Genomic DNA, 137,175 nt, shown 5'->3' with positions numbered 1-137,175 from the left:
GGGCTACAAGCAAAGGGGTTTTTAGCAAGCTGTAAGAAAATCTCAAGAATGTCTGCTAACACCTAACTGTGTTAGCACACATGTTCAGGATGGATTATTTAACTCTATGGGGCATGGGTTGAGTTTGTTTTTTTGTTTGCTTGTTTTTGTTTTGAATTCTAGATAAAAATTCCTGGAGAAGTCTAGGTAAAACATTACATCTCAAACGCACAGAGGAAGAATGCAAGCACTTCCTAGAAGGGCTCTTGTTCCCTTAAGGCCAGAATTTTTACAATATTTATAAGCCTATTGAGATAAATGGGGAGACTTGGGGAGTGATAAAATGGGTAAGTGGTCTTTGAGTTGTGTCTGGAGCCTCACATCTGATACCGTAAAGACTAGATTTGTAAAACATGGACAGTTTTTAAAAATCCCTTGAAGAATTCTGTTGCTGCCAAAATGACATCAAAGAACTGATAAACCCATTTACCTATGTTGGAATGTTTTTCTTTCTCTCTGGAAACATTTAGCTTACGGGAAATGGCCAAAAAGATTCTATCAGGTTCTGAATGTCAGCTTCCAATCTGGCCAAATTTCTGATCAGAGAGTTATAAAATCCTTGTCAGGTTTCATCTGGGACAAACAGTAAATATTTGTGGCAGTATTTTTTTTTTAATTTATTTATTTAATTAATTTATTTTTGTCTGCACTGGGTCTTTGTTGCTGTGCGCGGGCTTTCTCTAGTTGCGGTGAGTGGGGGCTACTCTTCGCTGCGGTGCACGGGCTTCTCATTGCAGTGGCTTCTATTGTTGCAGAGCTTGGGCTGTAGGCGCAGGCTCAGGAGTTGTGATGCATGGGGCTAGGTGCTCCGCGGCATGTGGGATCTTCCCGGACCGGGGCTCAAACCCGTGTCCCCTGCATTGGCAGGCGGATTCTTAACCACTGTGGCACCAAGGAAGCCCCTTTGTGGCAGTATTGAAACTGTGCAACTCAGGTGGGACTTGAACCCACGGTCCACGACTCGAACCCAGCCAAAACCCAGATTGGGACTTGAACCCATGGTTTTCTTAATTGAAATCACACACCTGGTCTCAAGACTTAAAATGAAGCTCAGGTTCTTGATGTCTCCTTGTGGAAAGAATTCAGTGAGAGACAAAAGTGATAGGTAAGAAGTGGATTTATTTAAAGAGATACACATTTCATAGACAGAACGTGGTCCATCTCTAAAGGCAAGAGGCCCCGAAATATGGGGTGGTTAGTTTTTACGTGCTGGGTAATTTCACAGACTAATGAGTGGCAGGATTATTTCAGCTATTTCAGGGAAGGGGTGGGTCGCCACCCATTTTTTGGCCTTTTATGATTAACCTCTGAACTGTCTTGGTGCTGGTGGGTGTGTCATTTAGCATATGCTAATGTATTACAACGAGCATATACTGAGGCTCAAGATCTACTGGAAGTTGAATCTTCCTCCATCTTGGACCTAGTTGGTTCTAACCAGTTTACGGCATGTCCTATGGCTATGTCATTCATTTAAAGGTTGTGCCCTGCCCCTTCCCTCCTGTTTCAGTATTAAACAACCCATGGACTCAAGAGGCATCCTCAAAGAGTACGTACAAGACGATACCTTCACAAGTTCTAGAGTCAATCCCAAAGATAGCCAAAAGGAAGAACTGACAATGTGTATGTTCCAGGCAGGCAGAAAGCCAAGCTAATTTCCTAGGACACAATACAAGACAAACAAGAAGGCAGTAAATATCCCCGGGAGAGAAAAGAACAGTAACCAATGGGTCCGGATTTGGAAAGAAAGTGGCAATATGAAATTTTATTTTCCTCTCTTGACTGGGCACTGCAATAGACATTCAGGATGATCTTGGGTGGCCTCAGCTGCAGTGGTTGGAAGCAGGAGTTTAGTTCCCTGGACAGAGACTGAAGTCAGGCCCCAGCAGTGAGAGTGCTGAATCCTAGCTACGAGACCACAAGGGCCAACAGCCAGTGACAAGGCTCTGGCCCATCAGCTTTGTAGAAACGAATTTCCACAGAGAGATGGAAGTTAGTGAAACAAGTAAAGTGTTTATTAGGAGGAAAAAGAGTAGTGTGTGTGAATAGGCACACACCAGCGGGCTCAGAGAGAGAATCGAGCCCTCGTGGTAGTTTGAATCACTTATATGGGGCATTTCTTCCGGGTTTCCTTTGGGCAATCGTCTTGCTTTGTCTGGCTCTGAGTCTGTATTTGGTGTATCTCAGGGTCCTCCCATGTGTGTGTGTACATCTCAGCCAAGATGGATTCTAGCAAAGAGGCCTATGGGTAGGTTGACATCACTTACTATGGGGTGGCGCCCTCTCCCTTTTTGACCTCCGAGGAGCCTTTCTGTACATGTGTAGTTGGGAAGGTCTCCTTGACCTTGAGAATGAGAAATATGTGGCCTCCTTATCCCTGATCTGCGCAGGGCTCAGCTCGTCTCTCCTGCTATTGTCTTCATCTTGGATTATCTGTCCACAGGGTACAGACTCCAGCCGCTCAGCCTGGGGCCCATCTATCTCCTGCCTCAAGACCTAACTCTGGGAATTCCCTGGTGGTCCAGTGGTTATGGGGACTCAGGCTTTCACTGCCATGGACCAGGTTTCTATCCCTGGTCGGGAAACTAAGATCCCACAAGCCATGTGGTGCAGCCAAAAAAAAATAAAAATAAAATAATAATAAAGCAAGTAAGGAGAGCTAACTCTGGTAAGAATTCTAAACCTTAGTTGTCTTCTGCTAGTTCTCCCAGAATCCCATCTGCAGGCTCCAGTAAGCTACCAGAAATTGGCAAGGTTTTGTTAGGGGAACCACTGACAGAAACTGTCTGCCCTGGCCAGCCATGATAATAATCACTTGCATGGGTTATCTTAAAACAGGAGGTCCTGGTAAGGAACGTGGAACTAACAAGCTACCACCAACTGGAAGAATTCAGGAAAGGTCAGAATGAGAGAGGAGACGCCCGTCCATATGTCCTACCAGCCTCCCAGAATCCTTTTCGCCGGAATCCATCTTGGATGAGCGCAATGCACGCGCCACCAGGAAGGACCCTGAGTCGGAATGATTGGCCAGAGACAACCGGGAAACTAACCCCATTGCTGAAACTGTGCACCTCAGATTGAGACTTGAACCCACGTGGCTGGGACTCGAACCCGGCCAAAACTCAGATTGGGACTCGAACCCACGTGGCCAGGACCTGGCCCAAACCCACGGTCTTCCAACTGAGATCACACACCTGGTTTCAGGACTTAACGAAGCTCAGGTTCTCAACCTCTCATCGCAGAAAGAATTCAGTGAGAGACAAAGTGATAGGCAAGAAGTGGATTTATTTAGAGAGAAACACACTCTACAGACAGAGCCTGGGCCATCTCAGAAGGTGAGCAAGGCACCAGGGTATGGGGGTTGTCCGTTTTTATAGGCTAATGAGTGGGCGGAGTATTCCAGCTATTTCAGGAAGGGGCGGGGATTTCCAGTAATTGGGCCACCGCCCACTTTTTGATCCTTCTGGTTGGACTTGGAACTGTCATGGCACCTGAGGTGTGTCATTTAGCTTGCTGATGTGTTACAGTGAGCATATACTGAGGCTCAAGGTCTAGTGGAAGTCGACTTGTCTGCCAGGTTGGACCCATTTGGTTCTAATCACTTTATGTCATGTCCTCGGGCTATGTCGTTCTTTCAAATGTTGTGCCCTGCCCCCTTCCCTCCTGTTTCATACCATAAAACCTGAGACTGTGATCCACGTGGCGGAGCCGTTCTCCTGGGTTCCCTTACTCTGCTGCTGTGTGGCCAGGCACCCCTTTCCAATAAAGTCTCTTGCTTTGTCAGCAAAGAGACTTTGTGTGTCCTTGGACAATTCATTTCTGAGTGTTAGACAAGAGCCCACTCTCAGGCCCTGGAAGGGGGTCCCCCTTCCTGCAACAGTTTTCCATTAATTTTAATTTTAGTCTCCCCTTGGCTGTTTAAGGGAATAGCAGAGTAGTTCACCAGAAAATACCTCAGAGTCCCATCAACTCTGGGAGGCGCCCATACGGGGACCGTCTTTTGAGGGTAGATACGGGAGCATCTGTAAGGCAACGAGCTTGACAGACTTTTGTTTAGCGTCTTGTAGTCTCTTTAGAGTGGACAGACAATTCAGACAGAGGATTAGTAGAAATGAAACCGAGCAGAGCTCTGAGGGGCCCTCCTGGGTACAAAAGCCCCTCTGTGTCCCCCAGTCCTTGTTTGTAAAAAGAAAAAAAAAAAAAAAAGCGGGCTTTAGACTCCTAGGCCTTCCCTTTGTTCCAATAAGCAGACCAGCAGTTACTAATTAGGGAAGTGACGGAATGCAGAAACAAAGGAAAAACAGTCAAATAACAATAGTTCGGTGATAAAACAGAGCCCTAGCTCCTCCTCAAGGGATATACATAACAATCTGATACATATCTTTGGGTCCTGCAGGAACTAAGGTCCCCACCCAGGTAGAGGATGGTAAGTATTGAGACCCCAGACTGGTTGGAACCAGAAGGTTGATGACGGTAATGAAAAGGGTCTTCTCCCGCACTAACAGAGCAACGAAGGTTGAGAGGACAAAAACCCCTTATGCACTGGGACCCCTTACGATAAATCCCCCAAGAGCCGGCATAACCAAGCAAAGAGCGTGCTGCTTGTGACTTTGTGTCTCAGAACCCCAGTATATTTGACTAGCCACCAAGATGCATGCCATACATGCACTCTCCGGGTGGTGGACACCAGAGAGAATATTCTCACTGGTCACAAAGCTAAGTACTCAAGACATAGAACGAGACAAAAGGAAAACCTCATCGGATTTTCTTTTTTTTAAATTATTTATTTATTTAATTGGTTGTGCTGGGTCTTTGATGCGGCAGGTGGGCTCCTTAGTTGCAGCACAATGGGCTCCATAGTTGCGGTATGCGGGCTCCTTAGTTGTGGCATGCGAACTCTTAGTTGCGGCATGCATGTGGGATCTAGTTCCCTGACCAGGGATCGAACCTGGGCCCCCTGCACTGGGAGTGCAGAGTCTTAACACTGCACCACCAGGGAAGTCCCTGATTTTCTTATGTGTACATGAACAGGTTTAGCTAAACCTTGGGTTTAATACCTGAGAGGGATGTGCCACTGGGCTGGGGATTGTGTGGCATTTTACAGTGTAGCTCACTGCACGGAAATTTTCTTGAGATTGATGGGTGACCTAGTGTTAATCTAACCCATTCTGTGACCAACTTACCCTAACACAGGAGTCTTTGAGTTAGGTGGCGAGTATTCTAGTAGCTTTTTTATTGGCTGCGTTGGGTCTCTGTTGTTGCACGTGGGCTTTCTCTAGTTGTAGTGAGCGGGGGCTACTCTTCCTTGCAGTGCTCAGGCTTCTCATTGCGGTGGCTTCTCTTGTTGGGGAGCACGGGCTCTAGGCGCACGGGCTTCAGTAGTTGTGGCTCACGGGCTTAGTAGTTGTGGCTCGTGGGCTCTAGAGCACAGGCTCAGTAGCTGTGGTGCACGGGCTGTGGTGCATGGTGCTCCATGGCATGTGGAATATTCCCAGACCAGGGCTCGAACCCGTGTCCCCTGCATTGGCAGGCGGATTAACCACTGCACCACTAGGAAAGCCCTCTAGTAGCTTTTAAGTGCTCGACCCATACCCACCAATTTCACGGCTTTGGCTTCCAAGATGTCCCTTAGCAACAGCCTTTATCTCATGTGTGCATTAACCCAGAACTAAGTTTGCCTAAAGAGACACTGGTCTGGTGAGAAATGTGACCTCGCCAGTCTGTGAGGCTGGCTCAAACGGCGGGCTTATAGGGCTTATGCCCAGGTTTTCCTGACACAACAGACAGAGGCAAAGAAAAACAGTGACTGTGGTGCTCCAAGGACATGGTGCTTCAAGGACAACCCTGCCTGAAAATGTTTCAGCGTTACACCCCCTACCGGACTCTTAATCGCCCTCCCCATCACGTTGTGAAGGCTACGAAATTCCTGAGCCCACGTGGGCGGTGCCCACCTGGGCTACAGGACCTATCCCAAATAAGGAAAGACATCTGGCCTGTCCCACTCTCAACCTATAGAAGGAAGGTATATGTGCCTCGAGCAATCAGTAAACAAAATTTTCACCTCGGACCATTCTTTTGTTTTCTGGCTATAAAAACTGATCAATAGCACACGTTTGTGCTCGACTCTCCCAGGTTCCTAGAAAGTAGGCCCGCTGTTCTGTCAGCGACCCTTACCTCTAATAAATTCTATCTTCTTTACATTCTGCCCGGTGTCTGGAAATTCTTTTCCAACCCGCATTCGGACCATGACAGTGACCATTTCTGGGAGGAGAAAAGGATCAACAAAAACCAAGAGTAAGTGTAACAAATCTTCACCAGTGTCTCTATACCCAAGAAACTAGTTCCACAAATATTTTCTCCTGCTAATCTAAATTTAGAAATTAAAAAAAGGAAAAAAAATGATCCTCACTGGACCTTCAGGCAGAGATCTGGGAGACTGACATGGTAAGAATTCTTACCTTCTGCCAGATTTCTTTCATTCTATCTTAATTCTTTCTTTCTTTCTTTCTTACTTTCTTTTTATTTATTTAGGCTGCTCTGGGTCTCCAGGTTTTAGTTGTGGCGTGCGGAATCTTTTAGCTGTGCCATGCGGGCTTCTTAGTTGCAGCACGCCCGCAGGATCTAGTTACCCGACCAGGGATTGCGAGTGTGGCGTCTTACCCACTGGACCACCAGGGAAGTCCCTTTTTTATTATATATATATATATATATATATTCACTAGTTTGTTGTGTTTTTTAGATTTCACATATAAGAGATATCATAAAGTATTTGTCTTTCTCTGTCTGACTTACTTCACTTACCATAATGCCCTCCAAGTCTACCCATGTTGCTGCAAATGGCAAACTTGCATCGTTTTTATGGCTGAGTAGTACTCCATAAACCACATCTTCTTTATCCATTCACCTGTCGATGGACACTTCAGTTGCTTCCATGTCTTGGCTATCGTAAATAATACCCTTCTGCCAGCTTTCTGTGCAAGGTCCCAGGATGTCTCAGCTATAGGAGCCTCAGAGCAAGCAGGATCCAGTCAGTGAGGTTTGTCCCTTCAGGATCACCAATTATAGGGAAGGAAAAAAATTTCTTCTACCCTTCTGGGTTCTTTTGGCTGGTCCAATAATTGAATTGAATTAAGATAGATCAACAGGAGAAAAACAAATTTAATTTTGTGTGTACGGGAGCCTCGCATAGACAAGAGAGGCTCAAAGACAGGCAATTGAGGCTTAGACGCCATCCTGAGCGAAGGAGAAGCGGGTAGGGGCCTGGGGCTTCAACGGGAAGGAAGAGAATTCACAGAAAGATGGGAGATGTTTGGTTAACAAAAGTTTGCCATGTCATGGAAAGCCAGTGGGACACAGAGGAATTTGAACAAACAGGCCCAAGCTAGTTCCCCCCAGCTTCCATACCTACCCATACTCTGGTCATAGTTCTTTTCCTGGACCAGGCTCCCTATCTGAATTCTTTTAGGCAGTTAAGGGGGAGATGAAAAGGTCTTGTTGGGCCTTAATTATCTTCCGCCTAAAATAATCCATGTGACAAAAAGCAGCACATTATGGGTTGGCCTAACCTGAACCCCATCCCTGACAAACTGTTTTCCAAACTGGCTGGAATATTTTGTACCGCCTCTAGCAGTATAGGAGAGCTTCAATTACTCCACATCCTTGCCAGCTCTTGGTCTTTTAAATCTTAGCCATTCTAGTGGTTATGTAATATTCTACCACCAGTTCCAATTCCAATGTGTGGGTTCCCCCCCACCCCACCAAGAAATTCTCAGACACTAACTGGGTGTTCTACAATTCAGCTCAGATCTGGCACTGTCTACCTGGTGATAGTGTCAGATGCCACAAGTTAAGGATTCAGTGCTACAAGATCACCCCCCATGCCCACTTCAGACACCAGTTGAAAGCCTAGACTGCCACCTGTGCTTCAACTAGCTGATCAGAGGTTCCAGTGACCCTTCCTTGGGTTCGATTAATTTGCTAGAGCAGCTCACAGAACTCAGAGAAACATTTTACTGACTAGATCACTAGTTTATTATAAAAGAATGTAACTAGGGCTTCCCTGGTGGCGCAGTGGTTGAGTCCGCCTGCCGATGCAGGGGACGCGGGTTCGTGCCCCGGTCCGGGAAGATCCCACATGCCGCGGAGCGGCTGGGCCCGTGAGCCATGGCCGCTGAGCCTGCGCGTCCGGAGCCTGTGCTCCGCAACGGGAGAGGCCACAACAGTGAGAGGCCCGCGTACCGCAAAAAAAAAAAAAGAATGTAACTCAGGAAGAGCCACATGGAAGAGATGCCTAAGGCAAGGTATGGGAAAAGGGCATGACGCTTCCAAACTCTCTGTGAGTACATCACTCTTCACAAACCTCCATGTATTCACCAACCCAGAAGTTCTCCAAAGCTCATCCTTTTGGGTTTTTATGGAGGCTTCTTTACATAGGGGTCATTGATTCAACCATTGGTCACTGGTCATTGAACTCAACCTCCAGCCGCTGTCTCCTCCCACAAGGTCAGGGCTTGGATGAAAGTTCCAACCTTTCAATCACATGATTGGTTGCCCTGGCAACCAGCCTCCATCTTTAAGTGCTTTCCAAAAGTCACCTTATTAACATAAACTCTGGTGTGGTAGAAAGAGGTTTATTATGAGCATTAAGACAACTTTATCATTCTTATCACTTAGGAAATTCCAAAAGTTTTAGGAGCTCTGTGCTGGGAACAGGGACAAAGTGCATATTTCTTATTATAAATCACAATGTCAAGGTACATGATAATTTTTGGATGCATTTCAGAGTTGCAGAAAAGAGTACACTCACATCTAACCCTTCAACAAGTATATCATTAACTAGGGCTCAGTGTTCACAGTTGTATTTGTCAGAACAGGGTGAAATTTACATAATGTGAAATGCACAAAACTTAACTGGAGTTTCAAGAAAAATCTGACTTGTGCGACTCTTCCCTTTTGCTGTTCCCAATCTGAGGCACTGAAGAGCCTGGCATATTGTCCTGTTTGGGACGTCCCACCTCGCGGATTTATCTCTCTCCTTGTAGATTTCTTTAGCTTGGACCCTCCCACTACCGCCACCAGTTTTGGGGGGAAACTGGAAGTTGTGTCTGGAGTAGGGCTTCTCACCCTTCCCCAGTTGTGACAACCAAAAATATCTCCAGACGTTGCCAAATGTCCTCTGGAGGGGACAAAATTGTCCCCGGTTGAGCACCGCCGGGCTCAACATTTGTGTTGTGAATTCTTCCTAGTTTGTTCCGAGAAGAGCTGTGGGTTCCTGGTGGTGAGGGCGGTGGACAGGATCCCTCCTGCAGGGACCACCAACCAACCAACAGGAGAGACAGACAGTTACACTAGGATTCTGGATCTTCTGACTTAGCCTGGGGAGTGGCTTTTAAAAAGTGTCCAGAGGATTTTGATGGGTAGCCAGGAGGAGAACTGGTGACCCCAAGCTACTATTGATTAAGCGTTGATTGTGGGCCAGGAAATGTGCAAAAACATTTTTCTCCTCCAGCCCCGTTCACGCCTTAAGGTAACAGCACGGGCTGCCAGATTCGAATCCAAGCTGGACAAGTGATGTTAGCCCTCTGTGTCTCAGTTTCCTCATCTGTAAAATGGGCTTAATAATAGTGCCAGCCAGGGGACTTCCCTGGTGGTCCAGTGGGTAAGACTCTGCACTCCCAATGCAGGGGACCCAGGTTCGATCCCTGGTCAGGTAACTAGATCCCACATGCATGCCACAACTAAGGGTCCACATGCTGCAACGAAGATCCTGCATGCCACAACTAAGACCCCATACAGCCTAAACAAATAAGTAAATAAAGAAATATTGGCTTGGCCAAAACGTTCGTTCGGGTTTTTCTATAACGTCTTACGGAGAAACCCAAACAAATGTTTTGGCCAACCCAATAAATAAAAGTGCCGGCCACCTAAAGTCATCACATTAAACGAGGATCTGTGTAGATCTCTTGGCTCTACCCCAGGCACTAAGTGCTACATAAGGGTTTGACAGATACATTAAAACTATGATTGTGTATCTTGGTATCACAAAAGGGTGTCCTTGTGCCTTGGCAAGGCGTGTCGGTTTCCCTGAGCTGGGAGAGAACCTGCCACATCACAGGGGACCCAGCTCCCTCCATCTCTCCATTCTGCTTGAGAGGCACTGTCCCACCTCCGAAGCTTTGCCCTTGCTGTCCTCTTTGTCGTTTCTTCCCTTTTCTCTTCTAAGTGCTTGCTCAGATGTCACCATCTGGGTTTAAAATTGCAATTCAACTCAATTCCCAACCCACGGTCTCCTAGTCCCCCCCACCCCCGCTTTCGTTTCTTCCATAGCACTCTACTGACATGTTTATTGGACAGCTCTCCTTGCAGGGCAAACACATACCGACTGTTCGGTAATATAATAATATTTTTTAAAATTTCATTTGAGAAAGGGAGATGTGTCTTTTTCTAATTGACACAAATAGACATTAGATGCAGGGGACACAGGTTCGAGCCCTGGTCTGGGCAAATCCCACATGCCGCAGAGCAACTAAGCCCGTGTGCCACAGCTACTGAGCCTGTGCTCTAGATCCCGTGAGCCACAACTACTGAGCCCGCGCGCCACAACTATTGAAGCCGGCACGCCTCGAGCCCCTGCTCCGCAACAAGAGAAGCCATCGCAATGAGAAGCCCGCGCACTGCAACAAAGAGTAGCCCTGCTCACCACAACTAGAGAAAGCTCCCACGCAGCAACGAAGACCCAACACAGCCAAAAATAAATAAATGTATTTTAAAAAATGGGTCTTCCTAAGCTAAAATCAAGGTTGTTTTTTTCTGGAGGTCCTAGAGGAGAATACGTTCCTTTGCCTTTTCCAAATTCCAGAGGCCGCCTGCATTGCTTGGCTTGTGGCCCCTTCCTCCATCTCCAAAGCCAGAAGCATAGTGACTTCATTCTTTCTCTAACTCTGACCCTCCTGCCTCCCTCTGTCACTTGTAAAGACCCTGGTGATTACACTGGGCCCACCCAAATTACCCAGGGCCGTCTCCCCATCTCAAGACCCTTAACTTGATCACACCTGCAAAGTGCCTTTTGCTGTCTGAGGTCACATATTTTGGGTTTTGTTTTGTTTTGTTTTGGCCATGCTGGGTGGCTTGGGCTTGTGGGATCTTAGTTCCCTGACCAGGGATGGAACCCAGGCCCCCGGCAGTGAAACCGCCGAGTCCTAACCACGGGACCACCAGGGAATTCCCGACATATTCTGGGATTGGGAGGTAGGGTCACTGTTCCGTTTTTGTTCCCACTGTATCCGCAGTGCCTGGAACAGCACGTGGCACAGAATAGGCCCTCCGTAGGAACTGCTGAATGAATGAATGGGACAGAAAGAGCATGAAGGGCAGGATGGATGTTTGGTGGAGTGGGTTTTGTGGGGACTGAGGGTCAAGGAGGAAGTGCCAACCTCAGAAGGGAGTAGGGGCAGTGCCTGTTGCCCAGGGCAGGATGAGGGAAAGAGCAGGGATAAGCTGGACAAGCAGGGCAGGCAGGGCAGGAAGGAGGCGGAGAAATGAAACAGCCATTGGGGTGTCCTGTTCTCCAGGACGTGAGCCTGCCTTCCATCCACCTACTCACCATCCTCTCCCTGGAGCTGGGCCCAGGCCTCCCTGGGGCCATCTTAGGGAAGGGAGAGAATGTGGGGAGTGGGTCACGGGGATGCCCAACTGGCACAGCTGGTTTGGCCGGTCCTGGCATCTCAACAGAAGAGAGCCCTGGGGACAGGGGAGGATGCTGCTAGGTGCGTCCACCAAAAGTCGCGGGGGAGGGGCCGCTCCTTCGTTCTTGGATCCATCCCTGTGGACCCCAGACTCCCATACCTAACACCCCCACCCCGGGAGGCTCACTTGGCACTGTCCGTCCCAGCCTCAGGAACCAGGAACCTAACCTCTCCATCCCTAACCTCCTCCTTCCCCAGACCCAGGAGTCCAGACCCCCGGCCCCTCCCCGCTCAGACCCAGGATCCAGACCCCCGGCCCCTCCCCCCTCAGACCCAGGAGTCCAGACCCCAGCCCGAGCATCCCTCCCCAGTCTCTGTCCACCTCCAGGACCCCAGAGTCAGGGTCCCCAACCGTCCACTCCCCGGAGGAGCCGAGGTGTGGCTCCGCCCCCGCCAGTCCGGGCTCCAGGAGCAGGGTGGGCGGGGCGCCTGCGTGCGTGCGTGGGGTGGAGCTGGGTCTACGGTATCTGCCCTGGGGCAGGCTCCTCCATGGGGATGGAGTAATCGGGGTGCGGAGCAGAGAAGGAGGTTTCTGCAACGCTGCACTCCCCGAGATGGACCCACTGATTAGCGGGCTGGGGGGAGGGAGCCGTGCCGGCTTGAGGTGTCAGCTGCCCTCTTCCCACCCCACCCAGCGTGATTCTTCGTTTCCTTCTCAGAGAGGCCCTTGGTAGCCCTGGGGACAAGGGCACCCCTCGCCATCCATGACCCACCCCTTCCCCAGGTCCAGATGTCTAGGTGTCCCAGTTTCCTCTCCGTCTGGGTCACAGGAATCCCAGCCCCCATCCCTTCCTCCTCCAGGACCCAGGAGTCCAGGTCCTCAGCCCCTGTACTGTCCTCCTTCCTCATCCCATTCAAAGTCCTTGTTCCCAGCTCCAGGATTTGGGAGCCCTACCTCCAGCCTCTGCCCGCTGGGGAACCCAGCCTATAAGCGCCCTCGCTGGCTTTTCAAGGAAAGGTCGGGCTCTGGAGGTGACAATGGCCCCGACTCTGAGGAAACATGACCTCGTGACCCAGTGACCTTGCTTTGCCCATGTCTGAGCTCCAGGAGCAAAACGACACATCTTGGGGCTTCCTGGAGCCCAAGTGGGGAGCCTGGGGGGGAGGCCAGGGAATTGGTATGGGGGGCCCAGGACTGGGGTGGTGGTGGCACACTTGAGAGCTCCCCATCTCTGCCCTCGGCCCTCAGCCCCAGCGGGGGGAGACCAGTTTCTGCTACCCTTTCACATTCAGTCCCTGAGGCTGCGGCAGAAGGGGGCACTACGTGTTCAGTGACACATGCGGATGACGTGTTCATCTTCCTGGGGGCTCCCAGGAGCGGAGGGCATGTCCTGACCAGCCCAGCCCAGCCCTACCTGGCGTTGCTCCCTGCGCCCTTAAGCCCCCAGGGATGGGTGTGAGTTCCCACCCATGGACCCAGGAATGCGCCCTATCCCCGGATGTCCCCTCTTTGGACTAGAAGGAATACCTCCCATCTGTCTGCCCAGCCTCTATGCCTTTGCCACACCGGGCTCTCCATCTGGATGATTTCTTCACTCAGGTCACTCACCTGGTGTGTTCCCCTACTGGGGCAGCCTTGCCCCTGGGAAACCATCCTCTTCCTCCCCAAGAGACCCGTATCTACAGGCAGGTTACCAAGCAGACAATGTCTCCCAGGCCAGCAGAATCAATTCAACTATTACGCTAGCCACATGTGTCATTTTAAACTTTCTAGTAACCTCATTTTAAAAACAAAAGTGAGATTAATTTTAGAAATGTGTTTCATTCGATCCAATATATCCAAAATATCATCATTTCAACGTCATCAATAGAGAAATTACCTGTGAGATATCTTACATGCGTCTTCTCAATTCCGATGCTCCATTTCCCAGGGTTAAGTGAAATACAGTCTTCCCAAAGCATTCATGTTGTATTTAAGAGGAATTGCATTGCTTCTGTTTTTAAAGTTAAATTTAAATTGATTAAAATGAAATGAAATTAGCAATGTTCATTTCCTCGGTTACAGGTATCACATTTCTAGCGCTCAGTGGCACGTGTGGCCAGTGGCTTCTGTGTTGGACAGCGCAGCTCTATAAGCTGTTTCTACATACCTGTCTCATTTGTGGACGCAGTGCCAGGTCCTGATCTAGAGGAGGCTTCCCCAGATATTAGTCAGAGGGATGGATGGATGGATGTTTGGAGGACAGATAGACAAATGGATGCTGAATGGAGGGAGAGATGGATGGAAGGAAGGACAGCTGGATGAATGGATAGATGGATGGATGATGAATGGATAGAGGGTGGATGGTCGGATGGATGGATGGGTGGATGGACAGTTGGATGGATGGATGGGTGGATGAGTGGATTGATAGGTGGACAGTTGGATAGATGGATGGATAGATAGACAGAGGAATGGGTGATTATACAATCCCTGCTCCTCCCAGAACCTACCCACCCCCGTGGCGGCTGGCACTGGGTTTCCCACTCTCTCCTTCCCAACCCTTCCAATTCTCTTCCCTGTCCCCAGATGCCTAGGTTCCCCACGACAGATCCATTTCTGTGGGGTCAGTGGTCTCCATTACCGTCCCTCCTTTCCTGTCTCTGGGTAAGATGCTACTCTGGTACCTTCTTGTTCCTCTTGCCACCTCCTTAGGAGTCTGGGCCCCTCTCCATCTATAATCAGGTTTTTCATCTCCCCATCCCCACGCCCACGTTCTGAAAAGACTCAGCCGACTCCTCCATCACCACTGCAACCTGTCACTCATTCCCCATCACCTGTGACAATTCACGCATCCCGTCAGCAGTGTTTATGGAACATCTGCCGCATTCCAGGAGCTCTGCCAGGCACTTCCCTTGGGATACAGTGGGAGACAAACAGATAACAAGCCCTTTCTTCATGGGGTTGGCAGTCTGATGAGGGGACAGTCAACAAGACCAAAGATGAAAACATTGAGAATGTCAGACGGTGATGTGCGCTACTGGAAAAAACAAAACAGGAGAGGTGGGAGGAGAGGTTGGTGGGCAAGCTCGGAGGAGGTGAGACAGGGCAGACTTGGATAAAGGGAGACAGTGAAGCTTGCAGGTGTCTGGGGAACAGCATGTCAGACAGGGGAGCAGCAAGTGCAAAGGCCCTGGGGCGGGAGCATTGTGTATCTGGGCCCCCTTATTTTCTGGTCCCTTGCCCACTCTGGCACAGCCTCCAGGCCTGCCTTCTCCCTTAAACATCTTCCTTGAAATTCTCATTGGGTCTCCCTGGATCTCCTTGTTCCCCAGGGCTACGCCCCCAAGTTCCCCCCGCCCAGTCTCCCTCAAGGATCTAGGCATTCTGTTCCCCCTAGACTCTCCCTCTCCTCTGGAACTTGAGACTTCTGGCTGGTACACATGCTCTTCCCCTCTGGTTCTGTGGGGCCCCTGGGGACGGGGTTCAGGAGAGGTTCCCACAGGAGGGACAGGGCAAGGTTGTCACCGCCTCAGAGCTAGGAACAAAGGATCACTGAAGGCAGAACAAAGGTCAGGCAGTCCAGGACGGAAGGCCAGGCAGGATGTCTCGCTCAACCTCCCACAACCCCAACGTGGGAAACCCACTCAGCCCCAGACAGAGAGAGCTGGCACTCTTGATTTTCTCCCTCCCTGTGAGGGAGCCCTTTTCACAGATGGGAACATCAAGGCTAATACTGAAAGTGGCTGAGGCACGGGAACTCCCTGGCGGTACAGCGGTTAGGACTCTGCGCTTTCACTGCCAAGGGCACGGGTTCCGTACCTGGTGGAGAACTAAGATCGCACAAGTCATGCAGTGTGGCCTGCCCCCAACCCCGCCAAAAAAAAGTGGCCAAGGCAGAATTCGAGCTCAGTTGTGGTGGTGTGAGGTAGGGGGAGGCTCCTCATATCACAACATCCTAGAGATGGGCCTTTGGGCAGATAAACTGAGGGGGCATGACGCCCCAGGACATTTGTCTTCTGCCTGTTTTCAGAGTGAGGGTGGGCAATGCTCTGTGACCTTGGGAAAGTCATTCTACGTCTCTGAGCCCCCTTCTGCATCGATTACATGAGTCTGACATGTCCCACCCCCCTCACCTACACAGCATGGCAAACTGTTAATTGGTCAGTAAATAAGAGTTGTTTTTTTTTTCTTTTTAAACAAACTTTTAATTTTAGAGTAGTTTTGTTTGTTTGTTTGTTTTTGTTTAAGCCCATTTATATGAAGATCAAAAGCCGGCAAAACTAATTTGTGGTTATAAAGATCAGGATAGTATCAGCTTTGGGGAAATATTGATTAGAAGGGCATAACAGAGCCTCCTAAATAGAGGTGGTTTTTTTAAATTTAATTTTATTTATTGTTTATACAGCAGGTTCTTATTAGTTATCTACTTTATACATATTAGTGTATACATGTCAATCCCAATCTCCCAATTCATCCCACCACCACCACCCCCCGCCACTTCCCCTCCCTTTTGGTGTCCATACGTTTGTTCTCTACATCTGTGTCTCTACTAAATAGAGGTTTAAATGATGATATTTTTGTATTTATTTATCCAACTGAAATTTCTCTGGCACATAGTAGAAAGATGAGAAGTTTCTAGAAAGAGTCTGTCAAAACGTTGTTTATCTCTGTGGGTAGAAGGCGGGTCCCAGGGATGATTATTTTCTTTCTGGACTTATCGGCTCAGATAATTTTTGTTTTTTTAAACGAGGTACACACATTCTTTGTCCTATAAAAAGCAGTCATGGTTGAGAGTGGTTGAGAGTCCGCCTGCCGATGCAGGGGACACGGGTTCGTGCCCCGGTCCGGGAAGATCCCACGTGCCGCGGAGCGGCTGGGCCCGTGAGCCATGGCCGCTGAGCCTGCGCGTCCGGAGCCTGTGCTCCGCAACAGGAGAGGCCACAGCAGTGAGAGGCCCGCGTACCGCAAAAAAAAAAAAAAAAAGCTGTAATTTCTGGTGAGATTAGGTTTGGGGACCAGATGCCAAGTGTCTGAAGGGTCAGGAGACCAGCAGGTGGAGAGGAGCTGGGTTTGGGTGGGGGACAGAGCAGAAGGGGACGTGGGCTTTGCGGAGCCTCCTGTGTGTCAGATTCTCCGCAAAGCATCTGAGAAACGTCTCATCCGGTTCTCACAACAGCCCGATGACGTGGGTACCATTTACGGGAGGAACTGAGGCCCGGGGGCTGATGGGACTAGTTTCAGGTCGCACAGCTGGGAGGTGCTGGAGCTGGGACTCAGACCAGGCGCTGTGAGTTTCAAAGTCCCACACCAACCAGCTCTGGCCCTTATCTGTTGCATCTCTGTATCTCTGTGTCTCTCAATGTCTCTCACTATCTCTGACCCTCAGTGTTTCTCGCATTCCCTCAGCTTCTCCCTGTCTCTGTCGCTCTGCATGTTTCTCTGTCTCTTCCTCGTTCTCTCTGTGTCTCTTGCTGTCTCTGACCCTTTCTCAGTGGGCCCCTCTCTCCTGTTTGTGCCCCTGTGATCCCGGCTGCGTCTGTCCCCGTCTTTCAATCTGTTTTGACGTGTGCCCCTTGCAAGTGTCAGCCCGCCAGGGCAGTTTCTGTCGGTCTGGTTCCCAGCAGGGTTCCAACCCTTAGAACAGCGCCTGGCAGACAGGAGGCGCTCAATCAGTATTTCTTGAATGGATAAAGGCATGAATGAATGAATGAAGTCTCTGAGGTGAGACTAGCTCCTTGATCAGATGAGCAAACTGAGGCTCCAGACGGGCACAGACATGCCCACAGCCACCAGCACGGAATGTTCCAGTGTGGGATTGTCTCTGACCCCCTGGACTCTGTCCCCAGCCACTGGCAAGATGCCCAGGAGGTGCCCATCACCCCTCCTCTACACCCTCAGAGAAGGGTGGCTCCCTCCTGGCCTCTCCCCACTGTCGGAGGCGTGGGTAGCAGCTGGGAGAACCGGCTGGATGCTGCCCCTCCCCTTGGGCGTGGAGGTAGGCACCTGGCGGGCTCCCTGCGTGGTAGACGCCACCGCCACACACACCTGCTCCCTGTGCCATCTGCTCCCAGCGCGTCCTCCTCTCCCCACCCTCACCCTCCTGCCATGGATGAGCCTGCCGAGCCCGGGAACCAGGCTGCGTGGGACCCCTATGAGAAAAACATCTCGGAGATCAGGTGAGGCCCAGACCTGGGCACGTGCCGGCAGCGCCCCTGGAGGAGGTGGCCTGGGGGAAGAGCCAGGGGCCTCTGCAAAGGTGGCCCCCGGCCTCCTGGAGCCTCAGAACTGGCTGGGCTGGGCTGGCTCGTCCACCCTGGAGTACAGATCCTTCCTGCGAAGGGATTCGAGGACCCGGGCTGTGTTGAGTCACCAGTTGGGATTCTTGGGGTGTCTTGTCCGTCTCAGGGCCTTAGTCTCTCTGTCTGTCAAAGGGGTCCGGAAGCAGTTTGTCTGCCTGAGGTAGGACTGGATGAGAGCAGGGTCTTGGTGCATGGTAGTTGCCCGGGAAACAGGAGGGCCTTTTGTACCCGCTTTCCTCCCAGACACGACCAAAAGCCCTTCAGATGGGGGTGCTTGCCCTCAAGGGGCTTCTGTTCTGTTTGGGGGGAGGAGGATGGGAGAGCAGAGGTGGACTGGGTTTGGGATACAGCTGAGTCTCAGAGTCAGAGTCTGTGGCCCTGGAGGACTTGGGGACCCCAAGGATGGGTCCCCAAGACAGAGCTTTCCCCACCTCAGAAGTGTGACTCCTTTGTTCCTAGGAATGAGTCAGACACTTTTATAGTACCCACTTTCCAGATGGGGAAACTGAGGCTGAGAGGGAAAGTGATGGGACCATGATTACACAGCCAGAAGCAAATCTGAACCCTGTCCACCTGACCCCAAAGTCTGTGTTTTCCCCTCTCTCCAACAGCCTCAGTGATACCCCCTCCCCACGGCTCCATTTCTCAGAGGGGAAAGTGGAGGCTCAGAGAGGGCAGGCAGCCTGCCCAAGATCACACAGTGAGCTGTTTAGATGATCCCAACCCTCCATATCTTGCATTCTGCCAGGCAAGTCTCTCCCGGCCTCCCGAGCTCCTCCAACCACCCCTGACTGTACTGTTTCAGGCTCGCCACTCCCCTCCCTCACCCTCATGCCCCAGACTCCAGAGACGAGCAGTTAAATTCTGAGTGTTGTGTGACATAGACAAGCCTCCTAGGTCTCTGGGCCTCTCAGGATGAGAGTGGCTACCAGGCTGGTCCCAGCTCTGTTTGAAGAAACTCCCAGCATTCTCTCTTCAGCCTTCTTTTCTTTGGGCCTCTGGGTTCTGCCATTTCTCCCTCCTGAGATAAACTGGTTCCCTTCCTGGGTTCCCACATCTAGGAAGCCTTTTCTTCCCGCCAGGCCCTGGGAACCTCCCTCTTCTTTGTTCCCACACAGCCAATTGGCCATAAAATCCCCAGCCCTTGCTCAGTGTGTGACCTTGATTCAGTCATTTGGCCTCTCGCAGCCTCAGTTTCCTCATCTGAAAAATGGGAGTAAATAACCCTAGCCTATAAGACACTTCTGGACCGAAATTCTGCAGCCCCCTGGGAGGTGGCTTAAAATCTTCTTTTCCATGAGCTTCTGGAACCCCCTGGACCCAGAAGGATGCCTCTCATGAGGGCCCTTAACATCCCTTTTGGACTCTCTGCTGCAGGTCCCTCAGACACGTAGTGTCCCCAGCATTGTGTGGGAACTCAGTGGCTCCCCAGAATTATTCCTCCTCCCAGGTTGCCATCTCAGGGATGGCCCCATCGGTCACCAGGTCAGAACCGCCCCCCCCTCAACTGTCTTTGTCCCTTCCTTCCTCTCCCTCCCACGGCCTGTCACTCCCCAACCCCACTCTCCTGACCCCTGACTCTCTCCATTCTCATGGTCTCTGCCCAGGCTTCATCTTTGCCCTTGGAGCCTCTCCCTGGCCTCCACGCCTCCAGTCTTTCCCAGAGCTGCCCCTCCCCTCCTCCCAGTCCAGAGGCCCTCCAGGCCCTGGCACCCTGGCTTCTCCAGGTCAATCCCCTCCCTCACCTGCATTCCATCTACCCCAGCACTTCAAATTCCCTGGTTATACCTCACTATTCCCTGCCCCAGTGCCTTTGCATACATGGTTTCCTCTGAAGGGACTCCCAGAGAAGTCTTTTCTAAATCTTTAAATCTATCCTTGGCCACCCCCCTGCTCAAGTCCCTTCCATGGCTCCCCAGCACCCACAGAGATAGTCTCCAAACCCTTTTTAAGTTACAGATTCCTTTGTCCAGGAGAAATCTTACATCCAAACAGAAGTACATAATAGAGATCAAAACAGAGCTGCTCTGGTTTAAAATGGGGGAGTGGGGCTAGGGTCCTGCTGCTGGCCTTTCTCCCTCTGTGGGAGCGCCTCTCTGGCCCCCAAGCCCCCTCCCCACCTTCCTTGCTCCATGGGCCCCACCTGGCTGCTTCCACATCCCCTCCAGCCCAGATCTCACACCTTGAATCCTTTGCACCTGGAATGACCTCTCTCCTTCACCTGGCGAACTCCTTCTCACACGATTTAAGATTCTTGGCCACCACAGGTAGGTCCCTGATCACACTTCTGGCTTCAAACCGCCGTGGTACCAAAAGGCGGAACCGTTCACAGACAGGGACAGAGTCGGGACCACCTCCGCAGTCCTCTGCTCGGGGACCCTGAGAAGGCTCTGAGAATGATGTCAAGGAATGAATGGAGGAGAGATTAGGCAAGCTTTGAGCTGGAACTTGCAGGATGAGTCAGGGCTGGAAGACAAGTGAGGAGGGGCAGGGCATGCAGGGGAGGAGACAATAGAGGAAAAGGACAGTGGCTGCTGGAAGTGACATGAATGAGTCCTAATGTCAAGGGCAAGAAGCGATTCCCAGGACACTAACTGCAGCCCAATTCCAATTTTAAGCTCCCCGCCTCCCCCAAAACAAGAAAAGCTAAGCTATATATCATTTTTAAAATACAAGCATAGGGACCTCCCTGGTGGCGCAGTGGTTGAGAGTCTGCCTGCCGACGCAGGGGACACGGGTTCGTGCCCCGGTCCGGGAAGATCTCACATGCCGCGGAGCGGCTGAGCCCGTGAGCGTGGCCGCTGAGCATGCGCGTCCAGAGCCTGTGCTCCGCAACGGGAGAGGTCACAACAGTGAGAGTCCCGCGTACCGCAAAAAATATATATAATAAATAAATAAATAAATAAATAAATAAATAAATAAATAAATAAATAAATAACTACCCAGTGTTAAAAAAAAAAAAAGGGCTTCCCTGGTGGCGCAGTGGTTGAGAGTCCGCCTGCCGATGCAGGGGACGCGGGTTCGTGCCCCGGTCCGGGAAGATCCCACATGCCGCGGAGCGGCTGGGCCCGTGAGCCATGGCCGCTGAGCCTGCGCGTCCGGAGCCTGTGCTCCGCGACGGGAGCGGCCACAACAGTGAGAGGCCCGCGTACCGCAAAAAAAAAAAAAAAAAAAAAAAAAAAAAAACAAGCATAGGGACCTCCCTGGCGGTCCAGTGGTTAAGACTTTGCCTTCCAATGCAGGGGGTGCAGGTGAGCTAAGATCCCACACGCCTCAGGGCCAAAAAACCAAAAAAAAAGCAATGTTGTAACAAGTTCAATAAAGACTTTAAAAATGGTCCACATCAAAAAAAAAAAAATCTGGGGGCTTCCCTGGTGGCGCAGTGGTTGAGCGTCCGCCTGCCGATGCAGGGGACACGGGTTCGTGCCCCGGTCCGGGAAGATCTCACATGCCGCGGAGCGGCTGAGCCCGTGAGCCATGGCCGCTGAGCATGCGCGTCCGGAGCCTGTGCTCCGCAGCGGGAGAGGCCACAACAGTGAGAGGCCCGCGTACCGCAGGAAAAAAAAAAAAAAAAAAAATCTTTTAAAAAATTTAAAAAACAAACAAACTGTCTTTTAAAAAAAACAAGTGACTGACAGGGATTTAATTCGGATGGTGGGGAGAGGGAGAGGCCAGTGGGACAAGAAGGAGCTCAGAGGCACCTGAGAGACATATCGCTTGGAACGTTCTAGTTCATTAGTTCATAATTTGTTACAAATTATGGTTTCAATATGTTAAATGTGTTCCATGGAGACTTGTATGTATCCAAAGGACTAAAAAGGGATCTTAAGGGCAAAACCAAAATTTTAAGAGGAAAAAGTTAGAAGCAGGAGGTAAGTAGGACCCAGGCAGTTATACTAAGTTTCAGGAGGCAGAGGTGACACAGAGACAAACCCAGAAGATGTTAATCCCTAGAGAATCTTTTTAATGCTCACCTTGCTTAGTGTCTTCCACCTATTACCTCGTTTAATCCTCACAACAACTGTTCGAGATTAAGCCACGAGAATGATTAACTATTATCATTCTATTTATGACGAAAGCCACTGAGGCCCAGAGAGGTTGAGTGACTTGTCCAAAGTCACACAGCTGTCAAGTGAGCTGTAGTCAGGATGTGAACCAGGACAGCCTGACTCTATCACAGCCTGGAAAAGGTGGGCAGATGTGGAAGGAATTTGGGGATAAGCAAGATGAGGGGGTAGGAGGGTCAGGAGGGAACCCTGGCCAGACAGGAGGCTTAGTAGGTATCTTGTGCTCTGTCGCATTTCCTGGAATACCCCATGCACTGGACTGCACCTTGACCAGCCCTTTCTGGTGAAGGTCAAGGCCAGGAGAAGCCGAGCCAGCATTTGGACCTGTGGTTGCTGCTCCCCCCCTGCCTCTGATTTTGGAGAACCCCAGACAAGGTCTTTTCAAATCTCACCGTTTTTATGGCTGAAGTCACCAACACTGGTTTTACAGCCCTGGCTCCTCCTTCCCTGGGGAGGCCAAGCTACTTGGATGATTTTATGGCTATAGTCCTTCCAGTCACAGAGCTGCTTTTCCCAAGGGGAAGGGTGCCGCTAATAAAAAGGCAATAAACAAATAATTCCACCTGTGTGGAATTTGGGCAGGCAGAGAGGAAGTGGGGTTCTGGACCTCCACTAATAAATCAGGCACCCTGGTGAGGATTAGAAAAAGATGCTCACAGCCCCACCTTCCCTTCTCCCCACCACTGGTCTCCCTGCAAGGGACCCACGCTTGGAGAGTGAAAGGAAGGATGTGTTTCTGTTCCCTTGCTTTCTAGAGGCCAGGGAGGGGGCGGTAGGATGTGCGCCCGCATCCCACTTATGCCTGTGGTCCTGCATAGGGATCAGGAAGTGGGAACATCCAGGACACACTTGGAAAGAGCCAGAGCAGCCCAGTTTGCCGAAGGCAGGCTCTGGGGGATGCAGAGCGGGACCCAGTGGGCCATCAGTGGCATTAAATGCTGAGGCAAGAAGGGAGACCCTGGTCTCACTGGGAGGCCTGAATCAGACACCCCAAGAGGGGCGTGGCCAGCTACTCACAGGGGGACCTGGACCAGGGACCCCGAGGTCTCTGCCACTGCAGACAAGAATGCCCGCGTCACGAGTCAAGCTACCCGCAGGAAGTCAACCCTGTGTTCAAATCCCGCCCATGTCACCCGCCGGCTGGGACCCGCCGGGCAGACAGGGTCTGGCAGATAGCTGTGCATCAGTGCAATGGGTGTGGTGGGTGATGCCCCGGGACATGTCAGACTTGCCGTTCTCTGCTGAGTCAGGGATCACACGGTTTTCCTTCCTCCTTCTCTAATTCCCATTCCTGAGCCAGGAACCCAGGTGCCAGGAAGGGTGGGGACGGGGTGAAAGATGGTAATAATTACAACTTTCCTGAGCGTTGGCCACGCACCAGGCTTGTGCTCAGAACTTTGTGTGGCTGAACCCCTTCCGTTTCCACAACAGTCCTGTGAGGGTGATGATGTTAGGATTCCCATTTTACAGATGGGAAAGCTGAGGCCCAGAGAGGACTCGTACATCTGGGATTTGCTCCGGAGACCCCTCTCTTTACCTCCATGCTAGAGAAAGGGATCAGACAGGGGCCTGGAACTACAGGGAGGGGCTGCCCCTCTGTGGCCCCGTCACCTTCACGGGGTGGGGGTGGACGCTGGTCACCCCAGATGGGATCAATGAGTCTGTGGTCTGTCCACCCTCCAGACCAACACTGCCCCATAGATACATAACCCGAGCCCCCTAGGTAAACATTTTCTTAGTCTCATTAAACAAAAAGTAAAAGAAACAGTTGAAATTAATTTTAATTAGAAGTTTTATTTAACCTGTTATATCTGAAATATTCTTTCAACCTATAATCGATAGAAAAAAATATTAATAAGATACTTTAGTCTTTTCATAGTAAGCCTCTGAACACAGTGTGTACTTTCTCAAATCAGGTGCTAACCTTACATCAGAAAGATCTGATTTGCATTCAGTTCTCATCACCGTTACAGCTGACAAAAGTCGATTCTCAGGCCTGAGCTTTTCCAAACCTGCATAAAAAAGTATTCTAATAATTGGGCTTCCCTGGTGGCGTAGCGGTTGAGAGTCTGCCTGCCGATGCAGGGAACACGGGTTCGTGCCCCAGTCCAGGAAGATCCCACATGCGGTGGAGCGGCTGGGCCCGTGAGCCATGGCCGCTGAGGCTGTGCGTCCGGAGTCTGTGCTCTTCAACGGGAGAGGCCACAACAGTGAGAGGCCCACATGCCACACACACACACACACACACACAAAAGTATTCTAATAATTGAATTGAGTGTCAGTGTTTCAGTTGAAATCAATAATAATTCAATAAAATTAAAAATTGTGCCCCCCTCCGGGTTGCATGGGCCACATTTCAAGGGCTCAGTAGCTACACGAGGCCAGCGGCTGCCATGGTACAGAACAGTACGTTTCCATCGTCAGAGGAAGTTCTATTGGATGGCATGGCTCCAGGCTGCAAAGGCCTCAAGGGTGGGGAGAGGTACATAGTAGGGGCTTAATAAATATACGTTGGAAGGGAGAGAGAGAGAGAGAGAGAGCATAAGGGAAGAGAGAAAAGTCGAGAAGAGCCTTCAGGCTAAAGGCACAGCACATGCAGAGTTCCAATGGTGTGGTGGAGCATGGCGTATGCAGGGAACAAGTTGAACTTGACAGTGGGAACAGAACAACACTGGCTGTGCTAGCGTGGGGATCGAGGGAAGGTGGGGCAGTGCAAGCTACCGGGCCCACAAAGAATCTGCTGGGCTTTGAGGGACAGAGCCAGGGATGCAGGACAAAGAACCCTGAGAATTTGAAGAAAGTGATTCATTTCTTTAGCTAGATTGTTCTCTATCACCATCATCATCATCAAAGTAATAAATCAAAAAATCATTTAAAAGTGTGTATAGCAGGGCTTCCCTAGTGGCGCAGCGGTTGAGAGTCCGCCTGCTGATGCAGGGGACACGGGTTTGTGACCCGGTCCGGGAAGATCCCACATGCCGCGGAGCGGCTGGGCCCGTGAGCCATGGCCACTGAGGCTGTGTGTCCGGAGCCTGTGCTCCGCAACGGGAGAGGCCACAACAGTGAGAGGCCCGCGTACCACAAAAAAAAAAAAAAAGTGTGTATAGATTTTAAATGTGCAGGAATAGCCAGGGAAGAAAAAAAAAAAAAGAATGGGGAGGGAGAATTGACCCTATCAGAACTTAAAATCTATAAAGTTACTCTAATCCAAACAGTATGACATCCCACCCTATGACCCTGCAATTCCAATGCTACTTATTTGCCCAAGAGAAATGAGCATGTAGTTTCCACACGAAGACAAGTATGGTCACAGTGGGTTTATGTATATTAGCGGCACCCGGAAACAGCCATGAACAGGAGAATGGGTCAACACACCGTAATCTATTGATACAGTCGAATTCTACTCAGCCATAAAAAGGAACAAACTCTATAATGCACACACAAACATGGGTGCATGTCAAGAGTATTATGCTAAGCAAACAAAGCCAGATGTCAAGAGTACTTTCTACAAGCTGACAGCCCTAGAAGGCCCGAGACCAGCCAAGTCAATTTATGTGGAAAAACTCAGAACAGTGGCAGCCTCAGGGTGGAGGTGTGAGCTAATTGGGAAGAAGCACCAGGAAATGTTCTGGGGTGATCGACTATTTTATATTATGAGAGGGGTTTGGATTGCATGGAGGGATTCTGCATTTGTCAAAATTCACTTAAAAGTAGGAGGCTTTGCGAGACAAATTTCTAGCTGGCTGTCCACCTATCTCTGTATCATGGTCATTTCTATGTGGGGGAATTGCAGGGCATATGTATTTTCTTCTCTATTATTTTTTGTATTTTCCAAATGTTCTATATGTGATTTTCATAAGCAGAAAAATAATGATTCCAAAACTTTAGGTGCTAATAAGTTCCATCTGTTATTAAAATAATTGAAAACACGAAAAAAAAAATAGGACGTTTCCTCAACAGGAAAGTAATGTTCAGGATGGAAATGGGATATCTCGCAGCTATTAAAAACATTTTTTTAATTGAATGAAAGATTCTTTAAATTTTATAGTGCTTTAAAATTTTCAAAAGTTTCACACACATGATTTCATATAATCCCATAATAATCCTTTTTTAAAAATCCCCTACCCCTGTGTTGTTCTTCCCCCCTTCCCTCTCCCCCATGGTAACCACTAGTTTGTTCTCTATATCTGTGAGTCTGCTTCGTTTTTGTTTCATTCACTAGTTTGTTGTGTTTTGGGGATTACACATATAAGAGATATCATGCAGTATTGGTCTTTCTCTGACTTATTTCACTTAGCATAATGCCCTCCAAGTCCATCCATGTTGCTGCAAATGGGAAAATTTCCTTCCTTTTTATGACTGAGTAATATTATATTCTATTATATATATATATATATATATATATATATGTATATACATATCACTTTTTTTTTTTAACTTGCGGCATGCGGGATCTTTTAGTTGCAGCATGCGGACTTCTTAGTTGCGGCATGCAGGCGGGATCTAGTTCCCCAAGCAGGGATCGAACCCCAGCCACCAGCATTGGGAGTGCAGAGTTTTACCCACTGGACCACCACGGAAGTCCTTATCACATCTCCTTTAGCCATTCATCTGTTAATGGACACTTAGGTTTCTTCCATACCACGGCAATTGTCAATAATGCTCTGGAAGCTGTTTTTAAAAACAAGGATTGTAGATCAACTATACCCCAATAAAAATTAATTTAAAAAATAAATAAGATAAAAACAAGGAGATAGCTGCAGAGAGATAAATGCAGATTTGAAAAGACTGCCATAGTAGAGTAACTAAAAAATAAGCAAGATGCAGAGTAAGGTCTGATATCAATATTGCTTAGAAGGAGGACGGGGACTTCCCTGGTGGTCCAGTGGGTAAGACTCCCCGTTCCCAATGTAGGGGGCCCGGGCTCCATCCCTGGTCGGGGAACTAGATCCCACATGCATGTCGCAACTAACCTGGAGCAGCCTAAATAGATAAATAAATAATTATTAAACAAAAAAAAGCCGGACAAGCAGGAACAGAGAAGGAAGCTGAGTGCCCACACTGTGCTCGCATGTACTTCTACAAGTACGGTTAAGGTACGCACCAAGCTGGTAGTATGGGCATCCCCAGAGGCTGGCATGGCCATGCTGGGGGAGACCATTAACTTGTTAACAAGCCCAAATGATAATAAATACATATAACTTATTAATAAACCCAGATGATCAATAGATACAGAGATACAATCCAATAATTTGTTATTTTCCCTTTTTTTTTTTTTTATTTTTTTTTTGGTCCTGCCGTGCAGCTTGTGGGATCTTAGTTCCCCAACCAGGGATTGAACCCGGGCCACGGCAGTGAAAGCACTGAGTCCTAACCACTGGACCTCCAGGGAATTCCTGTTATTTTCCTAATTAGATCTTCTAAAAAGAAGGAAAGGTACACATGTGCCGTATTAAGGCAGTTTAGCAGGTGTAAAAACATCCCCCCACTTCTGGATCTTAACACGGTAGAAGTTCATTTCAAACTCACATCCCAGCCCCACGTGGGCTCTCCTGGTGATGTGATGCCAGGCCCGGCTCTGCTATCCTCCACCCGTGACTCCCAAGTCCCCGGAGAAACCTCTCTGGTCCCACCAGCAACGGGGGCAGAGGGCTAGCAGGTGGCAGTCACTGCCACTGTGTTCACAATTCAGAATTCAAGATGTGCAGAAGGGCATAAAATGGAAAATTCTGGTTCTCACAAACACCCCATCCCCATCCCCAGAGTAACCACTTCTAAGGCTTGCCTGCCAGAAAAGTTTTCTCTATGTGTGTATCTTGTTTTTACTTACTTATTTTTTAAACATAAGTAAGATACTACTTTATATCTGGCTCTGCCCCTTGTCTTTTCACTCTCTGTAATATCTCAGACATCTTCCCGAATAAATGCTACCTCCTTACCCCTCCGATCTTTTGGAATTTTCATAGTGAAAATTCCAAGACATAGAAAAACGTTGGAGGAATTATTCAGCACGCACCCCCTCTATACCCACTACTCCTAAAATTTTATTATACTTGTTTTATCATATATCTGTACATCTTTCTATCCATCCAGCAATCTGTATTGGTGATGCATTTCAAAGGAGTGATTTGCAAGCATCAGAACATTTCACCTTAAACATTCCAGGCTGCATATTATGAAATAGACTTCAATACTTGTTTATGAGTTTTTTTTTTTTAATAGATGATGTTTATGTACAGGGCACTGCACAAACTTATGAAGTGTGCCATTCTGAGAAATACATGTGTAACCCCAATCCCTATCAAAACATAAATGCCTCCTTTTGAATTGGCTGGATTCCAAGGTTTGCAGGCGGTGATTTATTCATCCAGTCCTGATTTATTTATCCAGTTCTCTGTTGTTCAGGTCCCTCTTACAATGTTGCAATTAGCATGGTGGTACATATATCACTGGGCACTTCCTCAAGGTCACCCATCCCATAAATTTCTGGAGGTCACGTTCATTTGTGCATCCAACAGATATAATGGAGCGCTGCCTGCCTGTCTGATGCTGGTTCTTGGAGGTGGGACATGGGAGAAGCAGAATTTCTGTTCCTTTGTAGCTACTACTAGTGGGGAAGATTGATTTCAAGAAGTCAATAGACAAAGAAAATAGTTACTAAGTATTAAAAGGGCTATGAAAGAAAAGAACAGAATGCTGAGAGGGGTAAAAATGCGCATGGACCGGGTGTCCTCTGCTTGAGTGGAGGTGGTCTGTATAACTTAAAATGTTGCCAAGTGATCTCCCAAAGAGGTTATTCTAATGTCTCCTCAGCGGCCGCAGATGAGAGCAGGAGAGTGAAAGATCCCGGTTCTCTGCGCTCTGGCCAAGGCATGAGTCATTCCACTGAGGTGGAGGTGGCCAGAGGAGATGGGGACGCTTGAGGAGATGGGGACACTTGCCCAGATGGGCTCCAGGCAGCGGAATTTCGGGAGGTGAGGGAAGGCACTCCTGCAGGCGAGAGCAGCACAGGCAAAGGAGGGCGGCTGCCACTGCACAAGGTGCCCTGGGAATAAGGCGCACTGAACCCAGCTCAGGCTTGAGGAGCCTTGAAAATGCTCTCCCGAGAAAGGCAGGCGAGTTGACCACAGGCACCTGCTGTGAGTCAGCAGGACAGCGGGGCTGCGGAAAACCTCCTCATGCGGCCGGATCGCACGCATGGACGGGCGGGGCCCTCTCAGAGGAGTGGGGGTCAGTTTCAGTCCCACAAGACCCCTGAATGCCAGCAGCCTGCCCTCTCCCCCCCTTTGTACACACTATTCCCTCTGGTACACACACTCACAGCTCTTCCCTCACCTCCTTCAGGTCTGCTCAAATGTCACCTCCTCGGAGGGCCCTCCCCTGATTCCATCGATCTCAAATTGCAAACCCTCCCAATCCCAGCTGCTTCCTGTCCCCCACCAGCTTCATTTTTCCCATCACCATCCGATACACTACATTTTGAACATTCTGTGTTAATTTTATTGTTCCTTCAAACATAAACTGCAATAGGGATTTTTGTTTTGTTCTGATATTTTTTGGTTTTGTTGTGTGTTTTGTCAGTTGTACTCACTTTCCTATCCCCCAGGGCCTGGCACATAGTAGGTGCTCAATAAATATCTGTGGGCCAAATGAATGAATTTGCCCCATCTCAGGCAAGATGGCCTAAAGCTCCTGGAATGGGGAGCTCTCTTTGAACATCAGACTGGGAGGTCCCTGGAAAAGAGGTCCCTGGTCCCTGCCCACCCATCACTGCTAGTTCCTCAAATGAGACCAGAGAGGTTTTGAGAGTGACCTCGGGTTACACGGCAAATCGAAGGCAGGTCTGTAATACAGGCAAGGGTTACTTCTCTGTACAACCCTGGGTAGCCAAGAGGGACGCTGGCCAACGGGATGTCTTGTTATAATAATGGTTAATGGGCGTTAAGTATTGACATTTATATGAATGAGGTTTTAAAAAAAAAAAAATCAATCAGTAAAATTGATTTGTGTGTGTGGGTGTGTGTATAGCTTTATGAATTCTAACACATGTATAGATTTGTGTAACCATCACCACAATCAGAATATAAAACTGCACCATCAGCCCTTTGTAGTCACACCCTCCCCCATCCCTAGCTGCCCTCTCCCCTCCCACCCCTCATCCCCACAGCTACTGATCTATTCCCCGTCCATATACTTTTGTCTTTTGTCAGAAATGACATATTAGTTTCCTATTGCTGCTGCAGTAAATGACCACATACTGAGCGGCTTAATGCAATACAAATCTGTGCTCATACATTTCTGGAGGTCGGAAGTCTGAAATCAGTGTTGCTGGGCCAAAATCAAAGTGTTATCAGGGTGGCACTCCTCCCGTTCCCTTCTGTGCATTTTTCCAGCTCCTAGAGGCCCTGCATCCTTTGGCCCGTGGCCCCTTCCTCTATCTCTTCAAAGCCAGCTGCATAGCCTCTTCCGATCTCTCTCCTCTCTGACCTCTGCTTCCATTATTATATCTTCTCTCTCTGATTCTAACCCTCCTGTCTCCCTTTTACAAGGACCCTTGTGATTACATTTAGGGCCCACTGAATTCTCTCCCCATCTCAAAACCTGAACATAATCACAGCAGCAAAATCCCTTTTCTGGTGCAATGGATCATATTCACAGTTTCTGGAGACTGAGACATGGACCTCTTTGGGGGGTGGTCATCATTCCACCCACCACAGTCATTAAATGGAATTGTACAGACGGCGATCTCCTGAGTCTGTTTTCCTTCACTCCACCCAATGCCTTTGGGACCCATCTGTGCGGTGGTGAGTGTCAGAGATTTGCTTCTTGTCCTTGCTGAGTAGTACTGTGTGGTGTACATGTACCACTGTTTATCCACTCACCTGTTGATGGACATTTGCGTTGCTCCCAGTTTCTGGCGATTATGAATAGGGCAGCTATAAACATGCGAGTACAGACGTTGGTGTGAAAAAGAGTTTTTGTTTCTCTTGGGTGAACTCCCAGGAGAAGAAGAAACTCTGCTTTAAAATCCGTGCTTATCTTAAGATATTTCATTGAGGTCTATTGATATACAATATCGAATATAATACAATATAATGATAATAATTATAACATACGCCTAGGAGTTAAATATTCCTGTGACCAAGGGGAAGGAGGTGGACACTGAGACTCAGAAAGGTCATGTAAGCTGCCTGAGGTCAAACCTAGGTCTTCCTGACCGCCCCCCACCCCCAAGACCCCAGAGCCCCTGCCCAGAATGAGCACACCTGAGGACAACTGTATTACGATTGGCGAGGCGCTACCCCATGGCACTGGGTGGGTTCAAAGCCCAGCTCTGCCATCTGCCGCTGTGTGATGTTAGCCAAGTGACTTTGCCTCTCTGTGCCTCTACTTCCTCATTTGTAACGCGGGGATAGAAATACTATAGCGGGTGGCCTCCTAGAGTTGTTGAGGAAATAAACGAACTAAGGCACATAATGTAGTGAGGAGTGTCGGGCCAGGGGGCACTGTGAGTGTTATTTGTATTTCTTCATAAATATTGATGGAGTCCCTCCGTGTTTTGATATGTTGGCAATCCAGACAGAACGCCCCCCCCACCCCCGCCCAGGCTATGGAGGGCCTTGAGCTCTGGGCCACGTGGGGGATGAACAGGAAGGAGAAACTGGAGGCCAAGAGACTCTGGAGGAGGCTGTGTTGAGGGTCCAGGCGGGCGAGGAGGAGACCTGAGCTGGACAGGGGTAGTGGGGACAGAGAAGAAGAGCTAAGGCCTGGTGGACTGGGGGGCGGGGGGATGGGAGGAAGGAGGATCGCCAGGTTGGGCCATTCTTAGAGTTTCATGTCCTGGGGTCTCCCTAGCAGGGCAGGCCAGGCCCCTTCGAGGAGGCTGAGTACGTCCTTGGCCCATTGCCCGTCCTGTGGGCTGTAGCTCTGTCCGCTGTTCCTCCTGCGGCTGGTCTCTGCCCCAGCCCAGCTGTCACCTTCATTCCTCTGCTCCAACCAAGCAATAGCTGCGTGCCAGGCCCTGGACCTGGCATGGGAAAAGAATAGGCTCGGAGCCCAAGGAGAGGAAAGGTCACCCCAGGGCCAGATTTAATTTACAAGGTGGGGAGAGAAGACACACAGCACCTGTTTGGGGACACACAGTGAGATTCAGCCAAGCAGGAATCCAGGTGGGGCCCCCCCTCTCCAGCCTCCTGGCAGGAGGAACAGCTGATGCAAGGCCAGAGGCTGGAATAGTGCTCAGTGCCTTGGGGGGCTTTGACTGGAGTGGGGGGACGTGGGGAAGAAGGGCCTGGAACAGAACTGTCTTCGGTTCAAATCTCAGCTCTGCTCCGTACTTGCCGCATGGCCTTGGCCAAATCGCTTCCCCTCCCTCAACCTCCATTTTCTCACCTGTCGCCTCATAACATGCAGGGAGATCCCAGCTCTCCCCCAGTCACGTCTCGATTATTTATTAAACGTTGATGCTCAGTCATTTACTGAGCAAATAGTTGTTCTGGGCCCAGAGGGCGCATGGTAAGGTCTGGACACTGTTGACCTGGAATGAGGCCAGGCTTTGGAAGTTTCTAAAGTCCCCAGAGGGGATTCTAAAATGCCCGGGGGCTGAGAACCACGGAGGCAGGTGATAGGAGGTAACAAGTGCTCTTTGAGTTTCCTAAACTTTTTTCCTGGTAACCCCCTTCATTCATTCGCCCATTTATGCATTCAAACGTTCGTTCATCACACATTCATTTATTTACACATTCGTTCAATCACACAGTCATTCATTCACACATTCATTCAACCACGCATTCATTCATTCACACGTTCATTCAGTCAGTCAAATACTGGTTGGACACCAACAATGTGCTGGCACTGTGGATTCCGCCCTGGTCTCCACCCTGGACCCCCAATTTGGAGAGTGTAAGTGCTGAGGGGGATGGCGGGACACCCTCGTATTTATTCATGTATGCGTTCAGTGACTATTTCGGGGACTCCGGAAGGGCACAGTATCTTTTCCTGGTTGGCAACCCCATTTTCCTCTCCGGAAAGGGGGAGGACACTTCTCCTTCAAGGAGCTGTTGGTGAGATCAAAGACAAAAATAGCACCGCACGCTAAAGGGAGCTTCAGTGTCCTGAGCATTTATTAGGAGCCAGGGGCTTAATGTATATTATCCCTTTTAATCTTTAGGTAGGATTAAAACCTTGAGGTTGAGATTACTGTTATCTTCATGTGTCAGAAGAGGAAATTGAGGCTCAAAGAGGTGAGATCTGCTGCCCAGGGCACAGAGAGAGCACATGTGACCCACCAGAGCCAAGACCCAGGCACTTAGCAGCTAATCTGCCTAGTGACTGATGGCCTCACAGCCCCGCCCACTGGCCTAAATCCGCCTGGCAACTAGTGACATCACTAATTCTGCTGCCTGCGCTCAACCTATGACATCACTGAGCAATAAAGTAATTTCAATAAGCTGAGGGCCTACTGTGTGCCAAAGGCGGTGCCAAGCAGCCCCTCCTCTGGGCTCACACGATGCCCGGTGTTACCTCTCTTACTAAGTATAATAATAACAATAATTTTAGCCTGGATTTATCGAATGCAGACCACAAGCCAGGCTCTATTTTAATCATTTTTATTTCTATGGGTGCATTAAACCCTCCCACTATCTCTATTTTTTAAAAATTAAGAAACATTTATATAGTGTATATTCCTATGTCAGGCCCAGTTCTAAGCACTTTTTACATGCTCACGACCATCCTATGAGGTAATGTTTACTTATTATCCCCATTTTATGGATGAAAGGACTGAAGCACGGAGAGGATGAATGACTTGCCCACAGCCACATGACTGGAGAGAGGTAGGATTCAGACTCATGTATTCTGGCTCCAGGGTTTATGCCGTTAACCAAGACACCATGCTACTTCTCCTATCCCTATTTTACAGTTGAGGAAACTGAGGCCTAGAGAGATTAAGCCCCAGGCCTCAGCTTGGCTAGAGAGTGCCAAAGCCGGACTCTGAGCCTGCAATATCCAGCTCCAGAAACACAACCTTTCTCACATCTGTCCTACTTAGGTTACTTAGAAACAGGGCCTGCAAAGCCCCTGCCACCATCCCTCTGAGGTGACCAGCCCTTCCTTCCTGGTCCCCTCGGGAACATCCCCCAGCCAGGAACAAAGGGGGCCTTTTCCAACAGACCCTAGCCCACATGCCAGCTTCCTCCGTAGCCTCCCCCCGGCCCCACCTTGGGACACTGCCCTTTGGAAACCCTGGCTGGGCTGAGCCTTACCTGGGCTCCCCAGAGCCCTCCTTTGACTCCAGGCAGAGGAAACAATTCTCTAGCTTTTGTCCTTCTCCTGCAAGCCTGAGCCTGGCGCCAAGCCTTGGAGAAATTCCCCATCCCTCAAATCTCTGAAGCTGGTGGAGGCCTTCAGGAAAGACACTGGGAGATCCCTGAGCCTTCAATGGGCCTCAGTTTCCTCATCTGTCAACTGGGCGCACGAGGGAAAGCTAACAGAAAAGGCCTGTGCAAGACAGCTGGGGTTTCACCTTCACTGGGCCCAGCACCTCGTCTCCATTTTTTTTTCCCTCGCCTCATTTTTATTAAAAACAGTTGTTTTAGTGGGAAGCGTAATTTTTTCCCTTTAATGTTTTATTCATTCATTGCGAGTTTTTTTTTTTAACATCTTTACTGGAGTATAATTGCTTTACAATGGTGTTTTAGTTTATGCTTTATAACAAAGTGAATCAGCTATACATATACATATATCCCCATATCTCTTCCCTCTTGTGTCTCCCTCCCTCCCACCCTCCCCATCCCACCCCTCTAGGTGGTCACAAAGCACTGAGCTGATCTCCCTGTGCTTCCCACTAACTATCTACTTTACATTTGGTGGTGTATATATATCTATGCCACTCTCTCACTTTGTCCCAGCTTACCCTTCCCTCTCCCTGTGTCCTCAAGTCCATTCTCTAGTAGGTCTGCATCTTTATTCCCTTCCTGCCCCTAGGTTCTTCATGACCTTTTTTTTTTTTTTAGATTCCATATATATGTGTTAGCACACAGTATTTGTTTTTCTCTTTCTGACTTACTTCATTCTGTATGACAGACTCTAGGTCCATCCACCTCACTACAAATAACTCAATTTCGTTTCTTTTTATGGCTGAGTAATATTCCATTGTATATATGTGCCACATCTTCTTTATCCATTCATCTGTCAGTGGACACTTAGGTTGTTTCCCTGTCCTGGCTATTGTAAATAGAGCTGCAATGAACATTGTGGTACATGACTCTTTTTGAATTATGGTTTTCTCAGGGTGTATGCTCAGTAGTGGGATTGCTGGGACCTATGGTATTTCTATTTTTAGTTTTTTAAGAAACCTCCATACTGTTCTCCATAGTGGCTGTATCAATTTACATTCCCACCAACAGTGCAAGAGGGTTCCCTTTTCTCCACACCCTCTCCAGCATTTATTGTTTGTAGATTTTTTGATGATGGCCATTCTGACTGGTGTGAGATGATATCTCATTGTAGTTTTGATTTGCATTTCTCTAATGATTAATGATGTTGAGCATTCTTTCATGTGTTTGTTGGCATTCTGTATATCTTCTTTGGACAAATGTCTATTTAGGTCTTCTGCCCATTTTTGGATTGGGTTGTTTGGTTTTCTGATATTGAGCTGCATGAGCTGCTTGTAAATTTTGGAGATTAATCCTTCGACAGTTGCTTCATTTGCAAATATTTTCTCCCATTCTGACGGTTGTCTTTTCGTCTTGTTTATGGTTTCCTTTGCTGTGCAAAAGCTTTGAAGTTTCATTAGGTCCCATTTGTTTATTTTTGTTTTTATTTCCATTTCTCTAGGAGGTGGGTCAAAAAGGATCTCGCTGTGATTTATGTCATAGAGTATTCTTCCTATGTTTTCCTCTAAGAGTTTTATAGTGTCCAGTCTTACATTTAGGTCTCTAATCCATTTAGAGTTTATTTTTGTGTATGGTGTTAGGGAGTGTTCTAATTTCATTCTTTTACATGTAGCTAGCTGTCCAGTTTTCCCAGCACGACTTATTGAAGAGGCTGTCTTTTCTCCATTGTATATTCTTGCCTCCTTTATCAAAGATAAGGTGATCATATGTGCTTTGCAAGTTTTATTAAAGTAAAACACAAGTGCTGTGAACAGAGCTTCAGTCAATTGCCCAAGGAATTTTGCAGAGGGCACGCCTTGTAACCAGCTCCGCCCCCATCTGCCCCCACTTCCCAGGGGTAAGCATCTTCCTGCCTTCTAACATCATAGGTGATTTGTCCCTGTGTTTGAACTTCCCCTAATTCGAATCATATCATCTAGACTCTCTTGTGTCCTTCATCCTCTGTTCAACGTTTTGTTTCTGAGTTTTACCTGTGTGGTTGGACCCTAGCCCTCTTTATAAATCCTCACAATATCTATAAATCCTCTTCACTATCCTGAAATGAAATCCACAGACAGTATAACCCACTTACACGCATAATTTTTCCCCCAGTTCGATGTATTGTCCTAAGCGTACCAGAAAGGACCGCAAGTGGAAATTAGCACCGAGTAACGGCTAAGAATGGGCAAATCCGTGTTTCATGGGGCCTGAAGCTTATACTGTTTTGAAGGGATTCCCCTTAAGGAAAAGAACCAGGGGCATTCCTTGGCGGTCCAGTGATTAGGACTCTGCGCTTCCACTGCAGGGGGCCCGTGTTCAATCCCTGGTCTGGGAACTAGGATCCCACAAGTCATCTGGCGCGGCCAGAAAAATAAATAAATATTTTTTTTAAAAAAGGAAAGAAAGAATCAGTACGTGTGACTGCAACATTAGGAAGGAGGAATGTTTGTTTAGAACAAGAAAAGAAATTACAGTGACTTGTCTCATTCTGAAAGCTGGCAAACACTCCAAATATTCCAGAAAAATAACACACCGGCTTCTGGCTTCAAACCTGAGTCTCCTCCTCCACCCCATACTTTTGGTGCCAAGCGCCCCTGGGCATGTGATAGCGTGATCCGACTTCCGTGTCCCCAGCCTTCCTGTCATTACTTGCGCCCAACTAGTGTCCCGGAAGCAAATCCTGCACCCAGCCAGCTCGCCATCCCATAACTACACACAGACATGACCGCAAACCTTGTAAATATCCCAGGAAAGTCCAATGAAATGTATTCCCAACTCAGCTTTACCTTAGCCAGGTCCCCAAAACACCTATTGCTCTCCCACGCCAGGGTCAGGAGATCTCGAGGGAGGCTGCAAAGGCAAGAGTGATCGAATTAAACGGATTGTTCTCAATACATCTCACTTTGGAAAACTGTACTTCTTTGTATGGTTGTGTGAACATTGCAGGGTTTTGGGAAAAGCAGCTTGAGTGAGGGGCTTGAAGCTTAAGACTGCCCCAGCTTCCCAGGGACTCCACACCTGGTTTTCGCAGGTGGCCCTGCCGCTCTGTGGCCGCTTAGGAATGGGCAGGGCACCTGACTCTTTGGCCTATGTTTGTAAAATGGGGGCTGGTGCCTTTCTGGAGGGTTGGGGTGAAGAGTAAACATGTGGAAAGCACTTAGTCCCACTTTGCAGAGGTGAAGCGCTGCTTGTCCCGCCAGCTGTGTGGCTTTGGGCAAGTCACTCAACCTCTCTGTGCCTCGCTTCCTTCATCCAGAAAATGGGGATAATAATCATTGTCACCTCATAGGATTGTTATGGGGTGTTAGTAAACCATCCTCACTTTGCAGATGAGGAAAAGGGCGCAGAGAAAATTCCTTGCCAGTGTTCCACCAGCGAGCGGGGTGCACCTCGCCCATCTCCTTGCTCGCCCTCCGTCACCTGCCCCAAGATCCCTCCGCCACTTTCTGCCGCCATCTGTCCTGGAGGCCTCAGCTGTAAAGCTGGACCCTTGTGCAGGCTCCTGGGACCTCGAAGGACACTCAAATGCTGGCCCCGTGGGACTTCCCTGGCGGTCCAGTGGGTAAGACTCCGCGCTTCCACTGCAGGAGGCACGGGATCGATCCCTGGTCGGAGAACTAAGATCCCGCCTGCAGCCGACCTTAAAAAAAAAAAAAAGCAGGCCCCTGGCCCCCCACTCTCCCAGGGGTGACACCTGTCCTCGCCTCCTTCCCGGTCCTTAAGGTGTCTCTCCCCCACCCTCCTACAGCCAGAATTTGTCAGGCGAATACTTCAGGTATAAAGGCATCCTCTTCCCCGTCGGCATCTACTCACCTGAGAGCATCAGCATCGCAGAGAACTCGGAAGTGCAGGACGATGACATCTTCATCATCACCTACCCCAAGTCAGGTACCCGCTGGGCCGGGGCAAGGGGTGCTACGGAGAGTGTTGTGGGTGATGAGAAGGGTACACTAAGGAGAATGGAAGAGGAAAGAGGGAGGGGGTAGGGCGGATGGGGGACGCCTTGGTCCATTCAGAACCGAAGTGAGCTTGGCCTTTGCACTGGCAGGTCCCTCCGCCAGGGGGCACCCTTCCCCCAGATCCCTGTGTGCCTCGCTCCCTCCTTTCCACCAGGCTGGCTCTCACACCCACTGGGAGGCCTTCCCGGACCTCCCTGGCTAAAATAGCGTCCCCATCCTGTCCCTCTCTATCCCTTAACGCCACTCGTATTTTTCTGCACTGACGGCCACTATATCATATTTTCATTTGTTGATTTAGTGTGGTTTCCTCATTAGAACATGGCTCAGTGAGTGCAGATATTCCGGTTTGTCTTGATCGCGGCTGTGTTCTTTGAACCTAAAACAATGCCTGGAACTTAGTCAATAAATATTTCAGGAAGGAAGGAAGGAGGGAAGGAAGGAAGGAAAGAAAGATCTTAATTTTCTCCATTCGGTTACTGAAATGCTACTTACTGTTTGTCTACCACGTGCAGAGACACAGCTCTGAACAAAGGAGACATTTGTTGGGAGATACAGGCTTCATTTAAACATGCAGTCGCCTATATTACCATCTAATTAGGGTTAGGGTGGGCCCCCTCCCCCCCAAGGAAAGGTGAAGAGAGCATTAAGTGTAGGTAATAAGAAGGTCTGCGGGATCAGGGCAGGCTTCCTGGGGAGAAGATGTTCCTGCAGAGAGTTGGAATCTGCAGAGCGGTTTGAGTGGGAAAGGGTATCCTAGACAGAGGGACAGCATGTGCAAAGGCCCTGAGGTGGGAGGTGGCTCGGTGAGTTTGAGGAAGCAAGAGAAGGTCAGTGGGACTGCGGTGGAGGGAGTGACAGGAGAGGCCCGGTGGCAGGGGGTGGGGGAGTTCTTCTCTAAAATGTTGGAGCTGCCTTCTTAATGTTTTTCAAAATATTTTTGAAATTTTTCCAAATATTATATTCACCTTTTCCAGCATAGAGTTCGATGAGGGTTTTTTTGCTTTTTGGTAACATTAAAAAAAAATAATTCACATACCATACAATTCACCTATTTGAAAGTGTAAAAATCTATGGCTGTAGTATATTCAACCAAGTTGTGCAACCATCACTACAGTCAACTTTAGAACATTTTCATCACCCCTAACAAGAAACTCCGTACCCATTAGCCATCACCGCCCAATCCGCACATCCACATCCCTAAGCCTTAGGTATCTGCTTTCTCACTGTACGGATTTGCCCGTTCTGGACGTTTCAGATAAATGGAATGATACAATACACGGTCTTTTGTGTCTGGTATCTTTCACTTAGAGTAATGCTTTTGAGGTTCATCCAAGTTGTTGTCAGTGCTTCATTCCTTTTTATGGCCAAATAATATTCCACGATATGGTTATACTATATTCTGCTTATTCATTTATCAGTTGATAAACAATCAGTTGGGTTGTATTCACTCTTTGACTCTTTGAATAATGCTTGAAGGAACATTGATATACAAATCTGTCTGCGGACGTGTTTTCATTTCTCTTGGAGTTCTGTGAGTTTTGAGAGACATATACAAGATACACCACAATCAAGATACAGAGCAGTTCAGGGACTTCCCTAGTGGTCCAGTGGTTAGGACTTGGCACTTCCACTTCAGGACGCCTGGGTTCAGTCCCTGGTGCGGGAACTAGGATCCTGCAAGCCGTGTGGCATGGCCAAAAAAAAAGATATAGAACATTTCCATCACCCACCTAAAACAAACAAAAAAACCCTCCACGCCCTTTTGTGGTCAGCTCCTTCTTCAACCCAGCCCCGGGCAACCATTGATCTGTTTGTGGCCCCAATAGTTTTGGCTTTTCCAAAATGTCATATACATGGAATTGTACCCTGTGTAGCTTTTGAGACTGACTTCTTTCACTCAGCGTAACGCATTTTAGATCCATCCAAGTTGTATTTTTTTATTACTGAGGAGTATTCCATCAGCTGGATGGACCACGGTGGGTTTATCTATTCATCTGTTGAAGGACACTTGGGTTTTTTTCCAGTTTGGGATGAGTATGAATACAGCTGCTATGAAGCTTTGTGTACAAGTTTCTGCATGGAAATACGTTTTCGTTTATCTTGGGTAAATACTTAGAAGTGGGATTGCTGAGTTTATGGGAATTATGTATGCTTAACTTTATGAGAAACTGTCAAACTGGTTTCCATAGTGGAAACCATCTTGCACTTTTGGGCAAGCTGGTTTACCATCTTGCATTCTCTCCAGCAACATAGGTGGGTTCCAGATGCTCCGCTTCCTTGTCAGCACTTGATATTGTCAAGTTTTTAAAAAAGTCATTCTAACAGATGTGTTCTAGTATCTCATTGTGGTTCGAATTTGCATGTCTCTAGTGGCTAATGATGTTGAGCATCTTTTCAGGGGCTTACTAGCCATCACTATCTTTCTTGGTAATGTGTCTATTCCACTTTTTTTTTTTTTTTGCTCTTTTTAACTGGGTTGTTTTATTTCTAATTATTGAGTTTTGAGAGTTCTTTATATAATCTGAGTACACATCCTTTATCAGATATGCCTTTTGCAAATATTTTCTCCGAGTCTGTGGCTTGTCTTTTCATTTTCTTTTCAGTGTCTTCTCAGAGCAAAAGTTTAAATTTTGATGAGCTTCAATTGTCAATTTTTTCTTTAATGGATCAGACTTTTGATGTCACAGCTATGAAATCTTTTCCTAAACCAAAGGCATAAAGATGGCCTTTATGTTTTCTTCTAGAAGCTTTACAGTTTTAGATTTTACACTAAAGTTTATGATCTATTTTAAGATAATTTTTATGTGTGGTATGAGGTATAGATCAAGGTTCTTTGTTTGCATATGGTTGTCCAGTTATTCTAGCTATTTTTTAAAGTTTAAAATATCTTAATTTCTCTCTTAGAAAGTAATGCATTCATAGTTCAAAATTCAAGAGGTACAAAAAGTTTACCCTGTAATATCTCTCTTCTCCCACAGTCACCAGTAGTCTCTGTGTATCTTTCCAGAATTTGCATGTACAAAAAAAAAGTGTACATAATTTTTTTTAACTTTTTTCCCACAGAAGTTAACACGATACACGCCATTTTGCCTCATGTTTTTGTTTTGTTTTGTTTTATGGTTGTGCCTTCTTTTTCCTTGTATTTTGATATCATCCCATCTTAGAACTGTAAACAAAGAGCTTCCTGGTTTTTGGTTTTTCTTACAGTTCCATGGTATTGCATAACATTAGATGTACAAGAATTCTTGTTTAACTAGTTCCTTACTGATTAGCTTTTCCTGGTTTCCAATCTTTTGCATTTACTTATTTTTTTAAATGTACTTATTTATTTTTGGCTGCGTTGGGGTCTTCCTTGCTGCACGCGGGCTGGGCTTTCTCTAGTTGGGGTGAACGGGGGCTACTCTTCACTGCAGTGCACGTGCTTCTCATTGTGGTGGCTTCTCTTGTTGCAGAGCAGGGGCTCTAGGCACACGGGCTTCAGTAGCTGTGGGGGCTTAGTCGCTCCGCAGCATGTGGGATCTTCCCGGACCAGGGCTCGAACTCATGTCCCCTGCATTGACAGGCGGATTCTTAAGCACTGCACTACCAGGGAAGTCCCCAGTCTTTTGCATTTATACACCATATAAACTTTACACACAGTGCCACATCTTGTGCAAGTGTCATTTGCACACGTATGCGTTTATCTGTAGAACAAATTCCTAGATATGGAATTGCTTGGTCAGAGCCTCTGTGCGTTTGCAATTTTGATGAATATAGCCAAATTTCCCTCCACAGAAGTTGTGGAAATCTGTTCCCCAAACAGCAGGCTTTGTTTGAAACAGCTTTGGTGATAGACGGTAGTAGCGATGTTTGCACAACAATGTGAATGTACTTAATGCCTCAGGACCGTACTCTTAAAAATGGTTAAATTGGTAAATTTCATGTTAGGTATCTTTTGCCACATACCCACAAAAACAGAATTATTAAGTGGTAACAGGGGATTAAAACACCAAGGGGTAAAGAGAACCCTAAACAATACAGGAAGAGCCAATAGGGGGCGAAGCCCCTCCCTCTAGGACTGAAGCAGAGAGCACCCAAGGAAATTTGCTTTGGGATGCGGGGCGGGGTGAGGGGGAGTAAGTGTCACTGGGGTCTACTGCACTGCTGGCCGCTGTCCATCACAAGAGCTGGCTGGGAGAAGCCCAGGAGAACCAGGAAGAGAAACCCCATCCTTCTGCGGGGTTCCTCTGCGCCCTCTACTGACAAAGCTTCACATTGCGCTAGGTGGCAAAGGAGATCCGCTTACACAGCTCCAATGGCACAAAGCAGGGCAACCAGGAGTGCATTTGGAGCTGAGAGGCAATACACTGGGAACTGGCACGGGGTAGTCCTTAGAATCCAGGACAATATAATACTAATGCCAGGTGATTGTTCACATTACGATTATTTCTCATCTGACCTACCTGTAATCTCCTGGAATCCAGACCTGTGAACTGGGTCATGGATGCGATCCCTTCCTACTATGTGACGTTTGTGGCTCCCTTAAGAAATCAAGGGCTTACTCCCATGAAAGGGCAGTGAAAAGAGCTGAGATTTTAAGTCTAGCCACCTGAATTCAGTTCCAGCTTCCTCTATGTATTAATGGAGTGCTTCAGAATCTCAGAAGCTGGACCAATTGTAATTTATTTCTTGGGAATCCCCTGGCAGTCCAGTGGTTAGGACTCCATGCTTTCACTGCCGAGGCCCCGGACTCAATACCTGGTCGGGGAATTAAGATCCCAGAAGCTGCGTGGCGCCGCCAAAAAAAAAAAGATATGTATTTCTCATTCCTGTAAATTCCACCTAGTGCTGGATAGATGGGGGGAAGTGGGGGGGAAATCCATGCAGTCTCCAGCATCCTGGCTCCTTCCATCTTATGGATCTGCCATCCCCAGGAGCCCCAGTTTCCACTGGCATCTCTGCACTCAGCCAGCAGGGGGCGGGGGTGGGGGTGGGGGGGTGGAGAGGAGGTGTCACGTGGCCGGTGTTTGTGGGCCAGGTCTGGAAATGGCTGCACATGGCTGCCACTGCGCTTCCTTGGCCAGAACTCAGTCACACGGTCCCACATGTGGCTTCAGGGGAGGCTGGAAAAATGTCGTCCTGTTATATTCCCGGTAGAGAAACGAAATGGGGTTGGGTGGACAGTTGCCACTTCCAAGCTTTGCTGCCTTAGTTAGCAACTTTGTTTCTTTGAGCTTCAATTTCCTGCTTTGAAAATAAAGATAACCAACCCTAAGTGGGAAGAGGGAGGGATAAATTAGGAGTTTGGGATGAACAGATACACACTACTCTATATAAAAGAGATAAACAACAAGGACCTACTGTATAGCTCAGGGAACTATATTCAATATCTTGTAATAACCTACAATGGAAAATAATCTGAAAAAGATATATATATATAATATCTGAATCACTTTGCTGTACACCTGAAACTAACACAAGATTGTAAATCAACTACACTTCAATTTTAAAAAAACATAACCAATCCTAACTTCTGTGCTGTGTGAGGAATCCATGCATTAAACATATGTAGCAAATTGTACAATAAATGCAGCCATTATGAATTTGATTGTATCCCCCCTTCACCCCTCCCCACCTCTGATTAATTTGCCCAATTCTTCCAACAGGCACAAACTGGATGATTGAGATCCTCAGCTTAATCCTAAAGGACGGGGACCCCTCCTGGATCCGCTCAGTGCCCATTTGGAAGCGGTCGCCCTGGTGTGAGGCCATCATGGGTGCCTTCAGCCTCCCCGACCAGCCCAGCCCTCGCCTCATGAGTTCTCACCTCCCCATCCAGCTCTTCACCAGGGCCTTCTTCAACTCCAAGGCCAAGGTGTGGGAGGATGGAGGGGAGTGTGTGTTGGTGGGGCAAAGTATAACTAACTGATGAACTCAGCACCTATATATTGAGGACCTACTGTGTGCCCGGCCCTGATCTAGAACAGCAGCAAATACACACACAAGGAACACCTGCCTTATGAGCCCACATTCTAAAGGGGACAAAGAATAGATGGAGTAAATAAGGAAAAGATTGAATACATCCAAGGTGATCAGTTCACATCGAGAAGGAGGGGAACGTGGGGGTTAGAGTTAGGGGTAGGGCTTGCAATTATGAATAGGGTGGTCAAAGGAGGCCTCAGTAAGAAGGCGTGGTTTGAGTAAAGACCTGGGAGGTGAGGGAAGGAAGCCAAAGCGGGGGTCTGGGGGAAGAACATTCCCGGCAGAGGCACGAACAGGTGCAAAGGCCCTGGGGTCGATGTGGCATGCCTGAGGTCCAGCAAGGAGGACTGTGTGGTTGCATCTAAGTGAGCAAGGGGGAGAGGAAGAGAGATGAGGTCGGAGAGGTAACAGGGACCAAAATGTGCAGGGCTGTGTGGACTTCGGTGGGGAGTTTGCTTGTCGCTGATTGAGACAGGGGCCAGGGGAGGGCTCAGAGCCAAGGAGAAACAGGGTCCAACTTAGGTTTTCACAGGCGCCCTCTGGCTGCAAGTCAGGGAACAGACCATCAGGGTGAGGGCAGAAGCCAGGTGCCAGGGAGGAGGTGACAATGGAGGCAAACAGGGTGGTGGCCACAGGGAGGTGAAGAGAAAGGGCTGGGTGTGGAGTGTATTTGGAAGATGGAACCAGGAAGAGTGGCTGGCAGGTTGGATGTAGGTGTGAGAGAAACAGATGAGTCAAGGGTGACTGCAGGGGGTTTGGTTTAAGCAACTGGGAGGATGGAGCTGCCATGAACTGAGACGGAGAGGTTGCGGAGGAGAGGTTTGGGAGGAAGATGGCTCTGCTGTGACCCATCGACACCCAGGTGGAGGATGCCAATGGGCAGTGAGATAGACAAATCTGGATTTGACAGGAGAGATGTGGGCTGGACACATCTATTTGCAACCTATTGAGATGTGTATATATATATATGGAAAGAGACAGAGACAGAGAGAAACAGAGACAGACAGAGAGACAGAGACAGAGAAATTAAAGCCAGGAGACTGGTTGGATCACCAAGGAAGGAAGTGAGTATAGACAGAGAAGAGATCAGATTGCAATCTAGGGGTCCCCAAGACCACCTTCAGGCTCAGTGATTCACTAGAAGGACCCCAGAACTCAGCAAAGCCGTTATACTCACGATTATAGCTTATCACGGAGGAAGGATAGAGATTAAGGTCAATGAAAGGAAGAGGTGGGAATTCCCTGGCGGTCCAGTGGTTAGGACTTTGTGCTCACACTGCCTAGGGCCCGGGTTCAATCCCCAGTCAGGGAACTAAAATCCCACAGGCCGTGTGGCGAGGCAAAAAAAAAAAAAAAAAAAAAGATGAAAGGAAGAGGTGCCTGGGGGAGGGTGAGACCAGCCACCAGCTTCAAGTTATCTCTCTCCCAGTGGAGTTGCATGGACAGTGCTCAGTCCTCCAGCAATGACATGTGACAACACACACGGAGTATCACCAAGGAAGCTCACCCGAACCTCGGCATGCAGGGTTTTTGTTGGAGGTTGGCCACATAGCCATGGCTGACCACCTGGGTGGCTGACCTTGGTCCTGGGGAAGGACAGATCTGATGCGGCTGGAGTGGGGTTAGTTGTGGACTATCAAGCCGGTAAACAGATTGGAACCAGGTCATCAGGGCCTTGAATGCCAGACCCAGGGTCTGGGACTCCACTCTGGGGCGCTGGAGAGCCGAGGAGGGCACAGTCAGCTCTGGGTACAGAAAGACCCTCTGGGGCTGTGTGGAGGCTGGGAGGCAAGGGAGGAAGCTGGGGCCTCCTCTGCAGGAATGGGAAGGAAGAGTGGCTGTCCTTCTCTTGGTCAACACCCCTCACCATGATCTCCCCTACCCTGAATCCCAGGCCTTCCTCCTCCACTCTTTATTTCCTGAAGCCAAACTGTCCCTCCACCTGGTCTTGAAACAGTCCCTCTCTTTTCCTAGAATGTGGTTGGAGGGAGCTCTCCTCTCCTGTGGATTGAGGTGAACTGATCTGAACTCCCATTGGCTAGGAAGTCCCTTGAGAAGTCTACCCTGAGTCCATCCTGCTGCAGGATCAGGAGAGAGAGGTCTCTAGGGCACGAAACCTCGGGGTCTGACATCTTCTCCCCTCTTCCCAACACCCACACACAGGTGATCTACATGGGCCGGAACCCCCGGGACGTGGTGGTCTCGCTCTATCACTACTCCAAGATCGCCAGGCAGTTGAAGGACCCTGGCACGCCTGACCAGTTCCTGAAGAACTTCCTCAAAGGCGAAGGTGAGGACTGGGGCAGAGTGAGGTGGGGGGAGCCCCTAGTGGACAGAGGAGGGATAAGAAGGAGCTGGGGAGAGGCAGGGATGGGGAGCTTGGAGGGAGGCCTACAGCTCTAAGGGGCCAAAGCCTGGGGCCATGTGGGGCTAGTTGGGCCCCTCTGAGCCCCAGCGGGGGGTGACCCAGCTGCCCATCCCTCACCCTGCCTGTCTCTCTGCCCTCAGTGCAGTTCGGCTCCTGGTTCGACCACATTAAGGGCTGGATTCGGATGCAGGGCAAAGAGAACTTCTTGTTTATCACCTACGAGGAGCTGCAGCAGGTGACTCCCCCTCCCGCACCTCCACCCAGCGCCCCCTCACTCCTCCCTTCTTCACGCCCTCCAGCTCCCCTTCCCAGATGGCAGAGAGCTAAGGAGAAAAGGCAAGTGGGGAAGGAGGATTCGGAATGTGTGTGGGCACGATTTTCAGAACGGTGGTCAGGGGAGAGCCATGGAGCTATCTGGGGAAAAGTGTTTCGGGCAGAGGGAAGAGCCAGTGCAAAGGCCCTGAGGTGAGAGTGTGATTGATGTGTTCCAAGGAGAGCAAAGAGGCTGGAGTGGCCAGAGCTGAGAGGGGGTAGGGTGGGAAATGAAGGCACAGAGGGGATGGGACCCACAGTGAGGATTTTGGCTTTTCTCTGAGTAGGTGGGAGCTACAGGTGGCCTCTGAGCAGGGGACGTGATAGGTTAAATGAGACGATACAAAACTGTGACCCATGGGAAGTGATGATGGTTTCACTATGGTTGTGACCTGAAAGGCAGAGGGAAGCAGTGGAAGGAGACAGCCTTTGGAGGCAGACGGGGAGCCTGTCTGGACCCCGTCAAACATCCCTGGGGCAGGCACCTGGGACAGAGAGGCCTTCTGGCTGGGGCAATCAGGAAGGGCTGCCTGGAAGAAGGGACCATGCAGAATGACTACGACTTTGCCCGGCTGTAAGGAGGACGCTGGGCTTCCAGATGGACCAATCCACAGTGAACGTGTCCAACTCTTCTATGTTCTTAACAAAGATCTGTTCTGAGAGGCTGGGAATCTAAGCGGTTCCAATACGTGTTCCTTCACCAAGGGCCCCAGACACGTTCTCTTCCTGTGTGTGCATTTCATGTATTTTTCGTATCCTCCTTTTTGCTGGTACTTGGTGTAGCAGAAAGAGCCTGGATTTTGGTGTTCAAAAAGCCGTTGAAATCCTCTTTAAAATCTCAGAGCCTCAGAGGTCTCATCCTTAAAATGGGTGGAAAATGCTGGCTCAGAGGGTTATTAAGGACCACAGTACCTGGCTTTGGCATATTGTAACCGTCTGACAAGGTACAGCAAAGTGTTAGTATAGTGTGCTAAAGTAAGAGTAATTAGGTTCTGAGCAAGGGCCTATCGATTAATAATAACCATAACAGCCAATGTTTCCGCCTCTCAAACTGCAAAATATGGTAATTTTAAATGGTTCACCCCAATATTATTATCGCTCCCATTTTATAGAGGAGGAAAGTGGGGGCTTATAACCTCGAGAGCGTTGAGAAACTGCCTGAGGCGCATAGCTCTTCACTGCAGACCCCATGGGTTTGGCTTTTTTTTTTCCACCCTGGTAAATCTCTTTTGATGGAAAGATCTAGAAAAGATTTCGGCATCACCCCTCCCCTGTGTTTTCCATCAAGCTTTGTTCTCTGAACCAAAAACTGGGCCACGCAGCCTGACCGAGCTTCTGGGCTGCCCCTGAGTGTGAGGAACTGCCAACATGTTAGTATTTCTGGGTCACGTCAGTGGTTCAAGAGGATAAAGGGATGGAGGCTTATGAAACCAAGAATGACCTGGAAAATCAGGGCCGTGGGGTCGGTGGAACTGACCAGAAGGCTGACTGTGCCGGGCGCTGCGTATCAGGGAAGTCAGGGAGATAGAAGAGAGGATTGTGGGCTTTGGGGACTCAAATCTGAGCTCCTCCTTGGCTGTGTGACCCTGGAAAGTGTCTTCCGCTCTCTGGGCCTCCATTTACTGATGGGGGTAATGATACCCCTCTGCCAGGCTATTGGGAGGATTGGCAAAATACACGAGGGGCTTGGACTAGAGATTGGTACACAGTAGGTGCTTAATCCACAGTGGCTTGAACCATCAGTCATGAGGGAGGTGATACTTGAGCTGCATCTGGATGGGTAAGTTCACCAGGTGGAGAAGGGTGGTGCAGGGCTTTCCTGGCAGCCCCGTGCCAAGGCCTGCAGGGAGGAAAGCACAGGGAAGGAGAGGAAAGACCAGGCCATGCCTGTCCTTAAAAGCCAGGCCTGGGGACTGGGACCCTGGGAAGCCACAGGAGGGCTGGGAACAGGGGAGGGGCAGGGTGAGCTCTGGGTGTGAGGGACTGGAGGCAGAGAGGCCGGGGAGGAGGGTGAGGCGAGGGTCCAGAGGGAGAGGACAAGGCCTGGCCAGTGCTAGGGGCTGTGGGGACACAGAGGAGGGGATATGGCAGACAGTTGAAGCAGGAGAGACGGGGCTGTTGACTGACAGGGGCAACAGGGGGAAGGGGCAAGGGGAGGTTAGGTCGGGCCAGGAGTCTGGCTCTGGGTGAATGATGGGGCTGCTCTGGGATGGGGACCTGGGGTGGGGGGCAGGTTTGGGGCACAGACACCTGTTTCAAACCTGAAAGAGGGTGACTCTCCATAAGATGCTGGACTGACCTCTGCCCCCTGCTGTGACCTCTGACCCAGGCCAACCCCTTCCCTCCTACCCACAGAACCCTCCAAAACCCCACACTGTCAAAAACCTTCAGAGGCCATAGCCCAACCCTTTGGCTTGGAGGTGAGGAAACTGAGGCAAAGAGGCAGAATCACCCAGATTCCAGGTCTGGGTTGGGAGTCAGGCAAATAAACTCTGGGACTGATGCTCCTTCCTGGTCTGGGCTCCCCTCCCTCCGCTGACTCATCCCCTGACCCCCCTCCCCTGCCCCCAGGATCTCCACAGTTCCGTGCAGCGCATCTGCCAGTTCCTGGGCCGGCCGCTGGGCGAGGAAGCGCTGGAGTCCGTCGTGGCGCACTCGGCCTTCAAAGCCATGAAAGCCAACACCATGTCCAACTTCTCCCTGCTGCCCCCCAGCCTGCTGGACCAGAGCCACGGTGCCTTCCTCCGGAAAGGTGAGGGGACTCTGGGGTTCCAAGCCCCATTAGGCCACTGACTGGCTGTGTGTCTTGGGCAAGTTATTTAACCTCTCTGGGCCTGTTTCCCCAGCTGTTACATGGGGATGCTCCAACAGAGCTGCCTTCATGGGGTCACTGTGGACCCATGAATCCACACACAGGGCTTAGCACGGGGCCTGGCACACAGCTGGTGCTACGGGTGTGCCTGCCGTCTCAGACCCACCACTCCCAGAGAGCTCCCCATGGAAGAAAACGCATCAAGGCGTTGCCATAGCCAGCTCTGAACGCTATGAGGCTATCTGGAGTCCTTGTGAATCCTTCTTAGCATTAAAGTTCACCCCAGAAATATTCAAGTGTTGGATTACAGGCTGAGGGTGGGAGTGTATTAGTTTTCTATTCCTGCTGGAACCAAATACCACAAACTTTGTGCCTTAAAAAACCACACACATTCAGGGCATTTCCTGGCAGTCCAGTGGTTAGGACTCACTGCCGTGGCCCCGGGGTTGGGGAACTAAGATCTCACACAGTGCAGCCAAAAAAAGAAAAAAAAAAAAAGAAAAGATTAAAAAGAAAACCACACACACACACATTCACTCCCTTACCATTCTGGATGTCAGAGGTCCAAAATCAGCCTCACTGGGCTAAAATTAAAGTGTCAGTACCGTGTTCTTTCTGGAGACTCTAGGGGAGAATTGGTTCCCGGCCTTTACAGTTTCCAGACCCGCCTGCATCCCTTGGCTCATGGCCCCTTCCTCCACCTTCAAAAACATCTTCTACTCTCTGACGCTGACCCTCCTGCATCCTCTTATAAGGATGTTTGCCATTAAGCGTCAAGATCTTTAACTTAATCACATCTGCGAAGTCCCTTTTGCCGTGTCAGGTCACATATTCATAGGTTCTAAGGGTTAGGTCGTGGACATCTTGGTGGGAGCTCATTATTCAGCCCACCACAGGGAGCCCCCCAGACCTCACTAGGGGTGTCATGTAATGTGGTATATTTGTTAAAATTCAAAATACTGTGATCCACAGGGAGGGGGAAGGGTAAGCTGGGACGAAGTGAGAGAGTGGCATGGACATATATACACTACCAAATGTAAAATAGCTACTGGGAAGCAGCTGCGTCGCACAGGGAGATCAGTTCCGTGCTTAGTGACCACCTAGAGGGGTGGGATAGGGAGGGTGGGAGGGAGGGGATATGGGGATACATGTATACGTATAGCTGATTCACTTTGTTATACAGCAGAAACCAACACAACATTGTAAAGCATTTATACTCCAATAAAGATGTTAAAAAAAAAATACTGTGATCCAAATGACTTTGGCCCCAGGATTCCAGGTAAAGGCTAGTGGCCCTGGTTATCCCATGCTATAAGAAACTTGAGGGATCTGAGTGCTCACCTCGGGGCACAGAGAACTAGCAAGGTCATGCCCCTTACCTTCTCGGTTGCTGTGAGGGGCTAAGGAGTGAATCCTGGCAAATCGTCAGCATGCCCTTTCCCCACTAAGTGCAGGGAAAGCACTGGTTCCCAGTGTCAGAGCAATACTGAAGGTAGTGGAGGCGTTGGAACACTGGAGAGAGGAAGCCCTGTTCTAGCAAGGGAGGTGAGGGACAGGGCACAGGGGAGGTGATACAGGGGCTGGGAAGGATGTGCAGGAATGCTAGGTGAGGAGGCGGATGTTCTGGGTAGAGATTTAAGAGGTCGGTGGAGGAAGGTAGGAGGTCTGCTGGAGGGAGGAGTAGGGCAGGAGGAAGCTGAGGGAGGGAGGGGGTTAAGAATGGCGCCCAGGGGTCTGGCCAGGCGACTGGTGGCCAGTGTAAGTAAGTGTCAGCCATCATCGCAGGAGGGAAAGGGGCAAAAATGGAGATGGAGGGGGCCGGGGGAAGGACAGCGCTTCTTGCAAAGGGAACGCCATAGGCAAAGGCCAGGAGGTGGGAAAGAAGGTGCTGGGATCTTGGGGGCGGGGGACGATGCTCTGGATACTCCTCACCTCGGCCGTCCCTCCCTTCCCTCCAGGGATCTGCGGTGACTGGAAGAACCACTTCACGGTGGCGCAGAGCGAAGCCTTCGACCGAGTCTACCGCGAGCGGATGCGGGGGCTGCCGACCTTCCCCTGGGACGTGGACCCCGAGGACTCCGGTCCGGACCCCGACCCCAGTCCCGACCCGAGTCCCAGCCCAGACCAGGCCTCCGAGCCACCCCACCCGTGACCCTGAGAATAAACGCATCGCTACTGCCCCGGCTCCTCGATGCGCCTTGGAGGTGGCGTGCCGCAGGCGGGCGGCAGGGGGCGTGCGAGGGCGGACGGGGCGCCTCTGCCGGCCACCGAGGCCGGGGTGGGGACCCGAGCAGGGCACCCAAGGCCTGGGGAGGGCGAGGTCCGCTAACCCACCTGGCGCGCCAGTGGGGTCGGTGATTTAGAAGCCTCTCCCAGAGGCAAAGGTTGGGGAAGGGAGGCCAGCACTGGGCACCTGACCGCCCTAGGGTCAGGGTGCTGCGGCCCAGACTCCTGGATCCTTGGGAAGCAGAGTGATGCAGACCAGGGCCCCTGGGTCCTTGGGGAGGAGGGTGTTGGGGCCCCGGACTCCTGGGTCTGAGGGAGTAGGGGGTCAGGTCTGGACTCCTGGGTCTCCCATGAGACTGTGGAAATGCAAGTTTCTGGCATGAAGCAGCTTTATTCTGAGCAGGGGTAAAAGGCAGCCCTAACAGCTCCCCCCTTAGCGCCCACAAAACAGTTCCAGCACCTGCTGGGTCCCTCTCCATGGCCCTGACCTGTTCCCCAACAGGCGTGTCCTCACCAATTTCCGGCCCCTCATGATTCAGCTCGGCTCCCCTGGTCGGGTTCTCTCCTCTCCTCAGCCAAGCTCAGTTTACCCACAGCTCCTGAGCATGGCAGGTGCAGGAAGCCTCCCCTCAGCCCCAGGGACGCCCCATCTTCACTCCACACAATTCCAGCATGGGGGCCACTCAGCCAGGCCTCTCCTCAGAGAAGTTCTGACCCGGCCGGAACATGATGTGTGCTGTTCTAGGATGCCAGCTAGTGGAGACCTTATGCCCACTTTCTAGGCTGTAACAATGAGGTCTAGAGTGAGCACCGGGCTTGCCCAAGTTCTATCTAGAACAAGTGAAAAGAAAAAAAAAAAAAAATCCCTTCCACTTCCCAGACACTGAGACCAGAAGCCTCGTTCAAGGTACAACAGTGAGGCAGGGGGGCTTTGAGCAACAGTTGTCCGACTGTCCTGGGACGGGGCCAGCCCCATTTGGCTTCGGCTCCTGTCAGCGACGCCCCCTGAGTCCTGGCTGGGTGGCCCGGTCTGGCTGCCGGATGCCTCTGGGTTCTGGGAGTTTGGAGGCAGCATCTTCACCAAACCACCTTCGGGTCGGGGACGGATAGTGGAGGCGGCGAGCAGGGATGAGAGGCAAGGGGCCACCCCAGGGCTGGGACGGGGCCAGCGGACCGGAGTCCGCCTCACCACCGGGGGCCCCTCCAGCGCCCCGCTGCCTCATCAGAGCCTTGGCTGGGGTGTCCTTGGAGCCCCAGGACTTCTTGAGCTGTGGAGGGAAAGAGAGGGAGGTGAGAGGAGGCACTTGGGGGCCCAGAGGAGGAAGGAGGTGAGACTGGAGGGAGGTGATGACGGAGGGGAGGGTGTGAAACTCCGAGGGGGTCTCCAGAACCAGGAGGGAAGTGAGTGGGGAGGCCAGGGACGCCCAGACCTACAGAAGGGGCAAGGAGCTGCATCGCCACGCGCAGCTTTGCAGTGGGGGAGGAACAGGAAGCAGCCGGCAGCTTCATGGGGGGGGCAAATATTTGCCAAGGGAGTTGATGCTGGGTGAGGGCGGCTCAGGATTGGGGAGAAGTGAGGACCTGGCCCTTGCCCATCCCTCTTCTCCCCTTGACCCGGGTGGAGGGAGATGATTCCTGGGACTTTCTCCCTCACCCTCCAGAGAGTGCTTGAGCTCCCACCTAGCAGATGGGGAAACTGAGGCTCAGAGGGGGCACAGCTCACAGAGGAACTGACCCCAGGTCTGTCTGGATCCAAGGAGAATCCACCGGTTTCTCCCATGTGGCTCTGCTCTTACCCTCTCCATAGCCCACTTCACAGCTGAGGACACTGACGGCCCGCCCAGGGTTCCCCAGAGAACTGGGGCAGGCTCTGCTGGAACCCCAGTGTCTAAGCAGCTAGGGGAAGGGAGGGGAGACCCCCCTGACCTTCCCTAATCCCCTCCCCAGTACGCCTAGCACACTCGAATCCAGGAAGCCAGCGAGCAGAGCATTTAAAAGTCTTGCCTGGGAGGCAACCAGGGCTAAGGTCCAATTCCTCCCTGGTGCTTCAGTTTCCCCATCTGTGAAATGAGTGGGTGGAGAGCTGTAATCACATCCACCTCATAGGGTTACATTTAACCACCTCTGTGAAAGCGCTTGGCACGGGGCCTGGCACGTGGCAAGGTGCCCGCAAAAGATCGTTGCTTTGACTTGGGCAAGTTAAACACAACCTCTCTGAGCCTCAGCTTTCCCATCCATAAAAGCGAGTGTAATAAGAGTATCGCGTCATTGCCCTGGGAGGATATCAGGAAATCAAAATAAATTCCCCTTTGGGAATTTATTGTAATGACGGTGGTTATTCCATTTCTTTCGATTTCATTGACTCCTCCTCCCAAGCAAGCTGAGGATGGGGACACTAGCTCAGCCCATTTCCTTGATGAAAACACTGGGGTTCAGAGAAGGCATTTCTCCCCCTCCCACGCCCGGAGCTCTCACAGTTGGTGTATCTTGCCAGGTTTCACACCCAGGGCTCTCGGGGTCTCTGCCCAGTGTTACCAGGCGCTCCCCTGCCCAGCACACAGTAAGTATACAGGAAGTGGACGATGCAATTATGAACGCAGGGGAGCAGTTTTGCTTTTCCCCACCCCACCCCCGGGGCCGGGCACATCGCAGGCGTTCACATGCCTCTATTCTCTTCCAGCTATTCTCTCTCAGGCCAGCCACCAGGTCTCACCTCATTGTCACCGTCACTAGAGCCTGACAGCTGGGCCAGGCGGCTCAGGTCCCATAGGGAGCGGCTGGGCCGGGCCAGGGGGCCACTGGGGGTCCGGGCACGCTGTACACTCCTCAGGATGTCGCTAAGAGCTGGCCCTGGCTTGGCCAGGGTCTCCAGCCTGTACCCCTCGGAGACTCGGCAGGCGGCCAGGCGTTGGGCCAGCGAGCCATCAGGCGGTGCTGGCGGCGACAGGGGGGCCACGGAGCAGTGGCGGGCCACGCGATGCGGGCTGTAGGCCAGCTGCCACCCCCCCAGGGCTCTCACAGAGGGACCCGGGGTGGGCGCGGGCGGGAGCGGCCAGGAGGCCGCATAGAGTGTCCGGAACTCTCGGCTGAAGGCATCGGCGATCTCACCGGTCAGCAGGGTCACCAGACCACGGTGCAGGCGTGAGTCACTCCATGTGAAGCTGGGGGGCACAGAGGTGGGGGTCAGGATCTCCAAGCAGCCCCAGAAGCCTGGTCTGGCCCCCATCACCAGGCCCCAACCTGGTCCCAGGGCGGGCTCTGTGACCTCCGCCAAGTCCTGCCATCCCTCTGGCCTCAACGTGCACCTCTGTAGAATGGGAACGATGAAGTACCTACCCCAGAGGGTTGATGTGAAGACAACATCAGTTAACATACTTAAATGATCATCTGGAATCAGACTCGAGTTTAAACCTGGCCTCTGCCTTGTCCCCTTAGAGGGATGCCTCAGTTTCCCCCTCTGGAGAGAGATGGGATTCTGACACCCTCAGGGACTGAAGACTCAGCTGCTTCCTACAGTAATTGCCATTTATTAAGTACTTGCTGTGTGCCAGGCTCTAGGTGTGCCTGCTCCCTGCCTCAGTTTGTTCATCTGTAATATGGAGCTAAAACGTAGGAAGATTAGAATCAGAGAACATGGGTCAGGCCTCATGCCCGGGGCCTGGTAGGTGCCCAGCATTAAAAGCCTGCGAGCCGTGGTGAGCTGTGCCCTTACTATCCCTGTGACCACAGTGGCTGTGATTTAAAGCATTGAGCACAGGTCTTGGTACACAGCAGGTGCTCAGTAAATGCTCTCTTTTGAATTAAATGAACCTGGACTCTTGTCCTGGCTCAGGGGACCTTGGACATATCAATTTTCCTTCCTGAGCTTCATTCGGTTTGCCCATCGGAAAAACAGGCTCGCCCTGGGCTGTGTATCTTGCACGTGGCGGGACAGCACCCGATGCCCAGCAGAGCGGATGAGTTCGCGGCCGAGACGATGAAAGTTGGTCTGAGGTTCCTTACCTAGGTGGAGTGGCAGTGTCCTTGCTCCCGAGCAGGTCAGCCGGCCAGCCTGCCCCTCAGATTGTGACACCCCTCCCCCACCTATGAGCTCACCCCCAGAGCAGTCGGTGGGAACCCTGGGTGGGGTCTGTGAGGTCACCCCATTCCGCTCCACAAAGTCTCTTGTCAGGCAGCGGCCACTGGCTCATCTCCATCCCGGTGGAGTTTCTGAGACCCAAGGACCGGAGAGCCGTGGTCACAACAGAGTTTCCGAGAGGGATGCGGAGCATTGGGAACCGAGGACACGCCAGGTTCTGATCCTGGGAGACCAGAACCAGGGGTACAAGCCTTGCGGGCGTGAGGAGTGCCATTCAGCAGTTCCGGGAGGCCCAGGAAGCCTACTGCCTGGCTTGGGCACCGTCACCGCCGCCAGGCCACCATGGTCCTCGGCTGGTTGCTGCTTCTGGTGATGGCTCTGCCCCCAGGCACGACGGGCACCAAGGACTGCGTCTTCTGTGAGCTGACCGACTCCACGATCTGTCCCGGCATGCACATGCGCTGCGGCGATGACGAGGACTGCTTCACGGGCCATGGGGTGGCCCCCGGCGTCAGCCCCATCACCAACAAAGGCTGCGTGCCGGCCACCTCGTGTGGCCGCGAGGAGCCCGTCAGCTACATGGGCGTCACCTACAGCCTCACCACTGACTGCTGCACCGGCCACCTGTGTAACGGGGCCCCCCACCCCACAGGCGGCCGGATGGCACGGGCCACCACCGGCCTGGCGCTGGGCGCGCTGCAATTGCTCCGACATTCGCTGTGACCAACCTGGAGGGCAGGGCCCAGGACTGGTCTCCCGCCTGCGCTTCCCCCCCATGCCCCCTGCCTCCACCCCCTTCCCCTGTCAAATGGCCAGAGGCCCTGGACAACCCCTTGTGGCCCTGGCCTCATCGTTCTAGGGCTGTCACCAGGGCCCAGCGCTCGGCAAAGCATCCTCAGGCCTGATTTAGTGGTGGGGAACCAGGCCCTATGGGTTTGACTGTACTGTTGTATTTCATTGGTTCTAAGACGCGTATCTTTTCACATTCTGATCAGGATGTGTCTTTGCTTTGGTGGCACCTTAGAGTCTATGAAATATGGTAAAAAACAAATAACAATAAATGACAGCTGACGTTTATGGAGCACTTCTTACGTTCCGTGCCAGGCATCGTTATCTCACTGAATCCCCAAGTGAAGCTGGGAACGTGGATTCTCTTCAAAATCTCCCAGTCTCGGGAATTCCCTGGTGGTCCAGTGGTTGGGACTCTGCGCTTTCATTGCCAAGGGCCCGGGGTTCAATCCCTGGTTGGGGAACTAAGATCCCGCAAGCTGCGTGTTGCAGACAAAAAAAAAATAAGAAAAAAAGGGCTTCCCTGGTGGCACAGTGGTTGAGAATCTGCCTGCTGATGCAGGGAACACGGGTTCGAGCCCTGGTCTGGGAAGATCCCACATGCCGCGGAGCAACTAAGCCCGTGAGCCACAACTACTGAGCCTGCGTATCTGGAGCCTGTGCTCCGCAACAAGAGAGGCCGCGATGAAGAGTGGCCCCCGCTCGCCGCAACTAGAGAAAGCCCTCGCACAGCAACGAAGACCCAACACAGCCATAAATAAATAAATAAACAGATAGATAGATAAAAAAGCCAAGCATTTGAAGCCCTTTAAAAAAAAAACAAAAACAAAAAAACCAACCTCCCAGTCTCGGTGCTAGCGGTTCTCAAAGTGTGGTCCCTGGGCTAGTAGCATCAGTATCACCAACCGGAAACTTGCTAGAAATGCCAATTCTCGGGCCCTATTCCAGCCCGGCTGAAAAGGAGCAGGGCTCAAAAATCTGTTTGCTTTTTTTTTTTAACAAGTCATCCAGGTGATTCTGATGCCTGCTCAAGGTTCAAAGCCAGCAGCCTAGAGCAAAGGTAATCAAGTGGGCACTTCCGTCCCTCAGGGGGCACCGCGCAAAGTCTGGAGACGGTTTGCGTAGTTGTACTTGGGGAAGGGGGAATGCTACCAGCATCTCCTGGGTAGAGGGCAGTTCAGCCCAGCAAAGCCCCCCCCCACAGCACAGAGTCATCCGGTTCCGAATGTGAGTAGCACCTCTGTTGAGAAACCTTGCTGTAGACGCACTGACTGAACCATCCCATTGTCTAGAGGGCGAAACGGGGGCACAGAGAGGGGAAGTCAGTTATGCAAAGTCACACAGCCAGTAACTGTCCGAGCTAGGATTTGACCCCAGGCCATCTGACCCGGAGTCCACGTGCCCCCTGACATGCTGTTCCCAGGAAGTAAATGCTGCTATTTTCACACTTTCCAGATGGGAAAAACTGAGGTTCAGAGTGGGGAAGGCCCAATGTCACAGAACTAAGAAGTCACGGAGCCAGGTTCCTGGGTCAATCAGACCCCAAAGGGAGCAGAGGAGGGACGTGAGATGGTCTGAGGGCTGGGCCATTTGCATACCAGCTCTGATTTTTGTACAGATGCTCAGAGAGGTGGAGTTACTCACCCAAGGCAGAGCTCAGACTTCAATCCAGGTCCCCCTGGCTTGGAAACTCCCACACACCAAGTGAGAGCCCAGTTTTCCAGATGAGGAAACACAGGGGTCACAGAGATGAAGACTTACCTGCAAGCCACTAAACAGCCCAGCAGCAGGGCCAGTGCCAGCCTGTTCCGCTACAGGACGCCTCCTCTCCCGAGCAGGGGGTTTAGACCCATTTTACAGATGAGGAAAGAGAGTCTGGGAAAGGGGATGCCAACTACTGTCTGAAGCCACTGAGGGAGAGTTGGGGACAGGAGACCGGGCAGTGTGGTGAGGGGGGGGATAGCCGCACCTGTAGGATCCTGAGATGACCCTCTCGCCGTCCAGTAGCACAAACTTTTCCCGCACGTTGCCGCTCACCTGCCGACACCAACGGCTCTGGAAACTGCAGCCCCGCACGACTCGGATGTCCAGGTTCTGGGGTGGGGGAGGCACGCCTTTACTCAGGCCGACCCCCCAGACCTCCACCCAGTGCCGAGGGCTCAGGATCCCTACAGGCTGGTCCTACCTAAGTGGCCCATGACTCTCTGGAAGGTTCTGCCCCAGCTTCCCCAGGGCCTCAGGGGTCTGTTGAGATATTCCTGACTCAGAGGGACCCCATGAGAAGGCTGACCCCAGTTTCACCCCCTGTCATGGGCATCACATCTCAGGGGACCCTCTCAGCTGGCATCCACCTCGATGACCCAGGATCCTATGGAAGGGTCTTCGCCTGATGCTCCCAGTGCCAGGGCATTGGGGACTCAGGGGTCCCTCCTGCCAGGCCCCTACCTCAGTGGCCCAGGGGTTCACCCCCAGTTGCTGGGCCAGAATCAGGAAGGCAGGCAGCTGCTGATGGTCTAGGAGCAGGTAGACGGGCACCCAGCGGCGAGTGGCAGCATCCACCAGGTCCGAAAGCAGGTCTGGGTCAGTGAAGATGTCCATGACCACGGCCACCAGCTGAGGGTGGGGAGAGGGGCTGTGGGTGGAGCCTAGGGCTTAGGGGGACATTCAGAGGGTGAGGTGCTCCGGAGAGTTTAAGGGCCCAGTCTCCATGGGATGTTCAGGGAGCCTGAGGGGGAGACCCCCCAGACATGCAGCATGTTCATGCAGTGTCTATGTGTGAATGAGAAGAAAACAGCCCTTCCTCGAGACCCACACCTCTAACTGCTTGAAAACTGTTATCATCAATCACATGTCTGCAACCGTATCCCTTGAGCTGTGACACTACTACATGGCTACCCTGCTCCAGAGGTCAATGGGCTGGAGGCCCTTGCAGGGCACTGTGGGCAGCTGCCCACCTGGGTCCTTGGGAGGGATGACCTGCCAGGCCACCAAGGCGAGCTCTGGGGATTGGGGGGTGCTGAAGGCCTGGATCTTGCAGGCGGAAAAAGGTAGTGGTGATGAACCCTGACTCACTGGCCAGACAGCCTTGGTTCAGATCCCCACTCGGCCACGTACAGGCAAGAGACAATCTGCCATGCCTCAGTTTCCCTATCTCCTCAATGGGTACATTAAGTCTCAACCCCACAGAGTCCTCCTGAGGATTAGGCAGGGTAACTCATATAAAGTACTTAGCATGGGAGCAGTAACAGAAAAACTGTTAAAGAATGGGGGGGACTTCCCTGGTGGCGCAGTGGTTAAGAATCGCCTGCCAATGCAGGGGACGCGGGTTCGAGCCCTGGTCTGGGAAGAGCCCACATGCGGCAGAGCAACTAAGCCCGTGCACCACAACTACTGAGCCTGCGCTCTAGAGCCCGCGAGCCACAACTGCTGAGCTCACGTGCCACAACTACTGAAGCCCGCGCGCCTAGAGCCCGTGCTCCACAACAAGAGAAGCCACCGCAATGAGCCCACGCACCACAACAAAGAGTAGCCCCCACTCACCGCAACTAAAGCCCGCACGCAGCAATGAAGACCCAACGCAGTTGAAAATAAAATGAAATAAATAAATAAAATATGCAACTAAATAAACTGTTAAAAAAAAAAGTGCTGTCCAGGGAGTGCTGCAGGGGAGACATCTGGGCCCTCCCCGAAAGGAGGATGGAGACCTCCACCCTGGTGGTGGAAGTGGTAGAGGAGATGACTGAGACCAGGGGGGTCATAAGTAGGTCCAAGGGCCATGGATGCCTAAGGCACCCAGGTCCTGCGGAGAAGATGGAACCCCCCCATATGTAAGAGGGAGAGGATGAGATCTGGGGGGTGTGGATGCCCAAGTCCTGGGGGCTGGGAGGTGTGGATTCCTGGGTTCCAGGGATGTGGACACACAAGTTCCAGGAGGGCACAGCTCAGAATGCCTGGCTCCCAAGTGATGTGTACTCACTCCCACATCTGGGGGCTGGCATGTGAGGATGACCGGGTCTGAGGAAGGGACACTAGGCCCTTGAGGCCCCCACCTTGTGGGCGGCCTGGATTTCCTGGTGCACCAGCTCCTTGAGGGACGGTTGGCCCTCGCCAGGTGGCTGGGTGTACAGCTGTGCCCGGGTGATACCCTTCCAGGCTGAGTCCTCCGGCCAGCCCAGCCGCAACATGGGCACCGGCTCCTCTGACTGTCCAGGCCAGTAGGTCAGGCTGCCCAAGTCCCCATCGGTGGCAGTGGCTCCCTCTGCTGCCCTGCTAGGCTCCTGCTTTGCTGCTGTCCAGTCCTCAGCCGCCGCCACCAGGCCCCGGAGCTCATCTCCACTCAGGAAGGGCCGCAGCCCCTCGCGCTGCACGCAGGCCTCAAACGCCTCTGCACCCTGGCTCAGCAGAGCCTCCAGCGCCAGCCTCTGGCCCTCGGAATACAGGAAGCTGGGAGTGGCCTCGGTCAGGGGCAGCTGCCCAGCCCCTGACTCTGTTCCTCCCAGTGCTGCCAGCTGGGAGGCTGCCATCAGGCCGTTCAGGTGGGAGGATGGAGAGGCTGGATGTCCAAGCTTGGCCGTCTCTGGGCACTGAGCATCTGGAGGTCTCCCGACAGAGTCTGTGTGGCCGTGCAAGGCAGGACAGCCCTAAGTCCAAATGGCTCCCTGCACTGTCCCTGGCTTGCCGTCCTGATAATCAGACTGCCCAAGTGACTACCCACCGGGTGCGTGGCTCTGCTCAGACCGACAGCCCACCGGCCATCTGAGCTTCCTGCCAACCTGATGGTCTGGCTGAGCCTATGACTGGCCCTGTGTGTCGGTCAGGCTGACCACCTGACACTGTCTCCAACTGTGCGATCCATCAGCTGCTCCCCGACACACCAGCCACCTCCAGCCCGCTGGCTACGTGATGCCCCAACTGACCCTTCGGCTCGCTCAGGCTGACTTCCCCATCTTCAGGCAACAGGCTGTCTGAGCACCCAAATGTCCCTAACTAAAGGCAGGGCGAGATGCCTGTTTCTCCCTGGCAGTCAGCACATCTAACTGACCCTCTCTAGCTGTCTCCTTGTCTGGAAGACACCGATTGCTTCCAACTGACACTCTCAGTATCTGACCGCCGAGTGGGGCACCCAGCTGGCTCCGTTAGAACCGGTTTCTCCCGACAGCCAGCTGGCTGGCTCACCAGCGCTCACGGGCTGACCATCCGGAAGACTCCTCTTTGAATCTCCCCCTCGGCATCACCTTCCCCAGCTGGGGAACTAGGTCTGTCTCCTCTGCCGGTTGAGGACTCTGCTCCCTGAGCATTCACACCCACTCAGGCTGCTGCAGTGGTGGATGCCCTCTACAGGGGGTTTGATTATCATGGAACCAGCCCATCTAGATTGAGGGGCCGACTGACTAGCCACAGTTCCTCAGACAGCTGCCCCTGCCTGTCTCCTGGGCCACCGGGTTGTTTCTGGCTGTCCTCTAATCAATGCTGACTCCAGCCTGGATTTCTGCCTTAATCCCACTATCTCCTGCTATCGGACCATCCACTTATTCCTAGACAAGGAACACCCTGCGTCTCTCCCTCCCAAGCTGCCCCTTTGAGGATCCTGACCCTGCCTCTGGTGGGTGGACCCCTGATCCCTGCCAACAAGCAGCCCTCCTTCCAATCCCAGCACCCAGTCTGCTCCCTTCCTCCAGACCACAGCGACCAGCCCTGCAAAGAGAAGGAAGGGGAATAAAGCCAGGCCACTCCCTCTCCCTCCTGCCCTCCCCAGACCCCCCCATTGCGTCCAGGTCTCCAACCCCTACTCCTCTTTCTCTTGCCTTTTCAGAGGACAGTCAGATCAAGGGCCTGGTGACCTCCTTTCATTTCTGCGGCTCTTCTGGCCGCCTCACCTTATTCACCGGGTTTCTTCCAGGGATCCGGGGACCACGGCCCCTTGTGCAAACACAGGGGTAGGGCTGACACAGGCCCCTGGACGCAGAGGACAGTAAGGTCCCAGCTCCAGGAACACACTCAATGGGCTTCGCCCAGGGACTGGCAGCCCCGCCTGACTCAAGCTTCGGGGGAGGGGGAGCACATCACCTATTCTCACGTGCCCCCTCCCCCACGGCGGCCCGCCCCATTTATACTTCCCGGTCCAAGCCCCGCCAGCCATCCTGAGCAGAGATCCGGGAGGGGAGCGCAGTTCCTTTGAGTAGGTGCGGCTAGCTGGAAAAAGCAGCAGGTGCTTCTCCACACACCTGGGAAAGAGGTGGGGCTTCGGCCTTAGGTGCCGCCAGGTCCCAACGGTGCAGCGAGGTCCAAGGGGACCAACAGGCTTAGGGCAGTCACCACATACACCTGGGACCGTAGGCTCCGTTCCCCAGCACAGCGGAAGGGGCTCACCCCAAAGGCTGGTATCCCCAGAAAGGGGCGTGGCAACCATTCCCCCAAACAAAGGCGTTCTCACTGCCGGTTCTGACCCTCTCCCTCCCCCCACCCCGTTCCCCAATAATACACAAAAGGCCATTAGCATCCAAAATCTTTTTAATAACAAGGTACGATCTGGGGTTAGTTCTTGTAGCCACGGCTGGCCCGTCGGCCTCTGGCGCGCTCGAACTTCCGGCCCTTGGAGCGTACATAGGGTCTGCAGGGAGAGAAGGGAGGGTGAGAAGAGGCACACAGACAAGTGAGGGACGCCACCGCCACTTGTCTGGCTGGGAGCTCAGAATAGAGCTGCTTGCTCTAACAGAGAAGCACAGGGACACCAGAAGGGGGCCTCACTCAACCCAAGCAGCGTCAGTAGCGACACCAAGTCCGCTGCTGGAAAAGCCTGGCAGCGCAGGAAGCAAAACTGGCAGGAGCGGTTGCTGAAGCGCCTGCGCTAGGCCCTGGGGGCATCCACCTGGGCGCCCCAGCGCTGGACAGAACGCAGGCCCCACCGCAAAGACGGGGACGGGCCCTGGGAAGCCTGCATCTGTGACGCTGGCTGTGCAGGGAGCTCAACACTGTCCGAGGAACAGAACTTTAGGCAGTCTTGAAGGAAAAGCGGGTAAGGGGGGGGGGATTCTAGAGAGACCTGAGGCTGGACTAGTGGGAGAAACAGAAGCAGCTGGAAGCGTGGCAACGCCTAGACCCGCAGGCTGGGGTCCAGGGCTAGGTATACTCACTTGGTGTGGCTATGCGGGGTTCCTGGGGCCTTGCCGAAATGCCTGTACACCTCTCGGCCCTTGCGAGGACCTGGGGAAGGGAAGGAAGCGGTGGCTCAGGCTGATCTGGGGTGGGATGGGAGTGTCACTGACCTCCCAGGCCTGGGAAGGTAAAGGCTGCTAGCAGTCCCACAGCTCTTGACAGACCCCTCACACTCCTGTACCCCCCTCAAGCCACTAAGCACCACTCACCAGACAGGAGGACAGTGCCACAGCCCTTGGGGGAGTCCAGCGCCAACTGGTCGAAGGTGAGGATCTTGCCCCCCGCCTTGAGGATGCGGCTCCGGGCGCGGCTGCTCACTCGAAGGGCACACACCTGGGGGACACAGAGGACAGGTGTGGCCAGAGCCCCCTGGAGGGCGACCCAGGGGCTGCTGGGACTTCCTGTCCACTGCCCAGGCCCAGCAGAGGAGTCCCAGCTGCTTCCTCGGCCTGATCACCAACACCACCAAATACTGGAGGCAGCTTCCTGAGCGCACGACAGCCGTTCTTACCACTTCACTCCCAGAAACCCCTTCAACACCGCAACCTGAAGCTATCATGTGTAAGGAAGCTAAGGCACAAAGAAATCCAAGACTTTGTCCAGAGATAACAAAGTGGCAGAGAAATCCAGGTCTGAACTCTGGCTGTCTGGGTCCAGAGCGAGCGCCATCAGCTGGGCCCCAGAAGGGGCCTGTTCAGGGATATCCGCCACCAACAATGTGAGGGACAACACCCCCCCCTTCAACCCAGGCACGACGCCCGCCTCACCCAGAGGTGAGATGAGCATGCCGACGGCACGAGAAATTGAGCTGGGTCCATAGGAGCTCACCGTGACCCACCCAACACGCTCCTGAGCCCCCTCCCCACTCACCTTCAGTTTGGGCACCTCCTGGACACGCACATCGTCCGTTATAGTCCCCACCACCACAGCCGTTTTGCCTTCCCGGCCAGGAAGCTTCATCTTGCGAATCTGGGGCGGTGGGGATGAAATGCACATTAAACAAGTCCCTTCTGGTGGTTAAATCCAAACCCACCCATTCAGGCATCCCAAGGACCCACAGTTGTGTCCCGTTTGGGCTAAACCTACCCATGCCACACCTCTCAAGCTAGCACAAGCCTAATCTCAGGTCCAGTCTGGGAAAATCTCCAAAGAAAATACAAACAGATTCTTCCACGGTTCTCTCCTACAGAAAGCTTCTGACACAGAAGATGCTCTATAACTTGAAACCTCAGGAAGATCTCATAAAGCCACTTTAACCCACCCCCAGACACACACAATGAGAAGGAAAATGAGACCAAGAGGCCAAGCCAGTCCAATGCCCCCACTATTCAGCTACAATCAGAGGGTCAGAGCTCTGCACCCACCACTGGACGAGGTTAAGCCAGCTGATAGCCAGGCCGCTACCAGAGAGCTCCAAGCCCGCCCTTCCACCCGAAGTCCAGCTCCAGACACGATCCAGTCGCTCCCCAGGCTGGCTATGCCCTCCGCCTCAGCCCCTCACCATCCGGGAAAGGGACAGAGGTGGCCGGTTGCTGCGACTCATGAACAACCTCTTCAGCACAACTTGATTGAAGGTGGAGTTGGTTCGCCTGGCCAGAAACCTGTACAGCTGGAGGGGAAGGAAAACGAAAATGAAACCCGGGGCAGCCCACCCGCCCCCCTCCCTCCCTCTCAGCTTTCTAACGAAGGGGCAAGGAAGTGACTTAGGGCTTTGCCCCATCCCGTTAAGCCCATGGGAAAGAGCTGGCCTAGGTCCCTCCTGGCCAGGGACCCAGAAAATCCCCCTCCCCACTGGTAAACCAGCCCAGAGGCTGAAAACACTGGACTCTCCAGAAGCTAAGGGAAAGCAGCAGAGATTCGAGCCTGCCCTGAAGACCCCTGCAAGGAGCCCAGGACCAATACCAGCATGGAGGCTCTAGAACTTGTATTGATATGTCCACGGTGGCCTTGCCTAGGGGTCTTAGGCCCCAACCTCACCTTGACCAACAGCCTTAAGTAGATGTCCTGGCTCTTGGGCTCCTTGCGTCGAACCTTTCGGTCCTTGTTGTGGCGGATGTCAACTCCCTGCAGCGGTGAAGAGAAGACCATGAACCCAACTCTGATCTAGCAGATTCCTCACCCCATAAGCATTGTTATTCCTCACCTCTAAGAAACAGCTAAAGTCCCAGTCTCTGGAGACAACAAATCCCAGATCACCACTGGGAGCCCTCTGGGAAAGTACTTAAAACTCCCTGGGCCCCAAGTGACTTTGTTTAAAAAAAAAAAAAGGAGGGGGACGCCTAATTCTACACAAAAAGCCTTCAACACGTGGCACACAGCACCGTGAAAGACCTTAACACAGCAGCCGCGTTAACCCAAGTTTTTACTTCTTTAGAAGCTATATTTTTCAACAATATAAGTATTATTTAAGCTCCCAAACCTTGCTCCCATGCGTGGAGCGTTATAAAACATTTAAACCAAGGGCAGACTCCAAGTTCTTATAAAGGAAATGACCCTTTTTTCTAGAACTTACTCTGCACAGACCAACCCTACAACGACCTCCTTATGAAGTATAGTTTCCCACAGTAGTGCTAAAAATGAAGGGAGCCCACGATTTCCACTACACCCCCTGCCTGCTTTCCTCCAAGTTTTTCAGGCTGTGTCATGAGTTATAAAGAACCACCTAATTATTAATTGTTCTCATTTATCCAGAACTTAATGTATGCAGAGGCCCGTGGTGAGCACTTCCTCTGACTTATTTCTTCTCGAACTCACATCTTTGAGGCATAATTACTGGGTCTCCAATTAACAGATGCTTTCTGCGCACAGGAATGATGATACGGTGGGTAGGGAACTGAGACTCGAACGGAAGCCTGCCTGGCCCCCACACTCGGGCACCGGACGCTTGACAGCCCCCCCCCACCCCGCCCCAGAACCCAGCTTTTCAGGCTGGGGAGTGACGGATCCAGGGACAACACAGGCAAGAGTGGCTGTGGGAGCAGCGCCTGGGTCCGAATCCTGGCTCCGCCACTTACTGGCACTGTAACCCCGGTCATATTACTTAACCTCCTTGCCCCTCGATTTGGTCATCTATTCGATGGGACCTATAATACAGGATTATGGGAGGGGCGGGAGGTTGAGAACGCCCATCCCTGGTCTTCGGGCTCCCAAAATAGCTCCCCACAGCGGGAGTCGCCTCCTTCGAATACCCCGGAACCCCTGCCTCACTCTGGAACGTCCCCAGCGCGAGACCGCGGCGGATGGCAGCGGATGATAAAGCCCCGAACGCCGCAAAACACGCTCACCATGATGGCGCCTCCTCCTTAGCCAGGTCCGGAAAGAGAGAATAGAACCAGGATGGGCGGGGAAAGCCTTCAGCGAGTGGCGCCTACATGACGTCACACGGGCGCGACGCGGCGCTCTACCTTGACTCATGTCTCTCTATGGTGAATCGGAGGACCAGCTAGATGAGCGATTCCGGAATTGGGTGGAGGAACATCTTAAGGGGAACAAGCGCTACGCCAAGGAGGGAAGGGCCAGCACGTCGAAGGCCTCTCTGGCCCTATCCAGTCCCTGTTCTTGATAGTCTTCCGGCAGAAGGGGATCTCGGAGCCAGAGAGATGTCGCGCGGAGCTAGGAAGACGTGTCGTGCGGTGACGCTCTGGCCCGACGCCGAAGGCCTCTCTGTGGCTCCCGGAGGACCTAGCGGGCCGAGTATTGGAGGTGAGGAGGCGGGGCTGGCGGGGCTAGTCGGGACCTCGGGAAACCTCTGACCTCAGGCTTTGGGCGTTTCCTTATCGGGCTCACATCTGCCTTATCTCGTGCTGCGCTTCCCAGGTGAGGCCGCAGCTCGGGAAGTCTTACTTGAGGTCTAACCCGAGATCTTCTTGCTGCAGCCCAGTCTATGGCGTTCTGTATTTCCACCTTTTAGGTTCAGCTTCTCCCTCTGCCCCCAGATGGCCCTTCCCTGAACCCAACTCAGCCCCTGCCACCTGGAGGCTGCTTTTCCCAGCCGAGAGATTCAAGTGGCCCAGCGGGTTCGGTTTGAGGGACGTGCAAGGTACTGGAGCACAGAGGAGGCAAGCTGAGGCCCCCGGGGCTTGGGGGATGGGGTGGAGAGAGGGATGAGTAAAAAACTCCTGAAAGAGAGGGGAGGAGAGACTCAGAGAGAGGGAGACAGAGATTCAAAGAGGAGGAGGAATGGAGACCCAGAAGGGGAGCGGAAAGAGACCAAGGGTGGCGAAATGGTGACCCGGGGAGTTAGAAGACCTAGAAAGAGAGGGAAGGTAGAGATCCAAGGAGGAGAAGAGACAGAAAGATGGTGATACCATCTGTAACCGAATTCAATTCTTGGCTTTGCTACTTACTAATGGTGTGACCTTGGGCAACCTCTCTGTGATTTGGGGCAAGTCGTGTAACTTCTCTGTGCCTTACTTTCCTTATCTGCAAAAAGGGGCGTCTGTTGCTGTTATTAGCCTTTACTGGATGGGACCAGATGGACTGGTTGGGGCAGTGATGAAGCTGACTTGTCCACTTGTTTTCGTGGAAGCCCTGCAGCACTGCTAGCTTGGCCTCCTTTCCTCTGCCCTTCATGCTCCTACAGGCCAGGCCTGCACCATGAGGCCTGACTCCTTGTCCATACCACCTTCCCATGGCCTCCGATCCAGGGCCAGGGTCTTACTGATGTGATAACACAGCAGAGGGCCTGCAGATGAATGGACACCTTGAAGCAGAGGAGCAGCAGGACCAGGTAAGTGTCCATCTGAAAGTCCAGATCACCATACGATGGAACACAGTTTCCTTCTCTCCTCCTTGCCCCTGTTCCTTGGTCTTTGAGTCCCAGCCTCTTTGATTACTGTATCTGTCTTTCTTTCCCCTGGAGCCCTAAGCACACGCACTGTGTTTCCCTGTCTCTCCATCTTTCTGGGTTTCTGCCCCTCTCTCTGGGTTATTTTTTGGCACATGTTATCTGGTGCTGTTGTTGTTCTCAGTTGAACACTAGGTACATTGATTGGTCACCTGATATTATTCTTGGCATGATTTCTTTCAATTTCATCGTGTCTTTGCCTCTCTGTATCTCTGTCAACATCTTTGCTTTCTGTCTCTTGGCTTCAGTTCCTCTCAGCCTCTAACATTCTCTCTGTCCTTCACCCCTGACCTAGAGGTGTCTCTCAGATACTCCCAGTCTCTCTCCTGAGTCTCCGTCTTACCGTGTAACTGGGTCATTCACTGGGCAGATATTTATGTCATGCTGCCCCCACGCTAGCTTGTGCCCAAGGTAAATAGTTTGTGAATTAATGAGCCTCTCCTCCCTGGTTTTCATTCTGAAAGTGTCTGTCCCCATGTCTTGCTGTGTCCATCATTTTCTGTGTCCATCATTTCCTTACCTTGCACATTTTTAAAAATCTATTATTTATTTTATTTATTTATTATTTTTGGCTGCGTTGGGTCTTGGTTCCGTGGGCTTTCTGTAGTTGCCGCGAGGCATGTGGAACCCATGGCTCGAACCCATGTCCCCTGCATTGGCAGGCGGATTCTTAACCACTGCGCCACCAGGGAAGCCCACCTTACACATTCTTAATTCCATTGTCTTTGTCTCTTTCTTTGTATCTCTGCTTTTCTTTATGTCTATCTCTCTGACTCTCTGTAACTGTCTGAAAAAGAGACAACACTCTCTCTTTCAAGTCTCTTATTGCCTCCGACTCTGGTTCACTGTTCCCTTTTACTGTTTTTGCATATCTCTGGGTCTTTGTTATCTGTGTTAGGGTCATTCTCTATCTGCAGTTAAAGACCTTCTCCCCCTTGCCCCTTCTCTTTATAAAGTCAAAGGATGGGAGAGGCCCACTTGCCCTCAACAAAGATGGCGACAGGGGCTCTGGCCATGCTTCCGTGAAGCCGCCTCTGCTGCGCGTGTGCCCTCACCTACAATGGCGGCTGATCTCGTGAATCGCGCTACCCCGCCCAGTTCTCCCGCTCTCCCGCGGCAGGCCCCTGCGCCAAGCTCGCGAGTCTGCTGGCCCCGCCCCCGCACGCTCTTATTGGTGCAACTTAGGCCGGCCGCGCGGCCATTGGCTGAGCGGATGCACACCCTCCCCCCCACCCCTGGGTCTGATGGGGGGCAGTTGGTGCTGACTTGAGTGGCCGCCTGGAGGAGGATCCGGCGTGTGAGGAGGGTCTGGGGTGTCGGGACAGGGACCCGAGTCAGGACGACTGAGGGAGCAAGAGGAACAGATACGCAGGCCCGGGACTTGGGTACTAGGGGTGTGGGATGGAGATGGAGAACCAGAACCAGGACTGAGGGATCCAGGAATGAAAACCCAGGTCTGGAACTGGGGTGGGGATGGAGGGCCGGGACCCGGGGAACCGGAGACAGAGACTCAGGCTTATGGATTGGGGGGACCTATGGATGGAGACCCAGGCCCTGGTCTGGGGTACATGGAAGGTGGAGAGAATGGAGACCAGGCCAGAGACCTGGGGACCTAGGGACCGAGGCGCAGGCCCCAGAACTGGGGGAGATCTAGGGCTCTAAGTGCGGGGGGGGGGGAGTCAATGCAAGTTTAGGGGAGGGGCTTGAAGAGCTGCCCAGGGTAGGGGGCAGAGGTGGCTCCTGAGAGTGAGTCCACAGATGGGGGTGTGTCTGGGGCAGTTCTGCGCCTGGGGAAGGTGAGGGGCAGGACTGATAGGTGACGGGGTGGGCGGGGCAGTGGGGAACAAAGGTGAGCTGGAAGGAGGAGGCAGAAACTGGGCAGAGGGCAGGGGGAGGGGACCTCAGGCCCAGCTCCCACTCTCTCCCTGGAGAGCAGGCGGCCAGACACCCAGGTCAGTGCTTGAGGTCCAGCTCTTGGCTCCTGTCCCTTGCAGGTGCCTGCATGTGGCTCCTCTACCACTCTGACCCCTTAGTTGCTCCATGTCACACCCCTTTCTCAGTTTCTCCAGCTACTACATCCCCTACCTCTTGCCTCTCCTGTCTGCTCTTTCTCTCCTAACTCTGTTGTCTGACTCTCAGAGGGCCTCTGGAGCCCCTAAACTCTCACTCTGCTCCCTAAGTATCTTTCATTATACTAAGTTTCATCTCACTGAAGCTGTTTGTCTCCTCTCAGTGTTTCTCTGGCTCTCAGACCCTTTTCTTTGTGTCTGAGTGCCTCTTCCTTGTTACTTTCTCCATCTGGAGTTGACTGTGTGTAGGTGTGTGGGGGTGTTTGTGTGTGTGTGTGTGTGTGTGTGTTCTGTTGTGTTTTTCTCTACCTTTGTATGTCTATTTATATGTCTCCACCATCCTGACCTCTCTCCTTTGCATTATTTTTCTCCAAAGTCCTTAATTGTCATCCAACACGATATGTATTTTATGTCTATCTTGTTTTCCTGTCTTCCGATTAGAATATAAACTCCACGAAGGCAGGGATTTTTGTCTGTTTTATTCCCTGCTGTGTTTGCTGGGCCTGGCACCGTGATTGGCACATACTACTGAATAATTATTTGGGGAATGAAGGAATGAATATTTGCATGCCTAGGTGTGGACCCTCCAGGATGCTGGCCTTCCTGTCCAGCTGACCTCTGCCCTGCGTCCTCAGTCTTCCCACACCTTGTCTGGGCCTGTCTGGTGCTCCCATCTTGCCTGTCAGCACCCCTCATTGTCTCCTTTTATCCACAGGCCCTGCCCCTGCTTCCCTCTGCCCACTATGGGGGTCCTGGACTCTGACTCCTACCCTCCTTCCTCCCCACAGAGGCCAGAGCAGGAGCTGACCTGGAGCTGGGGCCACAGGCCTAGGAGCGCCCTGGACAGGGTCAAGGCCATGGCCCCCCCACCGCCACTGCCATTGACCCCCAGCACCCCACTCCTGCATGGCGAGTTTGGCTCCTACCCAGCCCGAGGCCCACGCTTCGCCCTCACTCTCACACCACAAGCCCTGCACATACAACGGCTGCGGCCAAAGCCTGAAGCCCGGCCCCGGGGTGGCCTGGTCCTGCTGGCTGAGGTCTCAGGCTGCTGCACCCTGCGGAGCCGAAGCCCCTCGGACTCAGCAGCCTACTTCTGCATCTACACCTACCCGAGGGGCCGGCGTGGGGGCCGGCGCAGAGCTGCACGCACCTTCCGGGCCGACGGGGCGGCCACCTACGAGGAGAACCGTGCTGAGGCCCAGCGCTGGGCCACTGCCCTCACGTGTCTGCTCCGCGGACTGCCACTACCTGGGGATGGGGGTGAGGCACTGGGCAGCCTCTGTCCTAAGGCCACCTGGGTGTCTCCGCAGATCTCCCTCTGCGGCATCTCTGTGGGCATCTCTGTCTCTACTTTTCTGTGTGTCTGTCTGTGTGATGTGTCTCTCTGGGTTCATACTGAAAGAGTGATGCACAGACAGGGATGGGCACAGAAGGCAAAATCCCAGGCAGAGAAGGATTTGGGTCTGCTGCTCTCAAGAGATTTCTGTCTCTGTCCCCTCCCCCCTTTCATGGGTCCTGACCACAGATGAGTCAGAGGCTCCCGGGCTGGTGAGAGCAGCCAAGTGTGATATGCCCAGTCACCACCCTGGATGACAGGCACTCGCAGAGGTCCCCTGGGGCGTCTCAGGAGCCCAGAGATAGCATCTAATCCAGCTGTGGGAATTCAGAGGAGGCTTTCAGGCAGAGGGCCCCACCTAGGGTACTCAGTTGGCACAGGAAGGTAAAGGTTCCAGGGTCCCCAGCTGGCGGGCCTTCCTTGGTCCTGGCTGTCTGGGGGTGAGGCCCTCACAGTGGAGTAACCTGTTCCAGGTGTTTGGGGGTGTGGAAGGTGGAAACCACAGCTCTCCCCCCCGCCCCGCCCCGTGAGTCCAAAGGGCTCTGGGATTAGACACCGGATCCCTGCCTTTGTCTCAGCACCTGGGAGGGGGGCGGGCTGTACACCTGGGCCTGAGCTAGTGAGGCCGGGGAGAAAATAACTTTCAACTCCCAGCAGGTTTTGATGCCAGCCCTCCACCACCTCCACTGGAGGCTATTTGCAGTTACTGTTTCTGAGGTGAGGGGCTTGGTGCCCTGACCTCTGTAGACTCCTTCTCCTCTCTCTGCAGAAATCACCCCCGACCTTCTGCCAAGGCCTCCCCGATTGCTCCTATTGGTCAATCCCTTTGGGGGGCGGGGCCTGGCCTGGCAGTGGTGTAAGAACCACGTGCTGCCCATGATCTCTGAAGCGGGGCTGTCCTTCAACCTCATCCAGACAGGTAAGGGCAGTGTCCTGATAGAGGCGGGAGCTGGGGGCCAGGACTCCTGAGTCCTGGGGAGTGGTGGTGGGTCAGGGCTGGAACAGCCTGCCTCACTTCCTGGTTCCCCACCTTAGAACGACATAACCATGCCCGGGAGCTGGTCCAGGGGTTGAGCCTGAGCGAGTGGGATGGCATCGTCACCGTCTCCGGAGATGGGCTGCTGTATGAGGTAGGGTAGGACCACCCTGCCCCAAGCCTGAGCCCTGCGGGACTGCGGAGGCCAGGGCCAACACGCAGGTGTCTGGTCTCCCACCCTCCAGGTGCTGAATGGACTCCTAGAACGCCCCGACTGGGAAGAGGCCGTGAAGACCCCCGTGGGCATCCTCCCCTGTGGCTCGGGCAACGCACTGGCAGGAGCCGTGAACCAGCATGGGGGGTAGGTGGGAGGAGCCCTCCTGGGATAACAGGGACCTGGTACAGCTGCGCCACATCTTCCCCTCAGCCAGGTCAGTCTGGCTGAGGGATGCTCCCCACACCCCCCAGACATTTTTGCCTGTCCTGTTCCTAGCTGTCTCCCTAGTGCCTAGAACTGTGCCTGGCACACAGGAGGCACTCAGTGAATGCTTATGGAATGAAAGAACTGACAGGGAACCTGGCTCAGTAAGAAGAGTCCGTCTGGAGGTGGCCACATGGCTGCGGGCAGGCCCCAGGACATGCCCGGCCTCCTCTCCCCATTGTCTGCTGCCCCACCCGTCTGTGTGTTTCTCCTCCCCGCCTGGCACTGTGTATCTCACCCAGCCTGTTTGCTCTTTCCCACCGTATCCGTCCATGTCTGACTGTGAAGGTTTGAGCCGGCCCTGGGCATTGACCTGCTGCTCAACTGCTCCTTGCTGCTCTGCCGGGGTGGCAGCCACCCGCTGGACCTGCTCTCCGTCACTCTGGCCTCCGGCTCCCGCTGTTTCTCCTTCCTGTCTGTGGCCTGGGGCTTTGTGTCAGATGTGGACATCCAGAGCGAGCGTTTCAGGGCCCTGGGCAGTGCTCGCTTCACGCTGGGCACGGTCCTGGGCCTCGCCACACTGCACACCTACCGCGGCCGCCTCTCCTACCTCCCTGCCACGGTGGAGCCCGCCTCACCCGCCCCTGCCCATGGCCTGCCACGTGCCAAGTCAGAGCTGACCCTAGCCCCTGGCCCAGCTCCACCCGTGGCCCACTCACCCCTGCACCGCTCAGTGTCTGACCTGCCCCTGCCCCTGCCTCAGCCTGCCCTGACCTCCCCTGGCTCACCTGAACCCCTGCCCATCCTGTCCCTCAACGGTGGGGGCCCAGAGCTGGCTGGGGACTGGGGTGGGGCCGGGGATGCTCCACTGTCCCCAGATCCACTGCTGCCCTCGCCCCCTGGCTCCCCCAAGGCAGCTCAACTCTCACCCATCACCGAGGGGGCCTCAGAAATGCCAGCATCCTCTGGGCTCCCACCTCCCACCCCTGATGCCCGGGTAGCCATCTCTGCTGGGGGCCCACCTGACCACCTGCTCCCTCCTCTAGGCGCTCCACTACCCCCAGGCTGGGTGACAATGGAGGGGGACTTTGTGCTTATTTTGGCCATCTCACCCAGTCACCTGGGGGCTGACCTAGTGGCAGCGCCCCACGCGCGCTTTGACGACGGCCTGGTGCACCTGTGCTGGGTGCGCGGTGGCATCTCACGGGCGGCGCTCCTGCGCCTGTTTCTGGCCATGGAGCGCGGTAGCCACTTCAGCCTGGGCTGTCCGCAGCTGGGCTACGCTGCGGCTCGTGCCTTCCGCCTTGAGCCGCTCACGCCCCGCGGCGTGCTCACGGTGGACGGGGAGCAGGTGGAGTATGGGCCATTGCAGGCGCAGGTGCATCCCGGCCTCGGCACTCTGCTCACGGGTCCTTCAGGCTGCCCTGGGCGGGAGCCTTAACTCCAACCAAGCTTGAAGCTCGCCTGGAGCGGGGCTTACATTCCTGAGGGGGCGGAGCCTGAGCTAGGGGGCGTGGAGTGGCTGCTAGAGTCAGGGCGGAGGCTACAGTGGTCCTGCCTGGTCTCAGGATTGCGCCCTACCCTAGGGGACCAGAGGTGATGCTGGAGGATGTCCCGAATTCCGGGGGTTGGGGTCCTGACGGTCACGGAGAAATGGGCTCGCCCCAAGGGTAGTGCCTGATCAACGAGGGCGGGTTCACTCCAGACCCTCGAGAACGGCTCGTAGAAAGCCAGGTCGGCTGAGGGCGGAGCCTGTCTTAACGCGTAGTCCAGTGACGTGACCTGGAATGTACGGGCTGGGGAGGCCTTAGATAACCGGCCCCGTCTACTCTGGTGCCTCCACCAAGCTGGCCAATCAGCCCAGGAGGGGCAAGTTCCCCGGGCGGCGCTCCGATTTGCACTAATGTCCCTCCCCCCGTGGGTGGGGGCGGGGAAGTTCGTTTCCTCGGTCTTCTGTGCGTCCCCCAGCCGCAATCTTCAAAGCAATTGAAAAGGTCTATGCAATAAAGGTAGTGGCTTCATTCCTCTCAGGCCCTCGCCCCTTCCTCCATCCAGCAGCCCGTGGGAGGGAACAGACTCTAGGCACTTCCAGCAGCTCCTGCCTTTTATGGACCGAAGCCCAGACCTGCCCATGGACTGCGGCCAGCGTGACCCGCTGGCCTTGAACTGGGGCCAGGGAGCTGCCTCCTCCCCCACGACAGCTGGCTCTGGGGTTCTCAAGATTTATTCAGGATCGTGTTAACGGAGGCGGTGGGAGGATGGGGTCCCCGACGTGCCGGGGGGCACACACTGAGGACCTTCCCCGCCCCCGCGAGGGAGCGGGGAGGCTCACTTTTTCTTAAAAATATAAATGTATTTATCTGCATCATCACATCCCTGGGGCACCCAGCTGGCCGGCCCGTGGGCCACAGGGCGGGGAGGGAAGAGGGCGTCAGGGCGCAAGTCTGAGTGAGGCGGAGGAGAGCTCCACCTGTTGGGGTGGGGGCGGCCTCACAGGGCTCCGTGCTGGGCCTGGTAGCGGGACAGCACGGCGCGGTAGTGGGACAGCTCCTGGCGCACGGCCACCACCTCCTGCCGTAGCAGGGCGTTCTCCTTCTCCAGGAAGGCCGCCCGCACCGATATCTGGTTCTCCTTGAGCCTCCGGGCGTCGCGGGACCGCTTGGCTGCCTCGTTATTCTTGTACCGCCGGCTCCAATACTTCTCATCCTGGATGGGTGGGAAAGCACTGAGGTCCAGAGGGGCCCCGGCCCAGCGAGAGAAGGGAGGAACAGCTTTGCTTCTGACTTCAAGGACCAGAGTGCACCTAAGAAACCTACCCCCCCACCCCCACCCCCACCCCGGGCTGCTTCTCACCCAGCAGTGGGGCCTAAAGGATGCCCAATCTCCCCTGAATGGGTACCCAAGGATCTGGCCTTCTAGGGCCCCGGCTGCTATGGACAGCAGGCCCCTAGCAACAGCTGAGGCGTGAGATAGCCTCCCACCCCAAGCAACTGAGCTTCAAGTCTCCACTGTGCAGAGGAGGCCCAAGCTCTTCTCACTTGACAAAAGGCCTGCAGTTAGCTTCTGGTTTGCTAAGGATTCTTGTTCCCTAGCAACAAGACCTTCAGGGTCTGAAGACTTTTCCCATTGAAAAGCACTGCCCTATACATCACCTTTCCAGATCCTGGTTGCTAAGGAAAGCCTAGGTTCCCTAGTGATGGGGTTTGGTGTCCCATAAAAATCCTCTCAGAGCTGGGCCCTTTTGACCTTGCTGCCAAGGCAACCTCACCCCTCATTAGCAAACAAAAGTGAGGTGTAAGTGGTCCCAATGACCACAGCCAGTCTCTGACCCACTGGCTTTGAATAGAGGCCAGGGAGCTGCCTCCTCCCCAACAGTCCCTGGTTGCAAATGGGCCTATCCTGAGACCTCCCCACACCATTATGTTTAGAGTTCTCCAGTCCTGGAATTTGGCTGTGGAGGAGGACCACTCCTTAGTACAAGGACGACCCAGAGCTCTGAAAGATGCCCCTCCATCCCCATTTCATTAAAGCCTAGTCCCTGCTAGCTCCGGTAAACCCACTCCCTAGCAACAAGGCCTCATGGCAAGAGAAACCACTGGTCTAGATTTGGTTTACAGGCCAGTACTCACTGCTTCAAGTAGTTGTGTCTTACACAAGGACATGCCAAAGTCTTGTGAGACAAGCCCAGGTACTTCTTGTTAGGGAAGAACCCAGGACTGACAAAGACAGAATGCTAGAGAGATGTAGTCACTGCCCAAAGCACCCCAAATCAGAATGTGGCCCTGGCCGCTAATGAGAACCTGAGGCCTCTTAACAGTGAGTCCAGAAAACAAGGCCTAGAGGGGCTGGCAAAGTCTTCATCCTAGGCAGATGCAGTTGCCCTGAAGGATGCCCCAGATCAGAGATTCAAGGACCAACCCCTGCCTAGTTGGCTGCTCAGAAGAAACAAGCTGATATCACATTCCTAAAGGATGCTATCCTTAGCAACTGGGCCTGGTAGAGCCTGAAGCCTGCCCCAGTGAGGGTGTTGGGTCCAACCGATACGAGAAGCTCCAAGCCTGTAAAACTGTCCCAGCAGTGGTGGCTGAGTCTGAATCCCACAACGATACGGTTTTCACAAATCTCAAGCCCAAACCTCTGTCCCTGTGCAGCCCCTGGCCAAGGAGGACTGGTCCTTAGCTGTAGGTTAGGAGAATGTGAGCTAATCCCAAGTGAGAAACCCAGGTCTGACTAAAGAAAGGGCCATCCCTGGCTGTGGAGCCAGCACCCACGAAGCCTGTGTCCTACACCCAGCAATGCTCACCTTCTGCTCCTCTGGCACCTGGATCTTCCGTGCCTTCTTCATGATTGGCTGGGGCTTAAGTTCCTCCTCTGAGAAGCGATGTCTCCGAGGGTCAAAGGTCTCATGGCCGGGAATACTTGACAGGGCTAAATCAGCTGGGTCAGGTTCAAAGGTCATCAGCACCTCCACCGTGTCTGGGTCCACAGGGCTGGGTGTGTCCCGAGAGGTCAGGCCTTGGGGAAATAGAATGTGCCACCTGAGTGTGTATTTATTTTGGGGAGGGGGTTCCCAGAGGCTACCCCCTGCTCAGGTATCATTTCCACCACAAGGAAGGCCCTTATGGGGTTTAACATAAAGCCTGCCAGGGATCAACCTCCCTAATATAAAATATGAAGGTTCCTTAAGCCACAAATATGCTTAGAAATCATGAAACCAGCTCCACTTTTACACACAGGAAAACTGAGGCCCAATCATACATGACTTGCCCTAAGTAGCACAGGAACCTGAATTACTGCTTCTAAAACCTCAGGACTTCAGAGTTACAGTGTTAGCTTCCTTCCCTATAGTCCTACCCTTCTTAACTGAATCCCCAACCAAAGCCTAGACCCCCGGCTGTTCAGGGAAAAGGAATTTAATGCACCGAAAAGACCTCAGGTTAGCTCCTTAAGAGCTGCTAAGTCCAAAGAGTTAGGGACGAGAAGCATAAAGGGCTCTGAGGTTCCAGGTTGGTTCAAGCGTAAGAGAGGCCTGTACCTTTAAGAGAGAGCCAGCTGGGGCCAACTGAGGACACAGGTTCAGGGCCGAGTCACGTGCTGGCGCCTGCTTTCCCGCCCCGCCCCCCTGCCGCCACGGGCACCCTCCTGTTTCCCCAGTCCCGCCCCCTCCCGCGTGACCGCGCGTGCGCGAAGCACGAAGCACGGAGGAGGGAGGAAAGGACTCACGTGGCGCGGGAATGTGCGACTGGGAAGGGGAGGGCCCTGGTCCTGCCCGGAGGTCGGGCCAGGAGCAGGTGTGTCTAGGAATCCCCAACCTGCAGCCCGCCCCTGGCTACCCCAAGGTGCCAGATGGAGCACACCTTTCCTCTTGCTCCCTGGGGTCTCCCAGCTCGAACCTTTCAACCGCCAAGGATCCAGACCCCTCTGCTCTCTAGGGAACACTCGAGAACCGACCCCCTCGATATTCTCAGGCCCCAAACGTCCTCGCCACTAGGATATACACGATTCTGGGACCCCAAGCCCCTACCCCAGGAATATAGAAAGCTCGGTCCTTGCCCCAATGGAAGACCCAGGATGAAGGTCCCTTCTGAAGGACTCCGGGACCCGGGGCGCCAGCCCCTCTCCACTGGTATGGGGGGGCCGAGGAGGCAGGGCTGCCAGTCCCTTTTGTCCTGAGGAAACCGAAGTCTGTGTCCGGCCCTCGTCTTCCTCCCTCGTAGAGGGCCTAGGATTTCCGGTCCTACCCCAGTTCCACCGCTTCCGGGTCCAGATTCTGGGGTGCAGTCCACTCCCCAGTAAATAACTCCACTGTCCTGGGACCCCAGTCCCTACTCCTCGAGTATCCAGAGCCTTTGTCCTCACGTCCCACGTAAAATTCACACGACCTCACCACTGGGCAGGCTTCCTGGAACTTGGGGTCCCAAGTCCCTCATCTCCTATAGGTCCAGGATACGCAGTTCCTGATCCATTAGGGGACACAGAATCCGGACTCCTCTCCCGACATCTCCCAATTAGGGGACCCGGAATTCGGGCATGCAGCCCCAGTCCCACCGTCCAGACCCCCAGATTCTCACACCCCCGCCCTCTGGAGTCCAAGCCGCGCCCAACCAGGGCCCTGCCCCGCCCTAGCCGTCGCACCTGCGCGGTGGCCGCCGGCGGCCCCGAGGGCAGCCCGGGTGGGGGCGTGCCCGGGCGAGGAGCGAGGGGAAGCCGAGCCGCAGGAGCCGGGCCCCGGGGAGGGTGCAGGTGTGCGCACGGGCGAGGGCGCTGGCGACGGGCCGCCGGGGGGCGGCGGGCTGGGAGGGAGCCCATGCTCCAGCAGGAAGGCGTCCAGGTCCACGTACTCCACGTCGCCGAACGGCAGCGTCCGCTCCCACAGTAGCGGCGCCAACAGACCCGGGCCGGGCGCAGCCCCAGGGCGTCCCCGTGGGGACCCGCCGCCCACTACCGCCCCAGCTGAGGCATCCGCAGGTCCCGCTGGCTCCAGGCCCGGCCCGGGGACCGTGGCTGCCGGCGGGGCCGCCTTGCGCTCCTTTTCCTTCAGCAGACCTGCGGGCCAGAGAAAGCGGGCAGGGTGGGGAGGAGGAGAAAGACGGAGATGAAGAAGCGACTCCGAGAGGAGAGAGACACGAGGAACGAGGGGATGGAGCCCCACACCGCAGAGATCCAGAGGGGGGGGGCAGGAGGGAAGTGGGGGAGAGACCCGGGAGGGAAGGCAAAGACCCAGAGAGAGGAGGGGACAGAGGCTCAGAGAGGGAGAGAGACCCAGAGAGAAAAGACAAGAGACGGGGGTGGCGGACCGAGAAAGGGATAGAGAGGAAAGGAGACTCAAAAAGAGGGGAGGACAGGGACGCAAAGAGAGAGATGGGGACAGAGACCCAGGAAGGGATAGACACACAGAAGGGGGATGGAAGTTCAGACGGAGGTAGGTGGAGGGTTGGGCAGGAGAGATTTTAAAAATGACAGCTCTGTTAATTCCTCTATAATCTACAACCCCCCCACTCTCTGCGCACTGTACCCCCTCTTCCCTGCCCCCACACTCTAAGGGGCAGGAAGGGGCTCTATTCCTGGGGCACATTCCTCATCCCTAGACTCCATGTGACCCCAGGATGCCCCGCCCAAGCCCGTGTAACAACCGTGTGAGCATCCGACACACCCCCCTCCCTTCTCCCTGGACCCCAGGGGTCCAGACTCTCGGAACCAAAAGGAAGAGGGGGCTGGGGCCTAGAGTCTTGAGCCCTGGGAGTGGACAGGCATGAGAACCGGTACTTTTGGGTCCTGGGTGCTGAGGGATCTAGGGGCCTAAACACCTAAGTACAATATTTGGGTAGATAAAGGTTGGGAGGATGGACTCTTGGCACGTAGGAGGTAGCTGTGGACCCTCCCGGCACTAAGGGAGTAGGGTGTCTGAGTTGGGCGAGATGGGGGCTAGAACTCACAGCTGGCTGGCTCTTTGGGCTTGCTGGTCCCCTGCAGAAGGCTCCGCAGCCCAAGCAGCGCTCCCCCGCCAGGGGGGGCCCCGGTCGGGCTGCCCAGCAGCAGGGGGGCCGGAGTCCTGTCGCTCACGGGCCGCGCCATCGCCCGGCACCTGCCCGCAGGCTCACGGGTTCATGGAGAGGCGAACAGCTGGCTTGCCAGTCAGCAGCACACTCCTGTGGTTCGGGCGAGTGTCTGCCCAGGGGCGGGCGAGCGTAGCTTGCAAGCCTCCAGTATCCAGAACACTGCAAATCCTAGGAGCGACGGGGATTTGCAGTCCTCGGTGCAGAAACGTGCAACTCAAGAGGGTCCCAGGAGACCATACAGTCTGGGTGAGGGGCTGATCAAATCAGGCGGCCGGCTCTTTGCAACCGAGGGTTCAAGGGGACACAAGGCGCTCCTTCTACAAGGTGGGTGAGCCTGGCTCTTGCAAAATCTGCAGCCCTCTCCTAGGAAGGAGGTTTGCAATCTGCACCAAGAGGTGTGCGCGGAGGGCCGGGGAGAGGGCAGGAGGAGGCGGCTGCCTTGAGGCGTGGCCAAAGCAAACTTCTTTCGCGGAAAAAAAAAAAAAAGCCAAACCAAAACACCCGACGCCACAGAGCGCACCCCTCCTCTCGGCCCCCGCCAGACTCCGGCCTTGCACCCCAGCCGCGTGCCTCCCTCCGGCTGAAAGCGCGGGCCAATGGCGTCTTGACCCCTCTAGACGCACAGCCAATGGGACCCCTGGATCCGCCAAGTCCTGGGAGTGCGAGAGAGGGTCTCAGTGCGTGAAGTTACCTTGCCTTTTGGAGGGAGGCGGGACCCTGACCTACATTCACCCAATGGCAGACGGCGTTGGGGGCGGGACCGTGACCCAGTTTGGGCCAATGAGGCAGACGGGAGGGGGAAGCACATGGCTTTGCGCGTGCTGCCTGACGGGGACGGTGGGTAAAGGGGTGGGAGGGGAGAAGAGCCGCTTAAAGGAGCCGCGAATCCAAATGACGGGAAACGGGAAGCCAAAAAACCGAGTAGTGGGGTTTAGGAAGACGGAGATTGGTTTCTAGAAGAAGGCTGCTATTCTTTAATACCCAAATATTTCCCCGCCACCCCTAGAATCAGACCACTGAGATACAGGAAGTATTCTGTCCCTTTAATAGCTTTGTTTTGGGGGTGACTCCCCCCCTTGTGGGGAAGCTTGGGAAAGGCAGGCGCAATCCTCGATGGGGAGTCTCAGCGACCATGGGGGGTACCATCCACTGTAAGATGACACGGGTGGGGGGCGTTAGTTTAGGGCACGATAGGATGGACCCTGAAGGGAGCATGCAGGGAGCGGGGATGGGGGGGTGGGGGTGGGCCGCCCGGGGCTCTACCACAGGCAGGGCTGCGAAGGGGGAACCGGAATGTACCAGGTTGAGAAGCTGGGGGAAATGGTCACTGCACTGGGCTGAACCATAGGGAGGCAGCAGGAGGGTGGAATAGGGACATCCGGTTTCAGCATTAGTGGAACTACGTGAAGGTATTCATGGGTGGAGGGTATGGGCTGTACCATGTTGAGAAGCCAGAGAGGTAGACTTTAGATCACTGGGCTGAACCACGAGGAGGCAATGGGGGGGAAAGGGGATTGTACCATGCTGTTTCTCAGTAAGGGAGGTGGGTTGTACCACATGAAAACAGGGAAAAGGATTCGGGCTGTACCATTTCGGAAAGCCATAGTAATAGGCACCACGGACTAGTACTTGATCGTACCATAAGGAAACCAGGGGGCTCGGGTTATACACCAAGTTGCAAGCAGCGAAGAAGACAAATCATGGACCAGCAATGGTCTATGACCGGGAGGTGGGTTGTACCACTTTGACACAAAGGGGGAAGGGAGAAAGAGCGAGTGAGAGCTCAAGAGGCTAGATCATACAGAGCAGCAGAGGGGGGTAGGACTGTAGCATATTGAGACACCAAGGGGAGACACATAGGCGGGTTAGACCAAGACGTGGAGGGGGTGCAGACTGGATCATACCATGCAGGCGGTAGTTGGGGCCTCGGCAGCGCCTCTCGGGGTGCCGGGGGTCCCTGTTGCCCCTCAAGGCCCTATGGGCCAAGGGCTGCAGGGGCCGGCCGTTACCGCTGAGGCTCTGGAAGATCTGGGACGGAGGATTCTGGCTCAGGAGTCTCAGGGAGTGCATCTGCCGTGGAAGGGGGGTGGGAAACTGGGAGTGAATAATGAATGGTTCTGGTGACGTCACGCGGGAAGCCCTGCCCCAGAGAGCGGGTGGGCGGGGTCTTGCTCAGCCCCCACCAGATGCTCCAGGGTTGTCAGACTCTCGAATCCCCTCCAGTTCCCTGTCAACCGGGGGTAGGAGGGTAGGTGAGGCAAGGGGACACCCAGGCCAAGGAACGGGTTGGGGGTGGCAGGGAGGGCGCAATGGGCTACCAGGGTCACCTGGAGGGAGGTGATATTTAGGGCCCTGTCAATGAGGATCCAGGTAACAGTCTCCGAGCAGGGTGGGGTGCTGAGAGAGCCCTGATAGGTGATGAAGCCAAAGGATTCGGGGAACAGGAGCTCCAGGCTTAGGTCTTGAAGAAAGTAGGCATCATCTGTGGGAATATCAGGTCAGAGTGAAGAGGGGTGCCCCTGCTGAGCTCCCCTATGTGCACACCCCACCCCCACCCTCTCCACCCTCCAATGCCCAGGGACTTACTCTTGTAGGAGATGCGGGTGATGGTGTCACGGTTAAGGAGGCGGCTAAGGAATGGGTTTGAGCTACCAGCCACCTGTGTGGAGTTATGAGGCGAGGAGATAGGAACACGGAAGTCCAAGCCCCCAACTCCTTCCTCCCCTAGGACCCCGGAGTCTGGGGCCTTCCAGCCTCCCTCTTCTCAGACCCCAGGTTCCAGCCCCTCCCTCCCGAATCTTGCCTGGGCTCACATTGACAAAGAGGCTGAGAATGGCCAGGCCATTGGGGCCCCGGGAGGCGGTGCTGAGGTTCCCGTAGAGTTCTTGGTTGAAGTGGATGAGCTGCACCTGCGAGGGGAGCACAGAGAGTGGGGTCCCCTGGCAGACAGGGGGGACAGAATGGGCAATGGGTGCAGCTCTGGGCCTTTGGGGCCCCAAGTCAGGTTAAGGATTAGTGTTCAGGGTTGCGGGGGTAGGTCTGTGGAGGAGGATGGGATGAGGCATTAAGAGGAGGGTGAGGTGGGAGGAATTGGGTCGACTCAGGGTGAAGGTCGAGGGTCAGAGGTTAGCAGGCATCACCTCAGCAGAGAAACCCTGGTGGTTGATCTGGTGTTCAGAGCCAGCTCCATCACGCGCTCCAAATAGCAGCCGCAGTTCACTGAGTCGGTGGCTATAAAGGAGGGGCCCCCCAGACACATTGACCACAGGCCGGGGTGCAGGCAGGAAGGAGACATGGCGACCGGTGTTGTACAGTGTTCCTCGGAGCTGTGGGAGAGGTGGAGGCCTTCATAGGGATGCAGAGAGAAGACCTTTTCCCTACTGTTTTCCATTCGTACATTTCCCTCTGCCAACAAACATTTAATCATTCATCATAGTCTGAACACTAATGTCTTTCCAGACTCTGGGCTGGTCCATGGTAGGTGCTCAATAGTGGTGAATTTAATTAACAAATATTTATTGAGCTGCTACTATGTGCCATGGATGCCAGGAAGAGAGCAATGAGCAAGTAGACAAAAATTCTGGGCCTCATGGAGCTTCTGCTCCAGTGGAGGAGAGACAGACAATAAATTCTGAATCATGTAAGTAAATGCTTAGTTAATTACATCCTATGCTCACACTGGGAGTTCTGATAAAGTATAATAGGAAACCCAGGGAATTCCTTGGCAGTCTAGTGGTTAGGACTCTGCGCTTTCACTGCCAGGGTTTGGGTTCAATCCCTGTTCGGGGAACTGAGATCCTGCAAGCAGCACAGCCAAAAAAGGGGGGGATGACCCATAGATTGGGATGGGGGTGGGGTGTCAAGAAAGGCTTCCATGAGGAAGTGACATTTGAATGGAGACCTGAAGGATAAGGAGGGGTTAGTTGCAAGGCGCAGGGAGAAGGGCATTCCAGAAGGGAGAACAGTCAGTGCAAAGCCCTGAGATGGCCTATTTTAGTGACAGTGAAGAAGCCAGTGGGACCAGAGCCCAGTGAGCAAAGGAGAGAGTGGTGATGGGAGCCAGATGGTGCACAGCCTTGTGGGCAATGATGGGGTATTTTGTATTTTTATTTAAATAATTGAATGTATGTAACACACTTGGCACAGTGCCAGGCACAGGCTAAGTACTGTGTAAGTGTGTGCTGTTATTACTTGTCCTAATAGAAGGATTTTGAGTAGGAGAGAGTGGTATGATCTGGTTTGTGTTTTTAAACATCTCTCTAGCTGTGGGATGGAGAATGGATTGCAGGAGGCAGAGAAGCAGGCCAGCAAGGAGGCAATGGCACCAGTCCAGGTGCAAGATGTTGGTGGGAGCAGTGGAGGGACAAGAAGTGAAATGCTGTTTAGCAAGGAGACTAGAAAGGACATGGATGGGAAATGGGAGTGAAGGAGGAAATGAGATGGGGAATAGCTCTGAGACTTTTGGCTGAGTGAATGGTAGTGCCACCTCTTATGAGAAATGGTATTGCGGGACTTCCCTGGTGGTCCAGTGGTTAAGACTCTGCGCTTCCAGTGCAGGGGGTGCAGGTTCGATCCCTGGGCGGGGAAGCAAGATCCCACATGCTGCGGGGCGCGGCCAAAAAACCCCACAAATGGTATTGCAAAGCGGGCAAACACATGGATTCTGGGACCACACTGCCTAGCTTTGAATCCCAGCCCTGGCACTCTCTAGCTGTTTGACCTCGGGTAAGTAACTTAACCTCTCTGTGCCTCAGTTTCTGCATCCATAAAATAAGGATAATAATTGTACCTATTTCATGGGGTTGTTGTGAAAATTAGAGGATTTATCAAGTTTGAAAACAGCGCCTGGCACACTGAGTCTGTTTTACCACTGATTCTAAGAGATGGGAAGACTAGGAGCCATGTTTGAGGAGGGAACAATTGGTGATCCACTGTGGAGTGTAAGTAGCCTCCTCTCCACCCATTGTGTTGTAGGCCTCCTTCCCCAAGGCTAGCCTCCCAACTGAAAGCCCTGCCCCCACTTCCACTCAGGCCCAGCCCCAGTGGATTCGGTAACCCCGCCCTCCAGGCCCCTTACCTTCTCTCCCCCTGTGCTGAGTCTCAGCGGGGGCAGAAAGGGGTCATAAAGGACCCTCTTCAGCTCCACATCCACGGGGCTCTGTCGCTTCCCCACAGCACACAGACTCCAGGCTGCGTTCACCAGGCCCCAGAAGGGAGGCCCTGGGAGCAGGTGTGGGGCAGGGAGGAAAGGGAGTCAGAAATATGGACTGGATCCCAAGGCTGGGATCTGCTGGGAAGGCTGTGGTCTGGACTCCTTGGATCCCAGGAGACGAAGGGCTGGGAATCTGGACTCCTGGCTTTGAGGGAGGAGGGGGCTGGGATCCAGAATCCTAGGTCCTAGAAGAATCTTGGAGGAGTTTCCTAAGGACCGCCTCGCCCTCCCCAACACCTCTTAGTCTCTTTGATCAAGCCTATCTTAAATTGTCATTGGGGAAGGAACTACAACTCCCAGCAGCCCCTAGACTGCCAGCCTACCCATCCAGTGCCTGCCTGCCCCAGAGCCCATGGGAGTTGTAGTTCTTTTTGTCTCCCTTGTCCCACAGCCGGATAATGAATGTAGTGGGGAGAAGGAATTGCAAGAGAGGGCTGGACGAGGTGGGCAACGGGGCCACTGAACCTCTGGTTCTCAGTAGGAGCCAGGACCTACCTGCCTCTTTCCCAGGAAACACACACACACTTTTCCAGCCCCACACTCCCTTACCTTCCACTCCCTCCCACTCACTACTTGAAATGCTAATGTATAATGTCCCATGCTGAGCCCCTCGGGTTCAGAAGCTGGGCCTCGGGCCTCCTGAGGGAGGAAGGAAGGGGATGGGACTCCTGCGTCCTGCAGGGGTGGGGGGCGGGAAGGAGAGAACTCCTGGGTCTCAGGAAGAAAGCGCCCGGCAGCCCAGACTCTTGGGTCCCCGCCCTGGCTGCACCTGGCACGAAGTTTCCCTGGAGATTATCCTTGTAGCTCCACCAGTCCTCGGGGTCAGGTGCGGGTCCGATGTGAGCTGGGGAGAAAGCAGCCTGAACCCCTCTCCTTGGCACCCCTCCCCCACCCCAGTCAGGGGCTCCTGCCCCAACCCCCAGGCCTTACCTGCCGCCCCCAGTGCGGCCCAGAGTAGCAGCGCTCGAGGGGCGTTCAGACGAGCTGCACCCCCCATCCCCGGGAGGCCTCGGGGCGACCCCTTCCCAATGCCCTGGCCCGCCCTCTCTCAGCTTCTTCCTCTCTTTGTGGAACCCCGACCCCTCCGGACTTCCAGCCTTCCTCTCCTACCCACAGGGAGTCCCAGTTCCCCAGTTACTGAGGCAGCCGGGGACTGAGACGCCCCCACGCCCCTACTCCGCTCTCCTCTCCTCCCTCTCTATGCCTCCCCTTCCTCTCCTCTTTTCCCGGACCCTCCTTCTCCCTCTACCTCCCGATCTTCCTACTCTCTCTGCCTTATGCTTCTCCCTCGGGTTACCTCTGGGTCTCTAATCCACATCCCCCTCTTCGTTCTCTTTTCATTACGCTCTCGCAAGCCACCTAACTCCATACCTCCATCCCGCTTCTCTCCCCTTCTCCTCCTCCTCCCTCGCTCCCGCTCGGCCTCCAGCTCCTCTCCCTCTCCCCACCTCCTCCTCTCCTGCCTCCTTGGTTTCTCCGTCTCTCTCTTCTCTCTCTTCCCTTCCTCCCTCCTCCCCCTCCCTCTCTTCTCTCTCTTGCTGTTATTTAATTTTTCTATCGTTGTTTGGGGGTGGGGGGAGCTCTCACAGCAGAGAACCCTCCTCCTCGGGCTGGCGTGGGTGTGTGTGTGTGGGATGCCCCAGGGGCAGGATGGAGGGGTCGTTGTGGGGGATGGTCCTCAGCTCCCAGCCGCGCTGGGGCCATGGGGGCGGGGGTGGCCCGGACACCTGGGGCCCAAGACCTGGCAGTTTCCATCCTCCGCAGAAGGGGGAAGGGGGGCGCTTAAGGTGGAGCTGGAAGAGTCCTCGGATGTCTTCCCTCTCAGGGCCGCTGGCCCCGGAGGATCCGGCGTCTCCCAGCTCGCGGGGACCCAGGTTGGAGCCTGCATCAGTGCCTGCAGCCCCCCGCCCAATGCATCACTCGGGCCTCCGCCAGGGGCTCCCTTAACCCGGCTGCGGGATCCCCTGGGAGACTGGCGCGCGATGTGGGCGGCTGACCAGGAGGGGGAGGCAGAGACTTGGAGAGGGAGAGAGAGAGGCTGGAGGAGCCGGGAAGGCAGAGAAGACAGAGCAGAGGTGAGGTCAGGGAACAGTGGAGGCTTGGGAAGGGAAGGGGAGCCTGAGATGGATACGGAGAGCCGTGGTGGAGGCAGATGCAGGGTAGAGATGAGAGGGCAGGCTGGGGCGGTTGGGGGGCTGCTGGGGGAGGTGGCGGCGGCAGGAGAGAGAGAGACAGAGAGACTTACATACATTGAATGAAGGAGATACAGAAACAAATACACACCGAGAAGAGAGAGAGATACAGAGAGAGGGAGACCCCCCAGAATGACAGGGAAAAAAATACAAAAGGAAACAGATGCAGATGGAGGCAGAGAAAGAGATACAGAGACCCACAGAGAGACAGATGTAGACACACAAACTTGGAGATAGAAGCAGAGAGACCTAGAGAGAGAGAGAGAGAGAGGAGAGAGAGAGTCCCACATACCAGGTTAAAGATGGAAGAGCAAGATGCCAGGCAGGAGGTGTGTGGGGAGAGACAGAAACAGAAAAAGAGATCTAAAGACAGAGCGACAGAGAAACACTCACCCAGAGCAAGGGGCAGAGAGAGGAGGAGACAGAGAACGAGGCAGACACATGTGCACATCTATAAAGAGACGCACTCATGCAGAGAAAGAGGTATGAACAGAGACCAACAGATGGACAGAGACAGAGAGACCCAGATAGGGGGAGAGAGTCCCAGAAACAGGTCAGCTGACATGAAGAATGAGACTAAAGAGAATTCAGAAACACAGAGTCATTCAGGGATAGAGAATTGGAGATGGACATTCAAGGACCTGTAATGGAGGGAGATGGAGACACCCAGGAGAGTCCGAAATGAAGAGACAGAGAAAACACGAGAAAGAAAGGTATATTCATTATCCCTTGTCACATAACAAATTATCTTAAAACTCAGTGGCTTAAAGCTACAAATATTTATTATCTCATGGTTTCTGAGGGGTAGGAATTTTGGAGCAGTTTGGTTGGGTGGCTCTGGCTCAGATAACAACAGAGAACTCAGAGTCTCTCATGAAGGTGCAGTAAGCTATTGGCCAGGGCTGCAGTCATCTGAAGGCTTGACTGGGGCTGGAAGGTTACTTCCAAGCTCACCTACATGGTGCTTGGCAAGAGGCCTCAGCTGCTTACTAGGTGAGCCCCTCCATAGGGCTGCTTTAGTGTCCTCACAACATGGCCGCTGACTTCCCCCTCAGAGCGAGTGATTGGAGAGAGAGAGAGAGGGAGAGAGAGAGAGAGAGCGAGCGAGCAGTGTCTTATATGACCTATGTCCAAAGTCACACATCATCCCTTTTTTTTTTTTTTTGGCTGCATTGCATATCCCGCAGGATCCCAGTTCCCTGACCAGGGATTGAACCCAGGCCCCAGCAGAAAGCGCCGAGTCCTAACCACTGGACCGCCAGGGAATTCCTGACACCATCACTTCTTTATTCTATTCATTGGAGGTGAAACAGTAAGTCTAGCCCACATTCAAAGGGAAAGAGACTAAGCTCTTCCTCTTGAACAGAGGGGTATCAAAGAATGTGGGCTTATTTTAAAACCGTCACAGGTGGGGAGAGGAAGAGAGAGAGGAATGGAGAGAGACGGGACTCTTAAAGGCCTGTGAGGCTTAGAGGTTGGTGAGACACTTATTCAGAAAGGCAGGAATGTGTCAAGAGAGACTCTTGAAGACAGAGGGAGCTGCGGAGACAGGGAAAAGAGTCAAGACAAAGGAAACCAAAGCAGTAGTAGTAATAATAATAATTACAGTAATAGCAGCCAGCACATAAAGTACCTACTACATACCAGGCAAAGTTCTGAGCACTTTCTATGAACTGACTCATGTAATCATCACAGCCTCTCTATGAAAGAGAAGATATTATCCCGTTTTACAGATGAGTAAGCCAAGTCTCAAAGGGCTTGCCCAGAGTTATACAGGAAGGAAGCAAAGAAGGATGGAGAAAATATGATGGAGACATATGTGCAGAGACTACGGGGAAGTGGCAGGAAAAGACTGGCAGAAGAACCCAGCTCTGACAGACAAATAAATCAATAAGAAATGGAAGCCAGGGACTTCCCTGGTGGTGCAGCGGTTAAGACTCGCGCTCCCAATATGGGGGGCCTGGGTTCGATCCCTGGTCAGGGAACTAGATCCACATGCATGCCACAACTAAAGAGCCTGCGAGCTGCAACTAAGGAGCCTGCCTGCCGCAACTAAGACCCGGCGCAACCAAACAAATAAATAAATAAATGGAAGCCACTCTGATTGAGAGTTTTCTAGACACTGGGGCTGTACCATGCACTCTTTAGGTTTTGTTAACCCTCAAAGTTGCCCCATCAGGTGGGGGTTAGTATTAGCCCCCTTATACAGATAGAACCCCGAGGCTCAGAGAAGGAAGTAACTCACCCAACATGTCATGGGTTGACTGATGCCTCCCTCCCCGCAAAAAGAGACATGTCCGCTCAGAACCTGTGAATAGGACCTTATCTGGCAAAAGGGTCTTTGGAGATGTAATTAAGATAATGATCTTGACATCAGATCATCCCACATTGTCTGGGTGAACCCTAAATCCAGTGATAAGTTCTTATAAAATAAAGGCATAGATAAACAACAGGGATTTACTGTATAGCACAGGGAACTACATTCAATATCTTCTAATAAACTATAATGGAAAAGAATCAGGAGAAAAGAATATAGATATATATACATACGTATATATCTACATAGATATATACATATGTATATATATAACCGAATCATTTTGTGCACATCTGAAACTAACAGAATATTGTAAATCAACTCTACTTCAACTTAAAAAAAAGAAAAAGGGAAAAGAAAGGCAGGGTGAGATTTGAGACAGAGGAGAAGGTGATGTGAAGACAGAGCAGAGATTGGGGTAATGCAACCACAAGCCAAGGAACACGAGGAGCCACCAGAAGCTGGAAGAGGCAAGGATGGATCCTCCCCTAGAGCCTTCGGAGGGACTATGGCCCTGCCCACACCTTGATGTCAGACTTCTGGCCTCCAGAACCGCGGGAGAATAAATTTCTCTTATTTTTAGCCGTGCAGTTTGTGTAATTTTTTATAGCCGCCTACCCCAGGGGTTGGGAGACATCATGAGAAAGACATGGAACTCATCACAGGGAGAGCCAATGAAGGAACCAGAGATACACGGAGGGAGAGAAGACAGACTGACATGACAGGAAGAGTAGGCTCTCCCCACACTTTGACTCTCCTCCTCCAGGAAGCCCTCCCTGACCTTCAGGCTAGGTCTGTGTCTTCTGTGGACCTTCCCAATGTCCTGGGTACCTCCATTAGAGCACAGATCTCATTAGGAGAGGGACTGTGTCCCCTGTGTGCCCTTCCTCCAGGGCCCAGGCCTGACCCATCTCTGGGTCCCCGGCATCACCCTCCATAAAGGACATGGGCGTCCTCAGGAGAGAAGTCGGACGTGATTGAATGAGACGATGCTCCTGATGTCTCTCCCTAGAGATTCTCACCCCTCCCATCAGCCTGGGAGACACTTGGATTTCCTTCAAGGCCCAGGGAGGGCCTCACCTCCTCCAAGAAGTCTTCCCTGACCTCTCAGCCTGGGCCCTGTGCTGCCCCCATTATTACACATCACACCAATGTGACTGTACCCAGGTCTCTCTCGTACCTCACCCTCCCAGACTGGGAGCTCCTCCAGGGCAAATCCGGGGACTGACTCAGGTCCTGGTCCCAGCATTTCCCAGGGAGAACTTGGGAGAATATGTTGAATGAATGAATAAGTGAGAGAATGAAGTGAAATATAGGGACTGTGGCATTGCATCTAGAAATGGCTAAGAAAAAGATTTTCTTACATGGGGGTAAGAGGAAGTCTTCCAGTGTAGGTAACATTTTCCTGACCCTCTTTCTGTCCCTATAACATCCCAGCCCTGGCTCAGAACTCATCTTCTCCCACCAGGATCCTCCCTCCAGCCCCTCCCCCACCGCAGTCTCCCTCCCCCTCCAGGGACCCCGGAGGGCTCTTCTACATTCAGAGTTGACCTCACCTCTCCCCTAGTTATAGCCTTCCCATAGTTCCCCAGCACCTCTGGACAAAGTCCCCACCTCTCCACCTTTCTTGTCATGTCCAAATCCTTCCTCTGTCCTTCAAGACCTACCTCAGACGTCACATCCTCTGAGAGAAGTTTCCTGACTTGCAGGCTGTATTCAAGGCCTTGTTGGGGCTGGCCCGTTGAACAGAGCCACCTCTGTGATGGTCCATATCACGTTTGTTTCTCATACAGGGCTGATCCTCTGGTCATAGACCTCCTAGGGTTCCCCAGGGGCACTGGGGAAAAACTCAGGCCCTCAGCCCGGTCTTAGAGGCCCCACATGCCTTGACTACCCCCTATCCCCAGCCTCATCTCTCCTCTCTTACCACACCGGGCCCTCTGGCCTCTGGACCTTTGCACAAACTGTAACTTCTAACTTGGCCTTTCTTTCTGCCTCCTCTGCTGGGCAAATTCGTGCTCAGCTCATATGCATTTCAGGAGTCTGCTCTTTCAGGAAGCCATCAGTGCTGCTGCGGTGGGCAGGGGCCTCTTCTGAATTCTGGAAGCCACCTGTGCTGCTTCCATTATAGCAGCAAGACAGACTGGGCTCAATGCCCAGAGGCGGGAGGGAATGGCCAGGCCGGAGGTGGGTCCCAGATGTGAATTTCACGCCTATTCGTCTCAGGCACTGGGAACAAAGTTTGGGTCAAAAAGAACATATGCGGCTTGCCCCGCTCCTCACTTTTGTCTCCTACGTCCCCAACCCCTGAGTAGGAGGCAGCAGGGCCAGGACTCTCCAGGCCCGGGTGGTTCCCACAGCCCCTCTTGGCCTCCTCGCCCCTCCTTCCCTGCTCTTAACTCTCTGGGGGAGCCTGGGAAAAATCCTCCCGATCTGTGTTCTCACCTTCTGGGTTCGCCTCTCCTGGGGGATGTGTGACCACCAGTGTTTAAATAATAAAAACAAACTCCAATGGCTCTTACTCTGTGCCAGACACTGTTCTAAGCCCATTACCTACACATGTTAATTCATTTAATCCTCATAATATGCCCTGTGGGTTACTTCCTATTATCATCATCATCACCACCCCCATTTCACAGATGAGAAAACTGAGGAGCAGAGAGGGATTAGAACCCAGGCGGTCTGGCTCCAGAGTCCATGCACTTCATGAAAATCGTCTCTAGAGCAGTGCCGTCCAATAGAAGTTTCTGCGATGATGGAAATGTTCTTTATCTGCTCTGTCGGATATGTTATCCACCCACCACCAATGTGGCAGTGGCTACTGATTGGATAGCTCAGCTCTGGAGAACTAAGTTTGAATGCCGGCTACTTGCCAGCTACTTGTGTGATGGATGCTAAGTCTCCTTGCCTCTATCATTGCTTCTTTCTTTCTTTTTTTTTTTTTTTTAAGATTTAGATTTGTGGGCTTTCCTGGTGGCGCAGTGGTTGAGAGTCCGCCTGCCAATGCAGGGGACGCGGGTTCGTGCCCCGGTCCGGAAAGATCCCACGTGCCGAGGAGCAGCTGGGCCCGTGAGCCATGGCCGCTGAGCCTGCGTGTCCGGAGCCTGTGCTCCGCAGCAGGAGAGGCCACAACAGTGAGAGGCCCGCATACCACAAAACAATAAAAAATAAAAAAAGAGAGGAAAAAGAAGAAGGAGGAAGAGGAGGAGGAGAAAGAGAAGAAGAGGAAGAAGAAATCTTAAGTGTGAAAGGGACTCGACTTACCATTATTGGCTTTGAAGACAGAGGAAGGGGCCATGAGCCAACGAATGCAAGTGGCATCTAGGCGCAGGGAATGGAAAGGAAACATTCTTCCCTAGAGGTTCCAGAAGGAATGCAGCTTTGTTGATACCTTGATTTCAGCCCAGTAAAATCCATGTTGGGCTTTGGACCTCTAGAATTGTCAGAGAATAACTCTGTGTTGTTTTAGCAGCAGAATTTGTGTTACTTTGTTATGGCAGCAATAGAAAACTAATACACTGGTTCTTCTCTCTTTCTGGGCACATAGGAGAATTCTGCTTTCCTGTCTTTGTCCAACTGTAATCCTGACTAATGAGCTGTGAGTGGAAGGGCTAGAGTCGTTCCTGGGCTAAAGCATCTATTTCTTTTTTATTTTTTTTAATTAATTAATTAATTTATTTTTGGCTGTGTTGGGTCTTCGTTTCTGTGCGAGGGCTTTCTCTAGTTGCGGCGAGTGGGGGCCACTCTTCATCGCGGTGTGCGGGCCTCTCACTGTTGCGGCCTCTCTTGTTGAGGAGCACAGGCTCCAGACGCGGAGGCTCAGTAATTGTGGCTCACGGGCCCAGTTGCTCCGCGGCATGTGGGATCTTCCCAGACCAGGGCTCGAACACGTGTCCCCCACATTGGCAGGCAGATTCTCAATCACTGTGCTACCAGGGAAGCCCAAAAGCATCTATTTCTTGTGTGGGACCATTCAATACCCTCTGTCTGTCTGTCTGTCTCTCTCTCCCCCCTCCTCAGTGATCAAGGATACCACGGGTTGCAGCTGGTGCCGTGACAAGACGGTGGATGCCTCTCAGCCTGGGTGTTTCAATGATTGTGTGGAAAATCGCCCCTTGCTGACTTGCATGGGACAGGTACATGAGAAAGAAATCAACTCTCATTGTGTCAAGCCAACAGGGCTAGCCTAACCTGACTAATGGAAGTCCTTAATGAAGTACGGGAACTAGCTTGCTGCTATACAAGGTAGTGTGTCCCAGGAAGAGAGAAGGGCAAGTGCAAAGGCCCTGAAGCAGAGTGTTCTTGGTTTTTAAAGGAACGGGAAGGAGACCAGTGTAGCTGCAGAGGGGTGAATGAGGGAAAGTTGTAAGAGGTGAGGTCAGGTATGGGGTGGGAGTGGATCAAGTAAGGCTTTGTAGGGCAGGGCAAGGACTTTGGATCTTATTCTGAGAAAGATGGGAAGACAAGAGTTTTGAGCATAGTAACAGCACGGTCCACTGGGGCCTAGGTCAGGGGTCTGACTTAGGTTTTAAATCATTATCCTAGCTTCTGTGTGAAGAAGACTCTAAGAGGGTAGTGGGGAGACCAGTATGGAGACTGCCTGTAATTCAGGCAAAGAGTGGTGATGGCTTGGATCATGGTGGTAGCAGTGGACATGGTAAAAAAAAATGGCTGAATTATGAACATATTCAGTATGTGTAACTGAAGAAACCTCAGGTAGAGTTGGAGTTGGGACAGGCCTGTAGGGGGCGCTCTCAGATCCCGCCAGGAGACCTCAATTAACAGGAGAGAAGTAAACCTACTTCTGTGATAGGAAGGTACCTCTAGGTTACTATCAGAAGGAAGAAGAAAACCTCTCCATCCAGGGCAGCTCAGCCAGTCAGACTGTAGCAGGCCAACCAATGCAAAGCCTCCATACTTTGGACTCCCAGTTTCCTCCAATGGACTCTTTGGTTATTACAGCCCCTCCCAACTCTCCTCTTTTCCCTATAAAAGCATGTTCCCCTTGCTTGTTCTCTGGATTTGCTTATGGTCACGCATCTTTGCATATCGCTGGTTGTGATTTCTCTGCTAGTCCCTAATAAACTCAGTTTTGTTGGTAAAATAGCTGGCCAATATATTTTTAAAATTTATTTATTTATTTTTGGCAGCATTGGGTCTTCATTGTGTGCAGGTTTTCTCTAGTTGCAGAGAGAGGGGGCTACTCTTCGTTGCGGTGCGTGTGCTTCTCACTGCGTTGGCTTCTCTTGTTGCAGAGCACAGGCTCTGGGCACGCGTGGGCTTCAGTAGTTGTGGCACGAGGGCTCAGTAGTTGTGGCTTGTGGGCTCTAGAGCACAGGCTCAGCAGTTGTGGCGCACGGGCTCTGCGGCATGTGGGATCTTCGCGTACCAGGGCTCGAACCCGTGTCCCCTGCATTGGCAGGCGGATTCTTAACCACTGCACCACCAGGGAAGTCCCTGGCCAATATATTATTAAAGTTGTAAGTAGATGTGAGGGTGAAGTAGTGGGGTAAGTGCCCGATTGAACTGATTTTGAGAAAGGATGGAAAGAGCAAGATAAAGAAATCTAGAACTTTTCTGAAACACAGAACTCTTCTTAGAAAACCCCTTAATGACTCCTAACTCCTGCTTCAGATATGCCCGCACCCAGGGCCCAGTTGGAAGCCAAAGGCAAGCCTCCCCATATATAGGATAGTATTGGTAGCTTGGGGGTCAGCCACCTCTTGAAGGCTATTTCCTGCCTTTCTTAGTCTCCTCAGGAGCATACCCAGAACATTGGCGGGAGGGTCTGTTCTCTCTGCCTAGCACCCAATGACATCATGGCCCAGCCTGACTCCCCATTGGCTAAGAGGCCTGCTTTTCTCTCAGGGAAAGAATAGGTTGCTCTCTAGGCACCAGTGGACCTTAAGTCATATCACTTTGTCTGAGATTCCTTCAAAGTACTAGCTCACTTTCTCTCCTACCAAGGTCACCCAAATTTGAAATTTTTTTGTTGATTGTGGGGGCAGAGGCCAGGGTGACAAGGAAGATCATAGGCCCTGACGGCCTTCCATTCCATAGTACTGAAGCTTCCTGCCTTTTTAACCCCATCCCTCTGGCCTGTAGGTACCCAGCTGTTGGGTGGAATCGAATTCTGCTTAGCACCAAGTGACGTCACACCACTCTGTGGCTCCCAATTGGCTATTCCCTCAGGAAAGGGGTTAGGCTGTGCTTCAAGACCAGGTGAACCCATGAGAACCCTCTTCAGATAGTCACTCAAAGTTCCATTATTCTTTTCTCAGAGACCATCCTGGGGCCATCAGAAACCAAGTGTTTCTCAATCTGGAACTTTCTGGAAATCTGACACTGCTGTGCTTTCCTCAGGTGTATTTCCCACCTTTTCTAGCCACTCTCCCCTCCCACCGGTTTTAACTAATCGTCAGGCAATATAAATCTGACCAGCACCCAGTGACGTCATATCAGCTTTTTCATTGGATTGGCTATTCTGTCAGAGAGCTGTAGCCATATTCGGCTCCACAGATTTCCTCGTGGCCTTCTTCATTTGCCCCTCAGATACCCTCCCAGCATAGGTCAGGGGTCTGTAGCTGACTTTCCCCAAGAGTTGAGACTTTATTGAGGGGACTAGCTGCGTAGGTCACAGGTCGAGTGTCCTAGCCAGAGACCAAGAGGTTTGCCGCCTTTATTTAAAAGTCCCTCATGCCTCCTCGGTGCTGGCACATGCAAGTGACGTCAGGGGCTCTGCGGCGTCTGATTGGCTTGCTGGGGGACGCACCGTCGAGGTAGAAGACTCCTCTGGCGGTTGCTTCCAGTCCCTTCCTTGGAGTTCGAGGCCGCCTGGCTCCGGCTCTAGATCCTGGGTTCGGGGCTCGGGGTCGAAGGCCGCAGGCCGCAGGCCGTGGCAGCCCCCAGCGCGCTCCTCCTGCTGCAGCCGTCGCAGCGGCCGGGCCCAGCGCGGCCTCCAGGGCAGCGCGAGGCCATGGCGGTCGAGAACGAGGCGCGCGGGGTCGGGGCCGGCGGCCGCGCTGCCCAGCAGCAGGTAGTGGGTGGCGGGCCGCAGGCGCAAGCAGCCACAGGCCAGGTCGGCGCGGGGCACCCAGGCGTCCTGGCCGCCGCGGCGCACAGGCCACGCCGGCTGCTTGTATACAGCCAGGACGCGCACGGCCAGCCGCTGCCACGCCGGGCCCGCTGCCTCGGACGCCAGCACCTGCGCGCGGAGCACTGTGGGGAGGGGAGATGTCAGGCCTGGGCGGTGGGGAGGCTCCGGGTCCCGTGGGGTCAGTCCTGGTGGGGAGGGGCCCAGGGCCCGGGACCCGAGAGTGGGCTTCCGGGATCGCATCAGTAGGGAGAGACCTTGAACCTTTGAGGGTGAGAGGTCTGGGGGTCTGGCTGTGTGCTGTGAGGAGTGAGATCTTTCTGGGGAGATGGGTCAAAGCAAGGAGAGTGGGGCTTATGGAGCGATAGGTTGGGTCACAGGATTGTGGTTGGGAAGGCGGGGGAGGTGGGGGTTCCTCTGGAGAGGAGGCCAGACAGGGCGAGGAACCCAGGGGCCTACCAGGAATATGCCAGATGGGGTGCTTTGGGGGTCATATTAGAAGCAGTGGGTACAGGGATTACTTAAAGGGTTAGAGGTCCCAGGAGGACCCTGCAGTGGGTGGGGCTGGGAACAAGGCCCAAGAGGCAAGTCCAGATCTCTAATGCCAAGGGGTCAGAAGGTATTAGGAGCAGACAGAGCCCTTGGAAAACAGGGGTATTGCCACGGGAGGGATCTGCATTTAGGATTAATTTGGGGGCCAGAAGGAGATCAGTCCTTGGAAGCTGAGGGTCGAGGTCATACTAGTGGTGATTCAGAGACGTGTCCTCTCTGAGGGAGTGAGGTGAGACGTGTTGGGAGCAGGACTCTGGCAGACAAGCTGGGTCTTTGGGGCAGAAGATCCCTGTGGGACGTGGGGGGAGAAGCCCCCACCTTTGACGTTCAAGGACACTAGTGGCCAGATGCTGAGCCTCAGGGAGGAGAGGTCTGGGATCCTATACCATTGAGGGAAGTAACTGGGACTGGGCTGAACTGATTGTCCAAGAGAGCCTGCAGCCACAGGCCCTGGGGTCGGGGGCTGGTGTGGACTGGTGGATTAGGGAACTGTGGGGTGAGTCTGTGGGAGTGGGGCTCCGATATCTCAGACCCCGATAGGAGGCAGGGGGTCTGAGACAGACAAGACGGTGCAAGGATCCCTTCCATTCAACCCATTCCCCTTTCTCCTTCCATCCTCAGGAGGCCACCTCCCTCCCTCAGAGACGTCAGGCTGAAGGAGATCGTGAAACTCTGCAAGGCCAATAACATGGGGAGAGAGGAGACCTAGGACGGTAGGGAGCGCCCCCTCCCCACCGCCCCTTCTGCCCATTGTCTGCTGTCCTGTTAGGTTCTAGATCAGGAAAGGCCCTGTAGAGTCCAACACCCCTTCCCATTTAAGCTGAGGAAACTGAAGGCCAGAGAAGGGGGTGGCTTGCAGCAGATCAGAGCCCCTGCTGGCCCTTTTCCTCCCCAGCACTCACCGTACTCCTGCTGGCAGTACCTCCGAAGGCTCATGTGTACCCTGGTGTCCGAGATATTGCAGTAGTTTTGACACTGAGGGTCTGGGGAAGGTCAGGCTGCAGTGGGCTCCTGAGGCCTGGACTACAGCGTTCTGCCCCTGCCCATCCCCTGCATTTCATCTTGACGGACAGCTGGGGTGCCTGAACCCTTGGGGACTGGGCTCGGTGGAACACCCCTGGATCCCCACCTGGAGGCCCAGTCAGCCCATCCCTGATCCCTCTTGCTGCCAGGGGTTTCTAGGCCAGCCAGTCTTACCCGAGCTGTGAGCATGAGGGGTTGTAGCAAGGGTGGTGGTTGCCTCTGGAATTCCTGTGAAAGAGCAGAGGAGAGACAGGGCCTTAGTGCCTCCCATCCGCAGCCTGCTCCCCCCGAGGAAGCCAGGCTTCCAGACCCCAAATGTCTATTCCCCTGAGGCCCAAGAGTGGAAGCACACTTTGCCTTTCTCCCCTAGGACCTGGAGTCCTGGTCCCTGGCCACTTTCTTAAGACTCAGAAGCCCAGGTCCCCAGCCCCTTCCTCCCTCAGACCCAGGTATCCAGGCTCCCACCCTCTTCGTCCCCAAGATGGAGGAGACTGGACTTTCAGTCTTCACCTCCCTAAGGACTCAGAGTCTGGCCTCCACTCTCTAGCTTCCGTCTCCTACGGAGCAGGTCTTCACAACACCTGCCCCCTGGAGATCTGGGATGTCTCCTTCCCACCCCCCCTTCAGACTTGGGCCCTGTCCCTCAGGACTCACGCTGGCAGGGCATCCTTGGGGAGCGGCTCTGCTGGTAGCCGGGACCGCAGCGGCTGCATGTCAGGCCAGTGACCCCTAACTTGCAGGAGCACTGCCCACTGGTCTGGTTGCAGGTACCACCTGTCGCCCCAATAGGATGGCACTGGCAGGCTACGTGAGGAGAGAAGCTGGGGATGTGCAGTGCAGGCTCCCAGCCTCTTCCTCCCCAAGGACTGAGGAGACTGGAATTCCCTGGCCCCTCCTCCTCAGACCCAGGATCCAGGCCCCCAGCCCCTCCCCCCTCAGACCCAGGATCCAGGCCCCCAGCCCCTCCCCCCTCAGACCCAGGATCCAGGCCCCCGGCCCCTCCTCCTCAGACCCAGGATCCAGGCCCCCAGCCCCTCCCCCCTCAGACCCAGGATCCAGGCCCCCAGTTCCTCCTCCCTCAGACCCAGGAGTCCAGGCCCCCAGCCCCTCCTCCTCAGACCCAGGATCCAGGCCCCCAGCCCCTCCCCCCTCAGACCCAGGATCCAGGCCCCCAGCCCCTCCCCCCTCAGACCCAGGATCCAGGCCCCCAGCCCCTCCCCCCTCAGACCCAGGATCCAGGCCCCCGGCCCCTCCTCCCTCAGACCCAGGATCCAGGCCCCCGGCCCCTCCCCCCTCAGACCCAGGGGTCCAGGCCCCCAGCCCCTCCTCCCTCAGACCCAGGATCCAGGCCCCCAGTTCCTCCTCCCTCAGACCCAGGGGTCCAGGCCCCCGGCCCCTCCTCCCTCAGACCCAGGATCCAGGCCCCCGGCCCCTCCCCCCTCAGACCCAGGGGTCCAGGCCCCCAGCCCCTCCTCCCTCAGACCCAGGATCCAGGCCCCCGGCCCCTCCTCCCTCAGACCCAGGATCCAGGCCCCCGGCCCCTCCTCCCTCAGACCCAGGAGTCCAGGCCCCCAGCCCCTCCTCCCTCAGACCCAGGAGTCCAGGCCCCCAGCCCCTCCCCCCTCAGACCCAGGAGTCCAGGCCCCCAGCCCCTCCCCCCTCAGACCCAGGATCCAGGCCCCCGGCCCCTCCCCCCTCAGACCCAGGATCCAGGCCCCCAGTTCCTCCTCCCTCAGACCCAGGAGTCCAGGCCCCCGGCCCCTCCCCCCTCAGACCCAGGATCCAGGCCCCCAGCTCCTCCTCCCTCAGACCCAGGAGTCCAGGCCCCCGGCCCCTCCTCCCTCAGACCCAGGAGTCCAGGCCCCCAGCCCCTCCTCCCTCAGACCCAGGATCCAGGCCCCCAGCCCCTCCCCCCTCAGACCCAGGATCCAGACCCCCAGCCCCTCCCCCCTCAGACCCAGGAGTCCAGGCCCCCAGCCCCTCCCCCCTCAGACCTAGGAGTCCAGGCCCCCAGCCCCTCCCCCCTCAGACCCAGGATCCAGGCCCCCGGCCCCTCCTCCCTCAGACCCAGGGGTCCAGGCCCCCAGCCCCTCCCCCCTCAGACCCAGGATCCAGGCCCCCAGTTCCTCCTCCCTCAGACCCAGGATCCAGGCCCCTGGCCCCTCCCCCCTCAGGCCTGCCTGCCTCCTTTCCCTCTAGGCTGGGCTTCAGGCTGCACTCACCCCTGCAGGCCTTGCGGCTGTTGATAGGCTGGCTAGGGTCCCTCCAGAACCCCGGCTGGCAGTAGTGGCAGTGCCGCCCGGCTGTGTGGTGGCGGCACCGCTCACAAACACCCCCACTCCGGCCACCCGACAGCCTGAACAGCTCAGAGTTGAACCTACAGCGTCGGGCGTGCTGGTTGCAGGAACAGGCTAGGAACAGGATGGAGTAAGGGCACATCAGGCCCAGCTCTCTGTTCCCCTTTCCCAGCTTTCTCCCCACTGCCCTCGGGAAAGAGACTGCCTGGGGGTCCCCAGGTAAGTGTGGGTCCTCGAAGCTCTTCACTGTCATCCTTAAAATGGGTGCACTGGACTGGAGCTGGATGAGCCCGAGAGGAGTGGTGAATGTGCTGGATGTCTGTGTAAAACCAGGGGGTGTAAAGAAGAGTGGCAGCTCTGGGCCTAGGCTGTGGAATCAGACCCCCGTGTGTAACTGTCTCACTGTTTCCGTGGGCAAGTGACGACTCCTTTCTGTAGCTCCTTTCTGTAGCTGTAAAATGGCATTTATAGTGTCTACTTCATGATCTTGAAATGCAACCACCTACGACAACGGTGCTTACTTAACTCCGTACCCGACACAGAGCACGCCCTTGCCCGTTTAGCACATCCACGTGCCAGGTGCCATGTACTGAGCGCTTGGCATGTTTCCTTCTCACAGCAGCTCTGTGAGACTGGGGCTGTCATCATCCCTATTTTACAGATGTGAGCACTGAGGCAGAGAGGCGAGGTCACCTGCCCAAAGAAACTCAGCTGAGGGGTGGTCAGAGGCAGGATTGCAACCCAGGCGCACTCCAGGGCTTCTCATACAGCTCACATGAGGCCCACTTACCATGTACATTTTGCTGGGGAGTGTTGATCGGATTTTCAAAAGCAGTGGCTCTCAAACCTTACCGCTTATCCAGATTACGGGGGAAATGTTTCAAAAGAGCAACACAGATGCCAGGGCCCATCCCAGGGCTTCTGTGGGTCCAGGGGCCTGTATGTCTAGCAAGCACCCCAAAGTGAGATGCCGATGCGGGGAGTTCATGGACCACTCTTTGGAGAGATGAAAGGAGTTTTTGACCCCAAGAGGTTTGAGAGGCCTGGATTGGCAGGTCCTGAGGGCCCCAAGGAGAAGCGGGAAGGTCAGGGAGCTGGGACAGCTGTGTGTTCTTGGGAAAATGACTCCCCCTCTCTGAGCCTCAGTGTCCTCCCATCCAGTGGGGATCTCAGTTCCTCTCTCAAGGGTTTTTGTAGGCATTAGGGATGGCAGCACTCTTGAGATTATCAATCAGTAGAGTTGGGCTTTGGATTCTATAAAGCCCACAGCTCCGCCACAGGAGCTAAGTCTCATCCTGTCTGCCTAGACCCTTCTCCTTCACAACACTGTTGGTCTGTTACCCAGGTTCGGAGGGTCGGCCGCCCAGCTCAGCCTGAGGGGATGTGGTGATCCACGGAGGGACAGCCTCCCCAGCTCCCAGGCCCTGTCCTCCCCCAGGATGGACCCCACCCCACCCTCAGGCCACGTGATTCTCCCCTCCCTCACTCCCCTGTAGGGGCATCAGATCTTACTGGTAGGAATGGGCCAACTGGACAGAGGCCTGGGATGATGAGAACAGCGGGTCAAAGGGGACCCAAGTGTGATGAGGACAGAGTGGGGAGCAGAGGACAGCTGGGATGGTCTGTAAGTTAGTCCACTTGACATTGCAGGAAGACGTAGAGGGGGAGAGGGGCAAAGGACGTGCGAGGTGGAGAGAGAGGGAGGTCCAGGAGCGAGAGAATGGAGGGTGTGTGTGTGTGTGTGTGTGTGTGTGTGGGTGTGTGTGTGTGTGGTGTGTATCTATCCATGGAGTGGAGTTAGCAAGGCCATGTAACACACTCAGACCCTCTAGCAAGGCTGCAGGCTGGAGGTGGGATGAGGAGGGCTGTCTCTGAGGAGAGCCGCTGGAGGGATGGGGAAGGGCCCAGACTCTGGAGGCCAGTCTGGAAGCCCTGAGGATGGGGGAGGGCATTGAGTGGGGCCTGGGGAGCTCTGGTCCAGCTGGAAGGCTGGTGGATGGCCCAGCCTCTTGGAAGACTTCTCTGAGTCCAGTCCCAGCACTGCCCCTTGCTGACAGTGAGACGTAGAGCAAGGGACATGTCCCCTTGGGCCTCACCCTCCTCGTCTGGGCAATGGTAACACTGGCGGAATCAGATAACTCTTCCTCCATGCCAGGTCCTGTATCAGGCTTTATTCTAAGGACTTTATGTATTTTAATGTATTGAATTTTCACTACAGCCTGTAAAGGAAGCGCTGTTACTCTCCTCACATTACAGGTGAGCCAATGGAGGCAAAGAGAGGTTTGGTCATTTGTTGGGGGTCACACAGCCAGGAAGCAGAGAAGCTGGGATTTGAGCCCAGGCAGTCTGGCTGGCTGCTGAGGCCATGCCCGTGTCTGCTGCCCGAGAACATCTAGTGTGACAGCACATAAAGGTGGCTGGCAAGGACAAGCTAAGACCCTTGGGCTTACGCTCCTGAGCTCAGATTCCAGCCCTGCCACTTTCCGGCTGCATGTCGTTGCGCAAGGGACTTCCCAGCTCTACCTCAGTCTCCTCCTCTGTAAAATGGGCCTGATGTAATACCTGCCCTGCACACAGTAGTTGCTGGATAAATATGTGTCTAATGAATGAATCCTTACCCCCTGTGGTTGATTGGATGATTCCGAAAATGTCCAGTTCCCCTGTTTTCCTACAGCCACTCAGTAAATACCACCTGAGCACCTGCGCCAAGCCAGGCCCTGGGCTGGGAGCTCGGGAAATGTCACCCCTATCACCATCACCATGATCAAGTGTCGGGGAGACGCTGGAGCCCCCTAACGGGCATGTAAGCAGCTGGAAGCCTGGGGGCAGCACAGGTGGTGGGGAGGGAGTGGGCGGAAGCGAAGAGGGGGCCTGGCTGGAGGACAGTATGGGGAGAAGCAAGGAGCATGCAGCTCTGGGGAGGGGGAGAAAATCCTACCCCTCAGGGAGAAGGGCCCAGCTGCTGGAGCCCTGTGGCCAGCTGGCGGGTCAGGGTGGGCCCAGGACTCACGCAGGCAAGGGTGAGGGTGCCGGGGCGTGGCAGGCCGCCAGGGCCAGTCGCGGTGGGATGGGCGGCAGCTCTCACACCCTGGGCCGGTGGTGTGGTGGCGGCAGCGGCAGCGGGGCGGCCGGTCACGGGCAGCACAGCGGGCTGCGTGGCCATGGCACTGGCAGCGGCCTCTCACTCCTGCTGCTGCCAGCCCTGCCTGGCCCCCGAGCTCCACACGGAGGTGACTGGCCACCACCCTGGCCTTAGGGCCCAGTGGGGCTCGGAAGGTCACCGTCTCGGGGCCTCCCAAGGCCCCCGGCCAGGCGGGTCTGCGCCACAGTGATCTCCAGGGCCCTCCGGTGGCCCAGGCGGCAGACAGGACGAGGGCTGGGGGTCCTGGGGTGCAGAAGCGCAGGCTGACGGACGTCAGGAGGAAGGGGCCACCCAAAGCCAGGGTCAGACTGCCATTGCAGGTGGCCCGGGGGCCGAGATCCGCCCCTGGGGAGGGGATGCAAGCCTGGGGACAGGAGGCAGCCATGCCAGCCAGCTGGGTCACTGGTGGGAGACAGAAGCGGGGGCGGCCCCCTGGATGGTAGCATGGATCTGCGCTGGCCTGGCTCAGGAGGAGCAAGAGGGCAAAGGTCACTGGCATGGTTCTGGCGGAGTCAAGTACCTGGAGAGGAGACGAGTGTCTGGGCAGGGGGCCTCAGGCCGCCCTCGGGGGTCAGCCTCCAGCCCGCTCCCCAGGCTCCCTGAGGAACCCCAGCATTCCACCCCCAGCCCTGCCCCAGACCCCTCCCGGCTGCTTCTGAGCGAGGAAAATAGTTCCATCTGGGGAGAATTACTGTTTACATAACCCAAAGGGGAAAGAACGCAAGCAAAATCGAGAATTTTGCCTGAACTAATCCGTAGCTTAACACCCCAGAGCTATCCGTCAGTGTCGAGGGGCAGGGGGCCCTGGGGAGAGGGCAGGGAGGGGGGACAGATGGGGAAACCCAAAGAGGGGGCAAGGGGGAGAAAGGAGGAGCCGGGTGGGCAGGGGAGGGGGAGTTAGAGAAAGATGAAGACTTAGTGGCAAAGAAATGGAGAAGGGGGCCGACAGAGGCACAGATAGCAAAGACACAGTCGCGGGGGCAGAGGTGAGTGAAGGGCAAGGGCCAGGCAGGGAGAAGGAACTGCGAGGAGAGAGGAGGGACACAAGGGGAGACCAGGAGGCAACCAGAGTCCACAGGGTTGGGGGCAACGGGTCCCAGGGAGCCTGGGGGCTGAGACAGACAGGTGGGCAGGGGGCTCAGAGACACCTGTGAAGCAGGAGGAGCGCAGGCAGGCCCGCAGGCCTGACAGGCGGCGGAGGCGGAAGGGGGCGGGGAGCAGAAGCAGGAGGCAGGCCCATGGGGATTGGGGATCAGAGTGGAGGCCCTTTCCCACGTGGGGCCCTAACCGTGTTCTCCACGCCCAGGGCACGGAGGGGGATTATCACCAAACAACCCAAACAACCAGGCCTCCCTGCCACCCAGCCCTAGCCTCCACCCGCTCTTAACCCTTTCTCACCCAGGTTCAAAGCCCCAAGAGCTGTGCTGAGGGACCCGATGGGGACGGGGATGCCTGGGGGCTGGAAGCCTGGGCTGGGAGGGCAGACCCCTGGTTTCCCCTTGGGGCTCGTGATGGGAGGACCCTGTGCTTGCATTTCTGATAACCTCTGCCCTCCCCACCCTCCACTGCCGTCCTAGACCTCAGGGTCTGGCAATCAGAGCCCCCGCATTCCCCTCCAGTCCTAAGGTCCCCAGAGCAGAAGGGGGAACAGATGTCGGGGGTGGCGGGTACTAAGGGAGGAGAGAGGGAGACAGGGCAGGGCCAGATGCTAGGGCGTCCGCAGGGACCAGCAGTCCAGAGCCGGGGGTGGCAGGATCGAGGATGGACCCGGAGAGGAAATGCGCGCCCACCCCCCCCACCCCCCCCACCCCCCCGGGCTGGCAGCCCCTGATGAGGAGCCCACTCGGGTCTGGGGGCCTTGGAGCCCTTCTGGGCCCCACTGTCCAGGCCCCTGGCTCTGAATCTGGACCCGGGTTTGTGCCCCAGCTGGGAGTCGAAGAGGTAGCAGTGGGTGCGGGTGGGTCCCGTCCTCCCAGCCTGATTTCACAGCCCGCAGCGTTCCCACCGCAGTCGCCTGGTGCGGAGGCCGCCTCCCCCGCCGCAGACGACGGGCGTGGCCCTCCGCACCTCCCGAGGAGGAGCCTGGCGCCATTTTGAGCTCTTGTGCCGGGCATTTGCCCCCGTTCCCCGGCACCGGCCTTGTTAAGGGGCTCGCCCCATCTCCCACCTCCTCTCTTGCCTGGGCGGTTCACGGGGTACCGCTTTCTGGCCCCTAGTACCCCGGGCAACCGGCTGAGTCCCACGGTGTTCCTGGGGGATCCAGATGCCACCGCCTGCCACTGGGGAGCCCAGATGTCCGGCCCCCAGTCCCTGCCCCTCTGGAGACTGTAGCCCACCCTGGCCCCCACTTTAAGGGGCAGAGTCTAGCCGTGTACCCACCAGGTCCAGGGTCAGGCCTCTTGCCTGGGCAGTGTGGGGTTCCACCTGGGACCCAGGCCCTTTCCGCGGCTTCTTCTGCACACACCCCACCCTTCACCCCGTCGTCGTCCAAACCTGTACCCTGGAGAGACCGTCCTCTGCAGTCAGCCGCTCACGGCCCTTCCCTCCCGCAGGAGCTTGGCGGCCAGCGTGGGCTCTCGGGAGTGAGTGCAGAGTGGCTGTTCTCAGCCCCCGGGCTAGTAGGGGTTCTGGGCGGGAGCTCAGAGCAGAGCCTAAGAATCCAACACCACCCCGCCCCAGTCCCCTCGCCAAGGCAGCCACGCTCTCCCCGCAGGGACCCCGGGCAGCCACGCCACCCGGCGCTGTGTGGGACATGAGCGCCTTTGCCCCCCAGGGGCCCGCAGCTGGACAGCCCCGAGCAGGCTGGCCCAGAAGGCTCAAGGCAGGTAGGAGGGGACGGCGGCCAGACGGCCTTCCGGGGCCTGGGGTCCGTGCTCCCCGCACACCCCGCCCCTGCCCCGCCGGCTCCTGGCTCCTCGGTGCAGGCAGGCTCGGGCTCAGCCCCAGCACGTGGTGGCTGTGATCTGGAAGGGGCTGGCCTGCTGGGGAGCGCGGCGCTGTCAGGGCCGCTGACGCTGAGGCGGGACGTGGGCCTCTGGCTGTGTGACCCCAAGCCAGCCTCTCCTGCCCTCTGGAACCTTGTCAGCTGTGGGTCAACTGAGCATGAAGGTCATTCGCTTTCAAGCCTTAAAAAGTCAGTGCTCTTTGAAGGGTCGCACCACCCACCCGGAAACCCAAAGACTTGGGCTGTTTTCCAAGGTGGTGGGGAAGGAGGAGGGGGAGATATGAATGCCTGGGACCTTGGTGGTTCTAGCGGCTGGAGGGAGAAGTCAGGGACCCCCGGGGGGGACTGAGCTCAAAGCGGATCCCTCCATGGCCAGTTTACTGTGAGGCCTCAACAGTTCACTCATGAACCTTTCATGCAAATGTTGCCCTCAACTCCATTACATATCCGAATGGTTTTGTTTTTTTTTTTATCCGAATAGTTTTGACTAGAAAAATAACATTTTTCTTCACTTCCCCCTGGGAAAAGCAAGGGCCTCAGGAGGATGGGGCACCACATTTGCTGCTGTGGCCTCCAGTGCATTGACTGTGGCACAGCGTGGGCCCGACCCTGACAGGGATTTGGGGACCCAGTGTCTGGGGCGGGAGGGCACAGCCAAGGCTACCCTTGATTCTGGTTCTGGGTGACCCTCACAGCCGGCAGTGGAGAGGCAGCCCCGGGGGCAGGAGGCAGGGTGGGGACATGGGTAAGCCGCGAGGAGGAGGAGTTAGCTGCAGGAGAAGGAGACGCCACCAAGTCAGAGGGGGACACGTGAGATGGCGGGCGGGCGGCGTGATGCACAGGGTAACTAGTGCAGTACTCGCGCGCTGATCCATTCAGCTGGTGCTCACTGACTTCCTACTGTGTGTCCGACCCTCTGCTGAGCATACGAATACGCACAGCAGCCCGTCCTTGCCAGGCTCACAGTCCAGAAAGCAAGATCGCGACAAAAAAGTAGTAAGTCGTCATGTTCTAGAGAAAGATGGAAGGTGACAAATGCTTTGGAGCAAAAGCAAGTAGGGAAGTAGTTTGGGGGGTGGGGGTCAGGGGGACATTTGGGCTGAGACCTGGAGGAGGTGAGGGCAAGATGCCCACGTGGGCATCGGGGCAGGAGGACCCAGGCACAGGGAGTGGCCAGTGCAAAGGCTAATTTTGCTGTCAGAGAAAACTCAGGAAGAAGGTTTAGGTCTCACTTTATCCACCACCACCCCCTCCCCCTGCCCCAGGGACTAGAAGTTTCTTAAGCTAATATTCCCTGGAGGGAAGCTTGCTGTCTCACTTTTGCTTTTAATAATCTGAGCTGCCTGAGGTGATTATCACCCCTGAAGGGGCCTGGGGTGGGGGGTAGAAGCAGAGAGCAGAGAGGAAACAACTCCCCGAGTTGGGGAGGAGACTTTGGGGGGAAGGGGCAGTTCCTCAAGTATGGGGCACCTTTACCCTCACAGCGCCCCAGAGGCAGGACCTCCCAGGGCCACAGCTCTGAGGTGGGCTCAGCAAGGTGGGACCCACACCTCTGGGCTTCCAGAGACATCTTTCATCCCCATCTCGGTGACGCAGCAGTCACAGAGGCCCCAGGAGGCAGGGCACGTCGAAGGCCCTGAATAACTGCACTGGGAGGGTGCGGTTGAGTATCCCTTCCTCAGGACAGAGTGGAAAAATCCAGGATCGCAATTATGAGCACAGATTCCCGAACCACACCGGTGTCAAATCCAGGCCCCACGTCTTTCCTAGCTGCGTGACCCAAAGCAAGTTTCTTAACCTGTCTGTGTCATAGTTTCCTCTTCTGTTAAATTGGCATAAAAAAGTACCTTCCTCATGGGAGATCACAAAGACCAAATGAGTGAAGATAGGCCTACAGTCTAATATCTGAAACTCTGTGGACCAGACATGCCGCAGAACCGGTGTTTTGACACCATCATGGGGTGCACAGGTTATATTTTATATTTTACAACTCCCCCGGCAGGGTCTGGGCAGCATCCCATAATCAAACATTATTGTTTCTGCAAGCAGAACACATGGGCGTTTGCTCCAAAATAAATGAAGTCTATGAATAGTGGCACGTCGGTTCAGATTTTGTCCCCAAGTGAATTCAACTCAGGTTGGGGTTTGCCAGCAATCTTCATGAAAATGGTCAGTAAGGAATTGTGGACCAGGATATAAGCGCTGAAACCAGTGCCCGGCTTGAGTCAGGAACCACAGAAGCACCAGCTTTGGTTCATTACTTCCTGTGGCTTTTCAGTTGTGTAGGCTCATGAGAGGCCAGGAGAGGGAGCTCTTGAGACTGGCGGACAGAGGTGGCAGCCAGACTGGGCTACCTGGTTTGCAGAGCCCAGTGCAAAGTGAAAACCCGGGCTGCGTTGCCCTCGCTTATGGAGACTTTCTAGACGGCTAGAGCAGAGCAGGGACCCTGTGCGACTGCACGAGTCGCACACCGTGGAGGTGACCCTGGGTGGGTACCTCTGTCCTCAGCTGGTTTCTCCTCCCCAGTAGCCCTGGCTCCAGTCCCTGCTCAGCTTGCCTGCGGGCTTTGAGAGCGGCCTGGGGCTCTGGCTGAGCTGCCTGAGCTGCCCAGAGGCGGAAGCTTGAGTCTTCCTCTGCGCAGGACCCCCGGCAGGGCCTGAGCTGGACAGGCTGTGTGATAAGGATTGGCGCAGAGTTGTCACCAGCCCAGCGAGAAGAGGGGCTCAGGGGCAGGTTTAGTTTGCTTTTTGGAGACTGAAGCAGCGAGCAAGGCATTTCTTGTACGTCTCAGGGGAGGGAGCGTAACATATGCTTCATGTGGTAAGAGTCAGCTGACCTCACTGGGAACCCACGTTGAATGTGAGACCCTTGAGGAGGGCCCAAGAATGTTCAGATTTCCCACAGGAGTCAGATTAATAAAGTGAGGAGCCCTGGAATATAGGAGGAAGAGGAGGCGGAGAGTGGAGGTGAGGCCCACAGAGCCCTGACATTTAAGGGGGCCAGTGGAGGGAGAGATGGGGAGCCTGAGGGGGTGAGATGGAAGCCAGATGAGGAAGAGCGGGGGCCACACAATCCAGGGCTTCTGTAGGGGCCTTGGGGGTCTCCTGAGCCGCAGGCACTGGGACAGCCACAGGGAAACCACAGCTGCCTGGTCAGGGGAACAGAGGAGGGGAGAGGACACAGCGGGTCAGGACACACTGGAGACCCAGCGTGAAAAGACCGTTTCTGGGAGCCCAGGGGAGAGCTGGAGGAGAGATGGACTGAAAAAGAAGCAACCCCTGAAGAAGGGATTCTCTACCCCATTACAAGGATGGGGAAACTGAGGTTCATGGAGCCCAGGCAGAGGCAGGAGCTGGAGGGAGTCTGGGTAGGTTCAAAAGTGTAGCCTTCCCTGAACTAGCATGGCACGCCCACTGCGGTCAACAAGACAGACAGTAGTCAGTGTTGGCGAGGATGTGGAGAAATCAGAGCCCTCATACGCTGCTGGTGGGAATGGAAAATGAGGCAGCTGCTTGGAAGCCAGTCTGCAGTTCCTGAAAGTGTTAAACACAGTTAGTTATCACATGACGCAGCGATTCCACTCCTGGGTAAATACCAGAAGGAAATGAAAACTTAGGTCCACACGGGGATTTGGACGTGCATGTTCATAGCAGCATTATTCATAATTCCCCAAAGTGGAAACAACCCAAATGTCTAACAACTGATGAACTGATAGATAAAACGAGGCCTATCCATGCCGTGGAATATTAGTCGGCTGTAAAAAGAAATCAGTGACATACTAACACATGCTGCAACGTGGATGAGCCTTGAAAATATGACACTGAGTGAAAGAAGCCAGTCACAAGACTACTTACTGTGTGATTCATTTATATGCAGCACGCAGAGTAGGTAAATCCACTGAGACAGAAAGTAGGTTAGCTGGAGGGAGGCGGCGGGGAGGATGGGAAGACTGGGGGTGGGGATGGCTAAGGGGCGCAGGGTTTCTTCTGGGGGTGATAAAACTTTTCTAAAATTAATTGTGATGGTTGCCCAACTCTGTGAATATACTAAAAGCTGTCGTACACTTTAAATGGGAGAATTGTATGCTATTTGAATATTATCTCAATAAAGTGGTTACCAACAAGAAAGAAGAAGAAGGGCTCATCAGAGACCTAACTATAAAAAAAGCTAAATCTAGGCAGCTAGAGGTGGCAACACAGAGAGAGTGTTACAGAGGCAGGAGGTGGGAACTGGCGGACCCTTAAGTCCTGGTCCGGAAATGGCACAGTGTCACTTCTGCCCTATGTGATTGGCCAAGGCAGTCACAGGCCCACCCAGAGTCAGGGAAGGAGCGTCAAAGACTCTGCAGCAGCTTGAATCCACCACATCCACTGACGGTAGCGGGAAGCACTTAGCGCTTGCCATGGCAGGGGCCCTTCCGGGAGCCCGGCATGCAGGGGCTATGGTTAGTCCCATTTTATGGAGAAGACTGAGCCCTAGGGAGTTAACTAACATGCTCCGGGTTGGCCAGCAGGAGGCAGAGTCTGCACATGAACCTGGGCTTGTCTAGCCTCACAGTCTAGGTTCTGAACCTGTGTATATGCAGCCTTAATAGATTCGTGAGCTCCCAGGGATGCATGTAGTAAATATTCTAGAAGTCTTTATTTTCCAAGACTTATACAGAGTGCCTCCTGTATGCTAGGCACTGTTCTAAAAATGTTACAGATGGGGTAGTTCTGTTAGGTTGGACTCTATGAAACGGCTGTTTGTGTAGGAAAAATATGGTTAAATATTGGCACTCTCAAATGGTTCAACTCAGTCATCGCTTTTTTTTTTTTTTTTTTTTGCGGTACACGGGCCTCTCACTATTGTGGCCTCTCCCGTTGTGGAGCACAGGTTCCGGACGTGCAGGCTGAGTGGCTATGGCTCACGGGCCCAGCCGCTCTGCAGCATATGGGATCTTCCCGGACTGGGGCACGAACCTGTGTTCCCTGCATCGGCAGGCGGACTCTCAACCACTGCACCACCAGGGAAGCCCTCAGTCATTGTTTTTTAATGGGTAAGGAAACTGCGATTCAGGAGTAACTTGACTAAAGTCACACAGCTGGTAAGGGGTGGAGCTGGGATTTAAACCCAGGCCAGAGGGGTCCAGGGTCTGTGCTCTAAGTCCTCCACGGTGGAGGCCATTAGACATGCCTGGATGGGCTGAGTGAGCCAATGAACAAGTGGTTTGGGGTGGGGTGAGCGAATGAACTCATGCCCCATCCCTCCTGAATTAAGTCGTCTCTCCTCCCCGCAGCCACCATGAGATTCTGGGCTACTTGCCCTTCCTTGTCCACCATCTACTTCCGCTTTGTCATCTTTGCCAGGTCCACCATTTTCCACTGCCTCCAGCGCCTGGCCCGGGTGCCCGCCCCCTGGGCCTACCCGGGCCGCGTGGTCCTGTTCCCCAGACACCTGCCCTGGGGGGCATGTCCACCATCAACTCCAAAGGCCGCCTGGGGAACCAGATGGGGGAGTACGCCCTGGCCAAGATGAACGGGCGGCCCGCCTTCATCCTGCCCCAGATGCACAGCACGCTGGCCCCCATCTTCAGAATCACCCTCCCCGTCCTACACGACACCACGGCCAGAAGGATCCCCTGGCAGAACTACCCCCTGAACGACTGGATGGAAGAGCGGTACCGACACATCCCGGGAGAGTACGCGCGCCTCACCGGCTACCCCTGCTCTTGGACCTTCTACCACCACCTCCGCGCCGAGATCCTCCAGGAGTTCACCCCGCACGACCACGTGCGCGAGGAGGCCCAGAATTTTCTGCGGGGTCTGCAGGTGAATGGGAGCCGGCCGAGCACCTACGTAGGAGTCCACGTGCGCCAGGGGGACTACGTCCACGTTATGCCCAACGTGTGGAAGGGCGTGGTGGCCGACCGGGGCTACCTGCAGCAGGCCTGGACTGGTTCCGGGCTCGCTACCGCTCCGCCATCTTCGTGGTCACCAGCAACGGCATGGCCTGGTGTCGGGAAAACATTGAGGCCTCCCGTGGGGATGTGGTCTTTGCCGGCAATGGCATTGAGGGCTCACCGCCAAGGACTTTGCATTGCTCACGCAATGTAATCACACCATCATGACCATTGGGACGTTTGGGATCTGGGCCGCCTACCTCGCAGGTGGAGAGACCATCTACCTGGCCAACTCCCCCTTTCACGTGGTCTTTAAGCGCCAGGTGGCCTTCCTGCCTAAGTGGGTAGGTACCGCAGCCAACCTGGGGCAGGCTAGAGAGAATGGCCCCTAGCCCCCCGCTCATGTCCCTGCCTCACCCTTGGGCCCAACAGCAGTGTGTGGGGTGCAGCGCATGGGCTTTCACACCTGAGTTTAAATCCAGGCTGCTCTGCTTCCTAGCTGGGTGACTTTGGATAAGTGACTTAACCTCTCTGTGCCTTAGTGTGCCACCTGAAAAAACGAACATAATGCAGCTCCTCGTGAGAATGCAACGAATTCGTGTAGTGTGTTGGAAACAGGTGGTAAGTGTGGACCACTAACATGTATGTGGTTGGCATGCCCTGGACATTTGGACTGCTTTGAAATGGAAACGTATTTTTGCCCTCTCCTTCTTTATAGATCCGGGAGCATGGAGTCCAAATACTTGGTACTTGCCTCCTTGGAGGGTTTGGCGATGAAACTCTTCCTGCCTTCAAGTAAAGAGGAGCTGGGTATTTTTGGCAGCTAAGAATCCAGGCTTGGGCTTCCCTGGTGGCGCAGTGGTTGAGAGTCCACCTGCCGATGCAGGGGACACGGGTTCGTGCCCCGGTCCAGGAAGATCCCACATGCTGCGGAGCGGCTGGGCCCGTGAGCCATGGCCGCTGAGCCTGCGCGTCCGGAGCCTGTGCTCCGCAATGGGAGAGGCCACAACAGTGAGAGGCCCACGTACCGCAAAAACAACAACAACAACAAAAAGAATTCAGGCTTTGGGTTTAATGGGGCTTTATCATGAAAGAATGTGAGGGAAAAGAGGATTTGAGAGCATGAATCTCAGGGAGATACCTTTGGCGGGGAGGGAGCGTCCCCAGGCTGAGGATGGGGCATGGGAGGGCCTCACAGTGAGGGCAGGACTCAGCACCAGGCCTTGGTCCGCAGCAGCAAAGATGCCCAGAGCCCACATGTCATCGAAGCAGCAGGCTGACCACAGAGGGGCAGGGGCCTCAGAGACCGTGCCATGGCCATGTCAGCAGTCACCTGTGTGGACAGGTGACCTGACACCTTGGCACTGCCTGTGCCCTCAGGACCCAATGCCACTGTGAGAAACCCCAATATGGACAAAAGTTGGATTAAGTGATTACAATACTCGTTTTCTTGTGTTTGGTATATTTTGAAGTATGGAGGTAACCAATATTTTTATTGACATACTACTCCTTTTTGTATATTAAAAAAAATTTTAACACACAATTATTTATGTTCATTTAAATTTTACACCAAACATAGGTGCACTGGTTTAGAAAACATTTCAGTCACATCTCTTTCCTGTTTGCAAATCCTCTCCAAGTATCTTATTTGAATTCCCATTTCTTGGCCTACTTACGAAGTTGAACACCTTTCCTTTCACATATTAGTAATATTGTACCTCCCCAGAGCCATTTTGGGCCCCAGTTTACTTCTTAAGTCCTTGATGGTGTCATCATGGTGTGGGGTTAAGGGTAGGGGGATGTTAAAGCAGGAGATTGGGACTTCCCTGGTGGTCCAGTGGTTAAGACTCCGCGCTCCCGATGCAGGGGGCCCGGGTTCAATCCGCGGTCAGGGAACTAGATCCCACGTGCATGCCGCAACTAAGAGTTCACATGCCACAACTAAAAGATCCTGCATGCCACAACGAAGATCCCGCACACAGCAACGAAGATCCTGTGTGCCACGGCTAAGACCTGGCGTAGCCAAATAAAATAAATATTAGAAATAAATAAAATAAATATTATAATAAAATTATAAAATATTATAATTAAATAAATATTAGAAAAATAAAATAGAATGAAAAAACAAACCAAGCAGGAGCAGGGTCTGAAGGGGAGGGGAGCTGGGGAGGGAGGTTCTGTGTTAGCGGTCTATTGCTGTGAAACAATGACCCCAAAACTTATTAGCTTAAAGCAACAACAGGAATTTATCATCGCGTAGAGTTTCTGTGGGTTAGGAATTCAGGAGTGACTTACCTGAGTGGTTCTGTTTGGGATATCCAGTGAGGTTGCTGTCAGGTGTCAGTTAGGCCACAGTCATCTGAAAGCTTTACTAGGGCTGGGGATCCACTTCCATGGCTGGCAAATTGTTGCTAGCTCTTGGCTGTTGGTCACATCCTCTTGATGTGGATCTCTTTGGGGCTGCTTGAGGGTCCTTACAGCATGGCGGCTGGATTCCTCCAGAGAGAGAAACCCAAGAGACCAAGGTAGAAACTGCAATGCCCTTTACAACGGAGCCTTACCTTGTCACACAATGTCGCTTCTGTCATATCCTGTCCATCACACAGAGCAGCCTGATTGAATGTGGGAGGGGACTACACAAGGGTATGATACCAGGAGGTGAAGATTATTTCAGGCCATATTGGAAGCTGCTGTATTAGTTTGCTAGAGATGCTGTAGCAAAGTACCACAGATGGGGTGGCTTAAACCACAGCCATTTATTATCTCATAGTTCTAGAGGCTTGAAGTTTGAGATCAAGGTGTCGGCAGGGCTGGTTCCTTCTGAGTGCTCTTAGGGGATGATCTGCTCCGAGCCTCTCTCCTTGGCTTGCAGATGACCACTTCTCTCTATGACTTTACGTCCTCCCTCTGTACGTGTATGTGTCCAGAATTCCTCTTCTTGTAAGGACACCAGTCATAATGAATTAGGGCCCACCTAATGATCTCATTTTAATTTAATTACATCTGTAAACATCCTGTCTCCAAATACAATCACGTTCTGAGGTTCTGGGGGTTAGGACCTCAACATAGGAATTTTTGTGGAGACACAGTTCAGCCCATAACAGCTCCCAGCCTCCATTCCCAGCCCTACCCTCTAGAGTCAGACAGGTTTTACTCCCTTTCCCTTTTTTCCTCCATTCTCTCAGGACCAGCCCCTTCTCAGGATAATTTACCTTAGCCAAGATCTTTTCCCAAATTAACTCTTTGGGAGCGATTCAAGCCAGAAGGATAGAGGAACCTCAGACCTGACCCCTGGCTGTCTGTCGAGTGTAACAACACCATCCGGGACTTCCTTGGCGGTCCAGTGGTTAAGACTCTGCGCTTCCAATGCAGCAGGTGCATTGGAACCAGGTTCAATCCCTGGTTGGGGAACTAAGATACCACATGCCACAGAGCATGGCCAAAAAAAAAAAAAAAGAAAAAGTGTAACAACATCAGAGTATAGAAGTGGATGGCAACTGTATCTCACATTGCAATAAAATACTCAAGTGCTAGGTCTCTTCCTGTTGCCCCTCCAAATCTCATCTCCAATGTTCTCCCCCTGTTCTGTGCCCTGGGAGGCTGTCTGATGTTATCTGCCGTGGCCTGAATATTTGTGTCCCCCACAAATTCATATGTTGAGGCCTTAATCTTCAATGTGTTGGTATTTGGAGGTGGGGCCTTTGGGAGGGATTAGGTTGTAACAGTGGGGCCTTTGTAAATGGGATTGGTGCCCTTATAAGAGACATGAGAGAGATGTCTTCTCTCTGCCAACGTTTTATTTTTAAAAGGCAAATGTGCAAGTTGACCAGCCACCAAAATAAATTGCAGTAATTCATTTAACAAACATTTATTGATCTGCAGACCAGGAAGTGGGTTCTCATCAGGAACTGAATCAGCAGGTCTTGGGCTTCTCAGCCTTCAGAACTGGGAGGAAGAAATTTCTGTTGTTTAAGCCACCCGGGTGGGGGTATTTTTTTTACGGCAGCCCAAACTGGCCAACACAGTATCTGCGAGCTCCCCTGCCCTATGCCTTCCTGTTGGCTTGGGTCAGTGGGATCACAGTCCAGAAATCGGAAGAGGAAGGAGAGTGAAGCTGGGGCATTTATTGTCCCAGATCCATCCCGGCTGATCTAGAGGTGGTAACAGCTCCCCACAGTTGCTAGCCCCTGGGAGCTGTATTGTCTCTCATTGTTTTCCCTACACCCTACCCACATCTTGGTAAACTATCCTATTTAACTCCTCTCATGTCACCTCTTATGAGTGTTCCATCTCCTGCTGGGAGTCTGAGTGATGCCTCCAGGAGTTTGGTACTACACACAGAAATTCCCACGTTGAGTCTGAAATGCCCACATTGCTCTGACGTTGAAACCACTAGCTGAATCTCTGGCCAGCTTAGTGGAATGAGGACTTGTTCTCAGTCAAAATCAAATTGACTCACAGAAAATAACGAAGAGAGGTGACATTTCTCACAGACCCGACTTGGAGGATGAAGATGAAATCTGTGGAGCTGTCACAGCACCCACGGGTGGGAAGCTGGGCGCTAGTTTCTTACACATCTTTTCTTGCACATCCTGGGGACCTTTAGGTGCTGGGGGAAGATTCAGAAGACCCGTGCTCACAGCCACCCTCTCTTGTTACCTCCCAGGAGGTCTGCACCCGGAAAGGGCCCTGCCGGTGGACAGAACAGGCACCAGCTGCCTCCAGGAGCTGAATGGAGTAGCTCGATATACTCTATTGAGCTCTGTTTAACCTAGAAGCTTGGGTGACCCAGCTCTGTTCCCTGTGTTTGAAGAGCCTTGGTGGACAAGGAAGTTTATAGCTTTTATTTTATCAGGGCCAAAGCAGGAACTGGCCAGCCGCCAACAATTACACTAATTCATTCAAGAAATATTTACTAAGCTCCTTCCTGGATTTGCAAGCCCAAACCAGAAGGTAGCAAGCCCTTCGACACCTTCCCCTTGTTCCTCACCAGAGGGGATACAAGGACGCCCAGAAGGACAGGGACTACTTAGGGTCTCTGAAGACAGAGCTCTCATAGCCCAGCGCTCCAGAGAGCGTCAGCACATCGTGTGCGTTTGTTATGAGTTGAATTGTGAGTTGTGTCCCCCTAAAAGAGATGTTGAAATCCTAATTCCCAGCACCTCAGGATGTGACATCTGGGAAAAGGGTCTTTACAGATGTAATTAGTTAAGATGAGGTCGCACTGGAATAGGGTGGGCCCTACTCCAGCACGACAGGTGGCACACAGAACGCCCACGATGACTGAGGTAGAGATTGGCGTTGGGCCTCCGGGAAGGTGAGAGAATGATCTCCTATTGTTTGAAGCCACCCAGTTTGCGGTACGCGGTTATAGCAGCCCCACGAAACGAACACAACGTTTAATGTGCATTTACTCAACTAATCTCCGGGTCAGTGCTTCTGGCTTAGCACACAAACAGGTTACAGCCAGCATGGGCACGGATGCCTTGGCCCCGGATCTGTGTTCCTGGTCAGAGCCTGGAACCCAGGGGCCATTGAGAGAACAGTGGGGCTGAGTCAAGCAGGGTGGGGCCTGGTTGAACCTGGGAAGCTGCCAGAAGCTACACAGATTTGGTGCAGGAGTGACCTTACAGCGACATCCTTGCTTTGAATTTATGAGTCCCTGAAACGCTCAGAGCCCATTAAGATCGCATGAGCGTTACCTTTCCAGAAGAGACTCAGGCTTGTCCAACTATATGCCTGGACTGAACCAACCCAGATGGGGCTGGGTCCCTTGGGTCGCCTCCATGTGTTTATTTCAGCCCAGCCAGAAATAGATTCCTGGATGGGACAACCCTCTTGGGCCGGGGAGGCTGGGTTTGCTAAATAAGGTTCATTTCGCAGCTCAGCTAGAGCGCAGGAGATCCACAGTTTTATTGCTCACAGGCTCCAGATAAGGCCCCTTCCTCACGGCCACTGAAAGAAAAGCCTCCGCATTCCCTCTTAAGTGCCGCAGCCCTTGGCAACCACCAATCTGCTTTCTGTCTCTATGGACTTGCCTTTTCTGGACATTTCCTACAACATGTGGTTCTCTGGCCAGGCGTTGTTTTAACCCTCAGAGAGGTGAAGTCACTTGCCCAGGATCACACAGCTACTGAGTGTGGGAAGCTGAAATCAGCAGCCCGTGGCCAGAGGGTGTGTGCACTTACCCACAGAGTCATGTGTCCTCTGAGTCAGCGCGTGAAGTACATTCCATCCAGGGCTGAGTGAATGGAGACCTTCCTTGCCACGATTGCTTAACTGGGCGATGAACATGTTCTAAAATGAAAGTAGGGATGGGTGCAGAGCTCTGGATCCATTCCGATTTGGAAGTCACTGATCTCCAAGCCACTCAAAACCATTGAGTTGTGTACTTTATTTATTTTTCTTCCAGTTTTATTGGGATGTAATTGACATACAGCCCTGTATAAATTGTAGATGTACACCAGAATGATTGGATTTACATACATCATGAAGTGATTGTCACGATAAGCTTAGTGAACATCCAGCATCTCATAGAGATACAAAATTGAAGAAATAGAAAAAAAAATTTCTTTTTCCTATGATGAGAACTCTTAGGATTTACTCTCTTTGAACTGTATACTTTAAATGGGTGAATTTTATAGTATGCGAATTATAGCTCAGTAAAGCTGTTTTTTAAAAAACCTAGCTCCTGGCACACATACACATGTAGTGAGTATTAGCCATCATCACACACAAAGCAAAAGGTGCTGGGAATTCCCTGGCGGTCCAGTGGTTAGCACTCTGAACTTCCACTGCAAGGGACACGGGCTCAATCCCTGGTTGGGGAACTAAGATCCTGTGTGCCACATGGTGTGTCCAAAAAAAAAAACAAAACCCAAAGCAAAGGGTGCTGTTATGTGTGGGCTTTGGGACACGGACCAGTGGATTTTCACTTTTACATGAGGGTGTGTTGGTCGTGGTTCAAAGAAAAAACACAGGCTTAAGACTCTCCAGGAAATTATAATTTAGGCTGGGTATTATGTGATATTCAGAGATTACTGTTAATATTTAGATCTAGTAACAGCATGGGGTTTGTTATATATTTTTAAATATTCTCACCGGTCGGAGAAGCACCATGAAATGTTTACAGATTGAATGAGGAAGCCTGGATGAGGTATAGATGCCCAAGACTGGTAGAGCGTTGAAAACAACAATGGGTATGTGGGCCTTTATTGTACTAGTCTGTCTACTTTTCTGCATGTTGTTAAATTTAAATTCCATAATACAGTTTTTAAAAATTTACCAAGGCTCCTTTTTTTGTGCCAGGGGACCAGCTTAAGAGTGGCCTGGCCTCAGTCCCCACCCCATAGGGCTCTCAGTCAGAGGCCACAGGTAACCTTGGTGATAGAGGCTGGAAGGATGTTGGAAGTGGTCCTTTAGTTTACGCTGAGTATCTCCTGCCCAATGCCGAGCCCGTGGATGGCGGGGCGTCCAGGGAGCTTCCAGCGTTTCACCCTCAGCTCTGGATACCCATGCACCTTCCCTGTGGTCACAAGGGAGCATCCTATCCACATACCAATATGCAGCCTTGGGCTCCACGTGCAACCTCCAACTCCACGGGTAATAAGCAAAACATGTCCTGGGCTCAGCTACTTATAAACAAGTTTTACAGCTACGTGCGTGTCTGGCAAAATGTTCAAAAGCCATGGGGCTGCGGGACAATCCTCCATCAAGAAACTTCTGGCATCCCAGGCCCTGGTTATGTAATGAGATAGTAGTATCTACAGGCAGACCTCGTTTTTTTTTTTTTTTCTTTTTTTTTTTCAGACCTCGTTTTATTGTGCTTTGCTTTCTTGCACTTCAGCAGATACTGCGATTTTTGCAAGTGTGGCAACTCTGTATCCAGCAAGTCCATCAGCGCCATTTTCCCAATCGCATTTGCTCGCTTCATGTCTCTGTGTCACATTTTGGTAGTTCGCGCCATATTTCAAACTTTTTCATTATTATTATATTTGTTATGGTGATCTGTGATCACTGATCTTTGATGTTATTATTACAAAAAGATTATAACTCGCCGAAGGCTCAGATGATGGTTAACATCGTTTAGCACTAAAGTTTTTTCTTTTTTAATATTTATTTTATTTATTTATTTTGACTGCACCAGGTCTTAGTTGCGGCACGCGGGATCTTCTTTGCGGCACGCGGGACCTCTTTTAGCTGCAGCATATGGATTTCTTAGTTGCAGCATGTGGACTCTCAGTTGCGGCATGCATGCGGGATCTAGTTCCCTGACCACAGATCTAACCTGGACCCCCTGCATTGGGAGCGTGGAGTCTTGCCCACTGGACCACCAGGAAAACCCCAGCACTAAAGTATTTTTAATCGAGCTATGTACATTTTTTAAGACATAACGCTATTGCACACTTAATAGATAGACTACGGTATAGTGTAAACATGATTTTACGTGCACTTGGAAACCAAAAAACTTGTGTGACTCGAGTTATTGCAATATTCGCTTTACTTCAGTGGTCTCGAACCAAACCCTCCATATTTCCAAGGGGTGTCTGTATACATACGTACAGCCGCCACCTAAACACACGCTATAGATACATACATAGAGGCTGGTGGGTAGTTACTGGCTTCCCTTACATTTCATGGACATCAGTCCAGGACATGAAGTTCTGAGAATCCTTTCCTTCCTTCCTCCCTCTCTCCCTCCCTCCCTCCCTCCCTTCCTTCAACAAATATGTATAGAGTACCTACTATCTACCAAGAAATGTCCTTGGCAGTGAGGACACAGTAGGGGGCAAAACAGACAAGCCTCTACCTCTCAGGGAACTGCCACCTTAATGCTGTGTAACAAACCACCCTGAAACAGAACGGCTTCAACTGCAGAATGTATGGTTTCTAAGTTATAGGGATTGACTGGGTGGTCCTTCTCTCCATGAGAGGTCATCTGAGGTCTCTCATGCAGCTGCCTTCAATGGGGAGCTTGGTTGGGACACTTGGGTCCCCTCCATGCGGCCTCCCTCCTGAAGGATAGGTGGGCTTCCTCACAGCATGGCGGCTGCATTTCAAGAGAACACGGATCAGTGTTTGAGGAAGTGCAGAAGGTGTCCGTGCAGGACCCTCTTTAGGGTCAGTACCATTGCAGAGGAGGTTAGACTCACAGTCACTGCTTACTAGTAATGGTCCACCTGCTGGTACCTCTCCCATGGGGCCTCACTGCTTATCCACAGCAATCTTCTGAAGCAGGTGCCAGGCTATTTTTACAGGCCAGGGAAAGTTCGTCTCTCACCCAGAGTCCCCGAGCTTACGTGTGGCACAGTCAGGATTCCAACCTGGGCCCGTGACACGCAGCGTGCCCCTCTTCTGTACTGCTTCCCACTTCTCTGCAGCTAGCCTCGTGCAGTGATGGCCACTTTCAGGTTTGTTAAGTAGGGGTTGGGCTGAAGGATGGCAGGGAGCCAGGGTCCCCGAACATCACATCCTGGGTTCCAATCCCCCTCTGCCCACCTCAGCTGTGGGCTCCCAGGAAGGGCATGAATTCTCTACCTCGGTTTCTCCATCTCTACGGGCAAGAGGTTCACAAGAGTACTCGCTGTGTAGGCGTTGGGCACCCCTGCATTTATTCAACACAAACTTTGTTTTTTGAGTTTTATTTTTTCACATCTTTATTGGAGTATAATTGCTTTACAATGTTGTGTTAGTTTCTACTGTATAACAAAGTGAATCAGCTATACATAAACATATATCCCCAGCAATAGGGCTCCTGCGTTCAGGGGCCTACAGCCACTGTAGATATTATGATTCCATTATTATTGTTTCATTATCATTCAAGGTGCAGTATGAATATAAAACAGAGGGTTATGGAGGTTCTTGGTGGCTCAAGAAGTCAGACTAAGCATTTTTTTAAAATTTTTATTTATTTTTGGCTGTGTTCAGTCTTCTTTGCTGTGCACAGGCTTTCTCTAGTTGTAGCGAGCACGGGCTACTCTTCGTTGTGGTGTGTGATGAGAACATCGCAGTGGCTTCTCTTGCTGCGGAGCGTGGGGTCTAGCGTGCGGGCTTCAGTAGTTGCGGCACGCAGGCTCAGTAGTTGTGGCTCGCGGGTTCTAGAGCGCAGGCTCAGTAGTTGTAGTGCACGGACTTAGTTGCTCAGCGGCATGTGGGATCTTCCCAGACCTGGGCTCGAACCCGTGTCCCCTGCGTTGGCAGGCAGATTCTCAACCACTGCACCACCAGGGCAGCCCCAAGAAGTCAGACTAACCTTGATACCCAAATTGCAAAGGCACTGGCCAGGCAAGGGCAAGAGAGGATTTGGGTACGAGTGACTTGGATTGAAACCTGCCTCTGTGTCACCTTCTCTGTGTGACCTTGGGCTTTCTCCTTGGCATTCTGAGCTGGGGTGTCTGAAAAGAGCAAAGCAGAAGTCGAAGCGAGACACCTGGCTGCTGAGGCTTGGGGAAGCGTGTGAGGAACTTACGTCGAGGCCAGGCTGGGCGGAGGAGGGTTAGGGCCAGTGAGATTGATGCCGAAAACTCAGCTTCTGTGCACGGAATCGAATCAAATCTCAGAGACAGAGTTTTGGGTGAAGTATTAGAAAAGAAGAGCTTTATTGCTTTGCCAGGCAAAGGGGGACGCAGTGGGCTTGTGCATCTCAAAACTGTGTGTCCCAACGGGGGGGGGGGGGGCATTTGGGTGAGCAGTTTTATAGCAATGGTTCAAGGGCAGGGTTGTTGAGAAGGATTAGGGTGTGTGAAGGGCCTGCACTCCTTTGATCTGGTCTCAGGTGGTCTCCCGATGAGCTTTTCTGGTTCTTTTAATCTGGCCTCAGGTGGTCTTCTCTGGAATGAAGAATGCTAACATCTTCCATTTTGGCTGGGTTTTAGTTCTGTAAACAGCTCAAAGATATTGTTATGTGTATCCCTTGAGGGGGAACCAGGACCCTGCCCCAAGGCTGCACTATTGTTTCTAGACTAGTCCTCCCTTGTCTCTGCATCCCCTCCCTTCCCTGATTAGCATCTGTTTGAACCTGCCCTTTGGAAAGGCAGGGAAGAGAACACAGAAAGGCTTTTGTGCCCAGGAGCCCCACAGGCTCCTGCTTGGTTTCAACATCACAACTGATAATGGCAATAATCAATTTGCCACTTTAAAGTATATGATACAGTGATTTTTAGCACACTCATCACCACTATCAAATTCCAAAACATTCCCATTCCCTCAAAAAGAAACCTGGTGGCGCAGTGGTTGAGAGTCCGCCTGCCGATGCAGGGGACACGGGTTCGAGCCCCGGTCCAGGAAGATCCCACATGCCGCGGAGCGGCTGAGCCCGTGAGCCATGGCCGCTGAGCCTGCGTGTCCGGAGCCGCAGTCGTTCCCTATTCCCTGCCTTCCCCAGCCCCTGACAACCACTAACCTACCTTCTATCCCTCTTGATTTGCCTATTCTGGACATTTCGTATAGATATTCATACACTATGAAGCCACTGGTCATGGTGGGAGTTTTTACACCGCGGAAATTGACAATTGCTACCAAGAAGGGTTTTCTTCTGCAGAGAGCTGGTGCTGCTAAGACAGGAGAGCAGAAGGGTTAAAGACAACAGCTCTCAGATGAGGAGTACTGTCCCCCAGGGGGAATTCTGGGAATCCATGGGGACATTTTTTAGTTGTTAAAGTGGTTTTCCAACACTAGCACAGCACTTAGTGACTGAGGGCCAGGACTACTGAAAGTTACAAGGGGAAGAATCAACCTGCATCCCCATGACTTTTGAACAACCTGTTAGACATTCGTACAGCTGAAAAATCTGTTTATATGTTTCTGAGCCCTGAATCCGCTTTGCATGTATTATAGGTAATTCCACCCACCCCTGCTTCTTTTTTCCACGTCACTGAATCGTTGGGGAAACCGGGTCATTTGTCCTGCAGACTGTGTCCCACTTTCTGGACTTGGTCAATTCCATCCTCGTGGTGTTGATTCACTGGCAACTTCATCCTCCTTCCTCCTATTTTCTGAAAACTGGCAATTACAGTGAGAGGCTTGATAGGATTCAGGTTTTTTTTTTTTTTTTTTTTTTTGGCAAGGGAAGGCTGAGGGGGGCATTTGTAGATGGCGCAGGGACCTCCTGTCACTTCACGGGGTAGAGATGCTGCTTGTTCCTCTTTCAGTGTTAGGACTGCTGGGGGCTCTGCTGATGCCTGCCCCACCCCTCCCCAGTAAAATTCTTCATCAGTCTTGCGCCTGAGTGTGGCAGCCATAGACAAGCATTGCCTGGACCCATGATACACCATTCATGTTATCGAGTGAATCGGGTCCCGCTGCTCACCGCTTACAAAATCAATACAAACGTTGACAGCAAAGGAAAGGTGCCTTTAATCGGAGTGCTGGCAATCTGGGGAGATGGTGGACTCAGTGTCCCCCCGAAAACCACCTGTGCAGATTCTGCCATGAAACTTGTAAGGGAAAGAGGGAAGTAGTCCCAGTTAATCATTGAGATAGGGGGTCAGAGTCGTCACCATCATCCAGCTGTGTGCAGGCTTGTGGACTCTCGGAAACTTCCTCTAGATGTTATCTTTTTCACACAGTTCGGTCACACAGTTTGTTCAGGAGATTACTGAAGGGGAAGCTGGGGGAGAGACCTGGTCATCTGTTAATTCTTCATTTCTACTTCTTTGATCCACGGAAAGAACCAACAAGTCAGGCAGAGTATTATGCGATTAAAAGATGTGAAAGGTGTACTTGGGCTGGAGATGAGTTGAGCATGAATATGCCTGGTTTAAAAATTAATTATAATATAGCTTTGCTAAAGTGACAGAGAAGGGCTTCCCCGGTGGCGCAGTGGTTAAGAATCCGCCTGCCAATGCAGGGGTCACGGGTTCGAGCCCTGGCCCGGGAAGATCCCCACATGCCGCGGGGCTACTGAGCCCGTGCGCCACAACTACTGAGCTTGTGCTCTAGAACCCGCGGGCCACAACTACTGAAGCCCGTGTGCGCCACAACTAGTGAAGCCCGCGTGCCTAGAGCTGGTGCTCTGCAACAAGAGAAGCCACCGCAATGAGAAGCCCGCGCACCGCAACGAAGAGTAGCCCCCTGCTCTCTGCAACTAGAGAAAGCCCGCGCGCAGCAACGAAGACCCAACACCACCAAAAATAAATAAATAAAATAGATAAAATAAATGAGTAAAGTGAGAGGGAAAGGGGCTGAGGGTAGTTCCCTGCAAAATGCTTTCTCACACCTGGACCCATAACATACCATTAAGAGATGCCAAACGGTCGTTTCCTAAGGGAATCTTTGTTGAAATACGGGAAACTGAGAAGCGTTGCTACTTGCCAAGTGTTTTCCAAGTTTCCGTCCTGCCTGGTTTCATATTCCAGCTTCTCCAACTCTCTAGCCATGTGGCCTTGGGCAAGTTACTTCGCCTCTCTGTGTCTCGGTTTTCCTCGCTGTACCATTAGAGGGTGCCCCTCTCAAGGAATTGTGAAGATGGGATGAGTTTGGTTGGCCAGGTAAGGGCTAACAGTTGTTTGCCAAGCTAAGTAAATGTAGGATGCTGAGAGGACTGAGCCGGGAAGAGCCGGGCCCAGCAGAATTCTGTTCCCCCTCCCCCAGGCAGCCTTCCCGGCCAGCGTCCTGGTAGCGCCCAGGGAAGAGGGAGGGGCTCCGGGCTCACCTGGCTCCAGCTCCCTCCTCCCTCAGGCTCCGGGTAGATCCTCGGCGGGTTTCGGCCACAGGTGCTGGAAGGTTCGGGAGATTCTGATTGAGAAGTCAACCCGAGGGAACGGAATGCACTGAGCTGCTCGCGGAGCCACTTTGTCGTCCAGCCAGAACCAGGTGAGAGATGGCGACTGGGAGTTCTCCCTGCACCTGCAGCACGCTTGTGTTCACACACACACACGCACACACACACACGCACGCACACACACACACACACACACACGACAGAGAGCTGGGAAGAGACGATCCCAGGGATTCAGCGGCAAGTGGAGACTCAGTTCGCCGGGGGGGGGTCTCCGGAAGCAGAGGGTCCATCCCTCCCAGCCCAGGCGCCCACCGCCTCTGCCCCCCAGCACACCGGCCACCTGACCTCTCCGTCAGCCCCCAAGCCAGCCGCCCTCCTCGGCTCCCATCCCCTTCCTTCCTGGCAAATCTATTACTTGACCTCACCCCCATCCCCTCTGTCACCACCCCTCTCCCCTGCCCCACCGAAGGCCACCAGCTCCCTCCCTCCCTCCTGTCACCCGGTTCCCCGGAACCGAGGCAAACTGAGAACGAAAGGCCAGGATGCAGTAACTGGAATGTGCTGGTCCCACACGGTAGGCTGCTCGCCGACCCCTGAGAGACGGACGGCAGGACCCTGGTCAGAGAGTCCGGGCTGCAGGCTCCAGCCCCAGGCAAGCCCCCCGCCGGGGAGGTGAGCGGATCCCTGACTCCCTGGATTCTATCCTAAGTCACCGTTTCCGTTCTAGGCCGAGCAGAACGCTGGGGATTTCAAAGTGGTAGCCTCACGTTGTTGTCTTAAGCTCTTCCTCAGCGCTGTGATTATAGGGTGAATTTCGGTGACGGGGATGGACAGGGCAAAGCTGCTCGTGCCCGGCGGCGTGGGTGTGGAGGGGATTCTGCAGCTGGGCGGGGACTGAGCTCAAGGAATCGGACACGCAAATTACAGGGTGTGATGGGACTGGGTTTCAGGTTGGGGAGAGTCGGGGTTTTGAGCAGAGGAGCCGGTAGGGTGAGCTCTCACGTGGGGACAGATGGTGGGGGGAGGGGAGGCACGGAGGCTCCGGCCAGACTCCAAGAGGGGAGGGGATGAGGCCAGGCCTGGGACAGAGGGAAGTGGATGAGAATGAGAGTCTAAAAGAAGCTACCAGCAGATTTGGGGGGCCCCACTTTTCTGAGGGACTTGGAGGCAGAATCCCCCTGCCAAGTTAGGGCAACCCCTCACGGGATGACTCCCAGGGGACCGGGCCGGGAGGGGGTGGGGAGCGAGGGACCTTGACTCCTCCTCTCACCCCTCCCTGAAGGGTGTGATGTAGCTGGAAGGACTGAGGGCAGGTAGGGAGATGGACTTCCTGACCTCAGAGGACTGAAGGGAAAGGCAGAATCCTCCCCTTTGTCAGAAGCTGTGCAGCCTTAGATTCTGACTGCAGCTGTCGGCTTTCCCCAAGAGCTCACCTCCAATGACCCCGACGATGTCAGGAGGTGCTGATTTCCAGGTCTCCTCCACCCACCCCCCCCCGCCCCCCGCAGCCCTGGCCTTTCCCCAAGCCTGCCACTCACCCGCTCTCTGACCGGTCTCTGAGCCCCAGTTTCCTTAGCTTTTAAATTGGTGTGTTTATGATCTCAAGATTGTTGTTAAAATTCAGCAAGATAACTGAACTAGGAGGAAGGGGAGTACGACGACAGCAGACAGGACGTTTGGTTCGAGCCCGACATAAATGTGAGTTTGGGGTATTCCCGCTCCAGATGAAAGGAACAGCCCGTGTGGTCCAGCATTCACTCCACAGCCCTGCAGAGAGGTGCTGTTATTATATTATATTATCCCCACTTTTTGGATGATGACACTGAGAGGCCCTTGGTCAAGGTCACACAGCTAATCAGAGACTCTTGCCACACCCCACAGAGCTTCTCTCCAAACCTAAATCTTTCAAAACCTCGCAGCGTGGCCCCCTACTCCCAGACACTGGGTTTCACCCTGTGAGGCTCTCCCCACCTCTTCCTCTTCTCCCTGAAGCCTCGGTCAAGGTCATGGGGTCGAGTTCTGGAGGCCAGTGAGGCTCCTCAGCAGTGGCCAATCCCCCTTCCTGGGTGGGGAGGGGAGAAGCAACCAGGAAGACTGAGAGACATTGTTCTAGAACATTCTGCATTTCCTTTTACCTGGTCTTTCTGTCTGCTGTAAACAAATTTCAAAGGAACATTCAGGGGCACCCACTGCCGGTCCAGAATTGAAGAGGTTTGATTGTGAAAGTCTGTGCTTTTAATATTCATTTTTTTTAACCTACTAGGTGCTGGGAAATGGAGACCAAAAAAAAACAAGGGGGGGGATATAGGAAAATGAATGAGGCAGGGAGATGCTGGCAGAGACTCACTGAGGAGGGAGAAAAAAAAAAAATGGGGCCAGACAGGGACTGCATTCTTACCGCGTGTATTTCCTGAGCACCTGCTATGTGCCGAGCCCAGCTTCCGAGGGCTGTAGGGGACACACAGGGGACAAGATGGACACTGTCCCTTCCTTCACAGGAGGAACTGTGTAATAAAGACACTGAGACTGAGAGATCTCAAAAGGGACTGACCTAGAGAGAGAGAGAGAGAGAGTTGGGGCAGAGCAGGGGCTGGAGGTGGGACCCAGTCGAGGAAGATCCATCCTGCCCTGCGGCCTTTTTCTCTCTCCCTCTCTGCCTCTCCCTCTGTCTCTTCTGTTGTCATTCTATTCCTGTCTCTGTTTCTTTCTGTGTTTCTCTTTCCCTGCCTCCATCTTTCTCTCTCTCAGTCTCTTTTTGTCTCTCTCTGTCTCTCTCTCTCTGTCCCTGTTTTTTTCTCCATTTCTTTCTACTTCCCTTTCTCTTTTCCTGTCTTTTTCCATCTCTCTCTCCCTTCCTTCCTTCTCTCTCTCCCTTCCTTCCCTCCATCCTTCTGCCTTCCTACAAGCATCCCCCTTGGCCCCCGTTGTTCCATGTCCCGAGCTCGGCAAATCTGGAGCCAGACAGAGGCTCCAAGTCTTCTCCTTGCCCTTCAAGCTGGAGGAGGGAAGAGAAAACCGTGGTGGGGAGAAGGCAGAGGCCACTCCACAAGGAGCTTTCCTCCTCCTCCCTGGATGCTCTCTCTTCCTTCCTCCAGCTTTCCAGTCCTCAGAGGGTTCCTCTCCCCCGTCAGGGGCAGAGTCTGAGGAATCCTGTGGGGACCTGGACCCAAATGAAAGTGCTGTCCTCTCCAAGTCACCGAGTCAAGTACATTCCATGCAGGGCTGAGTGAGTGGAGGCTTCACTTTCAGTGGCCTTGAGAAAGCGGCCTTATCTGGAGCTTGTGGTCAATAAGGCTGAGACTTTCGTGAGCCAAAACCGAGCTTTGAACTAAACCTTATTCACCAAACCCAGCCTCCCTGGCTCCTTCGTTTCAATGCGGAAGGGGCTAGAGGAGGTTGTACCACCCAGAAGTCTATTTCTGGTTGTGTTCAACACCTGGGGACACCCAAAGGTCCCACACCCCCAGGTGAGTTGGTTCAATTCAAATCCAGGCATCTAGTTGACAAGGCTGAGTCTTTCTGGAAAGAGAACCCTCCTGTGATCTCAATGGACTCGGAGGGTTTCGGAGACCTATAGATCAGAAGCAGGGATGTTGCTACATTAGGTCTCGTGCTAACTTTTCTCAACCATAATGAACCCTAAAGAACCACACCGGCATAGCTTCTGGAAGCTTCCCAGCTTCAATCAGGTCACAGCTAGCTTGATTTAGCCCCAGTGTTCTCTTCTTAATGGCCATTAGGTTCAACAGTTTGACCAGGAACACAAGCTCTAGACCAAATCAAACAGAAACCTTTATCTCTAACCTACTTTGGTGCAGAGCTTCCAGGATATGCTGCGATTAAAGCCTGCTCGGGAGGAAGGGATTTTTTTTTTAACCTGGGTGGGAACCTCATATTCACAGAGAAGGAGGAGGGAAGACTTTGGAAGAGCTGAGAGAACAGAAAGCCATCTTTCCTGGGACTCCTCCCAGATATCGGCATTCCCATTCACTCAGAGTCCAAGCTTGCTGAGTCGGTGGCCAGACCTGGACTTCCCCTGCAGCGACATGTGTTGGTCCAGCCTAGACTGCTGAAGGACAAAGCCCCTCAATCATTTCTAGATGGGGTCTTAGCAACAGTAAGGTGTTAACTGTGATGACGTTAAGTAAGGATTCTTCTGCTTTTCCTTGCTACCTTCCAGCCACGTAATGGGGAGTCAGAACCAATTCGTTTCCTACTTTTCTTTACTTATGCTCTGCAACCTCATCCTTTCGGGGCCTTTGATTTGTTCTAAACAATCTCAGCCAATAGCTTAATTAACTGCTTCACTCTACAAACCACTGCGTCAAGATTTATGACCCAAGATGGGGAATCCTCAATGCCCTGGACCTCCTATAATGATGTCTCAGGAGAATGTGGTGTGAGAGGATTGTCATGTCCCAGGTCTCGGGTGAGTCTCTGGGACGGGCCACCAAGGGAGGGTCCTTGGCTTTGCACAGGAAAGAATTCAAGAGCAGGCCATAGTAAAGTGAAAGCAAGTTTATTTAGAGAGATACACGTTCCATAGGCAGAATGCAGACCATCTCATTAGATGAGAGTGGCCCCAAGATATGGGGTGGTTAGTTTTTATGGGCTGGGAAATTTCACAGGCTAAGAAGTGGGAGGATTATTCCACCTATTTTGGAGAAGGGACAGAGATTTCTAGGAACTGGACCATCGCCCGCTTTTTGGGCTTTTATGGTCAGCCTCGGAACTGTCGTGGCCCCTGTGGGTGTGTCATTTAGCATATGCTAATGTATTACAATGAGCATAGAATGAGGCTCAGGGTCTACTGGAAGTTGAATCTTCCGCCATCTTGGACCTAAGTGGTTCTAACCAGTTGTTTGTTTGTTTGTTTGTTTGTTTTTTGCGGTACGCGGGCCTCTCACTGCCGTGGCCTCTCCCGTTGCGGAGCACAGGCTCCGGATGCGCAGGCTCAGCAGGCCCAGCCACTCCGCGGCACGCGGGATCCTCCCGGACCGGGGCACGAACCCGTGTCCCCTGCATTGGCAGGCGGACTCTCAACCACTGTGCCACCAGAGAAGCCCCTAACCAGTTTTTGTCACACCCTGTTTTTCTCAATGGCTGTGTCATTCTTTAAGGGTGTGCCCTGCCCCCTTCCCTCCTGTCTCAATACCATAGTGAGTCCCATGTGTTTTCAGGAGGCCTGTTCTATGCAACCACCCTAACTCCTGGAACTAGCTTCTGCTGTAACCAGAGTTGAAAGGAACAGGTTGTATTGTTCAAATATAAGCAGATTTTCTGGGATTTCTTGATCAGTAGTTGAAGTTCCTTTGAGGTGTCTGCACATCTCTTCAGGTATCTTCTGGTTACTGGCTTCCTGTGCTTCAGCCTGCAACTGATAATGTGCCAGCCACACCTACCCCTACTCTCCCTTTCAAGATTACCTGCTGTGGTGTCACAGAATGGCCTTCGGTCTTTGTCCCCAGTTCCTGGCACATAACACCTAATATCCTTGGCATCTTCTCATTGATAAGTGATAGGACTTGATGAGGCGACTGTTGCCAGCCCTCTAGATGGCTTCAGGATGGAAGTTGGTCAGCAGAAAGACCAAGCCTTCATTAGAAGATTGGCACTTTTCAGCTCTGAGGAGGGGAGACGGACCAGAGATTGAGCAAATCACCAGTGGCCAAATGATTTAATCAATCGCACCTACATAATGATACCTCAATGATACCTCCACAAAACCCCTAAACAGTGGGTTTCAGGAAGCCTCTGAGTTAGCAAACGTGAGCTAGGAGGGTGTTCTACCCCAACGCCAAGGGGACAGAAGCCCTGTGCTCAGACCCTCTGGACTTCCTCCTGTGGGCCTCTTCTGACTACTCGTTTGTCTCCCTTATAATTAACTAGTAAACATAAGTAAAGTGTCTTCCTGAGTTCCATGAGCCATTCTAGCAAATTATTAAGCCTGGTAGTTTCCTGGTCATGGGAATCCCCGATCTGTGACTGGTCAGTCAGAGTATGAATGGCCCCGGACTTGAGACTGGTGTCTGAGGTTGGAGGCAGTCTTCTGGAGCTGAACTGTTTCACTTGTGGGATCTGATACTAAAGTCCAGGAAGACAGTGTCAGATTTGACTTGAATTGTTGGACACCCAAATGGCATCAGGAGGAAAAAACTCTCACCTACCAACTGCCTTCTGAGCCTTTTAATAAAAATACTCAGGGCTTCCCTGGTGGCGCAGTGGTTGAGAGTCCGCCTGCCGATGCAGGGGACACGAGTTCGTGCCCCAGTCCGGGAAGATCCCACATGCCGCGGAGCAGCTGGGCCCGTGAGCCATGGCTGCTGGGCCTGCGCGTCCGGAGCCTGTGCTCCGCAACGGTAGAGGCCACAACAGTGAGAGGCCCGCGTACAGCAAAAAAAAAAAAAAAAAAAAAAAATACTCAAAAGAGTGAATTGGCCAACTCGCCTTTTAGAGCCAGCCTACACTTGTCAAGACCTTAACCAAGGAAAGGAGAAGCCACTGTGGAGCCAGGCATCTATCTCAAGTTCAGTCATCTCTGGCCAGGAGGGTGGACAGGTCAAGCTCTTGATGAGCAGGGCAATTTCCCATCAAAGGGGATATAGATAGGCAGGGCATGCAGAGATGGACATCTCTAGAAACTGGATCCCGGGCTTCCCTGGTGGTGCAGTGGTGGAGAATCCGCCTGCCAATGCAGGGGACACGGGTTCAATCCCTGGTCTGGGAAGAACCCACATGCCACAGAGCAACTAAGCCGGAGCGCCACAACTACTGAAGCCCGCGCGCCTAGAGCCCGTGCTCCGCAACAAGAGAAGCCACTGCAAAGACTAGCCCCCGCTCGCTGCAACTAGGGAAAGCCTGTGCACAGCAACGAAGACCCAACACAGCCAAAAAAATAAAAACAAATAAATAAATTTATAAAAACAGAAAGAAACTGGATCCCCAGTAAATAGTAGGTTCGTACACTTGAACTCATTATATATAGACAGCCACACACGTATACTTACAGTCTATAAACACCCACATTTCAACATACAGTGTGTATACATGTAATGTATGCATAGCGTCACGTATACACACATGCTATTTGTACACCGTCACCTGCACCGCATATATGCAGTACACACCCCTATATGTACACAATACAATTATCACTCAGAGATATTTTGAGTTTGCTTTCAGACCACCACGATACAGCGAATATTACAACAAAGTCACACAAATTTTTTTGGTTTCCCAGTGCATATAAAAGTTGTGTTTACCCTGTACTGTAGCCTATTAAATGTGCAATAGCTTTATATCTAAAAAAATCCAATGTACATACCTTAATTAAAAACACCTGATTTAAAAAAAGAAAAGACCTGGTGAATGAAAAATAAATACTGTATTAGAGTAAAAAAAACAACAACAAAATACCTGATTGCAGGGCTTCCCCGATGGCCCAGTGGTTAAGACTGTGCTGCTCCTGCAGGGGGCGCAGGTTCCATCCTGGTGGGGGAAGTGAGATCCCACATGCCATGCGCTGTGGCCAAAAGATTTAAAAAAAAGAAAAAAACGTCATCAGTCTAGACACTTAAGATCTGCATACTTTATGTGTGAAATAAAAATTTTAAAAAACGCCTGATTGCTAAAAAATGCTAACCATCTGAAAATGCAGGCTTGCCACAAACCTTCAATTTGTAAAGAATGCAGTATCTGCGAAGCGCAATGGAATCAGGTGTGCCTGTACGTACACAACCGTACAGCGCAATGTACACGTGTCCATTCACCTGCACACAATTCCACACTCACATACGTACACAGCATGTAAATACCCATATCTGCTCATACAACGCACGCGCCATGGGTGTCTATACACACGGGGCATATACACATGTAAACATGCACATATGAGTCCAGTGGAGACACAGCCACATAACACACACTCCAGAGCTGTACCTGCATACGTGTAACCCGAGTATTCACACTCATTTCCATGCACATGCAAAGCAGATCCACACGTACATACGTCCACGCAACGTCTGCCCGGACAACTGCGCCGCCAGCTTCATGCACTAGCCCAGGGCCTCCGTCCCCTGAGCTAACCGTTTCCTGCTCTCCCTCTCCTAACAGCCATGCTCAGCACACAGGCACCTTTCTTCTTCCCCACGGCCCCCTTCATCCTCTTTGTCTTCACGGCTTCCACCGTATTTCACCTTCAGCAGAGGCTAGCGAAGATTCAGCCCACGTGGGAGTTACAGACGCTGGAGCCAGCAACCGAGGAATCTCCCTCGAGCCCCCAGAGGAGCCCCCGGCCAAAGGGCATGTGGACGATCAATGTCATAGGCCGCCTGGGGAACCAGATGGGGGAGTACGCCACCCTGTACGCCCTGGCCAAGATGAATGGGCGGCCGGCCTTCATCCCGCCCCAGATGCACAGCACGCTGGCCCCCATCTTCAGAATCACCCTCCCCGTCCTGCACGACACCACGGCCAGAAGGATCCCCTGGCAGAACTACCCCCTGAACGACTGGATGGAAGAGCGGTACCGACACATCCCGGGAGAGTACGTGCGCCTCACCGGCTACCCCTGCTCTTGGACCTTCTACCACCACCTCCGCGCCGAGATCCTCCAGGAGTTCACCCTGCACGACCACGTGCGCGAGGAGGCCCAGAATTTTCTGCGGGGTCTGCAGGTGAATGGGAGCCGGCCGAGCACCTACGTAGGAGTCCACGTGCGCCGGGGGGACTACGTCCACGTTATGCCCAACGTGTGGAAGGGCGTGGTGGCCGACCGGGGCTACCTGCAGCAGGCCCTGGACTGGTTCCGGGCTCGCTACCGCTCCCCCATCTTCGTGGTCACCAGCAACGGCATGGCCTGGTGTCGGGAAAACATTGAGGCCTCCCGTGGGGATGTGGTCTTTGCCGGCAATGGCATTGAGGGCTCACCCGCCAAGGACTTTGCATTGCTCACGCAATGTAATCACACCATCATGACCATTGGGACGTTTGGGATCTGGGCCGCCTACCTCGCAGGTGGAGAGACCATCTACCTGGCCAATTATACCCTCCCAGACTCTCCCTTCCTCAAAGTCTTTAAGCCAGAGGCAGCCTTCCTGCCAGATTGGACTGGGATCGCGGCAGACCTGTCCCCACTCCTCAAGCACTGATGTTAGCTGGTCCTCAGCACTCCATTCCCCTTTTCTGGATCCCCCAAGATCTGTTCCAAGGTATGAGAAGCACATTATTACATGTTCCAGAACACTGCCCTCTTGTACCATAATGCTTCAGGCTGCAAGTAACAGAAGTCCCAACTAACTTGTTTAAATAACATGTTCATGTGTCTCACACAACAGGACCAGAGGTGGCACATCTCCAGGGTTAATTTAGCAGCTCAACCAGACCCCAGTTCTGGGACTTCCCTGGTGGCGCAGTGGTTAGGGGTCTGCCTACCAATGCAGGGGACATGGGTTCGAGCCCTGGTCCAGGAAAATCCCACATGCTGCTGGAGCA

The 137,175-nt window shown here is 53.2% G+C and overlaps 10 protein-coding genes across 12 annotated transcripts; 5 read left to right on the top strand and 5 right to left on the bottom strand.

The window, feature by feature from the left end:
* Positions 1-17,706: 17,706 nt before the first annotated feature.
* SULT2B1 (sulfotransferase family 2B member 1) lies at positions 17,707-52,037 on the top strand. Its single transcript, XM_065899009.1, has 7 exons — positions 17,707-17,876; positions 38,189-38,328; positions 44,045-44,253; positions 46,524-46,650; positions 46,869-46,963; positions 49,612-49,792; positions 51,811-52,037. The coding sequence occupies exons 1-7, from the start codon at positions 17,806-17,808 to the stop codon at positions 52,002-52,004; spliced, it is 1,017 nt and encodes a 338-aa protein (XP_065755081.1). The 5' UTR covers positions 17,707-17,805; the 3' UTR covers positions 52,005-52,037.
* Positions 52,038-53,070: 1,033 nt separating this feature from the next.
* On the bottom strand, positions 53,071-61,468 carry FAM83E (family with sequence similarity 83 member E). Its single transcript, XM_065898274.1, has 5 exons — positions 60,995-61,468; positions 59,391-59,558; positions 58,915-59,039; positions 54,792-55,239; positions 53,071-53,346 (listed from the first exon to the last, which is right to left on the bottom strand). Exons 1-5 carry the CDS (start codon positions 61,466-61,468, stop codon positions 53,071-53,073), a joined length of 1,491 nt encoding a protein of 496 aa, XP_065754346.1.
* On the top strand, positions 56,499-56,879 carry SPACA4 (sperm acrosome associated 4). Its single transcript, XM_065899594.1, has one exon. It carries the CDS (start codon positions 56,499-56,501, stop codon positions 56,877-56,879), a length of 381 nt encoding a protein of 126 aa, XP_065755666.1.
* Positions 61,469-63,437: 1,969 nt separating the features above from the next.
* On the bottom strand, positions 63,438-67,424 carry RPL18 (ribosomal protein L18). The gene is made up of 7 exons (XM_065898680.1): positions 67,385-67,424; positions 66,078-66,164; positions 65,602-65,709; positions 64,971-65,069; positions 64,310-64,433; positions 64,079-64,148; positions 63,438-63,555 (listed from the first exon to the last, which is right to left on the bottom strand). Exons 1-7 carry the CDS (start codon positions 67,385-67,387, stop codon positions 63,480-63,482), a joined length of 567 nt encoding a protein of 188 aa, XP_065754752.1. The 5' UTR covers positions 67,388-67,424; the 3' UTR covers positions 63,438-63,479.
* A 1,366-nt stretch (positions 67,425-68,790) lies between these two features.
* SPHK2 (sphingosine kinase 2) lies at positions 68,791-75,192 on the top strand. 3 transcript variants are annotated; one of them, XM_065898449.1, is made up of 7 exons: positions 68,791-68,829; positions 71,804-72,006; positions 72,088-72,278; positions 73,124-73,273; positions 73,390-73,484; positions 73,576-73,691; positions 74,100-75,192. In XM_065898449.1, exons 1-7 carry the CDS (start codon positions 68,791-68,793, stop codon positions 75,190-75,192), a joined length of 1,887 nt encoding a protein of 628 aa, XP_065754521.1. The 3 variants fall into 3 exon arrangements, with proteins under 3 accessions (XP_065754521.1, XP_065754520.1, XP_065754522.1); XM_065898448.1 differs by having other exon boundaries at positions 71,804-72,278; XM_065898450.1 differs by having other exon boundaries at positions 68,791-68,833; positions 71,985-72,278.
* Positions 75,193-75,957: 765 nt separating this feature from the next.
* On the bottom strand, positions 75,958-81,838 carry DBP (D-box binding PAR bZIP transcription factor). Its single transcript, XM_065898451.1, has 4 exons — positions 81,188-81,838; positions 79,887-80,297; positions 78,055-78,266; positions 75,958-76,457 (listed from the first exon to the last, which is right to left on the bottom strand). Exons 1-4 carry the CDS (start codon positions 81,324-81,326, stop codon positions 76,242-76,244), a joined length of 978 nt encoding a protein of 325 aa, XP_065754523.1. The 5' UTR covers positions 81,327-81,838; the 3' UTR covers positions 75,958-76,241.
* Positions 81,839-82,332: 494 nt separating this feature from the next.
* Positions 82,333-87,871, bottom strand: CA11 (carbonic anhydrase 11). Its single transcript, XM_065898648.1, has 9 exons — positions 87,453-87,871; positions 87,292-87,366; positions 86,388-86,530; positions 84,451-84,636; positions 84,124-84,219; positions 83,897-83,969; positions 83,638-83,792; positions 83,215-83,380; positions 82,333-82,459 (listed from the first exon to the last, which is right to left on the bottom strand). Exons 1-9 carry the CDS (start codon positions 87,517-87,519, stop codon positions 82,434-82,436), a joined length of 987 nt encoding a protein of 328 aa, XP_065754720.1. The 5' UTR covers positions 87,520-87,871; the 3' UTR covers positions 82,333-82,433.
* A 9,749-nt stretch (positions 87,872-97,620) lies between these two features.
* Positions 97,621-105,637, bottom strand: NTN5 (netrin 5). The gene is made up of 6 exons (XM_065898603.1): positions 105,007-105,637; positions 101,922-102,110; positions 100,354-100,503; positions 99,874-99,927; positions 99,579-99,659; positions 97,621-98,249 (listed from the first exon to the last, which is right to left on the bottom strand). Exons 1-6 carry the CDS (start codon positions 105,635-105,637, stop codon positions 97,726-97,728), a joined length of 1,629 nt encoding a protein of 542 aa, XP_065754675.1. The 3' UTR covers positions 97,621-97,725.
* Positions 105,638-106,899: 1,262 nt separating this feature from the next.
* Positions 106,900-114,355, top strand: LOC136140191 (galactoside 2-alpha-L-fucosyltransferase SEC1-like). The gene is given in 9 exon segments (XM_065898272.1): positions 106,900-107,051; positions 107,149-107,241; positions 107,355-107,465; positions 107,691-107,720; positions 107,818-107,963; positions 113,361-113,522; positions 113,525-114,007; positions 114,010-114,144; positions 114,147-114,355. Coding segments are annotated over 9 exon segments (1,521 nt in total).
* A 13,233-nt stretch (positions 114,356-127,588) lies between these two features.
* Positions 127,589-137,010, top strand: FUT2 (fucosyltransferase 2 (H blood group)). The gene is made up of 2 exons (XM_065898646.1): positions 127,589-127,775; positions 135,796-137,010. The coding sequence occupies exon 2, from the start codon at positions 135,798-135,800 to the stop codon at positions 136,830-136,832; it is 1,035 nt and encodes a 344-aa protein (XP_065754718.1). The 5' UTR covers positions 127,589-127,775; positions 135,796-135,797; the 3' UTR covers positions 136,833-137,010.
* The last annotated feature ends 165 nt before the right edge of the window (positions 137,011-137,175 follow it).

Source organism: Phocoena phocoena, chromosome 20, assembly GCF_963924675.1.
Source record: "Phocoena phocoena chromosome 20, mPhoPho1.1, whole genome shotgun sequence".
Classification (NCBI taxonomy): domain Eukaryota; kingdom Metazoa; phylum Chordata; class Mammalia; order Artiodactyla; family Phocoenidae; genus Phocoena; species Phocoena phocoena.
Note: the sequence above shows the minus strand (reverse complement) of the source record. Positions and strands in the feature narration are given on the sequence as shown.

Excerpts from the sequence above, each read along its gene's own strand:
- SULT2B1 (XM_065899009.1), top strand. The coding sequence starts at position 17,806 with ATGGATGAGCCTGCCGAGCCCGGGAACCAGGCTGCGTGGGACCCCTAT. Across the intron at positions 38,329-44,044 it reads CATCACCTACCCCAAGTCAG|GCACAAACTGGATGATTGAG; the intron begins GTACCCGCTGGG and ends TTCTTCCAACAG. Across the intron at positions 46,964-49,611 it reads CCTACGAGGAGCTGCAGCAG|GATCTCCACAGTTCCGTGCA; the intron begins GTGACTCCCCCT and ends CCCTGCCCCCAG.
- SPACA4 (XM_065899594.1), top strand. The coding sequence starts at position 56,499 with ATGGTCCTCGGCTGGTTGCTGCTTCTGGTGATGGCTCTGCCCCCAGGC.
- FAM83E (XM_065898274.1), bottom strand. The coding sequence starts at position 61,468 with ATGGCAGCCTCCCAGCTGGCAGCACTGGGAGGAACAGAGTCAGGGGCT. Across the intron at positions 55,240-58,914 it reads GTCATCTCAGGATCCTACAG|CTTCACATGGAGTGACTCAC; the intron begins GTGCGGCTATCC and ends TGTGCCCCCCAG. Across the intron at positions 53,347-54,791 it reads CTAGTGACGGTGACAATGAG|CTCAAGAAGTCCTGGGGCTC; the intron begins GTGAGACCTGGT and ends TTCCCTCCACAG.
- RPL18 (XM_065898680.1), bottom strand. Across the intron at positions 65,710-66,077 it reads ACTTAAGGCTGTTGGTCAAG|CTGTACAGGTTTCTGGCCAG; the intron begins GTGAGGTTGGGG and ends CTTCCCCTCCAG. Across the intron at positions 65,070-65,601 it reads CTCTGTCCCTTTCCCGGATG|ATTCGCAAGATGAAGCTTCC; the intron begins GTGAGGGGCTGA and ends CCACCGCCCCAG.
- SPHK2 (XM_065898448.1), top strand. The coding sequence starts at position 68,791 with ATGAATGGACACCTTGAAGCAGAGGAGCAGCAGGACCAG. Across the intron at positions 73,485-73,575 it reads GAGATGGGCTGCTGTATGAG|GTGCTGAATGGACTCCTAGA; the intron begins GTAGGGTAGGAC and ends CCCACCCTCCAG. Across the intron at positions 73,692-74,099 it reads GCCGTGAACCAGCATGGGGG|GTTTGAGCCGGCCCTGGGCA; the intron begins GTAGGTGGGAGG and ends CTGACTGTGAAG.
- DBP (XM_065898451.1), bottom strand. The coding sequence starts at position 81,326 with ATGGCGCGGCCCGTGAGCGACAGGACTCCGGCCCCCCTGCTGCTGGGC. Across the intron at positions 78,267-79,886 it reads CGCCGGCGGCCACCGCGCAG|GCCTGACCTCTCGGGACACA; the intron begins GTGCGACGGCTA and ends TATTTCCCCAAG. Across the intron at positions 76,458-78,054 it reads AGGTGCCAGAGGAGCAGAAG|GATGAGAAGTATTGGAGCCG; the intron begins GTGAGCATTGCT and ends CCACCCATCCAG.
- CA11 (XM_065898648.1), bottom strand. The coding sequence starts at position 87,519 with ATGGGGGGTGCAGCTCGTCTGAACGCCCCTCGAGCGCTGCTACTCTGG. Across the intron at positions 84,637-86,387 it reads TCAGCACAGGGGGAGAGAAG|CTCCGAGGAACACTGTACAA; the intron begins GTAAGGGGCCTG and ends CCTCTCCCACAG. Across the intron at positions 83,793-83,896 it reads CACCCGCATCTCCTACAAGA|ATGATGCCTACTTTCTTCAA; the intron begins GTAAGTCCCTGG and ends ATATTCCCACAG.
- NTN5 (XM_065898603.1), bottom strand. The coding sequence starts at position 105,637 with ATGCCAGTGACCTTTGCCCTCTTGCTCCTCCTGAGCCAGGCCAGCGCA. Across the intron at positions 102,111-105,006 it reads GCACCCTCACCCTTGCCTGC|CCTGTTCCTGCAACCAGCAC; the intron begins GTGAGTCCTGGG and ends TCCTGTTCCTAG. Across the intron at positions 100,504-101,921 it reads CAGCCGCAAGGCCTGCAGGG|CCTGCCAGTGCCATCCTATT; the intron begins GTGAGTGCAGCC and ends CTCCTCACGTAG.
- FUT2 (XM_065898646.1), top strand. The coding sequence starts at position 135,798 with ATGCTCAGCACACAGGCACCTTTCTTCTTCCCCACGGCCCCCTTCATC.